This window comes from Gracilinanus agilis, chromosome 4, assembly GCF_016433145.1.
Source record: "Gracilinanus agilis isolate LMUSP501 chromosome 4, AgileGrace, whole genome shotgun sequence".
Taxonomy (NCBI): Eukaryota; Metazoa; Chordata; class Mammalia; order Didelphimorphia; family Didelphidae; genus Gracilinanus; species Gracilinanus agilis.
In genome coordinates, this window is record NC_058133.1 from 97,607,879 (window position 1) to 97,712,840 (window position 104,962).

Sequence of the window (104,962 nt, forward strand, 5' to 3'; positions counted from 1 at the left end):
TAGCTCAGTGGATTGAGAGCCAGGCCTAGAGACAGGAGGTCCTAGGTTCAAATCCGGCCTCAGACACTTCCCAGCTGTGTGACCCTGGGCAAGTCACTTGACCCCCATTGCCTACCCTTACCAATCTTCCACATATATGTCAATACACTGAAGTTAAGGGTTTAAAATTTAAAAAAAAATGAATTATATACACAGCAAAACTGAATATAATCCTTCAGGAGAAAAATGGGTATTCAATGAAATAGAGGACTTTCAAATCTTTCCTAATGAAAAGACAAGAGCCAAAAAGAAATTCAAGACTTAAATATAAGAATCAAATGAAGGAATAAAAAAGTAAATAGGAAAGATAAATCATTAGAGATTCAACAAACTTAAATTATTTATATCCCTAGAAAAGAAGATGGTATTTATGGGGTTTCTGGATTAAGATGGTGGCAAAGTAAAAGCAGCTGCTTAACCTCTCCTAACCCACACATATAGGACTCCTCAAGAGGACATAAAAACAAATCCAGATGAATGAAAAGACCCCACAACAGGGTGCATCACTGAAGATATGTGGAATTGGGGCATTTCCATGCTATAAGGGGGTGAAATAGTTCTCACTAAAATGTGGGCTGAGCAAACCCTTTACCCCCCATACCACCTACAGTGCCAAAGCCAGCTCACAAGAGTTAGAGCAAGTTTGGGGCATTCATTAGATTCTTGGCAGCTACCTGGGATCACCAGGGCCTGCTCCTGAGAGCAGCAAGACTTAAGACACGAAGAGGCTAAAGAACATGCGGACTTTGAATACAGACCCTTAGCTCAGGCATTGACATTGAGCACAGGCTCAGGCGTAGACCTAGAGCGCAGATGCGGACCTTGACCCAATGCAGAGGGGTGCATGACTGAGGAAGCAGCGCCCTGAGACTGTTAAAGGAGCTTCAGGCAGAGGAGCAAGCAAGGGGACCACCAGGTGGCTTGACCCTGAGAACAACTAGACTTGAGACCTCAGGACCCTAAAGAGTGAAGACAGACCCTGGACCTGAGGATAAAGCACAGGATACACGGCCCTGTGACTCAGACCAAAGCTGCTCCACAGCTTGATAGGATAGGCAGAGAGCCTATCTGCCTCACCCAGACTTCTGACTGAGAAAGAAATAAAAATAATGGCAAGCCAGTCACAAGAACCTCAAAAGAGAAAGATCAAGAAGAAATCTTTAACACTAGACAACTTTTACAAAGAAAAAAATCCAGACAACAGAGCAAACAGCAGAGGAGAACAAACAAGTAATCACATCCGAAACCTCCCCCAAAAAATGAAAATTGGTCACAAGCTCTTGAAGAGTTCAAATCTGAGATCATGAGAAAGATGGAAGAGATGTGGCAAGAGAAGAAGGAAATAGCTCAAAAGGAAATTAACAGGATAAAAGAAAGAAACTCCAAATTGGAGAAAGATGCCAAAAAATCAAATGAAATGGTAAGCAAATTGGAGACCAAAGTCAAACAGCTGGAAAACAGGATTGACCAAATCGAAAAGGAAAATCATCAGATTATAACAGAAAACCAGTCTCTAAAGACCAGAATTGGACAAGTAGGAGCCAATGATCTCTCAAGACAGCAAGAAGAAATAAAGCAAAACCAAAAGACTGATAAAATAGAAGGAAACATGAAATATCTCACTGAGAAATTGACAGATCAAGAAAACAAGTCTACAAGAGACAATTTGAGAATCATTGGTCTTCCTGAAAAAGCAGAAATTAATAGAAAATTGGAATCCATACTTTAAGAAATTATACAACAAAACTGCCTTGAAGTTCTATAACAAGAGGGCAATATAGACATTGAAAGGACCCATAGATCACCCTTTACACTAAACCCTGAAAAGACAACACCCAGGAATATAATAGCCAAATTCAAGAGCTTCCAAGTAAAACAAAAAATCTTACAAGAAGCCAGAAAGAGGCAATTCAGATATCAAGGAGCACCAATTAGGATGGGATCTGGCAGCCTCCACACTAAAAGACCACAAGGCTTGGAATAAGATATTCAGAAAGGCAAGAGAACTGGGTCTACAACCAAGGACCACAAACCCATTAAAATTGACTATATACTTCCAGGGGAACCTATGGGCATTCAACAAAATTTAAGATTTCCAAGTATTTGTAAAGAAAAGACCAGAACTAAGTGGAAAGTCTAATTTGCAAACACAAAAACCAAGAGAAAAATGAAAAGGTAAATAAGAAACAGAGGGGAAAGAAAGAAAACAATTATTTTTAAATTTGCCTCTTTAAGGGCTTCAATAAGAACAAATTATTTGTATTCCTATATGGAGAAATGTTAGATGTAATTTTCAAAAACTGTATTCACTACTATAGTAGTTAGAAGAATTATTCATAGGGAGAGGTTGGAGCACTAAATAGTCTAAGATGATATGGGGGGAGGAAGGGGGAATAGTAGATGGCACCAAGAGAAACTTGAATGAATAAGAAAAATAGGATAATCTATACCACACAAAGAGGGCATGAGAAGGGGAGGGGATGAATACAATTATAAGTAGGAGAGGAAGAGAGCATTAAAAGGTAATATTTAAACCTTACTCTTAGCAGAATTAACCCTTAGAGGGAAGAGTAGCTATATCCATTGGGATATAGAATTCTATCAAACCCTACTGAGAAAGTCAGAAGGGATAAACCAAAAGGAGCAGGGGAGTGGGGAGGTCAAAAAAGGAATGGGAGGAGAGGGGGGAGGGAATACATTAGGCCTTAAAAAATGAAAAAGAGGTGAATAATAAAGGAGGGGGTGGAAAGGGAAGTTAATCAAGGGAAGGGACAAGGGGGACTGGTTTAAAACAAACCACTGGTTTAAAAGGAAATAGAACAAGGGGTAGAACTAGGAGAGGATACCAAAATGTTGGGGAATACACAACTGAAAATTAGAACTCTGAATGTGAATGGGATGAACTCACCCATAAAATGGAAGCAAATAGCAGAGTGGATTAGAAACCAAAATCCTACCATATGTTGTCTACAAGAAACACATATAAGGTGGGTGGACATACACAAGTTTAAGGTCAAGGACTGGAGCAAAATCTTTTGGGCTTCAAAAGAGAAAAAGAAAGCAGGAGTGGTGATTATGATTTCTGACAAAAGCCAAAGTAAAAATAAAACTGATTAAAAGAGACAGGGAAGATAATTATATCCTGATAAAAGTCAGTATAGACAATGAGGAAATAACAGTATTCAACATGTATGCACCAAATGATATAGCATCCAAATTCCTAAAGGAGAAACTTTCACAGCTCAAGAAGGAAATAGATAGTAAAACCATAATAGTGGGAGATCTAAATATTCTTCTTTCAGATCTAGATAAATCAAACCAAAAAATAAATAAGAAAGAGACAAGAGAGGTGAATGAAATACTAGAAAAATTAGATTTAATAGATATGTGGAGAAAAATAAATAGGGACAAAAAGAATACACCTTCTTTTCAGCTGCACATGGTACATTCACAAAGATTGACCATGTAATAGGGCATAGAAACATTGCAAACAAATGCAGAAGAGAAGAAATAATAAATGTAACCTTTTCAGATCATAATGCCATAAAAATAATAATCAGTAAGGGAACATGGACAGGCAAATCTACAACTAATTGAAAATTAAATAAAATGATTCTCCAAAACTAGTTAGTTAAAGAACAAATCATAGAAACAATCAATAATTTCATTGAAGAGAATGATGAGACATCCTACCAATAATTTCATTGAAGAGAATGATGAGACATCCCACCAAACTCTGTGAGATGCAGCTAAGGCAGTACTCAGGGGGAAATTTATATCATTGAGTGCATGTATTAATAAATTAGAGAGGGCAAAGATTAATGAACTGGGCATGCAAATTAAAAATCTATAAAGGGAACCAATTAAGAATCCCCAGTTAAAGACCAAATTAGAGATTATAAAAATTAAAGGAGAAATCAATAAAATTGAAAGTAAAAGAACTATTGAATTAATAAATAAAGACTAGAAGCTGGTACTTTGAAAAAACAAACAAAATTGACAAAGTACTGATCAATTTAATTTTAAAAAGGAAAGAAGAAAACCAAATCATCAGTATCAAAGATGAAAAGGGAGACCTCACCTCTAATGAAAAGGGAATCAAGGCAATAATTAAAAACTGTTTTGCCCAATTATATGGCAATAAATATAGCAACTTAGGTGAGATGGATGAATATTTACAAAAATATAAATTGCCTAGATTAACAGTAGAAGAAATAGAATACTTAAATAATCCCATATCAGAAAAAGAAATTGAACAAGCCATCAAAGAACTCCCTAAGAAAAAATCCCCAGGACCAGATGGATTCACAAGTGAATTCTATCAAACCTTCAAAGAACAACTAATTCCAATGCTATACAAACTATTTGACATAATAATATTTGTATCATAAAAGGAGTTTGGTAGAACTCCTTATTTACTTATTATGTCAAATAGTTTGTATAGTATTGGAATTAGAGGCATGAAAGAGTTTTTACAGTGGAGGGAAAGATGAAGGAAGTGAGACAAGGAGCACTTGAAACTTACTTACTCTCATCGAATTGGCTCAAAGAGGGAAGAATATACATACTCAATGAGGTATAGAAATCTTTTTTTATTCTATAGGAAAGTAGAAAGGAAAGGGGATAGGGAGTGGCTGATATGAGAAGACAAATTTTGAGGATAGACAGGAGAAAAGGAAAGAGGGTAGGATAAAGAGGAGGGAAATAGGATGGAGGGTAATGTAATAGAGGTGATATACAGTAATCATAATAGGGAAAAATTTATAATACATTTCTCTAATAAAGGCCTCAATTCTCAAATACATGGAGAAATTAGTCAAATATATAAGAATAGAAGTCATTCCCCAATTGATAAGTGGTCAAAGGATATGAAAAGGCAGTTCTCAGACAAAGTAATTTAAGCTATCAAATCATGAGAAAAAAATGCCCTAAATCACTACTTAAAAATTTTTATTTAGGTTCTCAGATTACAAGCCAATACAATTTTTAGAGACTGTTTTCTGACATTTTGCAGTCTACTTTCTTTCCCTGCCTCTCATCCCTCCTTTCTCCCCTTAATAGCAAGGAAAATGATATGGTTATATATGTTATTATACAATATATATTTCCATGCTCATCATGTTGGTAAACAAAACATGCTTACACTATTTGCTTACACTAGAGAAAAATTAATGGAGGAAATAAAGTAAAGAATGGTATACTACAATTTGCATTCAGACTCTGTCACTTCTTTCTGTGGATAACCTTTTTTGTCATGAGTCCCTGAGAGTTGTCCTGAATTATCACTTCTTGATGATAATTAAGTCACAGTGGATCAGTCCATATGCTCTTATATTCTCTCACCAAACACACTTGATAAATTCAACTTTGTCAACCACTTTTTGTCCTGAAGCTTTTATCAATATCTGCTGTCTTTTGTAATTATGTGTCCTAGCTAAGGCACAGAGGACTAAATGAATGGAAATATTCATGAATTCTTTGAATTTGTTAAATACTAAAAAACATTAAAAGTGGTTAAATTATATAACAACTATTTCAGTTTTTTCCTTGTTGTTTTTTAATTGTCTGATTTTTAGTTATTTTACAGATTAAAAGCAAAGTCGTGCCATATTTAGTCCTGGAGTAAAATTCAAATCTAAATGTTCAAGTGAAAATTATTGTAGTCAACTGTTAATATGGCAAAACAAATCTTATGCTATGTTTTAGCCAAGTGAAATATAATTTAAAATTATATTAGACTATTTCCCTGGTCTCAAATTGTATAGTGAAACAGAATATTGATATGCAGCTTGGTGAATGTCATCAATTAATGCACATTCTTCTTCTCCTTTTCTCCTCCATACATATACTCAAAAATATGCATGTATTTGTTTGAAGAATTGTTTGCTATCACTTGACAGTTTTAAATAAATGCATCCTAGGCTAATCAGACTTTTTATGACTTTTAAAATAATCCTTAATTCTTATTTTTGGGTTTTTGTGAGTGTGACAGATTACTATCAAAGTAAAAATTTACTCCTACATGATTCACTAGCTAAATAGACATAGCTCTTATATAGCAAGCCTATACCGTTTCTCACCATTTCTCCTCCAGCTTTTGCAATGTCCTAGCATCCTCAAAATATGGAATAAATCATTTTTTATTACTGTGTACATTCTCCTGGTTCTACTCACTTCACTTTTCATCATTTCATATGTCTTTCCAGAATTTTTGTAATCACCTTGTTTGACATTTCTTATGGCACAATATTATTCCATTACAATAATATACCACATCTTATTCAGCCATTCCCTAATTTATAGATATCCCTTCAATTTCCAATTCTTTGCCACCAAAAAAAAGGAGGTGCTATTAATACTTCTTTTGCAAGGTCTTTTTCTCCTATCTTTAATCTCTTTGGTACATAGACCTAGTAGCAATATTGGTGGGTCAAAAGGTATTCATATTTTTATGGCTTTTTGGACTCATAACACTCTCCAGAAAGGTTGTATCATTTCATAACTCCAACAGTGTAAGAATATCCCAATTTTTTCTATGTTCCCTCCAGCATTTGTCATTTTCCTTTTTTTTGGTCATCTTAGCTACTCTGTTAGATATGAGGTAGTATATCAGAAATAATTAAATTTGCATTTTTCTAATTAATAGTGATTTGGAGCATTTCCTCATATTACTAAAATTAGTTTTCCTTTCTTTATCTGGGAATTGCCTATTTATATCCTTTGACCTTTTATCAATTGAGGAATGTTTTGTATTCTTATAAATTTGACTCAGTTCTATATATATTTGAGAAATGAGCCCTGTCAGACATGTACAATAAATATTTTTTGCAGTTTGTTATTTGCATTTTAATTTTGGTTGTATTGATTTTATTTGTGCAAAGCCTTTTTAATTTAATGTAGTCAAAGTTATCTGTTTTACAGCTCATACTGTTCTCTATATCTTGTTTGGACATAAATTCTTCTCTTATCCATAGGTCTGACTATGGTTCCCTAATTTGTTTATGTATCACCCTTTATTTCTAAATCATGTATCCATTTTGACTTAAATTTGATATGCGGTGTGAGTTGTTTATCTATGCTTAGTTTCTTCCATATTGTTTTCCAGTTTTCCCAGCAATTTTTTTCAAATAGCAAGTTATTCTTCCAAAAGCTTGGACTTTGGGGTTTGTCAACCACTCCATTACTATGGTTATTTACCCCCTGTGTGTTGAGTGCCTAAACTATTCCATTGATCTATCACTCTATTTCTTAACCAGTACCAGATTGCTTTGTTGGTTGCCACTTTATAAAATAGTTTGAAATCCAGTATTCATAATCACTGTTAATTAGAAAAGTGTAATTAACACAACCCTGAGCAACCACCCCATACCTATCAGCATGGTTATTATGACAGAAAAAGAAAATTACACAAATAGAAGGGGATGTGGGAAATTTGAGACACTAATGCATTGTTGGGGGAGTTGTGAACTAATTCAACTATTCTGGAGAGTAATTTGGATCTATGCCCAGAGGACTAGAAAATCATATATAACCTTTTACCCAGAAATATCATTACTAGGTCTATATATCAGAGATTTTTTAAAGGACCTATATGTACAAAAATATTTATAGCAGCACTTTTTGTGGCAGCAAAGAATTGGAAAGGAGATACTCATCAATTGGGGAATAGCTGAGAAAGTTTTGGTATATAAGTGTCTAAGAAATGTTTCAGAAAAACTTTGAAAGACTTACATGAAATGATACAGAGTGAAGTAAACAGAACCAGGGGGATGTTGTATACAGTAACAGTAATTATTGAATGATGAAGGGAGCACTACTCCAAGTTTCAGGTTCTTCATGCAACAGCCTTCAAAGCTGCCTCTGAGGATCTATTTGCTTTCAGTTCTTTCGAGATGGTATGATATAAGGAGAGGTATGTTTGATACTCTTTTGGCCTCTGCTCGGGTCTGTGAGTAATCACAGGCAATCTTTTCCCCCTTGGGACTATGACCAGCTTGCCCAGCTCCTGTGGCCCAAGGGCTGGTGTGTACTAGTGCTACTCCATACCCTGAAACCTCAGCAATACTCCCTAACCTACTGATGGGCAATGCAATAAAAGTCTTGTAGCCAAAGTCAATGAAGGGACCCCTGCAATCTCCTTCTGAACAAATATCCCCCTTTACTGAGATCTCCAGAATCCTTTGCCACTTCTTCAGTTGTGCCCAAAGCTATAAAAAATAAATATATTTTGAAAGACTTACATGAACTGATACAGAGTGAAGTAAACAGAACCAGGGGGATGTTGTATACAGTAACAGTAATTATTGAATAATGGTGAAGGGAGCACTACTCCAAGTTTCAGGTTCTGAATATAAATGAATATAAAAGGATAACTTTAAAAAATATTATGGGTTGTTTAAAGATTTATTAGTAGCTATTAGAAAATGAAGCCATGTGCCATTCTAGCTTAGTCAGTTTAAAAGGCTCACCATTTCCTGTTTCCTGCTCTCCCCATGGTGGATAAGAAACAAAGAGAAATCCAACCCCAGCCCCTCAGTTTTATCTCTCTCTCTACATCATTGTGTAACAACAGGAAGCCAATGGGCTCATGGAAAATGTAGTTCAAGGACCCCAATATTTCCAAAAACACATTTCCCCCTGAGAGTCAAGGGAGACTCATCTCCCCAAAGACTCTTGTAAACATAACCAACTTTAAATTACAGTAATTTGGGATAAATTAGGAAGGAAAAAAGGACAAAACCAATGATCTGATGATTGCTAGGTGCATTGACAAAAAGTCAATTAGGGGGCAATGCCCTTTGGCATAAGAGTGTACATTCAAAACAAATGCATTCAACCCCCCACAGTTCAATCAACTGCACCCCAAAGTTCATTGTGGATCATCTTGATGCAATGTAGGGTCTCTGCAGGAATCTTCATTATGTCTTCTCCAAACAGGTTTGGTGTCTGGATTCTGGGGAGATAGCAAATTTCTTATCCTGAAATTACTCTCAAAATAATTTAAACTTTACATTATAGATTATAATACATACTCCCCCTGAGGAGAATAATAGCACATTCCCCCCTGAAGAGGGTGTTGACCAAAACCCAGATCAGCTAAGGATACATGGCTAAGTTATGGGGGTGTATGAGTCAATTATCAAAAGAAATCCAAAAACATCAAATAAATCCAAATAAAAGGAAAAAATAAGTTGTGGATGAAATGTAAAATGTCAAAGTCTTATGTGCAAAAATATAAGGAAAAATAAATTTGTAATAGGTCCTTGAATCAGTGCCCAATTAAAGTGATTTAAGCAATTATGCACTTACCCAATCAGTAGCCAGGACTATAGAAAGTTTCCATAATATAAGAGGGAAAAAAGGACTAGATTTAGTGTGAAAGGGAAGTGTCATTCCCTGGTCTGGTTTACCTTCACTCTCAGGAATAGGGCAAGCCAAGATTATGGCCAACCTTCGGTACTTGACTGGCAGTGTAGTAAAAGGTGTCCTACGACTTAACAAAAGTCAAGCGTCTCAACCTTGAGTCTCACACTAGGTTCAAGTCCTTTAGTATTGGTATGGAAGTTCGTCAATCCTACCTGGATTGGTATGGTCTTTTTGGATCTTGTGCTCCTAGGCACCATGCAGTTTCTCATCAATCCCATTGGGATTAGTTGATCTCTTTGACCTTGTGCTTCTTTGCACTGCATAGTGGCTCTTTTGTTCCCTTCTCCTGGAATCAGACACAGCCATTAATCACAGTCCCATAACATTTATCAATAAATGGCAGGTTTCCATAGACTATAGCTTTTGGGTATGCATTAATATTACAGCACACACACACACACACATATATATATTACTGCTAAATCAGAAAAGATTAATATTGTTAATGTGTTTAAGTACAAAAATGAGAAAAGAAAATCAAATCTGTATTGCACATACAAGGTAAAAATAATAAAAGAATGTTTTAAAAATCAAAAATATATAGCTTAGAATCAGCGAAAGGTTTCTCACCCAAAAATGAGATCCAATTCCTTTTAAAAACTTTGGCCATGAACTACGTGAAATAAAATTATTTTTACAAAATAGCAGTTTTATAAAAATAGTAATATAATGGATAATGCACATTCAAAGAGGTACCAAATTCCCCAAGACTGCAACAACAAATTTAATGACAATAGCAAACAAACCCATTATTATATAGGATTCACATGAGTTTCTATATAGCCACTTGCTGTGTGATATTTTAAAAATGTATACTTGTCACAAAATTAACACATGTAGTAAATCATTCAACCTTGGCTGAGATATTTTTAACAAAATCTATTATTGCCTCTATCCAAATGTGGGGCAGAGCTTAGAAAAAAAATACAAAGCTAATAAAAAACTTTTTGGGTCTAAAATATCACTAAGAAATTTAGATCCTTCTGGTGGGAAAGCAAATTAAAATAAGAGTTAAAATATCATGTATGCAAGAGTTCATTTTTAGCTTCCTACATTACATATAAAGAGTTAGGGTAGGAACTTCTATTTGGTTCTCTACCTTTTAATACAACATTCTTTATAATATATATATTAAAACCTATCATCCATTCAGTGGTTACTAAGTATCTAAAGTCATTTTTAAAGACCTCTTATGAAATTTAAATTCTTAAGTCATCATGTGGGAAGCCAATAAGAGAATAGATAAAAATATGAGACTCCTCTTTTGACCCCTTTTGTGATCCTTGTGATTTCTTCTTGAAAAGTATTGTGGCCTTATTGAAAAGCTTTAAGTTCCTAGCAAACCTGAATTAAAAGGGTTAACACTGTTCCCCTTTGAATGGGAATGCAGCTGCCTGGTATAGCCAAGGCCAAAATCTTAGCAAGGGGCAATTCAACCCTGGGAGGAATGTTCCCTAACTTGGCTTTCTGATAAGAACCTAGTCAAAATTCAGCCTTGGCCTTAGTCTATTCTGAAGCCAATGTTTTGTGTTTTGACATGACATAATTTATGACTTCTGCGCATCTGCAAAGTTTCAGGGGTTTTTTTGTGTGTGTATGTGAAATGAGTCTTGAAAAATATATAATAAACTCTATGCTCTTGGAGCCAGAGCTGGAAGCATGAGGTAAAAGACAACTCTCTTGTCCTGTCCTTATTTCCTTGTCAATTAAACTGTCCTTATCAGATTATCGGAGATGATAAAGAAATTTCGAGATGATCATATTCTTCAAAAGTTGTATACAATTGTAACCAGTTTTGATGGAGTCCATCCATCATCATATGTGACAATTAATAAGGGCAAAGTAGAAGAAAAGACTTGTAGAGCAACATATGATCTCATGAAAAGGTTTGTGTAAGTTGAATGCATTTTTACAATGATACTGTTGTTCAGTAAAATCATAGGGAAATGGTACAGATAAAGAATCATATAACAGAATGAATATTAATTAACTTAATAATGATAATCTAAAAAAACTTTAAACCTTAAAGAAATTAGTAAATACAATAATATAAGCAAACGACAAGTTACAAGCAGTGTAGTTAAAACCTTTTTACCAATCTCAATAGACTTGTTCATTATTAGGGAGATCCAATAAAATCATAAACAGAATTTATCTAATAGCCAAAAACACAGTAGCTTAAAATGATTCAGTGTAACAGAAAGATACACTGATCAGATTAACATATGAACTTAAAAACATCAAAATTAAATCATAAAACAAACAATTAGCAAAGTACAATAAGATACAGAGACTTTCAAAAAACAGTGGAGTCTGAGAACGCTTAAAATCCACCTCCACTTTTTTTTTTTTAAGCCCTTACCTTCAGTCTTAGAACCAATACTGTGTATTGGCTCTAAGGCAGAAGAGTGATAAGGGTTAGGCAATGGGAGTCAAGTGACTTGCCCAGGGCCTCCACTCTTAATTGGAGTAAAACACCAGAGCCTATGTGCTATCTCTGTCCTCTCCCCCACCGGCAGAGCATGGAAGCCTAACCAAGTTAGGGGCTAGGCAGCTGGAGCAAGCTCAAAAACCCATGTGGGGTGGAGGGTGGTAGAAAAGTGGCTAGATCAGGCTTGAAAACCTGGAGGGGGAGGTGAATTGGAGTTCTCACAGGTCCGTTGGAAAAAAGCAGTTTGGAATGGCTGAAACAACCTCGTTTTGGTTACAGCAGTGGGGGCTGCAGGCTGAGTGGGAGCAATGAGGAATGAAGTGGCAGCAGCTCAAGGAAGGAGATCAGGATCCTCAAGCAGTAGCAACAGCAGCTGGAGCTGCATTCCCAGGGAGGGGCAGGCAAGGACGGCTGGCAGTTGAAGGTTCAACAGCCCAGGGGATCTGGAATAGCAGCAGCAGAAAATAGCAGCACCTCAGCTCCCAGGGAGGGCCAGCCAGCATCAAGGGGATCAGGAACAGCAAGCAACTTGGGTCAGCAAGGAAAGTGGCTTTTCCCTTTCAGCTAAAAGCTCCTGGAAAAACCGCTTAAAGGAAAGCAGCTGAGTGGCTGGGGAAAATGAGAAAAAAAGAAAAAACAAAAACAAAAACACAAAAACAGCAGCAGCTCCAGAAAGAGTATGGAGTTCTCTCAGAGTACTTGTGGTGGGAGGAGGATAAAAATCCATGGCAGGAGAAATGTGGCCTTGCAAAATTTATCTCACCTAGGCTATCTGAAAATTTTTTTTCCAAACTTCTGGTTGCCATCAATGTAAAAAGTAAAATTAATCTATAATGATAACGTTAAAGATATTGTGGTTTTTATAAAGATTTATTAGTAGCCACTAGAAAATAAAGTCATGTGCCTTGCTAGCTAAGCCTGCTTAAAAAGTATGCCCTTCCTCTTGCCATGCTGCTGAATCGGAAGCAAAAGGGAAGTGAAAAATCTCAGCCTCTCAGTTTTATCTCTCTATAAAGGTCATTGCATAACGACAGGAAGCCAGTGGACTCATGGGAAATATAGTTCAAGAACTTTAATATTTCCAATAACACAAGGCCCATTGGCACAGTGGGGTCTGCCCCAGCATGCTGCTGTGTTCCACTTCTACCACGGCACACAAGATCCCTTGAGTTGACCTTCTAAGTTGTTTCTGACTGAAAAATTACTTCACCCCATCTTTTTGTGGGTTGTGTTGCTCCAGAATTTTTTAGGAGGAGTTATATCCTAGTTTTTTTAGGATAATTTGGTAGGGATCAGATGGGTCTGTATACTTTCTCAGCCATCATGAAAGGGGATTTCCCCGTTACTGTCTTTTGTTATTATCATACAGAGATGATGAATTTGGGGGTTTAGTTTTCAACCTACAAATTAAATAGTAATAATCTCACTTTTTTAAATGATTCCTATAATTTTCTAAGTCATATCATCAAAAAGTGACAGTTTTATATACTGTTTATTTTTTCTTTACAATTTTAAATGAATTTGGAATGGGTTTAATATTTTTAAACTATCTAAGATACTTCCCTGAATTATATAATGTATCTGTAATATTGTGGATTTTTGTTTCTGCTTTGTCTGATAACATAATTGCAACTACTGTTTTCTTGGATTCACCTGGAGTAATTTTGTTCTAACCTCTTTATTTTTATTCTATGTATTTTTAGTTTTTTAAAAAGATTTTATCACTAACATGAGATCTGGCATTTTTATACCATCTGTCATTCTTATATTAGACTATTTAACAACTATAGGAGGTGGTGGAGTCATGATGGCTGAGAAAGTACAGACCCATCTGATTCCTACCAAATTACCCTCAAAAAAACTATGATATAACTCCTCCTAATAAATATTTAATTAATATTTAACTCATTCATTTACATTAAAATTTATAGTTAAATTTATACTTTACTTCATTTGCCTAGAGCATTGCTTCCCCACCAACACGAAAAAATTGGGAATTTTTGTTCCTCTTTTTTTAATATAGTACTTTGTTTCTAATTTTTTTTGCTTAACCCAACTTTAGGCCACTGTGTTGTAATAGCAGTCTAATAACAAAATGGAGATCAAGATGAGTGACAACCAACAGTTATGGAACTTGGAATCCTATCCAGATGCCGTGAGCCAAGGGAAAAAGACAGTTGCTGCCACACTATAAAAGGGCAGGACCTGATCCAATTGGTCTCTCAGTTGTGAGAAGGGGACCCCAGGGTGGCAGGTGGGTAGGCCAATAACCTGCTCAATGTTACCTGTATCCTGTTGCATTGATTATCAAGTCTTCAACTTTGAATAGAGCTGTGAGATATATACCAACTACCTGATTACCAAGAAGAATAACATCAAACCTTGCTATACCTGGTCAGGGCCAAAGTACCTGACCTAGCCAGGGCCTGAGGGCAAAGAAACCTCTCCAGACAACTGATACCATCTAAATATTAATTGATCATGCTACTTTACCATTCTTAGTCTAGCACAGATTCCCCATACCTTCTTCCTCAACCTCGGCACTTCCCCTGAGTTCTTTACAATTAAACTCTAAACACTTATCCAGGTGAAGGCTATTATTTTTTTTTTAATTAAAAGTACATAGAATAAAAATAAAGAGATTAGAACAAAATTTACTCCAGGTGAATCCAACTCTAAGAGTCTGGCATATAAAGGGGAAAGGGAACACTTTCAGCTAAATCACAATCAACCACGTTGTCCATATACCATCAATACCTACCTCATCTGAATCTTTCATTAACTCAATCCCAAGTCAAGTAACAAGAAAGGCTGGGTGATTTAGATCACAGCTCCTCACTCATCACACAATCACTTTGGCTTGGGCACTGTAAGAGGGATCTGGTGCTCATGAGCCACAAATATTTGCAAGACCTGATGGTCACTAACACACCTTGGTGGTCACTCAGGAATCCTGTCCTTACTCAGCTTAGGTCCTTATACCTTCTGAGGACGTTGGGCCATCTATCAGGCCTCATCCAGAAGCACCAGTACAACCATAACAATGTTCTCATAGGCTTTCTTCCTTTTACCCTAGTAACCCCTCTGGTTCCAGTATATTATCCCTTTCCCTACTTTTGAAGTTATATTTTAATTTTTATCTTTGTTATTTAGTTATCTGATTCTTCCCTTCCTTTTTCTCTCTGCAAAATCGACCAATAAAAAATTCCTTCCACTTCTCCAAACCTTGAATTTTTTTTAACTTTCTGCAATTTTTTCTTTTAAAAAGATTTTATTACCTTGTTCTTTTCTTTTTAAGCTTTTTTACAGCCATTATATTTACACATTTCTTCTTTAGTATCTTTGTGATCCTCATGGAACTAAAGTTTCAAAAAATACCATTTGAGTAGCTTCTTCTAACAATTTCTATGTTGTTGCATTGTAGTGTCCTCTTCCTACTTCCTACAACTATCTATTGTGCTTTCATTTTCTGTGGGAGGTAGTAAAAGACTGAACTATTGCCTCATGATAGAAATTACTATATGATCTGAATTGCTTGGTCCAATTCTTCACTCAAGCGTCTCCATTATCATTTGCCTTCTAATTTGCCATGGAATCTCTTCTCTGGTTACATTAACCCAGATACCAGTTAACTGCTGTAATTCTGATCTCCATTCACCTGAAGATTGTAGTCCATAAAGCCACACTTTCAGAAGAAATGTCTCTGATCATCTTATCTATATTAAGTCCATTATACAGTCCCTATCTCCTTAACAAAATACATCTTTTCTACTAAGGAAATGGAATACCCTCCTACCAATGATTTGAGATTTCTCCCTTTATTTCTCAATTTAAATCCTTCACTTTGCTACTTCACCCATTCTGTATCTCTTCCTCCCCTCCCCTTTTTGGCAAAATGACTATGGTTTTCCCTCTTCATTATTTACCACTGACATGACTGGTATACATCAAATTTTATCTTTTTTCTTCTTCCCCTCTCCATTTTGGCCATTCTCCCATTCTGAAATTTACTTGCACAAAATACATTGATTCATCTAAAGGAGATAGTTGTGAGATTTAAATAACATCAGCAATATTACTCCACTGTTATGTCTTCTAGTTTTAAAGTTCCCTTTTTCATCTTTATTCCTTTGCATATTTTTAATGATTTCTCTTATTTTTTATTTTATAATCCTTTATGTAATGATAGGTTTTTTTCCCCTTTTAATGGTCTCTGGAATGGAGGGTATTTTGCTATTTATGGTTTCCGTGACAGTTGCATTCAAACCTTTATAGTGTTTTAGTTTAATTGGGGGGAGGCAAGTGTTCACAAATCAAATAATCTATTTTTTTCATTGATGATGAAGTTCAGGTTTGCAGTTGGTCATTTGGGATTTCAATTTGAGCTACTTTGTTCTTTTGGAAAATATTCCATTCTCTTCTGTGATTCTGGTGGTTGCAAAAATCTAGCATTGTTTATTAAAATTTCCCTTCCTTTCCCTTTTGTCCAATTAGGTTTTGTGGTTTGCCATTAGAATTATTTATTATATATTTTGAAGACTGAAGCACAAGTTTTTGTTCCTTTCTACCAGAGGTAATTTGTGGATCCCTCTGATTGGTGATTTGTTTTCTGTATTCAAAAGATCTGGGTAGTTTTCTTGTACTGTTTATCATTTTCTTATATTATTTATTTTGTATTATTATTTTCATGGTATTCAGATTTTTGACTTGTATTCATCTGGGAGATCCATGATCCCTAAGTTATTTTTACAAAGCCTGTCTTCAAGATCAATGTTTTTTGCTCGTATAGAAATCACACATTTTGTTATTGATTTGCTTCTCTTCCAAATTGTCCTTAACTCCACAATATGTATATTCCCACTCACTTGTTCTCTCTTCTTTGACAGATTCACCACTGTGGATTCAAATTCTTCTATTCTGCTACCTATTTCTACTGGAAAGGTTGTAAATTCTGCCATTTGTTCTCTTCTCCTTTCAAGACTCATTCCCTGGAACTATTCAGTAACATTCTGCTGTACTTCCATGTTGTCCTGGGAATTAAAGAAGACTCATTTCATTGGCTGTTGACTAAATTTATTGTCTTCTGTTTAGAGATGTTTATAGTCATTTAGATGTCTTGTGGTTATTTTCCCCTCATTTTTTTTCTGCCTGTTCTCTAGGATTTGTACTTTTCTATTTCTAGGGCATCTATGTGGCTCAGTGGAGCCTGGGCATGAGGGCTTCAGATACTTCTTAGTAATGTGACCTTGGACAGGTCATTTAATCCCCCATTGCCTAGTTCTATTTACCTTGAGTTCTTTTATGTTTTCTTTTTCCCTTTTATTCCTCTGTCACTTTCTCACTCTATTCCCTGTGATGGTGAACTTGTATCTGAAAGTTGAAACTGAAAATTTTCTTGATATTAGAGAATTCACTTTTACCAGCCTCAGGCCCTGGACCAAGTGACTTCTGGAGCAAAGACTAGATCTTCCTAAAAGCCAGCAATCTTCTTCATTCCTACTTTACAGCCTCTGTTTACACTACCAAGTTCCTTCCATTCTTTAGTTCTCCAGATGAGTGCAGCCTCCCCAGGGAGAGCTTGGTTCCAATCATCTCTACAGCACCCACCAGGGGGCGGTGGCACCCACTTTGGGAATCACTGCCTTAACCTCTACCTTACTTCCATTGTTCACATTTACAATCACATTTTCCTTATCCATCTTACATTCTCCATTATTTTCCATTATTACACAATCATTAGAATTTTCAACTATTTTTACATCACAATTATTTTCTTCACATTCATTAACATTAATTACATTTCCATTTGTTTAATTATATTATTTACAGATTCATTTACATTATTCTCATTACATCCAATATCATTAACCTCCCTCTCCCTTCTTATTAATATCTCTTCCATGAGAAGAAAAAAGTCAGCAAAGTCCAGATCAAACACTTTTATAACTCTCTTAAACTCCCAGATGACTTTATAGGGTTTGTCATAATATCTAGGGTTCTCTTTTTTTATTGAGTCTAGTTCAGTGATGGGCAAACTATGCCACATGGGCCAGATCCAGGCCGTAGTTTGCCCATCACTGCCTTAAGCAATTCCCTAATCATTACGTCCCCACATCCAGATGTAGAGATGGGAAAACTATAGCCTGGATCTGGCCCGCAGGGAATAGTTTGCCCATCACTATCTAGTTCCATGGATGAAAAGTTCTTATGAGACCATAGATGAATAATCCCCCTATCTGGAGTCATAATAGGCAATTCCCTCAAAGGAAACAATAAAGCAGGTGTTTTATCCAAAGCCTCAGTTTCCCTTTCTAATCTAGAATGTTGACCATTTTCAATACCTTGTCCATTAAGCATTGTATAATATCTCTCCAATATTATCACTTTTCTGTTGCAGCAAAACAATCATTTATTTCATTTCTGAGTCCCTGAACAACACAGAAAAAGTACTATTGATTTTAAATAGAGTAACAATAAAAATTCAACAAAACTTCCAAACAATTGTAAAACCCATCTAAACACATGCTGCATAGACAATCTCATTAATGGTTTCAACACTTCACAGCCCAATAATGTGTAACAAAAGTCAGGGATTATAGTCATAAGCAAACAGTATGAGCATTACACCAGCATACATGGTTTCCATTATTCCCCGTAACACTGTAACAGTTATACACAAATAATGGGGAAATAATATAGCACACAAGAATGGTTCTGAGAAATTAGCCACCACTTTGAAAAAAAACAAGCCTCTACCAAAGATTTGACTTATTTTCAGCACTGGACAGCAGCTGGTTTGATTGACAGCAGTCTATGCAAGAGAAATGCTGGATTTTAGCACTGGATAGCTGCCTTCAGTACATAGGTATTAACTTGACTGACAGCTCCAAGAAAGTTCTATAGGTTGTCAGTTTTCTCTCAACTGCCTGTGAGAACCACTGACACTCAGGCTTGAAAAATCAAGGATTCTGCCTTGCCCAAAACTAAGCCAGGTTTAAACCCTCTAGCTTCTTCAAACTGAAATGTTGATGGGTTTGGGGGTTGGGATTAGATGTTTAATTAGGGCCAGTGACAGAAGATTAAACTGTTTTGGGAAGGTCACCCAACCCCAGCACAGACAGAGCAAGACACTGAGATGACTCACACAGAACACTAAGATATTAAATAAAAGTTGGTTTATTTAACAAGGGAAAGGTTAGAAGGTAAATTTGGATAATCCTTATCTAATGGCAACTACATAAAACTCCAGATCGAAATATCTCTTCACAGAGATTTCTTCAAAGTGATTTCCTACTCTACTCCTCTCCTCACTATTTAAAATCCCAATTTCTCTTCTTGGATAAACTAACACTAAACCCCACTTTGCTAATTTTAAGGAAAGGGTTTGTATAAGCCTGACAGAACCCAAAGAAGGTCCAAGATCCAAAAGGATCTAGGTCTGTTCTCACAATCAGATGCCAGATGTCTCAGGATCACTACAGGAACTCAGCAGATATCAACCAGGCAAGAGGGAAGGTGGATAACAGAGTAGCTGGTAGGATGGGAAAGATAAGGTAGAAAAAAGCCACAGGGAAATAGCCAGTCTCTTCCAGGTCAAAACCCCAGAGAGAAAGACCCAGCTCAAGGTCCACCTGTCTCTTAGAAACAGCTTAACTCTCCCCTGCAGAATTCCAGAACCTTGTACTCTGCTGCCCATGCCTCTGCCTTCTGAAAACTTACACACTTTCCTCCTTATCTTTTCCTTATTACAAAGCTTGTAATTGTTTCCTTTTGAAATATTGATAGTATTAGATAATTGGTAAAAATCATATTTTAAAACAGATCATGCCAAACACTTTAGGATATTTAGCATAAATATTCTTCTTCATCAAATGTTGGCTATTCATTTAGAATAAATACAGAAAACATAAAATACTTGGAAGGTAACAATCAAGACACACAGAAACTACATGACTACCAATTACAGAATATTCTTTATAGAATAGTCCATGGGGGCAGCTGGGTAGCTCAGTGGATTGAAAGCCAGGCCTAGAGACAGGAGGTCCTAGGTTCAAGTCTGGCCTCAGACACTTCCCAGCTGTGTGACCCTGAGCAAGTCACTTGACCCCCATTGCCCACCCTTACCATTCTTCTGCTTTGGAGCCAATACACAGTATTGATTCCAAGATGGAAGGTAAGGGTTTAAAAAAATTTTAAAAAGAAAAAGAAAAGAAAAGAAAAAGAAATCGATAGTCCTAATAAATGGGGAAAAAAATGAATTGCTTATGGGGAGATAGAGACAACATAATAAGAAAGGCTGTACTACCTAAAATAATTTATTTAGTTCCACGTCAGTCAAACTATCAAGGGATTACTTTTCAATGCTAGAAAAAATAATAATAAAATTCATCAATGCAAGGTAATATATTTATACCAGATCTCAAATTATACTACAAAGTAATAACCATCCAAACGATCTGTCACTGGTTAAGAAATAGACTGATCAGTGGAATAGATTGGCAAATGATTTAGACAAGTTAATCTAGTAGCCTCACGTTTCACAAACCCAAATATCCCAAATACTAAGCGAAGCCTCACTAGGTGTCAAACACTGCCATTAAAAACTAGATAGTTGTCTGGCAGATATTAGGTTTCGGCTAAGACCATATATCAAATAATAGCACCAAATGATATAGGACCTAGTATAAAAGCTTACATCATGAACAAAATAGAGAATCAAATAAGAAATGGCCTTTCAGATATTTGGATAAGAGTTTAGGATTAAAGAAAGGGCAGAGAGAATTACACAAGATTAAGGAGATCATTTTTGGTCATACATAATTAAGTTTTTGGACCACCCCCCCAAAAAAAGCTTAAGAGTAAAAGAGAAATAGTTAACTGGAAAAAATCTTTAAAGTTAAGTTTCCTTGATAAAGGGTTTCATTTCCCAGATATATAAGGAAGTGATTAAAATGTACAAAAATAAAATGCATTTCCCAATAAAAATGGTGAAAGGATGCGAACAGGCAGTTTTCAAAGGAAGAGATTCAAGCCATCAACAATTGAAAAATGTTCCAAATGACTAGTAAAAAAAGAAATGCAAATTAAGCAACTCTTTGAGATTGGAATATCACATCCATCATGTAGTTTAAACAAAGAAAATAATAAATATTGATGGAGTTGTAGGAAAGTGGAAATAGTCATGAGAATTTGTATACATCAAAAAAAGTTTTAGGGAACTTAATGGGCAACCTAAAAGATTTTTACTGTCTTTGTCTGATGGCTTTCTTATTGATCAGAAGAATCCAGAAGCTCTGCTAGGAAAGATAAAAAAGTGGATATAGTGGAGGTTGCTTAATGACACATATCCAAAACTGCTGAATGGTAGGACCTCAGTTTGGGAAACTATTAGCAAGCAATAAACGTTCTTTGGCATTCACATTCAAGTGAACTATAGATTAGAGAAGTGTTTGGAATGTATACATCCAGAGAGATCGTTATTATTGCTCTTTCTTCACTTACAACACTAACTAGATTTAGAAAATGACTATAATTTACAATGAAATAGAGAATATACTTTATCTTATCCACATTCCAAAGGAACTGTTAAGTTCACCCAAGTACTGTAATTGAAGAGGCAAAATATATCATGCTATTTATAGAATTAAAGCCTATGATTTATTACTGTGTAATAGTAATTTGACATTACATTCTCTTTAAAATATTACATCAAATGAAGTAAAATAATTCATGGTTTTCAGCTATAGTACACACATACATACATTTTTCTAATTTTAATATAAAGGCCAGATTTTTAAATGACATATACAGAAAAAAGCTAAAAAGCTTTCAGTTCTTATTGTACATTTAGAAAAACTTTTTTTTAACAGATTGATTAGTAAGGAATACCAAGTGTATCCATCACCATCTGAATAGCTTGCAGAGGATTCACAATTTCTTGCATATTATCTTTTCTTAAAACCCAATCTGGCTTCAGTCTGTGGGGAAATGAGAATCAGTATTAACAAAAAAAAAAAATAACATCATAGGTAAGAAAAATTCAGATGAAGTTTTAAATTCTTACCTTGAAACTATTTTTGTTCTTACAGGTGTTGGTGGAATAAAGAAGTTTCCATTTGTGGCATTCATCTTTTGTTTAGTAATCATTCTTTCAGTACACATTTTATGTTTACGTGCTGTAAGTTTATATAGACTACAAATGCGATTAACAACTTTAGGTCTGCTTCGGATATCCTAAAAAAGTCAACAAAATTTATATTAAAAAAGAAATGGCAATAAATGAAATAATAAATCCTACATCCCTTTTCACAGGATTGTTCACAGGTCATTCAACAGCTAATGAAAGGAGGTCTACTTAGCCAATATAGATAAAGGATATTCAATAAGAATGGGGCTATTGTTTCCACATGGAATATATGTCTGTTTAGTGTGGTGACTTGAGTGGTTTCAGGATTCTTCCAAGTTAGAAAGATTTTGATTCGACATTCACGGGCCTTAGGGAACCATGAAGCCAGATCAGTAAGGCCAGAGGCTACCAGGAAGTTGCACCAAGGGAAGAGTAACTTCATCCTTGGTCTCCTAAGCCAATCAGATAGCCAGGACAGAACTGTCCCTCTTTAGGGTAAAATGAGTCTAACCTGTGTTTCAGAAATAACCTTTTTAGATAGTAGCCTTAAGACTAATAATAAACTGAAGAAAAATTTAAACTATGTATAAGAAGTCTTTTATATTGTCTTTGGCTAAAATGTAGAATACATGAAAAATCTGATGTGAAATAAGCTTACAAAAGTGGGCGGGCATCATAGTGCAAAGGCCTTTCAATGTCAAACCACAGAGTTTTTATTTTAAGGAATTTGGGAGGCACTGGAGGTTTCTGAGCTGATGACAGAGAATGTGTTTAAGGAGTATCAGGTTGGCAAATATATGGACAATGGACAAATGATAAGGATCAAAAGTAGAGTAGTGGCCACATGGATGGAAAAAAGTATTTGACTTTGAGATAAAATAGAATAATAGACAAGACTTGGCAAACAATTGAGTATATAAAACGAATAGTGAAGAGAAAAATTCTGAGGTTTTAAACCTTGGTAGTTGTGCCTTGTCAAAAATTACAGTTATGAAAAGATGGGACAAGGAAGGTTCATTTTGGGGAAAAACAAACATGAACATGTTAAGTTTAAGATCCTAAGGAACTCTGCAGCAGAATGATAATTAATGTGGTTGTATTAATTTTTAATCATTAGAATTTGGTATTTTCTGAAAAAAAAAATTACTGTAAATTCTGGCTTCTCTGACCCTTAGAAATGCCATTTTGAATACTCAATCCATTACATAATACAAGAAGCTCAGCAAGTACAGCAAATACAAGATGTTTATACAAGAAATAAATTGTGTTACTGCTAGGAGAAATGTAAAAGATTCCTTGAACATAGTTTTTTAATTTCCCTCCAGGTCATTATTTCTATCCTAGTCCTGTAAGGTACTGATTAGAATTGAGAATTGAGAGGAAGCATTCCTATTTTTATAGGCAAAGATAATTCCGGTCTTTGCACAGGCACTTTCCACCCAAGATAGATATAACTCCACTCCTACACATTTTCCATAAAGTATTCCATTGTTGTCACCATGAGACCATAACAGTAACTACTTTTCCTAATAGGGTTTGTAATTAAGACAAAAATGGGAAAAGTTGGAGGCATTATTCTGCCTTGTGTTCAGCTCAATTTTTTGTAATCACTGCCTCAGCAAAATTTCTTGCATGGCCCATTCAAACTCCACCTTCACTGTGGGAATTTCCCAATGGTGTATGGCTACTACAAAAACATATATTAGTGGAATAAGTAGACAAGACTTACAGAAGCCCGCCTAGAGGTCTTCAACAAAATAGCCAACAAACAACAGGTCTTGGTGAAAATACTTCCACCTTTGTCTGCAACTTTGTCACCAGCTTTTTCTCGATACATCTGCAAAAGCTCCAATAATGTATCTATGCAATTATCTGCCTCATAAACGGCTGGAGCTGTTTTTTCATACTTGAAGAAAGATAAAAGACATTAGGAGTCACATTAGTCAACTTCAGAAATATTTACATTAAATCAAGAAAATGGAAAAAAAATCATCTGACTAAAATAAAATAAAATGCCAAAAATCTGGAAAGAATATTTAGTATGTTTTGGGAGAAATTCCCCTCCCCCCCCAATCAATATTGCCTATGGACAGGAACACCACTTTAGGAAGTGTTAGCTTTAATTAAAAAAATACAAATTTTTTGTTATTATCTGTAAGACCATGACATATTTTTTAACTTAAGCTGCTTTTTCTAAACTCTTCTAATTTTCCATGAGATAGTTTTATAAAACTATCTGATATATATCTAATAAAATAAAAATATTTATAATATTTAAAACACATGTAGTATTATGAGTTAGCAACTTTATTTTAGGCTCTTTGTAGTATATTCAGGTAAGTTTGTTTATGAAACATGAGCATCTTATCTTTAGCAATATACAGATATAGTCCTACCCTAAAATAGAAAATACACCTATTCTCTTTGTTTTGAGATTCTTAAACTTAAAGCAAAAAATAAGGAAAGTATTTTCTAATAACCTTAATCAAAATTTGTTATTTAGTGATGAAATTTTAGATCCAGTGAAATTTTTTAAGGGATATGAACAAAATGCCAAAATTCAAACAAAAGCACATTTCATTAATAGGCTGACTAAACTTGGAAACATTTCACTAAAGAATGTAAAATAAAAGTACCTTAGCAACATTAAGTAAAACTTGCACTGCATATTTAATGACTTCCATACAAGGGATGCTACGGTTACAACTTAGGATCAAAACAAATATTTTAGCAATTGCTCCACTCTGGGCCATGTTTTCACAACAAAGAGGAGACAACCTGGTAGCAACCTCTAGAAAGGAAATAGAATACATTTGTGTTTAAATTAGAATTCAAGAAAAATTCACACTAAAAATTACTTAAAGTACTTTCGTTTCAAAAGAATCAACTTCGTAAGCACAAGAAAGAAGGTCTGAAACAAGCAATTATTAAGCATATACCTACAATGTGTTGGGCGCTACACTAAGGACTTTACAAATACTATTTCATGTGATTCTTACAACAATTTTAATGGGGCAGATGCTAGATAAGATGAGGCAGATATGGCTAGATAGTATTTTGCTTAGAAAAAACAAAACAAATATAGGAATTTTAATACACTATGATGTCAATGAGAAAACCATGAAAACCATACAAGTCAGAAAAACTCCACCTAATTCAATCTTACGTTTCACTAGAGTAGGAAAAGAGTAATAGTACTATATGTATTAAGTCTTGGTTAGGCAATACCTAGAGATTTGTGCTCATTCCTGGACATCATTTTAATGTTAAGATGAAAAGTATCCAAAAAGAAGCAACCGGGAATTTCATATCAAGAACTTTAAGTTCATGGCACCAGAGGCCCAGTTGAAGGAATAAAGAAGAGTCTAACCTAGAGATGGGGGTAAATGATAACCACCGACATCCCATACCTGAAGAGCTGTCATATGGAAAAAGGGGATTAGAATTGTTCTGCTTAGCCATGGAGGACAAAACTAAAAAACATGGGTGAAAAAGCAAATTTTATTTTAATCTAAGGAAAAACTACCTATCAGTTATATAGAAGGGAAATGTGGCATGTCAGAGGTGGTAGACTCTTCCTTACTGGAGTCCTCCATGCACAGGCTACATGACCATTTGCCAGTCGAGTTTTTGTGGATCAAATGAGATATTTGTAAAGGGCTTAGCAGAGGGCCCTGCGCACAATGGCTGCTTTGTAACTATTATTGATGATATTCATGACGCTGGAGGGGAACCCCTTTTTTTAAGATAAGGGTCAGACTATATTGCTTCCAACTTGGAAATTCTGCAGCCATTTCTTGAAAGGAGAAAATGCCTACTCATCCACAGGAGAGAACTTTTGTTATACAAACACAAAAATGATAATTAACCTAGATGCTTTAAGGCTTCAAGAATGTATGAAAGATGTTTGTATTTTAAAAGGTAATGAATTGCCAGTGCTGTTCTTTTATACAATTTATTTTCTTCTCGGCTCTTCCTATTTACTTCTTGCAGGTTTAGTCGGATGGCTTTAATTTCTGAAAAGTCATTTTTCTTCCTCCAAGAATATCCTCTCCATAATGCCTTAAAGAAATTTGAGAGAGAAGGAGAAAGAGATTAATATTCTCAAATTGTTATTCTGAAGTTAAAAAGCTTTTATCTGGAAATATACTCACAAAAAGGAAACCAAGAATCTGGAAATCTGGAAATAATCTCAATTCAGCTAATAGTTAATATTAAAATAGTTACTAAAAAAATTCTTTTTATAATCTTGTATGTTGGAATGGAGAAGTCCAATTACTCTAAAGGATAGGTCTCTCATTGTGAATTTTAAATTCACCAATGTCTCTGGGCATGGAAGCACAAGTCCATAATCTTTACTACTAAAAGACTTAGAGGAGCAGGTCTTTTGAGCTCAGGAGTTCTGAGTTGAAATGGGCTGTGCCAAGCAGATGACTACACTACATATGAAATTAAGATGGTGAATCTCTGCGATTGGGGAACCAACAAGCTGCCTTAAAAGGCATGGCCCAAGCAGAAACAGAGCAGGTCAAAGCTCCTGGTCTGAGCCATAGTTAAAATACGCATCTGAGAAATACTCATACTTTCAGGATTGAAAAGATAAGGGAAGCCCACTCTCAAAAATAAATAAAATACAACACAATAAAATACAATAAAATTCAAGAATGTCTAATGCTTTTAGTTTGTGCTCATTTAATTTCCTAAGTACTACTAACCATTTATTTAGAAGAATGAAAGTACATTCATTTTCCACAAAACTATTTAATCTTTCATTTATTTTGTTGCAAATTTTTAAAAATTTTAGAGGCAATAAATAAATTTTAAATACCTCAACTAAAAAACAACAAAATCTGTAATTACCTGAATTTTAGAAATTCTGTTTTTAAGTTTTTCTTCTCGTTTGTGGAAGAGGAAATTACGTGTTGCTCTTTGAATCACTGTTGCAGCTCTATTTCTCTGAATCCGACACTCTTGAGCTGCTTGCTGTTCTTTTATGATATTGTGACAATTCTGAATAGGTATCTTTTGTTGTACTCTTGCTTTGAAGCATTTCTGTTTTGTATTATAAAAAACAAAATTTTGAATGTGTGTATGTAATTTTTACTCAGTATTAGCCTTTGGAAATATTTAAATGTTGACTAACTTTCAAAGAAAAAATAAACAAATTATATAATTTCTTTTTTCCATGATAATTAAGATATAAATGAACTGATATTCTTTCTAGCTCTCTTCAATGTTACATACAGCTTAGATGTTTTCTAAATTAAGAAGAGAGGTAATAGTATATTGTAGCTGAAAAGAAATGTCCTTTATTTTGGGCTCTCTCCTCCAAACTCTAGAAAGTATTACTATATTTTTAACATTTTAGATCTTAATATATTGGTTATAAAATATTTCTGGTATTATGCTCACATGTAACAGAGTAACACTTCTAAGAATTCTAATATGAATGCACAGAAATCTAAGGGAATAGTATCAGTCTTTTAAGCCCTGGAATTTATTATGGAGAACAGTTCAATATTCTAATTATAACATATGCTGCCTTGTAGTAGGAGTCTTATAGGCTCCTATGATTTTTTTCCTCCTTAGTCTGAAGTGAAAATGGCTTCTAACGAAAAATAGTTATTCTTTTCCCAGGAAAGTGTTGTTACAAGTTGAAAGTCAGTATTTCTGGGTTCCCAAGAAAGTTATTTTTATGAAGAATAAAGGCAAAGTCATAGGGCCTACATTGGCAGAAGTCTAATGAGTGGTTTGTTGTAAATAGGGATCAGTCATCAACAAGCTACATAAATGGCATGCACCAATTTCCTTGATTTTCCTTTCATAACTTTAAGATTTGCTGCAACAATAAGAGGAGACTTTTTTTCTTTTGTGTGGAAGACTATGCCAGGTGATATGGCAGGGGAGATGTCAGAGGCAGAGCTAGGATTTAAAAGTTTGAGAGGCAAGTAGCTTCTTAAAAAGTGAGTGAATTGAAATTGATGTTTATTAGAGGTAGAGATATATTAAATAATTCAATATTTCCTAAAAATTATAACAGTGAGATATTGTATCTTAAAATTCTTACCTTCTTCCTCACTAACCAACCACGAACAAGAGCTTGTAACATGATGATGGCTTTTTTCATTTTTAAGTATTTTATCCTTTCACATATTCCAGCCTTCCTAGCTTGAAAATGTCTTTGAATGATCACAGAGGAAGCTTTCAGCTGAAGAAAATTCTGTCTTCTTTTATAGCCTCGATAAATTGCCTGGATCAAACAGGCTGCTTTATGACTCTACATTAGGCAAGTAATTACATTAGTAGGTAGATTTCAGTATTAACTTGAAGATTTTCAAGCTAAATAAGTTATTAAAATTAAAAATACAAATAAAATGATACTTTTGCTTTCAACCATGTCTCTAGTTCAAGACTAAGACTAGTTCAGAATTGGTACTTTATGACAATTGAATCTCAGGGTGACCAAGTATTTCAATTATTCCTTCTCTCAACATCTTTATACTAATATAATGGATAGGGTTTGAGAGAAAAGCAGGAGTGAATTTACAATAAATGAGAAATATTGAATAAGGTTGCTAATGACTTAGAGATTAGATTAGTCTGATTAGAGAGGTCTATCAACAGCTAAAACAGTAGTTCCCAAACTTTCTTGGCCTACTGCCCCCTTTCTAGCAAAAATATTACTTAGCACCCCTGGAAATTATGAAACTATTTATTGAACTCAGAATAGAATGTAATACAAAAAAAAAAATGTGGCCATCACCATCCCCCCCAAGATCACTGCAGCACCCACCAGGAGGCAGTAGCATCCACTTTGGGAATCAATGAGCTAAAAGAAGCTAATTTCTGTTCAAAGTATGTTGTGCAACTGTACAATTTTCCAACATCTCAGATTCTTCCTGATCATATATGGCAGCACAGATAAAATCCAGAAATCATATCAATTTCTTCTACAATGTTTAAATTTTTCAAAAATATAGTTATTTAAAGTGAACATTACATGAATACCTTCTCGAAAAATCACAAAAGTGTTAGGAATAACATAATGAAATCACTTTAGGAAGTTACCATCCTTGTAAGACTATCATTTTAAAGTCTAAAAAACAAATAATTTGATTATGAAATAATCAAATCACTGATTGTGGAATGATTTTTTTTTATGTTTTCTAATGTTATTTTACTTGAGTCCCTTATAATTGCATCTAATTTAGATACATTATTTGTTCTTCTAAAACAAATATTGACTGACTTGAGAAATAACTTCAAGCTTAGGTTCTAGTGAGTGATTTCTGAATTTTGGTATATATAGTTTCTTAACATAGGCACCACTGTATGTATACACAATTATACCTGTTTATAATGTATGTCTCTCAAGACTACATTTACATACATGATGGTTCTGTGTATAAAAATTTTAGACACAACTTGAATACGTACTTTTACTATCTGATTTCTAACACAACGTCCTCTGTAAACTGACTGAATTTTGATTGTAGCTTCCCTCATGAGTAAGAAGTGCTCACGAGCTTTCTTTGCAGCAATAGTAGCTCTCCACTTTCTCTGAAGAATAATTGTTGAAAATCTCAGGTTCAAAAACCTAAAATAAGCCAGAGTGATTGCCAAACTTCTCCTCTCCTCAAATTGATTTAATTCATTCAATCATTTGGTTAGCATTTCATTCAGTCATTTGGTTAGTATTTACTAATGAGGACCTGTTATATGGGCAACACAATATGACTATAGAGGATTTAAAACTAAGAAAATATGATCTCTCAAGGAACTTAGAATGGAGTTGAGTGGTCTAGACAAATACACAGAAAGAACCAGAGAATAAAGGAAAATTAAAACTAATATGGTGCCTAAGTTATATAATAGTGCTGAGATGAATGTGGATCAAAGTAACAACAGTTTGGGAAAGGCTAATAAGGGGACATTTTTACAGAAGATAAATCTTGAACCAGACAGGGAATGATGATTCATTGAACCAGAGAAAGAGAAAACAAAAGAGAACTTCAGGTAAAGAACATTATAGGTTTTTGATGTTAACAATCTGATAAAAAACAGCATATGAGAAATAATATTTGGGGAGCTATGGATAGATTAGACTGACAGGTAGGGTGATCACCAAAGAAACTGCTGAAGTCATCCAAATCAGGAATCCAATAAAAAGGTTAGACAAAGCAAGGGCCTAAGAAATTAGGAAGAAAAGATCCAAGATGTAGGAAATATTTCAAAAGAAAAAATATGCTTTTATGAGTCTAGAAAGTAAAGTCAAGGATAATTTTGAAATTATAGATATGTTGGCATTATTTATAATAAGAGGCAAATGGCGAAAGGCCATTAGTTCAGAAAAGAGGACATGAGTTTGATATTAAAGTTATAAGTACTATCAGGAGGTCCAATGAATATATACAATAGGGATTAGAAAGAAGTTGAGAAATCAGAGCTAGAAATGTATACAATAAAATGATTTTTGTAGAAATGACAGTTGAAACTTCAAGCAAATCAGTCCCTCAAGTGTTAACCAACATAGTAAACAAGAAATAAAGTTATGTGCAAAAAAGAAATAAACTTGGGTATAAAGAATTTCTTTCTGTAAAGCCTTTTGGAAATTGGAGGCTTCATTATCTTTTGAGATGCTTTAAGTAAGGGGGCATCACAGAGTGAGAAGAATAGACAAAATAATATTTTAGGATGGCAGCCAAATAACAGCTAGTATCTTGAGGCTGATTTAATCTACAAAGTATGAAGAAACACACATACATACACATGTATTTCAAATTTGACTTTTGAATCAAAAGATGTTTGTACATGTCAAATATTTTTTCATTTTTTAAAAAGAGCATACCTAATGTTTATTGTTCATTTATCACTGAGCTTATCTTGGCACAGTGCCTGGCACATAGTAGGCACTTAATAAATAAATAGTTATTTAATTAAATAAAAGCTTTCTTTTAAAAGAGTAGACAAATTATTTAGGGTAATAGAGGAAGAAGTTTAATGGACATGCTAATTTAGGAATTTTAGGAAGCTTTCTTAATCAATTAACAGTCATTTATCAAGCACCTAATATTTTTCAGACACTAGGGATACACATACAAAGAAAGAAACATTCTCTGCTTGCAAGAAGTTTATAGTACATAAAGAATAAATGTGGAGAATAAATGCAAAGTAGTTTTAGAAGAACTTTAAGCTGTATCTTAAAGGCGAAAAAAGGATTCTATAAGGACAGCACCAAGTATAATTCAAGAATTAGCACAGGTACTAGAAAAGTTGAGTGGAGTGTAGAGAGAGATGAGATTGATAGACACAAATCTATAATGCATGTTCATAAAGATAATCATTAAATCCATAGGAGGAAAGAGGGAGAAGAGTGAGACAGAAGAAAGACAAAAGAAAGGGAGAGAGAAAGACATTTAATCAATCAATAAACATTTGTAAACACTTATCTATGTGCCAGGCACTATGCAAAATGAGGGTCTACAAAAGGAGGTAAAAGATAGTCCTTGCCCTCAAAGAGTTTATAAGCTAACAGAAGAGACCACTGATCTTTGTCTACTGAAATCCTGCCCTTCTCTTATATCCTAACTCAAGTGCAATCTCCTGATGAAGCCTTCTCTATGCATTCCCCCAATCCTTCTAGTCAAATATCTTCAAGTCTCTGAACACAGAATGTACTTTGATAGTGTTTGATGAATTTTGTAGAACATTTTTATAATTAAAAAAGAACTGATCAGATTTTATTTTTGGAATAAAGAAAATTCTGGCATATAAAAGCTGAACTATGGAATGAGTATAAGCAACAATCAGTATAAAATAGGACAAAAGAAGATCAGTTATCTTCATTATTCTCATACAAACAGACATACATCCTCACACATGACTGTGTAATGATACTTTACCAGGTTCTTTGTAATTTAGTATAGAGAACATGTTGAATAATACAAACAGCTTTTTTCATAGCTAGGTAGTCTTTGCGAATTTTGTAGCATCTAAAAGAGGCTTGGATTTTTTGGGCAGCTCTCATTTTACACAAAAATTGTCTGGCTTTATATCTTCTCCATGTAGCCTATTAAAAAGAACGAACACATATGTGATCAAATTTTCAATTCATTACATAGAGAAAATAGTATAATGCACAGATGACAATAAAGCAAATAAATCATCTGTATTTATTTATATACACAAACTTTAGGTCACCTATTCCCACTTTGAAGTGGAATGTCATCCTGGCCCTAAAGGCTACTTGCAACAGAGAAGATCCAGTACCTCTTGCAGCAGCCTGTTCTACTCTTGGATACCCACTTCAGGAGGAAATTTCTTTGTCAAACTGAAATTGGCTTCTGCAACTTTTATCCACTGTTTGTGTTTTTGCTTTCTGAAATCAGCAGAAAAGGTATTCCCCGGGACAGTTATTCACCATGAACACAAACTACAAACTAAGCATTTCTAGCTTCTTCAATTGATGTGGTCTTCTGTGCACTTCTATCATGGTTTCTGTTCTTAAATTTGCCACTATCCTTCCTAAATACGATGTCCAAAACTCAAGGCAATGTTCCAAACACATGTTGGGTTAAGAAATGATGACCACATTTACAGAACTTTGTATAGACTGCTGGAGTCAGTGACAGAGAGATTAAAATTGGGAGGCAGAATCTGAACTCAGCTCCTCTGCTCTCAAAGCCAGCACTCTGGCTATAAGGCCACACAAGTTCCTAGAGGGCTATTTCCTTCTTCTGATGAGAGCCGATAGGTGGCACCAGGGAGAAAGCACTGAGCCTGGAATTCAGATGACTTGAGTGCACATACTCTGAGATACTTTACTAATTGTATGACCTTGGGCAAGTCACTTCACCTATCTACATCAGTATATCAATCAAAATGGGGGTAATAATTTCATTTCCTCTACTTTCCAAAATGGCTATCAGGATCAAATAGTAAAGAGCCTGGCACAAAGTAGTTTAATAAATGCTTGTTCTCTCCCTTCCTCCATTCTACTACTCAATCTGATTCAATAAGTATTTATTACATACTTACTGTGTGCTAGATATTAAGGAAACAAAAAAAGAATAAACTAAATACTCATTGCTTTAAGAAATGTACATTCTAGTGAGAGAATAAAACATGCAGAGATAAGTAACTATAAACTACTTCACAGTATAATGATAATAGCTAATATATAGTGCTTTAAGGTTTTCAGAGCCCTTTTCACATTCAGACATTCCTTTCATTTTCACAACAAACCTATGAGGTATGCTGTTTTTGTCCCCATTTTATCAGAGAAACTGTGACTGAGGTTAAGTGACTTATCCAGTATCATATAGCAACTAAGTGTCTGAGACAGGATTTAAACTCAGGTCTTCCTGACTCCAAGTCTAGAGCGCTATCCACTTTCCTACCAGCTGCCTCCAAATCAATACAAAGTAAACAATGGGGGGAAAGCACTAATAACTGGAGCTGGGGAGGTAGAGATAAGGACAGACATGGTATGTAGGAGATGGCACTGAAGTGGTCCTTAAAAGGATCTAAGAGAGGGGCAGCTGGGTAGCTCAGTGGATTGAGAGCCAGGTCTAGAGACGGGAGGTTCTAGGTTCAAATCTTGCCTCAGACACTTTCCCAGCTGAATGACCCTGGGAAAGTCACTTAATCCCCATTGCTTAGCCCTTATCACTCTTCTGCCTTGGAGCCAATACACAGTATTGACTCGAAGACGGAAGGTAAAAAAAAAAAAAGATCTAAGAGAGAGTAGCACAGGAACTAGACTGTTGTAGAGGGAAAAACAATGAGGACCAGTTTGGCTATAAAAGTTTGTAAAGGAGAGTGGTAAATTGTATGAGCCTAGAAAAGTAGGCTGAAGCCAGACAGTGAAGGGCTTCAAAGGCCAAATAGAGGAGGCTGTGCTTTATTCTAAAGCCAATACTGAAGCATCTTAAGCGAGCAAACAACAGTGTAATCTGTGTATTAAGATGATCAATCTGGTAGAGATGTGTAGGATGGAGAGAATAGATGCAGGGATACAAATAAGGAAGATAACTGCAATAGTACAAGCAAAAGGTTGGCAGTTTTGAGAGTGGAGAGAAGGGGACATATACTGTGATAGAATAAATAAGTGGTAAATGACTGGAAAAGGAATATGGAAGAATTGAGGATGATTCAAACCCTGGTGAGTGGAAAAATGATGGTGCCCTCAAAAGAAATAGAGATGAGGATTATTTTTTGATGGGGAAAAATAATTTATATCTTCAGAGATATGGTTTGGGAACCGAGACAAGCATTTATTAAGAGTCAATTATGTACAAAGCACTTTAAAAATACTTTTTTTATTTGGCTCTCACAATAAACGTAGGTGGTAAGGGCTATTATTATCCCCATTTTACACTGAGGAAACTGAGGCAGGAAGAAGTGAAGTGACTTGCTCAGGGTTACACAGCTAGTAAATATATAGCTGAATTTGAACTCATGTCTCCCTAATTTTAGGCCCAATGCTCTATCTATAGTTTTTATCAATGTTATCTAGCTTAGTCTAAAGCTGTTGAAATTATTTCTATTAATGCAACCTAAAATTACGTTAGATTTTTTTGGCTGTCAGAAGATACTGTTGACTTTTGAATTTGCATTCTATCAAAATGCAAGGTATGTTTCAGATAAACTGTTATATAGATATGCATCACCACCTACCTGAAACTTAAAATTTGATGTTTTATTTTTCAAAAACACAAACATTAAGACTATTACTCTAATGTTGTTAAAGGGATTTTCTTAATCTCTCCCTCTGTCTCCTTAAGAGGCTAGAGAGCAGGGTTTCTAAGTAGATCAGAACTGACAGGAATCGGTGAGCCAAAGCTAAAGATTCTTCTACCAGGGAGACCAGGACTGAGAAGAGGAAGTAGCCGGCACTCTGACAGAAATTTAGGGAGCTAAGTTGGACAGTGAGGGGATAAAGGAAGCAGCAACGACAGTTGGGGAGTCTTTTGCCTCTGGGATCTCTAGAGAGCAGGAATTCTGTCTCTGAGGTAAGGGGCTACTGACAGCTGGTTACTGACAGTTGGGCTGCTTTAGAAAACTGATTGAAGGAGTGAGTGAGTGGTGGCTGTCCATTATTTTATGGAGTTAGGTAGTTAGTGAATAATATATAGATGAGAGTAGGTTAAGATAGGCCTGTAGTGCCTGTCCTGAGAAAAAAGAGATAGGTTTAGGATATTTTAGGTAGTATTAGGAATTTTAGGTATATTTACAAGGTATAAGATTAATAATCTCTCTTTCCTCTTTTCTATCTATCTGTACTTCTTTCTCTAATTAAACAAAGTTTCTATTGAATTGCTCTCTTCACTTTGTCAAATTCCTTAATTTAACCCTTAAAACCTGAAGAAAGTTTTACATGCAGATTCTATAGTTCTATATTAGCTATTCCTCCCAGCTTTATGACACCTGCAAATTCTGTCAACATTCAATCATCTATATCAGGGGTCGGCAACCTTTTTGGCCATGAGAGCCATAAACGCCACATTTTTTAAAATGTAATTTCGTGAGAGCCGTACAGCGCTCACAGTGCGCACTCCTATAACAGTGCCTGAAAAAAATGGACTTTATGGCTCATGCAGAAAGAGCCATATCTGGCCCTCAAAAGAGCTAGATATGGCTTGAGGGCCATACGTTGCCGACCCCTGATCTATATTTAAATAGATGTGAGATTATGTCAGTTTGGGAATTCACTTTAGTGCTGAAGATCACAAACCATATGTGCCTACTTGCTCATGTTCACCCAAAAATTTATGAGGGTTAGAGGGAAAGAGAAATCGGAGGAGTAATATTCAATCCAATGAGCTAAAAGCCTTCCTCACTTTTTCCTGACATTAAGAGGATAATTCCAGCTTTTTATAAACCATTCCTCTCTCTTGTCACATGAATAGCCCACCTACTTTTTCTGTTATCCAGGTGTTGGTTGACATCCTTTACTCCTGATTTATGCTTTCATTTAAATCACAAACAAAAAACCTTTGATAATGCACTTGAATTATTCTCAAGGAGGGCATGCAAACCTATTACAATTCCAGTCCAAATATCTTTCCATTAAAAATGTCATCTGATCAGATATTTATTTAGAATAAGAAAAGTGTACATTTAGAAGGGTCAATGAGTTACCAATCATTGCTGGTCTAATATAAATGAATGAGAAGTGATAGTAATTAGAAGTCAGTATGTTATCATAAAAGAGGATTGGACTCGAGTCAGGAAACCTAGCTTGTAGTTATTTTACCCCAAATACTAACACCTGTTGCTCAGCTTTCAATAACTTGTGTAACCTTGGGACAAGCCTCTCTGGGTCTCCATTTTCTCATAAATAAAGGAAGGGGATAAAATTGCCTTAGACACAATTGCCCTCTAGCTGTAATGTGTGATTCTATGACTACTTTCTTCCTAACATTTGGCTGGGAAAATCTATATTGTGAGAATGGTAGTTTTGATTAAATATGGGGAGAGAAGTAATTTGTAGACTGAAAACACTTTTAAGTATAAGAGATCTAATAAGACCTAATCCAATATGCCAAAATAGAGCTGCTGTACTTAAACAAAGGTTTGGTAAAATTGAAAATTGAAATATAACTTGAGTTAATTTGGAACACAGGCTCATATTTAGAACTGGAAAGGATCTCTGTGAAGGAAAAAATGGCCCATGTGTACAAAAACAATTGGAGAAACTCTTTTCAAAGAAGGCAAAAATGGAAATTAAGGTGGTATCCACTTGTTAAAGAATAGCTAAACAACTAATAACATATAACTATAATGTAATATTGAGACATAAGAAACGATTAAATGAAAAATTTCAGAGGAATCTGGGAAAACTTCCTAGGAACTGATGCAGAATAAAATGAGAAGAATTTTATATAAAGATAAGATTAAAAAGAAAACAACTTTGAAAGATTTTAGAATTCTGATGAATGCAATGATAAACTCTCATATTAGAGGAAAGAAGATAAAGCATACCCATCTCCTTGACATAGAAGTAATTTTGGTCTTGGTCAATATAGATTTGACTAGTGAGTCTAGACTATAACTATTTGTAAAGGTTGTTTTTTTCTTATTTGTTCAATGAGGAAGAGAAGTGGGGTGGGGATATGACCTCTCCTCCCATCTCCGCCACAGTTAAGTGACTATTCTAGTTTCTTTATACCTTATTCTTTCATATAATCCATGACGCAGACACTAGCCTCCTAACTGTTCCTTGTCCACAACAGTCCCATCTCTCAACTCCACACATTTTAACTGGCTATTCCTTACATCTGGAAACACTAGCTGACTCAACACCACCATTAAAAAAAAAAAAAAAAAACACAACTTCACCTTCTGTCTTAAAATAGATACTAAGGATTGGTTCCAAGGTGGAAGAGAAGAGCGGTAAGGTTTAGGCAATTGTGGTTAAGTGACTTCTCTGGGATCACATATTAGAAGGGACCTCCTGTCTCCAGGTCTGACTCTCTAACCACTTAGCCACCTAGCTGTCTCTTTATCTTTCTCTCTAGACTTCCCTGGCAGAAAAAAACGACTTCTGGGGGCAGCTGGGTGGCTCAGTGAATTGAGAGCCAGGCCTAGAGACAGGAGGTCCTAGGTTCAAATCTGGCTCAGACACTTCCTAGCTATGTGACCCTGAGCAAGTCACTTGACTCCCACTGCCTAGCCCTTACCACTCTTCTGCCTTGGAGAGAATACACAGTATTGAAGCTAAGAGGGAAGGTAAGGATTTTATTAAAAAACAAAAACAAACCAAAAAAATGACTATCTTTTGACTTTCTTTGCATGGCAAGTGCTTAGCACAGAGCCTGGGAGGTGCATAATAAATGCCCATTGCACAAAAGTTTCTAAAAACCTGTCTCCTGATTTCTAATTTAATGCTATTAACATTAGCATATCTTAGTTGTTTACTAAAGGAATTATCGAAACCCTAAATATACCTAACAATCATCCCAATTTCTACTTTGTGGTAGAGAAAGAACAGAGCATTTTAACTCTAAAAAATTTAGTTACAAATCTTAACTTTTACTTAACTATCTATATGACCTTGAATAAGTGATTTACCTCTCTGGGTCATGGTCATCATCTATAAAGTGACCTTGAACATCATCTGGTTAAATTCCTACCTTTAAATCCTATGGTTCTACTTTAATGGTTTTTAAAGGAAGTTAAATTTCACAGCAAAATTAAAGTAATATGAATTTACTTTAAATAGGAGGTTCAATTGAATACCAGCGGCTCACACTGCCATGAAGAAAATAAGTAAAAGATTTATATATTTGATTGGTTTAAGTGAATAGGGAAATAAGAATAGGGACTGGACCTGTAATTCTACCAGTTAAGGAAAGTTCCATATGAGGAAGCTCTTTCAACAAATGCATGTGGACACTTTCTCTGAATCCTAAAAGCCTTAGAAAGTTGCACAGAGAATCAAATGACATTTTGAGTCACAAAGTCAATGTTAGAGGCAAGAAATAAACATAGGTCTTCCTAATTTAAAGGATAGCTCTCTATCCACCATATTATCTGCCTTTCAGGAGGAAGAAGTCTAGTGAACTAAAAGATAAAATTTTAAAGGAGTGGTAACAGTCCTGTTTGACCCATAAGAATGTGGTATAACTAAGTAAATTAGTTAGAACTCTGTCTTTAAAAGAGAAGACATTTCCAGCCATTCACAAATTCACAACCATTCACAAAACATATTAAGCTGTTGAAAGAGATACAAGGATGGAATGAATTATCTCTAGATTTCTGATGAAACAAATAAAACCCTAGCACAGAAAAAAAAATGCTATTTTCTGAACTACCATTTATAAATACCTGGATTTTTATGGTGCTGTTCTTAATTTTCTGAAACTTTTGCCATTGAATAAATCCTTTCACACTAGCTTGAATTCTTATAATGCTGTTCTGGGTTCGTAAATAAATTTTCCTTTGGTATTCTACAAACAAATATGTTCTATAATGATTTTGCAAAGTCAATGCTGATTTTCTACACAATATAGACTGCCTTCTGGCTTGCCACTTCCTCAAATAAGCCTGTAGTATGACAGCAGATCTTCTTTGCTGGACAAATTCTCCCCGATACATGGCCATCCAAAATAAAGCCTGAATTCTTTGGCTATCATCATCTTGCTTTACTAATTTTCTGGCAATCATTTTATGAAAAGCATCAGTTGTCCTTTCAGCTCTCCTCTGAGGATTTGTTTGTCTGTCCTGAAACACAGCTGAGGCACTCCGAGACCCTTTAAATTTAATCTTTGTTCTATAATGATGAAATGCTGACTGTATAATAATTGCCGCCATCTCTCTCTCTAACATGTTTTTATATTCCTGTCGAGCTTTCATACCTCTGAAAGCAGCCTGAATAGTCAGAATAGATCTTTGTGTAGTTAAAAATATATTTCGTTCAATTTTTGTTTCAGAATATAACCTATAATAAGTCTGTATGACAACAGCTCCATTTCTCATATTTTGATAGGCAACTCTGGCCTTGTACATTCGGAAGGTGGCCTGAATTAGGGTAGCAGCCTGATGCATACGTAGATAATTCCTTTGTAGTTTGATGCCCTTGTAAGAAGGTTGTATATAAGTAAGTCCTTTAGTGGGTACATGTGTCATAATGGATGGTCTGTATCTCCTCTGAAGAACTGTTGCTGCCCTAAAGGAAAGACTGCTATGGTGTACTTTAAAATTATTTTGGATACCAAAAGGAGTTTGATTTTCCTGTCTTTCGTTACTAGTCACTGTGGTCCCCAAAGCTGCCTGATTGCAAGCTGTTTCCTTCTTCATGATGAAAGAATGCTGAAGGGCTTTTTTTCTCTCTTTATATGCTCTGTATCTCCTTTGTATTACTTTAGAAGCCCACTGTATATCTTGATTGTAAGAATATTGTTTATACATTCTATAAGAGCTTTGTATTATGACTCCTACGTTGTGTTTTTTCTGTAAAAGCTGATAATCTTTCATTCTTCTATATGCAGTCTGGATAACCATAACAGAATTTTGTTGCTTTAGATAATCTCCCATCTCTAGTTTTTGTTCCCTGTGTACATAGGAATGCTGCCGGTTTACAATGGAAGTATGTTTCATGGCTTGATATGAAACGTATGCTCTGTGCCTTCTAAATGCAATTTGGATAATAGTGGCAGCTTGGTGCATTTCTTGCATCTTTTTTTTTACTATAAATCGTCTATAATGTGACTGAAGAACAATAACCGCCTTACGTAAACACAAATATTGTTGAAATTCACGCTTGGCACAAACTGTTGCTCGATACTTTCGCTGAATAAAAATTGTTGCCCTCTTGAGAGAAAGGTATCTTTTTCGTATCATTGAAGCCCTAAACCTCCTCTGAATGAGGGTTGCTGCTAAGTGTATTACTTTCAAGTGTTGCCTTGTTTTCATACCCCGAAATGGTGCCTGAATGCAAACTACTGAATGTCCCAAAATACTGTATTTACAAAGAGATATGTTTCTTTCCTTGATAGTACAATGCTGCTGCTGTGAAAGTTTAGTTGACTTGCATAACTCATCCAAATGCTTTTGTTGTGTGTACTTCCGATAGTATGACTGTATAACTGTTGCTGCAACTTTCATCTTTTTTAATTTTTGGCGTACTCTTGTGCCTCTAAAAGCTGCTTGAAGAATAATGGTAGACTGTAGAATTATCAAGTAATTTTTGCGTTGTACTTTACCTTGACAATATGCTCGGTATCTCACCTGAATCACAATAGCTGCCTTTCTCATGGTTCTATATTTTGCTTTTAACCGATGCATTTTAAACACTGCTTTAATATAAGTGGCTGCCTTGTTCATGTGTTGAATTTGTCTTCTTACTCGTACACCCCTGTAAACAGCTTGCATTTTAATAGCTGAATTCCTTAAAATGAGGTATTCCCAGTGCTGATGGTTTGCTTTGACAAGAGCTCGATACCATCTCTGTATTGTGACAGCTGCATCTCGAAGGGCTAAATATTTCTTTCTTGAACTATAAGACTTATATTTAGCCTGAATAGTTGTGGCTGCTTTGTGAAGTTCTTTCATTTGTTTCCTTACTCTCATTCCACGATAGGCAGATTGTAAAATAATTGTAGCCATTTTTCTTTTTAAATTTAGAGAATTCTTCTGCTTTCTGCTCTTGTAGGCCTTGTAATACCTTTGGATCTGAAGAACAGCTGTTTTCACAATTTTCCATTTCTTTTGATGGATATACATTCTAAAGTATGACTGTATGATGACAGCAGATTGGTTTTGTCTTTTAATTTGTCTTCTGACTACTCTTCCCCTCCAAGCTGCTTGAAGCCTCAATACAGCATGATAAAGGTCATATTCTTTGTGCTGCCTCTTTTCTAAAATTTTTGCTCTAAAATATTGTTGGATAGTCAGTGCAGCATTTCTCATCAATCTAAATTTCCTCTGAGCATTGACCCTTCTAAAAGCACATTGAATGATGACTGCAGCATTGTATTCCCTTTGAAGACACTTCCGAACTTTCCAACCGCGATAAACTGATTGAAGAAAAATCACAGCTGCTCTTATTTTTAAGAAATTCATTCTTATTTCATAACCAGTCTTATGTGCTCTATACCATCGTTGTATCTTGATAGAAGATTGAAGTACAGCTTGATATTTTAATCTCTTGTTGTGACCTCTAAAAGCAGTTTGAATTTTAAGAGCAGCAGTAGATATTTGCTTGAACATTTTACGAGTTTTATAACCTCTATAACCTGCTTGCAAGCAGACAACTGCCTTTTTTATTTCCAAGAACTTTTGTCTCTCAAAGATTTGTACTTTGTATGCCCGGTAATGATTTTGAATACAAACTGTAGCTCTATAAATTCGAAGATAGTGTTGTTGCTCTTTTCTCATTCTGAAGTAAGACTGCAGCAAAGTAACAGCTTTTCTCTGTGAGCGTAACTGTTTGCGAACCAGATGTCCTCTCACAACAGCTTGTAATTTAATGCAAGATTCCCGTAATAGCTGATATTCATCTCTATATTGTGTAGCGTATCTTCTGGAACGGTACCACCGCTGGATACAGAGTGCAGATTTTCTTAAAGTTAAATATTTTTTACGTCCCTGTTTCATCTTGATAAAAGCCTGCAATATTATTATGGCATGTTTCATTCTTAGAAACTTTTTTTTCAAGATGTAAGCACGATAATGTGACTGAATAACACAAACGGCTCTTATTTCTCTACACAAATTTCGAGCTTTCATTCCCCTGAAAGCTGCCTGAAGTTGTATAACTGCTTTGCGCTTTTGTAAATAGTGTGTTCTTTCAGTCCTTCCTTTCTGATAAGCTCTATAATACTTCTGGATGGTCAGTATGGATTTCTTCTTTTTAGCATATAACTTTTTGACCTTTAAGCATCTGAATGTGCTCTGAATGACAATTATAGACAGTCTGAGGTGTGCATATTTCTTCTTTTGTTTCTGCATTCGATACCACGTTTGAATGATAATAGCTGCCTTTTCCTCCCTAGCTAGTTTCCTGACTTTCCATTTTCTAAAAGTTCTTTGCAGTACTATGATCGCTTTGGTTTGCAGCTCTATTTTATGTCTTTTCCATCTTCTGAAAGCAGACTGAATTATCAATGATGAACATTTAAGGACTTTATATTTTTGTTGGTCTTCTTTTCTTCTCAAATAAGCTCGCCAATGCCTTTGTATAGTAACAGCTGCCCAACGATGTTGTCTAAAAGCAGAAATAGCTGCCAGCATTCTTATTCTAGCTTGAAGAATGGTGGTATAATGCTTTAATTTCAGAAACCTTTTTCTAATGGAATATCTTCTCCAGAAAGCCTAAAAAAGAAAATAAAGTAAATATGTACCATATTTTCATTTTTATTACTTCCAACTTTCTGAAAGGCAAGTTTTAAAGCAATGATGCAAATAAGCAAAGACATTATCCCTCTAACCTATGTAGAAATGTAATAATGACCATGTAAATTATCAGTAGATTCTTTATACCATATCTATCTTTAAAACTATATGAAAAAGTAAATTTATTTTATGTATAATGTCATAAAGTAAAATGTGATAACTAGACATGGCTATTTTGGAACAATGATTATGAATCCTTTTATAAATGTATTTTTAAGCAAATAATCTATAAATACTTCCTACTATGTTCCAATAATTATTTATAATTTATAATTGATACCATTATTCCTATAACTGAGATGTCTGTTAATTGAACTATTATGCCAATCATCAGCTCTCTGAATTCCCAGGTCCAAAACATTCCTCCTTGGCTTCATCTCCACTAAATGTACTGTTTTCTACTATTAAACTATAAGCTCATTGAGGGCAGGGTCTGTCCTTCCTTGTTTGAATGTTTATTTCTAGTCCTTAGGACACTGCTTGGCACAAATAAATGCTTTTCTTTCATTCATACCAATCATCATGAGAGTTGTGTAGGATACAAATAGAAATGCAAAAACAGTCAATTTTCAACAACAGCTCACCATATGTGGATGTGCTATACCGTCATAGTAGGATGCTTTTTTTTCAAATTCTTTTGGAAATAAGTATTCTATCATTAGCATACAGTCTAAACTGTTGACTCTAAGAACTAAACTTCTTCCCTTAATTCCTGCTCAAGACTATAAAAGTTTCTATTTCAAAATCAAATTAGTAAGAATCAATATGTATATCTCACCATTTGCCTTTCAGATGAATTCTAAAGTCAATAACAAGGCTTGCAAAAAAAACTAAAATAAAACCTTTTCTAGCTATCACTTTCACCCCAGTCTTATATGTGAAGCAGAAAGCCAAAATCAAGTATAATTTGTAATAAATACTATCATAAAGATAAAATGTTTTCATTCATGTTATTTTCCTTTTAAATATTGACTTTGGGAAATTCTAAGGTAGTCTTAATGAGCCAACATGAACTGACCCAAGAAGCTTTTGTGCAAGTCTGCTCTGGAATTTCTCTCTGCTAATCTAAGGATTTGAAAATTGATCATTAATATGAGATAAAATTAGTTCTTTGCCCTGAAGTCACAGTTTTCAGTGGTATTATCTTAATCAAATATCAAATATCCCAGGATACCTTAAGATTTTAATGGAAACTTTTCACATTCCAACCTAACCCAGATTTAAAATGGGCAAGAGAAATTTTAAGACTTCAATCCTAGTTTCCTCATTTTCAAAATCAAGAGGTAGGCCTGTCTCATCTCTAGAGGTCTATGATTCTATTACTTTCCTTATTCTAAATTAATAATTCAGAACCTATGGGCCACAGACCAGTACAGAATACAAAGTTATCAACATGAAGAGTCTATCAGTCCATGTGCACACAACTAGCTATAACAAGTGGCAATTTAATACACAGACTGTGTATACCAAATGTCTCAGGCAACACAATTTATATATGTAACTACACTTAAGATATATGTGGATATTGTTTCAATTTTAAATTCATTCTCAGTCAACACATAATGATAGTAAAAATTATCACTTAAAAGTCTGCAAAATTTTTATGTCAAAAAAGGATCCTCATATTTGACAAGGTTGTAAAGTAAACCTCTGGCTTAAAATCTAAAAAATTTCTAAGGTTAAAATTTTATTTTAACAAAGAATAATACACAACCTTTTTCTAGAGAATGCTTATTAGTCATTTCAATAATGTGTACTGTGTCCCACCTTAAGAAAACTGAAAACAAATTAATACTCTAACAATCCATTACACCTCAGCCTTTTGGGATAGAATTTCTGAATTTGAAGTAAGCAAAAACAAAATAAAACACTAAATAAACAAAAAGGACCTCTTCTAAGTGGGGGGTAAAATAGTTTTAACGAAATCTATTCACTTCCACATGTATCAGAACCACTTACACATAAAAAATATAGTTAGTTTTTAAAACAAGTTTTCTTATCTAGTCTTTTCTGATAACCATGGACAAAGAAAAAAAGATGGAGACCAAAAAGGGAGAAAGGAAGGGAAGAGAGAAAATAAAGCTAGAAAATCACAGAAGTCTAGAATTATTTGGCTCTGGTAAATAGTCTTATATTCCTCAACAATCCCTAGAGTTATCGCTTTATTACAATATAGTATTTTAGTAAAACTGATATTTTGTGTCATCAAGAAAAGGTTAAAATTATACTTAGTATACTTCATTTACATAAAAAATATATATTTTACAAAGTTATTTTAACCTTTTATGATAGAAATGTCAGTTTAGCTATATTTTAAGGACTTCTTACCTCAAGTGATAAACTATATTTATCTAAAAAAATCTAATTACACTGTATAATTAAAGCATTCAATATTTCAATAAATCTATGAGGTTAATGTGGGTACTACCTCCAATAGTGCAAATAGCAACCCACCTATACTTGCTCATTCTGCATGATTCTTATATATGTCCTTCCACAGCTCCTCCATGGAGAATCTACCCAATATATTGAAGACAGCTGAGGAAAATTAATGTACAGTTGTATTATTTATTAGTAATTTTCAGTAGTATTTATTAGTAATATTTCTATGGGAAATTATTAATCTTCCCAAAGCCCCTTGACCTTCCAAGTTCAGGCTAAAATATGGCAGGCCTTGAGGCAAATGCTGGGCTAGGACCCTTTGTCCTTTGTTCAAAGTTGTAACTATAATCAAAAATATTCTCTCTGAGGCATTTGAAAGCATAAGCTCTTTTTGTCCTTGCTAAACATTACCATCTGGATTTGAGGTGACCAGGTCCCCAATTTTTCTAAACAACTTGCTGGGAAAATCTGGGCTTCATTTCCTACTATTCAATTTCTTAACATACCAGAGAAGGGCAAGTTTGTTAAGTTTCCCTAGCTGGTGAACTTTCACCCATTTGAATTCAGGATGGTTAGGTATTTCCCTAATTTGTTAAAGATCCACCTTTCCTCTGATAAAGTAATGAGGGAGGAGTTGATATCTTTAAGTCTATTTCCTCTTTCAAAATATCAATTAATGGGGACTATCGGGGAGGTCCAAGGAATGAACTGTCTAGCCCAGGGATGGGCAAACTTTTTAAAGAGGGAGCCAAAGGAAAGGAAATGCTCATCTGTCAGTCTGTTTCTAAGGCAAATCTTTCAAAGTTTCATTGTATTGCATCCTACTCATTGTATTCGTCAGATTAGGAATAATGTTGCGCAGCCAGATAGAACGTTTCAGGGTCCCCCCCACCAATCTGGCCCACGGGCCATAGTTTGCCCATCACTGGTCTAACCAATCAAAGAAAGGACCTACACACCTTCCTGAATAACAGTCACACCTCACTGAGGGTCTTTTGCATGAGAGGCAGATGTAAGGACCAAATCCTTCATTAATGTACTGCATGCCCATTAATAAATGATGTTATTTCCTGGGAAAAAAAGCTTTATATTATTTACAGGTTAAAATTCTGGGTACTACATGGGTGCTCTATGCCTTTTAACATCCCATGTGTTCAATCTAGTAATTAGGCTGTCATGCCCCTTACTCTCACCCATGACAGGTCTACAACTTTTCCAGTCATACACTTCCTCAGGGACATTCCTTATACCACAAAATTCACAAGTCACTGTAAAATAATGTTACGCCTTATGCCAACTATACATCTTTCCAATGCCAGGTGGGCGACCCCCTCCTCCATTTTTCTTTTTCCTTCTTTCAGAGTTTTTAGCCATATAGCATCCCTCTCCAAAAATTAAATAGCAAAAAGAAAGCAGGCTACATTGCATCTGAGAAATTATTCACTTTTTCTTTTCAATAATTTCAAATAATCCCTACTCTTCAATCCTCACTCCCCCCTCTAAAAAATCTTTTTATCAAGATTTTCTCAGTAATGGCAAATGGCTATAAATCATGCATCAGAGGGGTCAAACACAAAGACAGCAGGCCAAATATAGTCTGTAACACTCCTGAGCATGGATGTGGATCAAATCAGATTAAAATATAATTGAGAAGTGTTTAAGAAAACAAATAAAAATACAATAAGAAGTAAAAATGTTTATGTGGTTTTCTAAGTCAATATGTGGCCTACAGAGATCCTTAGTATTATTTGCTTTCCTCATTCTCCACTCTTTCTCTTTCTATTTAAGTTTGACACCACTGTCATAGGTCACCAGACTCTCCAGAATAAACTAGTATTTTCCTGCAACGCAAATGTATATAGCACAGAGACATCAAATGCCATATAAATTATAAAATTATCACTCACTAAAATAACACTGACACAAGTTCAAATAAATGAGATGTCCAAATTCATTAAAATATTGTTAATTTTTAGAAAAATCCAGTTTACGTTCAATTTTTCAGAAAATCTTTGAATATAAAAAGTAATAATACACACATACATAAACTATTTAAGAATCTACCTTCCTGTTGCCCTGAAATTAATAAAATGTAAAACTAATGCCTTCCATTAGATTCAGTACAATCAAAATTCTTATTGCCATAATGGATTGTTGGAAACAACCAGTCAGTAAACATTTATGAAGCACCTACTACATGTCAGGAACTGCATTAAGCACTGGGGATACAAGAGATAATGTATCTATTTATCCTAAATGGGAAGTAGTTAGGAGTCAGGGAAAATGTTATTATTAAAAAAAAAGAGCTAGTATAAGTACCAATGAGGATGAAACAGCAGGCTCCTCTTGTATCATGGATATTGAAACTTGACCTCTCCCAATGTGTATACATACATGTAGTTAGATGCATTTGCACCAGACATTCACACGTGTACACAAGCAAATATACACATACTTATTCACACACCTATAGTCTATCCCTGCACTCATTATGTGTTCATCATTCATTATATTTAAGAACTTCCATGGGCCAGGGAATCTGGGGAGCAGGGACTAAATCTCTCATTCTCATCCAGGTTGGACATGAAGCAAGCATTCTCAGGGCCAATCCTAACTGGCAGAGAACTTTTAACTTGCTGTATTTCTAACCCGAGCCAGGTACCTTTTCTTCAGCAGCCTGACAGCTCCCTACTCCCAGAGGCTTACCAGACTTGGGACTCTATTGCCCTATTGAGTTTAGCCCTATTTCAGTTTAGAACTTCCACACTCAAGCAATCCAACTGACTCAGTTTCCTCAGCAATAGGGTCTACAAGAGAGCAACCACTCCTAGCTGTTTAAGAAATTCTGATGGGCATAAAATAAAAAAATATAAATATAAATATATAAAAAAGAAAAAAAGAAATACATTGTAATAAAATTAAATCTAAATATAATTTTAACTTCACTTCAAAGGATGGCACTTCAAAAAGATGATCTAAATGCAACAATACAATTCCAAAATACTTTACTGTACCTGAATAACCACTGCTGATTTATTTTGAATTTTTTCCAGTTTTGCTTTCCTTAACATCAACATTTTTCTCTGTGCTAAGTATCTTCGCCAGTGTTTCTGAATAATTACTGTTGCATTAAAAAGTTTTTTCACTTTTTTCTTGGCCAGAAAATTGGTTACAGCTGCTTGAATTACTCGAGCAGCTTTATCTTTCTCCTGAAAATAAAAAACAAAAGATATTTTTTATTTATTTAGCACCTACTATATAATTTTATTTATTTAGCACCTACTATGTAAGCATGAGAGCTACGAAGGCAAAAATGAAATGTCTCTATTCTCAAAAAGCTGACATTCTTGCAAAATAACTTGTAAATAAATAAACATAAAATACAAGCTAAATTGGGTTGGTTTGGGGGAGTAGGGAGAGGAAGAGAACAAAAAAGATTTCATTTAAAATGTGATGCTTGAGCAAGGCTCTGAAGGAAAAAAAAAGATTCTAAGAGGAGTTGAGGAAAGAGAACATTATGAGAATAGGAAAAGCCAGTACAAAGATATAGTGATAAGAGATGGAATGTTTAGAACAGTGACTCCCAAAGTGGGTGCCACCACCCCCTGGTGGGTGCTGCAGTGATCCAGGAGGGCAGTGATGGCTACAGGTGCATTGATCTTTCCTATTAATTGCTATTAAAATTAAAAAAAAAATTTCCAGGGCTGCTAAGAAATATTTTTTCTAGAAAGGGGGCGATAGGCCAAAAAAGTTTGGGAACCACTGGTTTAGAATAAAAAATAGCACACATACCAGTATAATTGAATTATATATTGTGCAGAGAAAGAGAAATTTAAAAAGAAAGGTACATTAGGGCCAGGTTATGAAAGTCTTTAAAAGACAAAAAGAGAAGTACAAATTTAGTCACAGAAACCACACAGAGTCATTTGAGTTCCATGAGTAGAAACATGACACAGTCAGACTTCCCTTTAGGAAAATCACTTTGACAGCTATGTGGAGAACAAACTGGAAAAGAGGGAAAGTTGAGGCAATGAAACAAGTCAAGAAGATAGTCTAGGGCAGAGGCAAGGTAAAAGGTGTCATGGAAGTATGATCAACATAATTTGACAACTGGTTACATATATGTGGCTGAGGGATAGTAGGGAGTTCCATCTAACATCCTGGATGATGAACTATATTAGTATCCTCTGCAAAAATGAGAATTTCAGAAAAGAGTTGTACTTAGTGGGAAGGGAGTGGGAGAGATAATGAGCTCATCAGTCACATCACAGGGAAGGAAAGTGATATGACAATTAATTCTGCCTCTAGGTTATTCTTGAAGAGGATATACTTAAATAAAAATGTAGAGTCATATAACAAAGTAAATCTAGTTACATTCTAGCTACACGAATTCCATCATTTTATAGGAGCACAATTCAGGTAAAATACACAAAGTATACATCCTAAAATTGAAAAATAGTACCCAGTGGAATAACCAGCCTAGCAGTTTTTTTGTTTGTTTGTTTTTTTGCTTAGCAGCTTTTAAATATAAACATAAAGAAATGGTGACTATTGATTAATAGTCATTAACACTATAAGCGATATATATGTGGCATGATGTGTATGTGGGTGTGTTTTGTTGATGCAAGGAAGCTATGTTATTATCGCTCACAATGAACATTAAACTGGAACAGTAGAACTTTGAAAACTTCCCCACAAAGTTCTCAAACTCATCTCAAATCATTTTTACTTATTAATGAACAATAAACTAAAAATTTATTCAACAAGCATTTATAAAATGCCAGAACTTCATGATCTAAGTACGGAGTATATAAAGGCAAAATGAAAACTATTCCTTGCCCTCGTGAAGTTTGGATTATACTGGAGTAACACATGACTTCCACACAGAAAAGTGCAAGACAATTTAAGGAGGAGAGAATACTAAAAACAACAAGAATCATGAAAGGCTTCCTTTTGGAGAGGGCACTAGAGTTGAGCCTTGAAGAAACTGAAAGCTACTCTGAGGCTGAAGTAAAGAAGCAAGAGACATAGGGCAGCCTATGTAAAGGGCCTTGCTTAATGAGAGGTTGGAATACAGACATGTAAAAAACCCATGTTAAATAAACCTGAAAGATTAGGTTGATTTCAAATGTTGAAAGACTAAAGCTGAGGAAATAGTTTATTACTCTAGAAATAGTTAGAAGCCACTGAAGACTTACTATGAGGGAAGTATATCAATTATTTTGTGGGGATTTCAATATTTATGTACCATCCCATGCACCGATTTCCAGCTATCTTCCAATTTACCAATCATTAAATCTCATTTTTATTTAAATGTACCTGGTAGAGTTTTAGATTTGCTTTTATTTTGTATTTTCTCCAAGTTGTTTGAATAACTCGAGCAGCTCGTGTTTCTTTGCGAAGATCTAAAAGTCTTGCACAAAGAAATGACAAATAGGTAATGACGACCTATAAAAGAAAACATGAAAGATTAAGAAACAAAGATTACATTATTGAAAATTTCATTGATATTGAAAATATCATTTGCTTACCCTTTCATCAGGAATTGTATTAGACATGTCTGCATGATGAATCATGGCAGGTATTCCACCAAGATCTCTCACCGCAGAGCTGACCAACTGAAAATTTTTTTTCTCATTGTCTAGGAGCTCTGTGTATAACACTGAGCTCTCTGTTGCTATATAGTCCAAAAAAGAGACACATTAGAATAACCAAAATACAAATTTGACATAGCAAAGAAATCATATAAAAACTTGTCAAAGAATGACTAACCGTGATCAAATGCTCCAAAATAAATATCTAAACCACTTCCATCAGATTCAGAAGATGAATTTAATGCCACTGAATCAGTTTTTGCATATTCTACTGTTTGAGTGGTACGCTGCAATATTGCTTCAAAAGGCAGATAGGATGGATGGTAGTGATGAATCAGATAACATAATACTCTTCCATCTGAGAAAGACACTGTAAAGTTTTCCACCTGATTGAAAATTAAAAAAAAAAAAATATATATATATATATATGTACATATATACCATTCTAACTTTTGGGTAATGGAAAATGTAATTATTAATTGCATATTTTAATTGGTTTTATATAATTTTTAAAAACTAAAGGAAAATTGTTGCTTGAGAAAGTTGAATTTCATAACAACATTTCCTCTAGAACTTTAATACTTAGAAGAAATGTGAGAAATGATCAACAGGGTTAAATGTCATTTTGTAGAAACTAAAATTAAAATAACAGAACAAAGGGAAAAAATTGACATTTATTTTTATTCCATTCTCTTTATCCCATTATATTTTCTTTATCTAAGTGCATATTTTGGTTTTTTGATTTTATAAGTACAGACTTATGATTTCACTAAAGCTGAGATCTCAAAAAAAACAAACCACTTCTCTCAACTGAAATGTTAACTCGTTTGCAATTTAAAATGATAAAATTTGCCTGGGACAAGAAGAAATTAAATAACTTGTTCATAGTTACTAGTATATTATATTCAAAAGATAAGGCTTCATGCCTCAGGTCTTCCTGATTCCATGCCTATTATCTTTTCCCTACATCTACAATACCATGGTACCTCTCTTGTATAGTAGAACTTTAAAAAAATAATAACAACAATTAGTTTTAACTTTTAAAAGGTATACCTTAAGAAAAAATAATCTACTACAAATGATGAGAAATAGTACTGAACTTCATTACTACTTAGCCACTGTTTAAAATGAAAACTAATTAAGGACAAGAATATTTAATCATTTCTTTAAAAACATAAATATGCCATGATTTTGCTTTTTAGGTAATAGAACACATGACCTTTGCATAAAATCTGTGTTTATTTATGTGAATGCATATAAGCTATAAATCAATAAGGAATAATATCTAAATATATTAAAGAAAAAGAAAACATAAATACACATTTACCAGTATATACACATGGGTCACCTTAAAAACAAAATCTTACTTGAGGATTGAAATTTTTAAATACTACTCTTAAAAATACCTTTAAAAATGTATAGTTCAAAAAGAAATGAAAACTCTAGGTGACTATAAAAATTAACTTACTTTGTTGTTATAGAATGCACAAACAGCATTTACCCAATCCATCAGCAATTTTACATTTTCATTATGGTGTTCCAAGGAAAAACTTCTCTGGCTCCTTTTTTTTACATAGGTCAAGCCATTAGGATATGATGATAGTGCTATCATTTTTCTTTTTATATTTAGTGAATGTTTTAAAAATACAATTTCTTCTTTTACCTGCTCTAAATTAAGCAAAACGTCCACCTGAAAGACCAAAGTTACCCAAAAAAAGAGCTTAATTATAGACAGCATGTTAATCTATATTTTTTAGTGTAGAAATTTAAAAATTCTTACAAAGTTACACAATAGTATAATGAACTTGCAATGCCCTGAATAATAACAATATCCTTATACCCTTCCCTTGAGACCAAATCAAATATAAGAGGCTAGAAAAGACTAATCTGTTCTAGAAGAAAAAGAAATGAATTACTAACACACAAGCACACACAATGCCCACCCTACACAGTATTAATTAGCTCCAAGAAAGTACAGTTTTAAGTGAAACAGTACATAGGCTCATAAGCAAAATAGTTAGCTAATTTCATAGCATATACTAAATAAAGAATACATAAAAGATACTAAATGGAAATTATTTTCCCATAGTCCTAAAATTTGAAGCATAAAAGCTTAAAATTAGTCTTTATGGCGACCTGGGAATTAAACAGCAATTAGTGAGGATGGAGCCATTCTGGCCAAGAAGGGGCTATAGTAAATACATATTCTACTTCAGTCTTTCATGAGAGGTTGTTTCAAAGAGGAAGAAATATTATAATTTAACAATTTTAAAAGATCTTAGGACACCAAGAGAAAAAATAGAGGCGTAAAGAATCACAAGAAGAAAAAGTAGAAAAGGAATATTTCAAATGTAGAATTGGAGAAGATAGTTGGATCACGGTTTAAATCTAGAAATAATAGGCTTCTGGCCAAAGATGAGTAGCCCTAACAAGAACTATTAATAACAATGCCATTGTCTGTAGTCTTGTACATCTAATAAAAAATGGCTTTAATTTAAAAGAACAAGGGAGATATATGACTACCCAAAAAAGCTAATTGCAAAAGAGATTACCAACATCAGAGAAACAGCACTAGAGAATGACCAAAAATTCACAGGAAACAAATTAAAGCAATCTTAAAAATCATAATAGGGCCATCAATTTAGAGTTAGTAAGGACCTTAGAGGTTATTTAGTCCAAATTACTCATACAAAAGGAGGAACTGAGGTAAAAAAAATTAAATTGTCTTGGTCACATAATTAGTAAGTAGTAGAGTGAGAATTTTAACCCAGGAGGGCTGATCCGACACTCAAACCTCTTGGCCTTAGATGCATACATACAGAAGCATCAAGTAGAGTTGACAGGCAAGGCAAACTAGATGCTCTAATGCTAGTAGGCAAAATGACTTCATAAAAATCACTGACACTTTGTAAGATGAGAACTTTGACTGGAATAAGTCTCTAGAAGGTATACTCATTCAAAAAAAGAAATGTAAGGGAGGGAGAGCAGAATGGCATATTGAGAAGACATATTCACATGATCTAGGAAAGAAATGTGAAGAAGATTTTAGAAAAGATAGGCAGAAGTAGAAGCAATGTCATTAGTGCATACTGAAGCCCAATTGGACAGAGAAACAGAAACAGATAAGGATTTTGGAAAAGAGATCCTAAACCTGGCATAAAAACATGGCACAGGAGGAATGGGAAGGTTTCAATTATATGAGCATTTGCCCAAAGCAGAACAATTTACCATTTACTGACCTGCTTGATAGTCATTGGATTCTTCAAAAGAAACAAGAACTAAACTAAATATATTAATACTATATAAATTATTATATAATTGTAGGATTAAAATTAATGTCTAATACTCGAAGTGTTATATTTTATAAAACATATCAATAATCACTAGAAGTAAAGGAATAAAAAGGTAATTATCTAACAAAATAAGACCACGACTCTAAACTCTCCTTGCCTGTTTTAAAAAGACCACTGGCAGCCCCTCTGATTACAGGAAGTGGAGAGGGAGAGGCGGGGCTACACCAAACTTATATCCTCCCTATGTTAGCACAAAACATGAGCAGGAAAGTGGAGTGCTGGGAATCGTAGTTCAAGAGTACAGAAATTAATTACACATAATCTCAATCTGATTTTCATTTGTTTCATTCAGGATACTCGATAATGGAAATCTTAGGTGATGAAGGGGAAATAATGACTCTATTCTGGAACTTTTGGTTTCATCCCACACAGTCATATATTTAATAGCTGTGCGTCCTTGAACAAATCATTTAAACTCTTTCTGTCCTAGTTTCCTCAACTATGAAACAGAGATAAATAATATTACTTGTCTTTCAGGGTTGCTGTGAGAATCAAATGAGATATTGGTAAAATGGCACAATGCCTGGCCCATAGTAAGTACTTTAACAACTGTTTACTTCCTTCCCTGGATTGAAGACCTTTGATGAACAATTCCTTTGAAGATAGCTAATTATGAAATACTTCTCTTTACATCAAACCCACTACCAATTTCTTCTTTTTATATTTAGGAAAAACTTCTCTGGCTCCTTTTTTTTACATAGGTCAAGCCATTAGGATATGATGATAGTGCTATCATTTTTCTTTTTATATTTCTTTTTCTTTTACCTGCTCTAAATTAAGCAAAACGTCCACCTGAAAGACCAAAGTTACCCAAAAAAAAGAGCTTAATTATAGACAGCATGTTAATCTATATTTTTTAGTGTAGAAATTTAAAAATTCTTACAATAGTTTATGTTCTACCAAAACTCCCAAATCGTTTTCAAACTAATTCCTAGTCATGGTCTTACAACCAATACCTCTAAACTTGATTTTCTGCTTGGCATATAATGCAGCTCTATACTTGTGATTCACTTTTTTTCTTTTTTTAATGTAAGGAAGTGAAGGAGAAAGGACACTGGAAAGAACAAATTTATCAAAAAAAAATACTGTATGCTAGATATTGTGCTAGGTGCTGGGAATACATAAAATGAAATAGGCCCTTGCCCTCAAAAAAATTGTTATATTGGAAGTGGGAACAGCATATACACAAGTGCTTGGAATTAACTGAAAAATTAAACTATTGAAAAGAATAAAAAAAAGTAAAAAGTAAGTTTGAAGGAAGGAAAGCACCAACAACAGGGGTAAGTCAAGAAGGAGCTCAAGTAGAAAATGTGGAGGGAGCCAAAAACATTAAAAGGAAACATAATTTAGTTTGTTTAACTATGTATTAGTCATGAGTCTTTTTTTTTTCCCCCTTTTTCTTTTTTTCCAGTGGAAAGAAAGGAAGAGAGAAGAGAAAATAAATGCTTGGTAATTGAAAGGAACAGAAAAGGAAGAAACTGAGAATGTTTTTCTTTTTTTTCTTTTTTTGGACATGTGTGAAGAAAAACTAGATTTTCTCTTAGCTTTACATGATAAATGAGAGAAAGAGAAACAATGGGTAGAAAAAGTAGATAAGTAAATTTCCTTTGACCTATGGAATTCCAAAAATGGAATGCGCTATTCTCATGAAAGTGAGGTACTTGTAGATTTTTCCCTTAGATGTTGGAAGACTATGGGTTAAAAAGTGCTATACAGTTTTCAGATAAAGAAATCAAAGCTATAAATAAATCACATGGAAAAAAGTTCCAAATCCCACTTGATTAGAGAAATGCAAATTAAAAACAAATCTGAGGTACTGCCTCACACCTGTCAGATTGGCCAATATGACAGTAAAGGAAAGTGATAAATATTGGGGGTTGAGGGGGCGGGAATATGGCAAAATCAGGATACTAATGCATTGCTGGTAGAGTTGTGAATTAATCCAACCATTCTGAAGGGCAATTTGGAATTATGCCCAAAGAGCTATAAAACAATGCATACTATTTCATCTAATAATACCACTACTAGGTCTGTATCACAAAGAAACTTTTTTAAAAATGGAAAAGGACGCGCTCTTACAAAAATTTATAGCTACTCTTTTTGTGATGGCAAAGAATTGGAAATTAAAAAGACATTCATCAATTGGAGAATGGCTGAACAAACTGTGGTATATGATGGTGATGGAATACTATTGTACTGTAAGAAGTGACAAATAAAATGATTTCAGATAGTGCTGGAAAGATCTACATGAACTATTGGAGTAGGAATGCAGATGAAAGCATACAATTTTTCACTTGTTTATTTGGGCATATGTTTTAGAGTTTTGGTTTTATGAGATTATTTATATTGTAATATTATATCTAACATTATTAATATAAGATTACAAAAATGAACAATATGGATAAATGTTTTGTGTGACAATACACGTATAACCCAGATGAATTGCTTGCCAGTTCCAGGAGGAAGATAATTTAGAACATATAACTTAAGAAAACTTATCTAGAAATTTATTATATGTAATTGGTAAAAACTTTAAAAATTTTTAATTAAAATTAATAAATAGTGCTAGAGAAAGCATTCTTTTCCAGGTATAACTTAAATGACTTCAGGAATTACTTCCATCCTTGACTATGTGCTTTAATTGCTCCTACAATGCTAAATATCTATTAAATTGAACGATATTTAAAAAATTGTTTTTAAAGTAATGAAAAAAAATGTGTTAAATGCACAGTACCTGAAAAGTAAGTACTATTTTCCAAAGCAGTGCTAGAGTTCGTTCTCTGTGACTATCCACGATATCCTTAGACTGAATTGTATTACCTGTAAATAATGACATAGTCAGAAAAGTTATGTATTAATTTTTCCTAAAAGAAAGACAAACCTAAACTCTATTTATTTATTACCTTGCTCATCATTCAATGAAACTCCACGTTCTTTCAGCACTTGAAGAACAATATCAACATTGTGAATCTTTTGAAGGCGACTTATTGCAGGAATCCTGAGTTTCTTTGAAAGGTCCCAATTCTTTGTGAGAAGCTCCATTGCTCTCCTATCAATGAATAAAAAGAGGTTCAACATTAAAGTGTAGCTTTTTTTTTTAAAGGATGGTCATGTTTTAGTTTTTTGATAATATGTACACTTCTACATATGACAGGAAGTGTAGGAAAATGTACTTAAGAGTGCTAAGCTTGAAGTCAGAGAGAACTGGGTTCAGGTTTCACCTCTGCCACTTCCTAAATTGCTTTAGGGCCATATTGGCAAAGCTATGGCACTGACACCAGAGTGTATAGAAGGGGACCATTTCCTCCCCTTCTCCAAACACACCTGAGGACATTTCTTACATCACCCACTCCTCTGCCCAGCAGCCCAGTGGGAGCATTTCCTCCCTCCCTTGACTGGGGTAAGGGAGCGGCTCACATGCAGAGTGTGGGTTACAGTTTGGGCACTCGGGCTCTAAAAGGTTCACCATCACTGCTCTAAGCAAACCACTTAGATTCTATTTTCCTCATTAAAAAGGTTATTAGAGACTCCGAAGTTAGACATCAGGGTTCAAAACCCACTTCTCTTGCTAACTACATGCAAACTTTGGGACAAGTCAGTTTTTATCCTCTAAGCCTCAGTGTCCTCATCTAAAAGAAGATTGGACCAGATGGCATCTCAGGACCATTTCAGCTTTCAATCTACAATGCTACTTATCTACCAAGTCACAGATGGAACTAAATCATGAACAAGTCCTCGATTTCCATAGCTGATGGAGGAATTTCCCCATCCTGACAAATTAAAGATCCTTGGAGACAGCTAAGTGGCATAGTCAATAGGGTCCTGGACTTGCAGTTGGGAAGATCTGCGTACAAATCCAGATTCAAGCACTTAACAACTATGAGGTCCTGGACAAATCACTTAAGGTCTGTCTTAATTTCCTATAAAATGGAGATAATAATAGCATCTAACTTCCAGGACTTGGTGAGGATCAAATGAAATATTTATAAAGCACATAATGGGCATTTAATAAATGCTACCTTCCCTGAATAAATTATTCATGCACACAGTAACAAAATCTTTCCAATCTTGTTCCCTTTATCGTGTAACAATATCTCCTCTCCGTTAAAAAAAAAAAAGTACACATAGCTCTCTATTAAAAACAAACTCCATTGGACTATCACTGACACTTCAACATTCTCAACAATTTGGTCCCCCATTCAAACTTCTAAATTGAATTCAAGCTACTCCTAGGGCTCTACATTACAGCCAACTACTTCCCTTGATTTCTATGCCTTGAGGTTGGAAGCCTCAGGCTTGGAATTCTCTGGTTCCTCAGCTCTACCTCTCAGAAATCACCCAACTCCCTTTAAGGGTCTCAAATCAATAAGCTTTTTCTGAATCCCCCAGCTATGAGGCTTATAGCTGCTAGGTAACACTGTAGATAGAGCACAGGGCCTAGAGTCCAGAAGCCTTGAACTGAAATCCAGCCTCAAACTCTTTACAAGCTAAGAAATCCCAGGCCAAGTCATTTTCCTGCCATCTGCCTCAGTTTCCTCAACTGTAAAAGAAAATAACAGGACCTCTCTCCCAGAGTTGTCATGAACAGCAAATGAGATAATAATTGTAAAGTTTTTAATCCAATGCCACGCACAGATTTAGGAACTTAATTCTAAGTGCTTTCCCCTTTCCCTCATGCTCTCTCCATATTAAGCACTTGTTACTTGTCGACTATCTAGTAGGTACAAGGGATTAAAATATAAAGGGCAGTCCCTGCCATTAAGGCGCTTATATTCTAATGAGGGAGACAACCTATAGAGTTAAGTGGTAATGAGAGAAGGAAGTTATGGTCCAGAAGCAATGAGGAAGGGCAATGATAATTCCATTCCAAAAGTAAAGGTAGTGCTGATTAACTAGTATCTGAGAAAAAAATACATGAAGACTTGTACTGCTCAAGTAATCTCCACAAAGTTTAGCTAACTAAAAGGGTTCTAAGAGACAACAGAAGGTTTAGAAATTGGCTTCAGAATCCTTTCTCATTTGTCATTAGGTAGATAAATAAGCACTAAGGAAGAGGAATATGAAAACTGAATCTTGAATGGGTTAATATAGTAGTAGCTAATTTTTATTTTTATTATTCAATTTTTATTGTCAATAAAATAACCAGACAGAGAAAGAGAATCCTGTATCTATAGTCTACAGAAGTGAAGACAAGAACTTCTAAAAATCTAGAGAAAGGGGGCAGCTAGGTGGCTCAGTGGATTGAGAGTCAGGCCCAGAGAAGAGAGGTCCCGAGTTCAAACCTGGCCTCAGACACTTTCTAGCTGTGTGACCCTGAGCAAGTCACTTGACTCCCATTGCTTAGGCCTTACCACTCTTCTGCCTTGTAGCCAATACACAGTATTGATTCTAAGATGGAAGGTAAGGGTTTAAAAAACAAACCAACAAACCGAGAGAAACAGAGTATTAAAGATTCAGAGCTGGAAGAAACAACCTTGGGATCCACCAAGTTCAAGCCTCTCATATTAGAGATTCGAAGAACAAGGCCTAAAGAGTAAATGACTTGCTCAAGGTGAAAAACTAATAAATATCTGGAGCAGGTTATACATAGGTTCTCGAATGCTAGATTCCAAGTCCAACATTCTATTCATTATACAAATTTGTATTAACATTAGAGGGAATTACATGAATTTCCACACTCATATATATAAGGTTCTTAATAAACTATAGTTAAAATTATATCAGGTAAGTGGTTTAAAATCAAGGATGGTCTGCTCCAGCTTAAGAAGATTGATGTCTAAAGTATCTTTTTTAAAGTAACAACAGTTTTTAATGTATTTCGAAGATTAAACTTGTTTGAAAAGCTAAAGTTATTAAAAACAAGGATAGAAAAAGTTACTTTAATAAATAATTCAGCTTACTAAACCTCTATCAAATTAATTCTTTCATTTCCAGATTACTCTCAAAGGTAGCACTCTTCCCTGACATAACAATTGTCTGCTTTGGATATAGAAGTAACATATAGTTACTTCTAACTTCACATCTTATAGGAGGCCACTTCCACTAAAACTACACTTGAGCGGAGTGGTAGTTTCTGGAAGAATTATTTTTCTTGGTTACTCCAAATTTTGAGCATACACTAATAAGAACCATAACTTACACAAGACGAATTCCACATTTTAAGTCTACAGCAAGATTTGTTACAGCAAATTCAAATTCATCAAGTGGTGTTTGAATATGGCTAACAGGTAATCCCAAAAAGCCAAGGTGGCGGGAAAGGTCACCTTCACCACTAAGGAAGTCACGTGAAAATGCCAGAAGAATCTCTTTACTAGCCTGAGGGAAAAAAATATAAAATATTCTTATCTACTAATTAAATTATTTTATGTTGCAACATTGAATTTAAAATTATTGAAAACACATTACAAGGAAAAAATTTAATAATATAAGCAAAATATGAAAAAGATTAGGTATCTCATTTAAATTCTAATTATTTCCCACAGTTTAAATCAAAATTGTATGTGGCAGAAATACTATATTTAGCTTTTCAATATAAACTATTAATTAAAATTTGAAAATCATTTGAAAAAATAAACTGTTAAAACAAAAATTGCTAAGCCTATACCCAAAGAAGACCAAATAATATGTACAAAAATATAGCAACTTTTTGTGGTGGCAAAAAAACAAAAACTTAAGATAATGTTCAACATTGAGAAATGCCTGAATAAATATGGTTAATAAATGTGGAATACTGTTATAAGAAATGAGAAAAGATATCATTTCAAAATCACATGGAAAGACTTGTATGGACTAATGCAGAGTAAAGTAAGAAGAATGAGAAGAATTAATTTATATTATAATATCACTATTTTTAAAGGTCAAAATTCTGAGGTCTTTTTATAAACAGATGAAAAATTAAATGAGCAAAACTAAGAAAAAATTCATAAAATAACAATAAATGGCCTTTTACAGCTGGAATAACTCTGCAATAGAATGATCACTCATGATTTCAAAGGACAATGATGAAATATGCCATTCACATTAAAGATTAGTGATGGTTTTTAGAAAGTAGAATCATACACACACACACACACACACACACATATGAGGGAATTAATTTCATTTGACTATGCATATTTGTTAGAAGAATTTTTTTTCCCTTTTGTTTTAAATGAAGTAAGGAGTAAGATGGAAAAATGAGTTTCTATTAGTTTTTTTAAAAGGGATGGAAGACATCTACGAATGTGAAATATTACACGCACTTTCAGATGAGGTCCCTGAATTATTAGTCATAACCATTTTACTTTGTAAAAAAAGGCCTCACAAAATGGAAGCAAAAAAATAAGTGTTTGTAACAGAAAAACAAAACATATCAATAAAGCTTTCTAAAGTTTAATAAAAATTTAAAATACAATGATCTCTAGTTCTGCTAAATAAGATCTAACTACAGAATAAGAGTCAAAAATTAAAATAATCTTTCAAATGATGTTTTCCCCAAAATTAAATGTCAGCACCAACCAATGTACAATAGGCATTCAATACAAATTTGCTTAATTTTGACCTAAGCTAAAATTGATTTGTTTCTAATAATTAAATGCATTACAGAGGATAATGAAGGTTAAAACAGTAAATAAAATCATACCTTGAATTCTGCATCTTTACAAAAGAGACAAGGATCATGATCAATAAGTCTAGATAGTTTGGCATGATCAAGAAAACAGACCAGTAGTAATAACTTTTTCAAAGTAAATCTAGACAAAGCTTCTTCATGTCCTTAAAATGAAACAAACATTAATAACTTCGCTTGTACATTGTCTGGCAGAGAAAGTACTTAATAAAGACTTTTTGGTTGAATGAAGCTGTAATTGTTAAATAACATTAAATATACAAATAATTACCATCCCTATAAAGATGAGGTACGGTGGGATGTCTGTATTCAGCTGCTATATCAGGGTTCCAAAGTAGACGATTCAGAATAAATATGGCCAAACCTGCAACATCACTGTTGTTTTCCAAAGAGATCAATTCTCCATACACAGTCTGAAATAAATAGTTTTTTTTAAATACTGAAATTCTTTTCAATTTGCCACCACTCTGAACACCCGCTGCTTCACAAGTACAACACACTACTGAATCTGTAGTTAATTTTTAGTACATCTCCATTTTAATTAAAAGAACCTCAAATTTTCATAATAATGTATATATTCCTTTTGCTGCTTATAAAAAAATATCAAGTTATGAGTAATATAACCTGACTTACTGTATGTTTTTAGCTAGAAGACCAGATTATGTCACAGGACCATAATAAAGCAAACTACAAAATATTACCTTTGGCCAAGTAATAATTTTTAAAGTATGAAATATGAAGTTTATCTTTTTTATACTTCCTTTTTTAATGAAAGAAATGGATCTGACCAAATATGAACATCACATTCTATAAAACTATGAATTTCTGCTTCCTAGATATACAATAATTTCTATCTTCAAATCTACTAAAATATTTTATTAATGTTTCTGATCGAGTCATTGTCCTTAAAATACAAAGTTTCCCCCAAAAGTAAAATAACATACCTCTAAACCTATACGTAGCCACAATGGATTATATGACAACAGCCAGTTGAGGATTTTCTGTCGTTCCCCTGAAATATTGTGAAAAAGCAAACAAGCTTATAAATCACCAAGATGCTCACTAGGCATCATAGTTTAAGAAATCAACTATAACTTTTATGAGAAGAAAAGTAAATTAATAAAAGAACTTCTTACATATCTATGTTCCAAAATACTTTAAATGTTTGAAAAAGTAATGACTAAGTCATTAAGTGGCAAAGATATAACATATTTAACATGAAGTAAAAGGATAACATTCATTACTAATGAATCAAGGTTTCTGCAGTTTTCTTACCCACATCTTTCCAGAGATGTTTATCCTTCCGAACAAGTAATCTTCTAACTTCAATCTCAACTTCTAGCTTTTTAATAGCTTTAACCATTTTTTCTGATGTAAATAAGTGACAAGCTTTCCGGCGTAACCTATTCAATCTACAACGAGCAGTATATGTTCTGAGAGACATCTCATCTTTTGTAGGTGCTCTTGGAACACTTATTTTATAATGATTCTCCACTCCCAAAAGAAGAGTAACAGCATTTACTATTAAAGGATAAAGAAATATGACTGATTAATTTGTCATAACAGTGATCTGGAACTTAAGTTTTAATATTTAAGTAAATTAAAATACTTTTTAAAATGTTTCTGTCAAAATAACTTGCAAAAGTTAATAGTGTTAATTAACTATTTGAAAGTGATATTTACTCAAAACAGAAGAGTTCAAAATTTAAATTCTGCTGTTGATATATAAACAATTAAAAAACATTTGCTAAGAACAATTCAGACTCCAATAAGAGCCCTGAGAGATAGTTGATTTATCTTTTAAAAAAAAAAACACCTTTTTTTAACCTTCTGTCTTAGAATCAATAGTATTAGCTCCAACGCAGAAGAGCAGTAAAAACTAGACAATTGTGATTAAGTGACTTGCCCAGGGTCACATAGCTGGAAAGTATCTTAGAACAAATTTGAATCCAAGACCTCCCAATTGTAGGTCTGGTTCCCTATCCACACCAGCTGTTCGAGGTCAATAAATCTTTGCTCGAACATTAGCACTAACAAGGAGCTCATTTTTTTCAAAAAAGCCCATTTCATTACTATTCAGCTCTAATTGTTTTTAATCTCTTCATTTTATTAATATCTTTTACTTTTAAATCATCATCATTCTAATTCTTCTCTTGTAACAAATAGTTCTAAAAAAAAAAGGCAGGTCAGCAAAATCAATCAACAAATCAATCACATCAGGCAAAATACACCTTCAGGTTCCCATCTCTAAATACTAATTGTTGTTCTCATACTTTGTCAAAATGTGTCTTCCTCTAAGTTATGTCCATGAGTATTAGGTCCTGTCTTTACAGCAATAAGGGATTAAGTAATCTCTTATCCACATGAAAGTTTTTCAAAAATTTGAAGGCAGCTAAAATAAACCCCTAAACTTTTTTCTATTTCAGGTTTAAACACTTGCCCTAAACTATTCTGCATATGGCATGATTTCCAGAATCCTTACCATTCAAGTTACCTCAGAATCAAGACTTTCAGGTCAACATTAAGTGATATGTCCATAGGTGTGCAGCTAGTGTCAAAGATAAATCTCAAACTCAGGCCTCTTCTGATTCCAAAAGCCATGCTCTTTCCACTAATATCACAGGAATGCTCAAATATGGCTTGACAGGGAGATTCCATAACCTAGAAACTATAGTTCCATGAAGAAAGACTATGATGGTACCAAGAGTCAGCGTGGCTTCATGGAGAGAGGCCAATGCCAAAGTCAGGAAGAACTGTGTTCAAGTCCCACCTCTGACACATACCGCCTGTGTGACCCTGGGCAATTCCCTAAACCTCTCAGTATCCCAAGAAACTTTTTCTAAGAGTCTAAGTTACAGATCTGCACAGGTAGAAGTTCCTCATTTGGAACCCCTTCTCCCAATAAACTTGAAGCTCTAGTATAAAACAATGAAACAACACTAAAAGGGGGAGGAAGAAGGAGGAAAAAGAAAGAGGAAAATAAGAGGGGAAGGAAAATGGGGAGGGAGAGAAGAGGGAGATAGAGAAAGATGGCAGCAGGATGTGAATCAGTTATGTCACAATGTTGGCTCATTAAGGTTGTGATCAATTAAAATTTTCTGATGTGAGTTGTGTTTTAAAATATGGACTAGTATAAAGTTGTGTCTCTCCCATCTTGGATTTAAGAGTTGGAAGAGATCTGAGAACTCACCTTAGCCCAACCTTCTTATTTTCCAAAGGAAAAAACTGAGGCCCACAACAATCCAATCAACCCAGCCAAGCCAGTCAGAGGCAAAGCTGGAGACACCCCAGGGAAACATTTCTCTAAGAAAAGTAGTCAAGGCACTGAAAGGCCTCAATGTATGAATGAACATACTGGTGGGAGAGGTCAACTTTATAAGAATTGTCTTAAAAATGTTGGAGATAGGATAAAGACAACGGCTTGTCTGAAAAATATCTGGAGGTTAAAGTGGACTGAAAGCTGAATGACTCAAGTCATTTGGCCAAAAAAGCAAATGTCAAGTCAAGCCATTACTCTATGCCAGACACTATGCTAAGAGTTGGGAATACAAAGAAAGAAAGTTCATGGTCTAATGAAGGAAACGACATCAAAGAACTCTGTTCAAAGAAGACATCTATAGGGTAAATTGGAATAGTACAGAGGTAACAGCCCACTGTACTCTGGTCCAGCCAGAACTGAAATTGTATGTTATTCCTCCCCATCCCATCATAAGGATCTCTTAAAGGAACTGACTATGATTATCCTGAAGTAGAGAATATTGAGAGTGGAATGTGGGGTGGTAAATGAATGCTATCTTGAAATACTTGCAGAACTATCACATGGGAAAAAGGAGTTTATATTCATCAAGTTGGGCCCAGAGTGCAGAACAAGGAGTAATGAGCATAAGTTTCAAAGAGGCAAATTTGGGCCTATTCTAAAAGAAGGTATAGTAACTTTGGAGCTAGGAAGACTTTAGGTTTAAATCCTGCCTCTGGCACTTATTATTAGCTGGATGGGCCAGCCACTCTGTCTCTGAGATACAACATTATCACTTGTAAAATGAAGAGGTTAAATGAGAGGGCCTCTAAAGTTCCTTCCATCTTTGAATAACATTTATACAAAGATGAAATAAGCTAGCTCATAAGGTACTGACTAGGTTCCCCCCTCATTGGAGATCTATAAGGAGAGGTTAGATGACCGTTATTGGACTTATTGTGGCAAGACTTCTCTCTAAGGTATGAAACTTTTACAAATATAGCATAAGCTAAAACTTTAGAAAAATAGGTAGAATCTGTAACATATGGGATATGAACTTAGGCCAGTGAACAGAAAATTCCTAACAATATAGAAAAAGCTGCCAGCATTATAAAGAGTTATTTTAAACTAATTAAGTTCTATAACAATTTAATCCCAGTGGCAAATCAGTGCCCTAAATTAGGCAGTTCATACTTAAATCACAAAAGGCCAAAAAATAAACTAATGGAATTTTTTTTAAATCTAATGGAAAATTACATATATTAAAATTACCAATTTTCTTAAAGAAAACATATTTTAAAACAGTCACATATGATAACATTTTACCTTTAGAAATATTTGCTTTTACAGTTAAGTCATCAGGAGTTAGAATGAAATTTAACCACCATGTGAAGCCTTGTTCCTGTTTTTCCTTCCAGCGCTCATCATAAAACATGTTTCTGGCAGCAAATGGTAGGGGATGCCTAGGGATAACTAAAAAACAAAGACTGTTATTTCATAAAATGAACATTTTTGTTCAAAATAATATATATGAAAAATAACAATGAGACATTAGATATTAAAGAACAAAAGCAATTGTTAATGGGATTATCTGTCACAAAAAAAAAAAATAAAAAGGAATGTCAAGAAAAATTTCCAATGTTAACAACAGTAGAATACTTTTTTTAAACTAAATTTCTGATTTCATCCATGTGTAGAGCTCAAAGTAAAGAATTTCCTTTACAAATGCAGACTCGCAATTTTTCTGCAACAACAGACTTTAGAATTGCCTGGGTCATGGAAAAGGCAAGTGACTTGTCCTGGATAATACCACTATGAAGTATTAGAAGCAGGATTTGAGCCCCAGACTCCGGATTTTTGAGGCTGGTATTTTAGCCAACATACCATACTTCCCTGATAGAAATGTTAATCCTTGTAAAATGGAAAAGTGGGAACAACACTATTTAGTTGGATTGTCAGATTTCACAATTTTATTTAATTAAAGAAAATAATCTTATTTGGAATGCATCTTAATCTTTTCTTGACTTATAGTATAAAATGGCAGCAACATATCCCAATGCTGAATTTTTTTTTAATCATTATGAATTTAAGAAACTTTCTTGAAAAAATATTTTCTACAACCCTTCACACATGATTAGACAACATGATTTAGAGAACTGCTGTTGGAATTAGGAAAACTATGTTCTGCTTCTAATGAACACTGTGTTAACGTAGGCAAATTAGTTAACTTCTCACTTCCTCAGGATACAAAGACTAAATTACACATATTTACTAAATTAGCAGATCTGTATCAGTAGAAGGTAGGCAGTTAGGTGGCATAATGGGCAGAGTGCTGGGTCTATAGTCAGGAAGACTCATCTTTCACAGTTCAAATCTGACCTCATATAAGTACTAGTTGTGTGATCCTAGGCAAGTCTTTTAACCCTGTTTGCCTTATCTATAAAATGAGTAGGATAAGGAAGCCACTCCATTATCTTTGCCAAGAAAAATCCAAATGAGAGTCACAAGGAGGAAGGCACAATTGAAAAACAACTGAACAATAACAATCAATTTGGAAAGAGTTTCCATAACCCTAACTTCTCTCACTTCTAAAACTGCTGCAACCTGGCTTTCAGTTGCACCATTTAATTGAAATCACTCTCTCTAAAGTCATCAATGATGACTTAATTGCAAAATGATCTTTTACCTATCTCCATCCTTCTTGATTTTTCTGAAGCCTCTAACATGAACAATCATCTTCTTCTCCTGAATACTTTCTCTTCTTGAGATTTTCATGACACTGCTTTCTAACCAGTCTACTACTGCTATATCTAAGGTCAGACTCATTAACTGTAGGTGTTACCCAAAACGGTACTGTTCTCTTTTCCTTCTTTACTCCTTCTTTACTCATCACTTGATGACCTCATCAACCGCTATTATCAAATAACATTTGTAAAGTACTTAACATTGCCTGACACATAGTGAGCAACATAGTGAGCAATTAATAAATTCTCTTTCCCCTTCCCTCTCTTACTCCCTTCCTTTCGATGGATTCAATCATCTTTATACAGATGATGCTGAGAGCTAATTATTCAGTCCTAACCTCTCTCCTGACCTCTAATCTTACACTCTCATCTATCAAACAACCCAAACTGGATGTCCCAAAGAAATATGGAATTAGCATGGCCAAAACAAAACTCTTTATCTTTCCTCTTAAGCTCTCCTCTCTTCCTAGCTTCCCTATTACTGTGGAACCGCCATTCTCACACACACACACACTCACAACCTTAGCATCAACCCAATTCAAGCCACATAGCCAAGTTTCATTGTTTTTACTTTCACAACATCTATTATATATGTTCCCCTCCCCCTCTCCATGTGCCACGGGCATTTTTCACTTCATGGTACAGAAAGGAATTCTTTACTTTTTTTTTTTTTTTTTGCTTTAACTGGAGACTTGGAGGTCTTCTTACCATAGAGATGTGTAGGGATTAACCAGCCCACAGTGACAGGAAGGAGAAACCACAGTGACAGGAAGGAGAAACCATAGAGATAGGAAGGAGGAAGGAGAGAAACAGGGAGTTAGGGAGAAGGATAAAAGGCGGTCAGTTGCTGACAATTGGGGCTAGCAGTTGAAGGAAGTTGGCTGTTGGGTATAAGTTGGTCACTGGGGGTTGGTGGCTGGTGGTGTGGGTTGGTAATGTGATAATTAGATTAAATCTACACTGCCCATCTTTAGATTTAATCACCAAAGGTGAGAACATCTCCAATTTTGGGAGTTCTGTAACCCATGTGTGCTAGAGTGGGTGACGAATCAGAATTGACTGACTGCCCCCTAGGCTGTCCTAAGAGAAGGGTCTGTTGTGATTGGACACATAAACTGAGAGGAGGCCACAGGAAGTGACTCAAAAGAGGATCCTTTAAAAAGAGACCTCAATCAGCTGGGCTCAGTCTTCTAGCTCTTCTGGTTTGTGGAAGAGTGCTGGCTGGGACCCTGAGACCTTGGTAACACTGTTCTTAATATCTTCTTTGGAATACCATGCGGTGAGTTTAAAGACTGAATCTTCCTGAACTTCTCTTAAGGAAATTCCCTTTAATAGAGACTCTGTGACTGAAACTTTTGCTTCATTCACCTCTGGGCTCCCCGCCTCCCCCTGCCCCTCCAGGTCTCTCTTGGCTTGGGCTAATCAGATCTACCTGGATTAAGTAGGGGATCTTGGCAATTTACCTACTGTGTTAAGATTCTTATTTCCTTATTTCTTCTTCCTCTTATCAAATTGCAAATAAATTTCCATAAAAGTCTTGAGGTTAAAAGACTTCAGGTTATTCCTTAATTGGGGATTTTTCTCCTGGCGACCAATATTTAATATATTCAACCCCAAAATCCCCTTTTTCCCCTTACAGTGATTAATTGGTGGTTGGCATGTTTTTGCTAGAATATAAAGGTGGGCCTGAGCTTACTGAGAGGGTTTTTGGCTTTTGGTCTGGGCTATTAAATTTTTCCCCCCTTCCTTGAACTTTTTGAAAGGTGGCTGGTCTTTTTGACAGACCTAATTGGGGTTGGATTAAACACTGATTGGGATGGTTTTGATTGGACTAGATTGGGTTGGAACTTTGTGGGGTGGTTGTTAAAGGCAGTTTTAGATAGTAGTTATAGGTAGTTATAGGATAACTAGTATAGACATTAGGTAATTTCTTTATCTCTTTCCTATATTTCCCTCTTTTACTATATTCATTTTATTATATTCTTTTACTATCTCTATTTTAATTAAACTAAAGTATTAATTGTTAAAAGCTGCTAGAAGTTTTCTTTTCTCTGGCTTAAAGAGATAATATTAATTTATAACTCTACTATATACTCATTAAAACTCAAGTTATTAAAAGCTGTTCTCTTATTTTGAATAAACTCTTATTTTAACCCTTACATTTAATTGGCAAGCCAGGTAGGACCTCGAACCCACAACCTTCTGACCATTTTCCTTACTTTTTACTGAAACTATCCCTAAGTCAAGTTCCTAGCAGTTAATTCTGTTATCCTTTATGTTAAAAAGGGCCATCTACTAACAGAAAGTAGAACTGCAAACAAAATAAACAATTAGATTAACTATGATTGTAAGTAGTCTAATTCAAGTTGTGATGCTGTTTCTTGCCTATCTAAAATGGCCTATTATCCAACAGAATATTACACAGTGGCTTTATATACTACTGTTCCTAACTGTACTTATAGTGATAGGAGGCCTGGCATTCTACCTATTCTTCAGAAAAAAAAACCAAAATGATAATCTGTTCAATCTCAAAGCTGAACTAAAAGCTCACGTTGAAAAAAAACCCAAGTGACCTTGAGAAGAAGCTGGAGGAGAGTTTGGGGGAATCTCAAGGCTTATATAAAAAGCATTGAGAAAGGCTGGAAAAATCCCCCCAGAGTAAGAAGATTTATCTCTCAACACTCCCTCATCATTAGAGCCAACTCAGTCTCTGTCCAGTCCTGCTCCATGCAATGCTGCTCATACTCAAACCACCTCAACTCCTCATCCTGTTCTAACTATCTCTAAATCTGCCCAAACTCCTTTTACCCAAACTATTTCCCCACCTACACCCATTACCTGCTCTATGGCAACTCAAACACAAAAAAACCAAGGGGCAGAAACTGAAAATGATTACAGGCCTATTCCCCTTAAAAGAAGTACCCACCTTTAATAAGACTGGAGATGTAATTTTGCTAAGGCATCATACACCATTCATCCCCCCCAAGATATTGAGAGATGCCAGCAAAATATCCCTTCTTTTGAGGATGATCCTATTGTGATTATTGAAAAGCAAGAGAGCATTTTTTACACATATGATCCCAGATGGATTGATATTGAAAATTTGCTCCAAGCTTTTTTTATAGAAAGAGAAAAAAATAAAATCATGTCTCTTTTCAATCAGGCTCAGGGAAGGAGAGCCTCTGCAAGACTCAAAATAAAACCCCAACAATGAGCGATATTACACAAGACTATGTCAGGCTAGAGAGGCATTATTAACCGCAATGAGAGCTTGATCTGATAGATCTGGTAAATGGATAAAATTCAAAAATCTTAAACAAAACCCCAATGAAAATCCGTCCCAATTTATGGATAGACTTATTGAACTGGGAGATAGATATATAGACCTGGATCTTGCCAGAGAAGGGGATGTCAGACAACTAAGGAGACAGTTTGTGAAAAACAGTTGTAAAGTGGTCAAAAGATTATTTTAAGACCAATTGTCTGAATTGGGCTAGTATGGACCTGGAAGAATTGAAGAGTAGTAGTTTATGTATTTAATGAAAAGAAAGATAAGGAGAATAGTGACTTAGTAGAGACATTAAAGAGAGAAATTAAAAGTAAAAAGCAAATCAAGCAGTGGCCATAGTTCCTTTGCAAGAATACACAAATCAAACACCAATGTGTTACTTCTGTGGAAAAAGGGGTCATGTAATGTTAAACTGTAGAAACTGGAACCAGGTACTCAATAAGATAAATTTTAGAAATAATGGAAACTCTAGGAATAACAACTTTAGAAATAATAACAATAGAAGCATATTTAGAAATACTAATCCAAATGAGGTAAATGATAATTTACAACAATATATCCAAAATGGAGCTTGTCCACGCTATTCTCATGAGTGGAAATCCCAGAGAAATGGCAAGGATCTTTATGATGATCTGAAAGGGGAGAAAGGACTCTGGAATCAGACAGTGAAACCTTTGATTTCCCAGACACTGATATCTTAACACCAGTTATCCCAGTCCATTCTCCCCCACATAATAATAATGAACCGCATGTAACCCTGAAAGTTGGAAATACGTATTATGATTGCTTCTTGGATACTGATGCCTTCATATCAGTGTTGATGAGTACACCTGATTCTGATTCCATTGGTTCTCTAAATGTAGTAGGAGTAACCAGGGCACCTCTGAGAGTCCTAAAACGTTCCCCTCAAATGGTGTCTGTGGTACCTTTATCAATAGAACATTTTTTCCTTCTAATGCCTAGCTCCCCTATACATTTATTAAGGAGAGACCTTTTGTATAAACTTAGAGCTACAATAGCATGCTCTCAAGATGGTGCTATGATGCTAGAATTGCCTAAGGAATGTTTTAATTTGCTCCCTATACTTCTCTCAAACAGTCAGGAGGTGGACAAACCCCCCAACTTTGAAATACCAGCTAATATACCTGAATCTCTCTGAATCACATCATCTGATGTAGGCCTACTCAAATCAGCTGTTCCTGTGCAAATCAAAACAAAAGATGGCCCACTTCCTTCCATTCCTCAGTGCTTCCTCCCTCCCCTGTCTGAGGCAAGGGGTGAGGGTGGAATATGGCACTCAATCTCTAAAAGATTCACCATCACTCCAGAAATACTGGCTCTCTAGGACATCTCCCCACTTCACGCCTTTTCACTAGCTGTCATTTCTTCTTACAATGCTCTCTGTTCTCCACTCTTCCTCCTGGGCCTTTAAGACTCAATTCAAATCCTTCCTTCTGTATAAATCCATTCCTGGTCACCCTGATAGTGCATTCCTTCCAAGATTGCCTTTCATTTACAATGTATTTATTTATCTTATATATATATGGTTGTTTGAAAGTTGTCTTTCCTCCATTTAATTGTAAGTTCCTCCTTAGCTTGAAATTGTCTTTGCCTTCCTTTGTATCTCCAGAGTAGAGCTATGCTTGGTAAGCATTTAATAAATAAATGTTCAGAGTAAGAAGATGGTTCAGTGGATAGAGAGGTAAGCCTGAAGACAGGAGGTCCTGGGTTCCAGTTGCCTAGCCCTTACCATTTGTTTGCCTTGGAACCAATACATAGGATTGATTCTAAGACAGAAAGTAAGGTTTTAAAAATAAATAAATAAATAAATAAATAAATGCCTATTGATTGATCTCTCTAAATTTTCCTACATGGATGAAATAAAAGGTCCAAACTCCCAAACCTCCCAAGAAGATTTGAATCAAATTACCTGTCTTTAATGGTTTTATGAAAGTCAAATGGGACTGTGCCACAGGAACAACTGGCTTATTCATTCTGTTAATGACAGGACCAGAAGTACTATTTGCCAGTGAATCTAAAACATATTTAAAATGAAAGTTAATGTTATAATAAAAAGGAAATTCCAAAATATTTGATTAGTAAGAAAATTAAGACTTTAAAAAAATCAATTAACATGCAAATTTGAAATTACATGTCATAAAAATTACAATTCCATATACTTACCAGTTCAATTTCTCATTTGTAGATTCAGACAAAAACCTTATTATTGCTATGACTACTAAATGGTAATAACAATGGTAAGGACTACTGGCGACAATATCCCAAAGATACACAAATCTTGAATTCTATAAACATTTACTGAGCACCTACTATGTATTAGATTCTGTGCTAAGTTCCAGAGACACAAAGACAAAAACAAACTGACCCTTGTTCTTAAGCTTACATTTTAGTAGGTAAAAATCCACAAAATCTTATGACCATAGATTTAGAGATTAAAGGAACTTTCTGAGGTCATCTAGTCCAACCTCATTATTTTAAACTTTTTCGTATAAATATATGGGAAATCTAGAAAAAGTAATTCCTGAGAATTAGAGGACTAAACAACTGGGTGACCATTAAATGCCTTTCAGAGAAGACAGCACCTGAGCTGTACATGGAAAAGGAAGCTAGGGATCCCATAAGGCAGTGATTCCCAAAGTGGGTGCTACCGCCCCCTGGTGGGTGCTGCAGCGATTCAGGGGGTGGTGATGGCCACAGGTACATTTATCTTTCCTATTAATTGCTATTAAAATTTTTTTAAAAATTAATTTCCAGGGGGCTCAGTAATATTTTTTCTGGAAAGGAGGGCAATAGGCCAAAAAAGTTTACAAATCATTGCCATAAAGGGGAAGGTAAGAAGGGAAAACAATCCTAGCATAAGTATAGCCTATGCAAGAGTACAGAGGTGGAAGATGCAGAAACAGGTCAGTTTGGCTGGAACATAAAGGGTTGGTGGTGATAGGATCAGCCTGAAAAAGGATGAAGATAGACTGAAAAGAACTTTGAATGATGGAATAAGCAATCAATATTTTGTTCTAGTGGCAATAAGGAGCCCTTGAAGCTTTTGAGCAGGGGAGTGAGATGGTCAGAGCTATACATCAAAAGATTTTTTACTGTGGAGAAGAGACTATAGGGAGACTGGAAGCTGCAAGATATTTCCACAAATTAGCTGACCAGTCATCAGGAGCTGAACAAAGAAAAATAATCAAGACAGTGTGGAAGAAGAATTAGCAGTGTGGTTTGGTGAAAAGAGCTCCTGCTCTTGAGTCTAGAAACATACATTTAAATTCTAGCTCTCATGATTAATGCCTGTATAACTTCAGTCAAGACAGTGAGTCTCTCATTTTCTTCATCTGGAAAATGAGGAGGTTCAATCAGATGGGTTCTAAGGTCCCTTTAAGCTCTAGTGCTGTATTTTATGACTGGATATGGGGCTTAGGTAAAGCAAAACATCAAGAAAGGTTCCAGGATTGTAAAGACAGTGAGCCAGGTGATGAACCTCTTGAGGAAGTAGGGAGTGTCATGATTTAATCATGACAAGATCCTGGAAATGGCAGTAGGAGGTCAAGGTAAATTTCGACTTCTTTCTCAGGACCCAAGTTTAAGAGACTATGGGGGAAAAGAAGGCATACCAAGTGTTGGGAAAGGATGCAGCCATTAGAGGGAAGCTAGGTCTCAGTAATGGTTGAGGCAGATGAATTATGGAAAGAAAGTACATATGAAGGGAAGTTTTTTTCCCCATATGGTCCAAATATAGTAAAAGCATGAGTGAGTGGGGGTTAAGGATGGAGATGAGAAAAAGGAGAAGAGATGGATATTTATCCCTTACCTGACTAAAGATGGTTAGGAATTGAGGGTGATAACCATGATAACGAGGAATATGTATCGTCACAAACTTTTGTCCCTGACTTATGTATCATTGCCAACTTACACACATCACTAGCTTAGATACCAGGAAGTGAAAATGACATAAATTTCCCCCTATTTTTGTTTGTAGTCTATAATAGAAAATGATGCTGTAAAAACATATAATAAAGTGGCTAACAAAAGTGGGGAGGGGATCAAAATGCCACAGGTAAAATATTTACATAATGGATAAGTCAAATATCTAACTAGATGATAATGGCAATGAGTTCAAGACTGAAGATTAAATGTGCAGCTATCATTCCTCTTCTAAGTTCCAGTCCTACATTTCCAAGAGCCTGTTACATACTTTCCCTATGGATAGCCTGTTATCATCTAACGCTCAAAGAGAATTTTTGGTCACCATCAGAGGGACATGTGGGAGGTCACTAGCACTTAAAATAAATAGCCAAGACATTTACTTAAAAAATATATTTTTTTTACATACACATAAAAAACTTAATGCATTTTTAGAAGCTATCTCAAAGTTCTACAAGGATCTTGGTGAGGTCCATATTTTTCCTTTCATATTTTCCTTTATATCTATAGTACTCACTCAGAGCCTGGCACAGAGTAGGCATCTGAAAAATGCTTGTTAATTGACTAATTCCATAAATAACCTTCATTTCCCAACTACAGTTGATAGTATTATTATCCTGCCAGTCACTCAAGCAGAAACATTAAACATGACTTTTGATTCCTTCATCATTCCCTACAACTAATACATCCTACTGGTTATTTCAAAAAATTCCTTGTAGATGACCTTTCATTTCCATTCTTAGTGCCATTACCCTAATTCAGTTCCTCAATATCTTAGTCTTAGAATATTGTAGCTGCCTTCTTCTAATTCTAAATCTATGATCCTCCGGCTGTTTTCAAAACATTCTGCAAATAACAGCACTAGAAAAATTTCCTAAATACTCCTTTGATTACAGAAACCAGAGTTAGAAGACACTTTGATTCTAACATTAGATATTACTACTCTCTGTCTAATGCACAGGAAAAAATGTCATTGGCTAATATCTGCTTTTACAATTCAAGTGACTATGTTGTCTTCCCAAAAAGATGACTTAATTTTTAGGAAAAAACTTATATGATTTTTCTTATTTTCATGTCACTTTCTTGTTCAAAAACCTTCAGTAATTCTCAGTGTTGTCTACAGGGTAAATTCCGAAGTCTACCAATCCAGTCTTTCCATAATAAGTCCTCTATCTAACTTTCCAGCATTAAATTCCACTTTTCCTCTACAAGAAACCAAGGTGCTTTTGTGTCTCCACACCTTTTCTTAAGTTTTCCCCCATACTTCTCATATCCAAATTCCACCCATTTCCCCAAGACCCAGTTTAATCTCTATATCCTTTGCAGCTTTTACAAATCATATAAAATAAAAATGATCTTTTGAATTATTGTATATTGTTTATGTCATTCATAGAACTTAACGTACATTGCCTTGAACTACAATGGCATATATGTCTTAAGTCTTCAATTATATAGTAAGATCTTAAGAAATCTAAGTCTAGCTTATATTTCTTAATGTCAGGTAAGGCATCTGGGACAGTGGTTCAAAAATTAAAGATGTCCAATAAAGGGGGCAGCTGGGTAGCTCAGTGGATTGAGAGCCAGGCCTAGAGACGGGAGGTCCTAGGTTCAAACCCGGCCTCAGCCACTTCCCAGCTGTGTGACCCTGGGCAAATCACTTGACCCCCATTGCCTACCCTTACCACTCTTCCACCTATAAGTCAATACACAGAAGTTAAGGGTTTAAAATAAAAAATTAAAAAAAAAAAAAAAGATGTCCAATAAAGATTTATGAATTAATGAGGAAGTAAAAAAATTCTAGCTCAATAATATGTAGGTAGCTTGGACTTCTTCAATGAAGAGAGAAAATGTATTTTAATAAGTTAACAGTTTAACAAAAAAAATTGTTTTTAACTCAAGTTAATAAGATCTGACAAAGAACAAGTGGTTTCATTAGATATATGTGGGAAGAAAAAAAATTTACAACAGTGTATTATAGTAATACCCTTTATATAGATAATCTAGAAATTAGCAATAAATTTTACTAAAACATCTAAAATCAAAATTCAAAGGAATTTTCTTTGGCAACATTAAAAGAGTATGTTTTTTGTTTTCCATTGAATAAATTAAGCTCACCAGTTTTTTTCTTCCGGTTTTGTTTCTCACGAACACTAACATGTTTTGAGGCTGGTGATCTTACAATTGATTTTTTTGTTTTCATGACAGTCAGTGCTTTGGACTTTGCACAAGAAAAATGGATTCTTTTGGTTTCTCTTACTTCCATGTGTTCATTAGCTAAGTCCATTATATTTATATCTTCTAAATTTCCTTCACTTTTTCTTTTATAGCCACCAAAAGCACTTCCAAAGGAAACTGAATTTACTTTATCTTTACAACTCTTTGATTCATTTACAATTGGACGTATGTTTGGAAGGTAAGCACGCAGCATTTCTGTATTTTCACAATCAGTTACTGCAGTGTTAAGACACCGTCTAGATTTTGGGTTATTCATTCCAGTTCTCTTTCTTTCAGAGTACTTTGGCTTACTTTTAGTAACAGTAGCTGAAAGTATTGGACGCTTCTTATATTGTTCCTTGAAATTACAAGGATTTTTCTGAACTGTAGAAACCTTACAATGATTCTCATCTGAAGGGCCAGAGTAATGTAATTTAATTTCTACTAGTTTGGTTTCTTTGGGAATAACATTTGGAAAGGCTTGATCATCAGACACAAACTGTAACATTTTATTGTTCTTCCAATTAAGAGTTGACTCTGATAATGGAGAATTTTCATTTGCTAAAGATAACTGTGAAAACTGCTGAGATGTGCATACCTCTGTTTTATTATTTTTTATGAACTGATCTGGTGAGAGAATAGGATCAATAGATACTGGTTCTAGACTTTCATTCAGCTCATAACTATTAGTCACAAAGGAATCTGGGCTTAAAATTATCCTTTGAAAAAATGGTTTGTGTATTTCATATATCTTTTGTGACTCAAAATTTGTATCCTTCGAATCACCTTTCATGAACTGATCAGGTGAAATAATTGGCATAGATTCTAGATCTTTATCAGCCAAATAGTTATCACTTACAAAAGAATCTGGACTTAAAAAAGTTCTTTGATTTTGCAGGTGTAGTGTTGAAGAATGTTCTGGAGTAAAAACAGGTAATCTTATGTTACTGAAGTCCAGATGATCCTTAGCATTGCTTTCTTGTACTGATTTAGTAACAGTGTTGTACATATTTTTACTAATTACTTCTTCAACCAAATGAAAACCTTTCAAAAGGCTAGCATCTTGTGCTTCCTTCAGTAATTCTCTGTTTTCCGGTGCATGAAGAAGGGTATAGGTGGTTGATCGACGGACAGAAAGTGGAGTGCCAATATCATTGGGGCTTTTTTTAAAAACAGGACTAATGGGTGATACAGGCAATTGATTGTCTTCTGTATTTAAAGAATTACTTCCCATGAGGGGACAATCTTCCAATGCAACCAAATTTTCGCAGGCTTGTAGTGGGCTTCTTAATTTGTCACTCTTCTGAGGAACATGAAAGGCATTATTAACATTTTTAATATTTGAACGCCTTTTAGAAAGCCTTGAGGAAGATGAAATGTCCTTCTTTTTAAGAGTATCCCAAAGACTTCTCTGAAAAGTAAACAGAAGATTGGTTAGCTGATAGTTGAAAGTTAGTGTCTAATAAAGAACTAATATATAAAGTACCTAATTATATTAAGTAAGGGCTTTTGGAAATATTAATGACAGACTAGATAGTCTTTAAGGAGACATTAACTTAGTGTATATATTGGGGTAAGAGGAAATAATGGGGAAGTAAGCCATACACAAATAATTATAATGATAAACAGAATACAGAGAATTATATAAAAAGGTATTTTTGTATACATCATTAATTACTAATTATTTTCATATATTAATTTTTTTAAAGTTAAGTTGAAAGCAAAACAAAAACTATTTTCAAAGTTTAAAATATAATTACCTTTTTCTTTTTTGGCTGTTCTGCGTTCCCTAATAATATTGCTTGATGTTTCAGAACATCATTCACAAGAAAAGTTACCATCTCTCGTATTCTGCCTTCATTGAATGGTGTCCAAGTTACAGAAACAAAAATTCTTTCTTTAGGCTACAAAAAGATAAAGAACACTATTAATACATATTGTACCTAAACTGAAAATTAAATATATTGATTTCTTTATCAATCTCCCCTTTACTTTAAAGTAATAAAAGAAGCAACAATTACTTTCATTGATGTCAAGTATTAAAACTGATGGAGGGGCAGCTGGGTAGCTCAGTGGATTGAGAGTCAGGCCTAGAGAAGGGAGGTCGTAGGTTCAAATCCGGCCTCAGACACTTCCCAGTTGTGTGACCCTGGGCAAGTCACTTGACCCTCATTACCCACCCTTACCACTCTTCCGCCTAGGAGCCAATACACAGAAGTTAAGGGTTTAAAAATGTAAAAAACACAAAAAACTGATGGAAGCAATAACCAGATTAATTGCATGCATTTGTTTTAGAGATGCTTTATAAATTGTACATGTGATTAAGAGAAAAAGTTAAAGAAAATTATCCAATTAGATTATAAAAAACTGTTTGCCATCTTCTAATTCTATTAGCAGCTTTCAGTAGTTTCAATTATCCTGATGTCTAATAAGACCTACTGCCTCAAGCTTAAATAACTTTATCTAAAATAAATTATGAGGGAATGGGGTTTGTAGCATTCATTTGACTAATTGACATCTATTCTGACTAAAATTTGAAGAACTTTTGTACTTAACAGGTAAACCTCTTAAAATACATCTCAGTGCTTTTAATAAAGGTCTCGAGAGCTCTCTTAAAATTACTATTGCAGGGGATTGCTGGGCAGCTCAGTGGATTGAGAGCCAGGCCTAGAGATGGAAGGTCCTAGGTTCAAATCTGGCCTCAAGATACTTCCCAGCTGTGTGACCCTGGGCAAGTCACTTAACTCCCATTGCCTAGCCCTTACCACTCTTCTGCCTTGGAACCAATACAAAATATTGATTCCAAAATGGAAGATAAAGGTTTTAAAAAAAATTGTTGCTGCAATCTAATTCAAAAGCAATTATAACAATTTTCATAAACTCCTTTTCTTATTTTTTCAGGCTTATAACAATTACTCTTTTTCCTAACTCAAATTCATTAAACAAAAAGTAAAGAGAAATAGGAAATAGCTCTAATTCGACAATCTTCCTCTCACTAATAAACTTTACTCAAAGATTTATTAATTGCCTACTATGTGCAGAGCTGGAAATATTCCTGAAGCATAGTTCTGACAATGTCAATTCCTCTTGCTTATGGTCCAGTGGCTCTCTATTGCCTTTAAAATTAAGCGCCCACTATGTGCTAGATACAGGGGATACAAAGATAAAAATGAAACAACACCTTCCAACAAGGACTTCACATGTTATTATATACTCCTCTCTTTAGAATTTAAAACCCTTCACATCTCAGCCCCAATCTACCTCTTCTAGTCCTACCCAACTACACAGTCCAGCCAAACTAGTCCTAGCATGATCTTAAACACACATGACCTATGGAATTAGAAGAGCCATCTTTCATGCCTAAAATGTACTCCTTCCCTTCCACCTCTTGGAATATGTAGCTTTTTTTCAAAGCTCAACTCAAGAGTCAACTACCAAAATCACATTTAACTTGTGTGGAAGAGGCTATTATGGTATACTAAAGTCCTATTTCTGACACATACTTGCTATGTGACTAGGCAAATCACTTAAACTTTTAATAAACTCAGGAAATTCTCCCTAAGGCTACAAGTTCCTGAGCAATTGCAGGTCTGTGCTGTTGTAAGAGGGGAAACTAGATATTTAAGGTATGGTCGCCAGGAATCTGATTAGCTCGATTCCAAATTTAAAAGACCCAAGTCAGGATGACTTTTATGGAAGTTTATTCACAATTAGGAAGGTTGAAGGTAGGGAAATAGAGAGAGACTCTGGCCCGGACTTGATGAGAATTTAGAGGAGCACAGAGGTTAATTAAACAAGGCTACTAGCCACAAGGCCTTTTACATTTAGAGAGGCAAGAGGCCTCCTGGAGAGTAGAGCCTCCAGAAACGCCAAGGGAGAAGAAAGGAAGTCAGCCTAACTTACCCACGTGACAATTCGGAGGGGAAGCCACCTGAGGTCTCAGCAGAGAGCCTTCAACACTAAGTTCAAAGCACCAACTGCCTCCACAGAAAGTTACCATCATACTTAAAAAGATAGCAGCTTTCGTCACTTCCTGCATCCACCTTCCATTTCAAGTGGACAAATGGCAGCCTCAACACTGTTTTGGACTGCCAAAAGAGCAGTCCCTTGTTCTTGATTTGTTATTTATTGTCACGTATGGGTAACTAATCTCCCCTCCCCACTAAGTTGGGTGAGGTGACTATTTCTGATGGCTAGAGTCGAACAATGAATGAGGATGAGCTAATTCTATTTACACAATCCCCCCTCCTGATGATCATATTGAGTGCCTAGTCAACCCAAGTGATCATTTTACATAATCATCTTATACCCACAAAGGTCTTCTAACTACAACAGTTAGAGATAAGAGAGGAATGGAAGAGAGAGAAAACAAAACCAATGTTTTGCTAGGTGCATTGACAAGAAACCAATTGGAGGCAGTCCCCTATTGGCATAAAATGTACATTCAAAGTAACTATTCAAACCCCATCAGTTTAATCAATTGTACCCCAAAGTTCATTCTGGATCTCTTTATGCAATGTAGATTCTTCAGGCATTCTGCAAACGATTCATTCTCTGGATTAAGGAATCAGCAAGCTTCTTTCCCTGAGAATTTTTTTTTCTCTAACAAAAAATTAAATCTTGGATTTCATAAAAATACAATCCCCGTAAAGAAGGTATTTAAAAATGAAATACCCAGATCGGCTCAGGATACATGGTGGCCTCCTGAGGTCTCAGCAGAGATCCTTCAACACCAAGTTCAAAGCTCCAACTGCCTCCATAGGAAGTTACCATCATATTTAAAAGATAGCATCTTTCGTCACTTCCTGCATCCACCTTCAATTTTCAAGTCGACAAATGGCAGCCTCATCACTGTTTTGGACTGCCAAAAGGGTAGTCCCTTGTTCTTGATTTGTTACTTGTCATGTGTGGGTAACTGATCTCCCCTCCCCTCTAAGTTGGGTGGGGTGACATTATTTCTGATGACTAGAGTCTAACTGAATGAGGATGAGCTAATTCCATTTATACACTGTTAAAGCAAGTTTTACTCCCTAGGAATTCCAAAGCCAAATATTCCAAATCCAGAAATTAAGTGCCTATTTCACATATTTATAAATGTAAGAGGAGATAGCAGGGAATCATATTCCCCAAACAAGAAATGCTCCCCAAGGACAAAAATAGTTCCATATTTGTCTCTTTATTCTCAGCAACAAGCTCAATACTTGACATGTAACAGATCGTTAATAAATGTTTGTTAATTGATTTTCTTCTTTGTATCAAACAGTCCCTGCCCTTTGAGATCTTATATTCTTTTAGAGGAACACAAAATGTAATATATTAGCAAGAGAATTTGATAATGGAGAGAACACTAACAACCTGCAGGGAGAAGGAAAGTTTTGGATACCTGCTGCACCTAGAAGAAAGCGAAGATTTCAAAGTGTCAGAAACGAAGAGGGAAAGAATACATTTTCTGTGCTGGATGCTATAAAGACAGAGAATCTTTCTTCCCCAGCTATCACTGCTCCTCCATATCCATTCATGTCAGCTCTACCCCATCTACCTTCTTCCTCCTCCCATTGTGCCCATGGAATGTAGTCTGATTAACATTCCGTCCTGCTTCCTGAATTCATGAACACCTGGTTCCTCCGGTCTTGTATGTAGCCTCCTTCACTCATGCTCTTGATCCCTCAGGCCCTGGAAGAAGCTATTCTTGCTCCTCACTGCCATTTCTAGACCCTCTAATTTACTACCTCCACTCTCACTAAATATGGCATTTTCTAATTTTCATTCTCTTCCTTTCAAGTAGTTCCTTTCCTGCTGCCTAAATATAGGGATTAAAATTATCTCTAGAGATTGGTTTTTCTTATTTTTAAAAAATTACTTAACCTGCCAGGTCAATACATCCTGATTGTGGTCGAATGACTCTCTGGGACCATCACAAAGCAAATGGAAATTCCTGGCCTAGATGTGTTTTTTGGAAGTTCATTATTCAATCTCTCCCTTGAACATCCCAAGATATCTTTAATTGGTGATAGCTAATTCAGAGGTGATCCAACAGATCCTCAGTCTACAGGAAAACTATTATTATTGAACTTTTCCTATAAGACTGAGTCTATGAAAGGAGCACATTCCTCAGGATAAGAAGAATGCAAAAGTCTATAGAGTGAAGGATTCTCCCTAATATAGCCTTTATAATCCAAGACGCTGATATAAAAATAATACAGTATGTAAAAAATGAATTCTCCCACTAAATAAGTCTATCTCTATCATCTTAAAACGAACAAAAAACTATCATCTGTGTAATTAGAAACTGCTCCCAAGAACTCCAATTCCCAGCATTCCATGTTCCTTCTCACATTGCATGCTAACATAGGGAGGATATAAGTTTTGTGTAGCCCTGCTCTCTTCCTGTAATCATGACTGCTGAAGCAGGCTTTTTGGAGAGGCAGGAGAACTTAAATGGATTTACTTTTTGTTGGATAATTAGGTTTGAACTTCTATTTCTTTTAGTTTATTTTCTTTCTATTTCAAGTGATTATTAAGTTTATGAAATATAATACTCGGGGTTATTACATGTTAATTTAAATCTTACACATAAATGAATTCTACCCCAAGCTCTATCTCTTTCTTCATATTCTCAATTAAGATCCTGGGGAAGAGGGAAGGTAGCATCTACATTAGAACTTCTACCTTGGACTCAGTTTCTCATTCTTGGTTATATTGTTGACCCTACCAAAAAGTACCAAGGATTCCAGGCCTCCTATTCCTAGAACCTTTTGCCCCCATCTTCCTGGCACTTTCTGTCCCACTTGTTCCTAGAACTCTCCACCTGTAAAATGCCCTGATCCCTCCCTAACTCAGCCCACTGCCCACCTCCCTTTGTTTGAAACCCACTCCCTCTTTTCTCCTAGCTGAGTATATTCAGTACTAGGCTGAATGCTTCCATGATCTTATTCAATCTCCAGGAGCTTGTTCTTCAATCATCTCTCTAATTTTCATCCTCTCCTTATCCACTAACTGGCTTCCTAACTGACTAAACTACTCAAATTCCCTCAGATCCTTAAAAATCTACCAATTTCTCTTCTGTCACAGATAAACTCCTAGAAAAAGCTGTCTAAACTTATTTCCATTTACTCACCTACTACTTACTTTTCATCTTGTGGGTTTTCTGACTTCACCATTCAATTAAGAACTTTTCTCTCAAAGAGAATAATCTCTCTATTGCTAAATCCAATGGTCTTTTCTGAGTCCTCATCCTTCTTGACATCTTTCTTTCTGCATTATGGCACTAATGATAATCCTCTCCTTTTGGATACTTTGTCCTTTTTAGGTTTTTGTAACTCTTTTGTTGTGGTATTCCCAATTCAAGTTGCAACCCATTAACTGTGTGTATGCCAAGGTACTTGTCCTGGGTCCTCCCCTTTTCCCTCTCTATACTCTCCTTATACTCATATCTTATTAGTAATCTCATTAGATTCCATTCATTCAATTATGAGCTACACAGAGAAGACCTTCAGATCTACTTAGCACATGTCACTCCTGAGCTCCAGTCCAACATTTCCAAATCTTCATATTGATGCTGAATGTCTCAGGTATCTCAAATTCAACATGTATAAACATGAATTTACTATTTTGTCTCCTAAAATTACCCTCCTCCTAAGTTCTCTATTTCTGTCAGTCACCACTATTTCCCCATATTCACAGCATAGGAGTTACTAGTTACTAGTTCTCATACTCATAATATTAATTCTCATTAAATTCAACCCGCCCCATCACCAAATCCAAGCAGTTACTGGATTTTAGTAAATTTACTTCCACAGTATCTCTTGCATCTAGTCCTTTCTTTCTATTCACATTATAAACACTGGAGTTCAAGCTTTCATTGACCACTTGCCTATCTACCGAAACAGTACCTAAACTAGTCTCCTCTCAACCAACTTTACCCCTCTTCAACAAGTCATCCACAAAGCTATCATACTGGCATTCCTAAGTTCAGGTCTGACCATGACACTCACTGCTCAAGAAATTTTAGTGGCTCCCTCTTGCTCTTAAATAAATACAAACATCTTTTTTGGGGAATTTAAGCCCTTCATAATCTGTCTCCATTCCATCTTTGTAGGCTAATGCTACGATTATTCCTCCTTACACACTCCAGTTTCCTGCCTCTATACTCTTGCATGGGTTGTCATTTGTATCTTAAATGCTCTCTTTATCTCTGCTTCCTGGAATCCCCAAGTCCCTTTCAAAGCTAAATTCAACTACCATCTCCTATAAGAACCTTTTCCCCCCAGAGGCCTCCATCCCCAAATTAGTTAGTATATATTTGATATATACTTATTTACAAATTATTATATCAAATAAAATATTTGTAAAGTGCTTAACAGAGTGCCTGACACATAAAAGATACTAAATAAATGCTTATTCCCTCCCCTTCCAACTCCAATTCTGGTTCTCTGTCCCCACTTCATCTAGGGAGACAAATATCAACATTTCTTTTTAATAATTGACATTTGTGTAGTGTTAGTGCAAAGAACTTACATAAACTTTGCTATTTTTTAGGTTCATCTGAAATATGGAAGGACTGGAAAAGGATGGCTTCTGGGGTCTTTCCCAGTTCTAGAGCTATGATCTGTAAAATGTGAATAGAAAGACAAACTATCTACCTGAGTTGTTTCTATAAAATATGGAGAATACCTAGAATCACAGATTTTGAGCTGGAAAGGTTCTCCATTCTAACCAACCCCCTGATTTCACAAATGAACAAACTAGAGACAAGAGACATAAAATATGATTTGTCCTGGGGGCAAGACTTGAAACAATCCAAATCCAAAATTCTTTCTTCTACTTTACCACTTGCACTGCTTATCTCACATTGGCACAAAGAACAAATTAAAAGATATAAAGTGCTTTGTAAATCTTAAAGGGAAATATAAATGTAAGCTATTATAATTTTATCAACATAACTCAGCTCTAAAACTCTTTGATTACATGTTGAATCTTGAAGGACTTAAGAAAGTTGAGTACATTTCAGAAGATAAATTGAAAACAAAGTTTTAAAAAGAATGATGCACACTAGGCCAAGTCGTGCTATATAATTAAGATTTAGCCCATGCATCTTAAAATAAAAAGTACAACGAGTCTTGTTTTTTAAAGTTAAGCAATATTTGCCATGGATAACTTTGTCTCTCCCAAGGGTACACTGAGCTCAAGATAGGGTAGGAATTGGAGAAAAAACAAGTGCTAAAAAGAAAAAATTTTCAAAGCAACTTCTTTGGTTTAAAATATGAGATACATATTAAAACACGTTGTTTCGCCAGTTCTTTTATATTTTGACATCATAAATAGTATCATAGAATTTTGGAGCCGGAATACAATTCAATGATTTCACCAACTTTTAGGATTATGCTATTCTCTCTACCTTGGCTTTCCTAATACAGCTATCTCATGGTTCTTTTCGTATCTGTCTGACTTTTCCTTTTCAGTATCTCTTGCTGGATCATCATACTACCTTAGGCTTCTGTGCTCTCTTCTTCCTCTCTTGATGATCTCATTAATTTCTGTGGATTCAATTATCATCTTTATTTAGATGATTCCCAGATCTATATACTCAACCTTTACCTCTTCTGGGCTTTTAATGCACATCACCAAATGACTACTGGACAACTACTCCAAGACATATCTTATGCATGCTAACCTCAACATATATCCAAAACAGAACTCATTAACTTCCCTACTAAATCTGCCCCTTTTCTGAATTTCCTTTTTCTACTAGGGGAACTCTAATCTTTGAGTTCCAGGCTTATAACCTTGGGGTCATCTACTCTTTCTCTCCCTTGTCTCTCATATCCAATTGAATTTATGGACAGTACTGATATCTCACTTCTCTTACTCACAAGATTATTACACCTCATCACTCTACTGTCATAGCCTCTTAACTGATTTTCCAGTTTTGAGATTCTCTTTTCCAATTCATTCATAGCTGTCAAAGCCATCTTCCAAAAAACATAGGGTTTGATCATGTCACTTATCTACTAAAACATCTTCAGTAAAAATACTCACTTCTCTGAATGGCCTTAATAACCTGTTTCCAGCCAAACTAAACAATACAATTCATCACTTCATATATTTTATATTTCAGACAGACAGCCTACTTGAGTTTTATCTTTTATTTTCATAACTTTCCCCAGGCTATGGTCCATGTTTCAACCTCCTAGAATTCTTGGTTTCCTTCTTCAAGGCTGTACATATGAATCACATCCTACAGCAAAGTCCTTCCAAGGTCTTTTACTATTATTAGCGATTTAGTACTAATTAATAGTGCTAATTAAATGCTACTAATATTAGTTATTAACTATCTTATGCAATCCATATTTGTATAAATGTTCATTTACGCAGTGTGATAAGTATATAAGCTAACCTTAGTTATTAATACTAACCTTAGTACTATTCTTATTAGGTTTTAATACCAGCACTAATTAATAATGCTGAGATTACTAATAGTAATAATAAATAACGCTAGTTATTTTAAATTATCTTCTGTTCTGCTTATTAAATATTAAGAAAAGCTTCTTGAGAGTTAAGGACAGGTGGTTTCTGCCTTTGTATTCCCATTAATACTTTGCTTGCCAATTAGTCAACAAACATGTATTTATTAAACACTTACTATGTGCCAAGCATCTCCTCATAAGCAGTGGAGATAAAAAGAAAAGCAAAAACAAGCTCTGTCCCCAAGAAGCTCACAATTCCAACGGAGTAGGGGGAACGGGGAAACTGGGGGGTGGGGTGGAGGACATGGGGGGCATGGAGGGCGAGTACAACTGTGTTTATAAACGATATATTACAAAGTAGATGGGAGGAAATCTCAGAGAGAAGGCACTGACATTAAGGTGGACTGGGAGCTGTTTCCTGAAGGTGGGATTTTAGCTGAGATTTGAAAACAGCTAGATAGCAGATAATGTACTTCAAATCAATGACGCAATTGATTTATAATTAATTGCTAATAATTAATTATTTAATTATTATGTACGATAATTAATTAATAATAATTTATTAATTAGGAACCGATAACAGAGCATCAGCCCAGAAATCAAAGATGGGCATGCGTGGAAGAGTCTCATTACAAAGTCTCAGGATCACTTCCTAAAAGAGACAATGGACTCTAAACAAGTTGCCCGTTGGTTTTCTTTCTCTTTAGGAGGGGGGATTCTTAGAATGTCCCACAGCAAAAACGTGCGAGGAGACAAGGAGTAGCGTTGCGGGGAGTCGCGGAGAGGAAGGATTCTTGGTCGGGGTAAAGGAGCCCTACGTCGACATGCCTGCCCTCTGGCTTTCCTTACCTGCAGAATACAGCTCTGCGGGGAGACGCTGAAGCCTTGGTCCGCCTTCGGTAGCCTGGCCACTCTCACCTCCACCACCTCCTCGTTCGGGTTGTCCAGGATCAAGGGCAAGGTCCGGGAGGCTCCAACCCGTACATCGCCGAAGCAGAGGAAGGGAGGTCTGGAGAAGTGGCTGAGCCTCAGCAGTACCGGGGAGCCACTGACCTCCGTGCCCCAAGAAGTCTGCTGCCCACGAGGAGGACCCGGGCCGGGACCCCGCGCCCAGCGGCTCTTGGTGGCGTCTGGCCCCTGCAGCCCCACTGACATGGCTTCCCAGGAGACCTTCGCCAGGAAGGCTTCGGACGAGAAGGAAGAAGCTAGTGCGGCCCAGAAGGGCCCCTGCGTCTGCTCCGCACCCGAAAGCGGAACGGGCAGAGGGGAGCTCGAAAAACTTAATCTCTGCTAGGGTCTCCCTTCTGGCTCACAGGAGTTACGAGTTATTCGCCAGTCACCCAACAACCTCAAAACAACTCCCTCTCCGGACAAATTCAAAAAATCCCTCAGCCGCCAATCAGAAACCAGGAACGGAACGTCTCTCTGAGACAATCTGACCAATGGCGACAGGAGTCTTGGAGATGCCGACCAATGGGGCTGCAGCGACTTTTTTAAATTTGATAGTTGACCACCCCTGGCCAAAAGGAAGGCTATCACTCCCTGGAAAGCTGAATGGAAAGGCTTAGGCTTAGGCTAGGAAATCCACAATGAATTTTCCGTAGGATGGCAGTTACTGGGGCGGGTCCTATGTAATATTAACGAGCAAAACCTTACTTTCCATTCCTATTTGTTCTCTCTATGACTAAATGGACTAATGAAGCATTTAGTAAGCACTTACTGTGTACAACTCTGCTAAGCCCACCTCCACCCCAAACCCATCCACATTCTAATTGCTCTTCAGACGTTTTCTATTATGTCTGACTATTTATGACCCTATTTGGAGTTTTCTTGGCAAAGATACTGCATTGGTTTTCCATTTCCTTCTCTGCCTAATTTCACAAATGAGAAAACTCAGGCAAACAGGATTAAGTGACTTGCTCGGGGTCACACAATTAGTGTCTGAAACACGATTTGGATTCAGGAAGATGAGCCTTTCCTGACTTCAGACCTTTTCCAATGCACCATCCGACTGCCCCAAAATATATATTTGGGTCAACTTAAATATAAAGAGGTTTTCTGTCCAGCAAAATTACTCCAATGTTGAAAAAAGCTTGTTTCTACCCAAACTGTTTCCCACAATTACATACTTCTCTGACACCTTTCTCACATAAATAACTTGCATATTCAAGACTTCTTACCAGTATGTGCCCTCTCTTATCTAGTAAACAGTGAGAAATAAGGGAAGGCTGTCTAACTTAAATATTTAAGATTTTTCTCCAGTATGAGAGACCTGGTGATGATGTGAGCTTGTGTAAAAGTCTTTTCCAAATTCATTACACAGGGTTTCTCTCCAGTATGAAACCCCTGATATTCAGTGAAGAAACAGGCATTGATTGAAATCTTTTCCAAATCCTTTATTGTTATAAGATGTCCCTCTAGTAGGGATCCTCTGGTCTTCAGTAATTTGACTGCTGGCAACTTTTCCCAAATGTTTCCCTTCTGCCTTGCTGTTCTCTTTCCTGAAAAGGTTCTCAGACCACACTTTTAAAAGTCATTTATTTATTTGTTTGTGGGTTACATTAAAATTCCCAGATATCTTCCTCTTTCACTAGAGAAGGCATCATTCACACACACACACACAATATATATATATATATATATATATATATATATATGTCTTGCATGTTTTTATTTATCAATTCTTTCTGTTGGAAGTGGACATTCACAAGTTATTCTTTAAACATTATTTCTGTTGTTGTACATAATGATCTCTTGACTCTAGGCGTTAAGCTTTTCATAATTTCATGTAGATCTTTCCATGTTTTAGTATTGCATCACAATAATACGTCACAACTTATTCAGCCATTCCCTAATTGATTGGCACCCCACGCCTTAATTTCTAGTTCTTTGCCACCATAAAAAAGAGCTGCTTAAATATTTTAGGTCATATAGGTTCTTTTCCATTTTTCCTTGATATCATTGGGAAACACCTATCAGTATTAGTGGATCTAAAAGCATATACAGTTTTATAACTCTCTAGGTATAATTCTAGATTACTCTCCAAAATAGTTGAATCAGTACACAATTCCACCAACAATGTTACTAGTATCCCCATTTTTCCACATCCCCTCCAACATTTGTCATCTTTCCTTTTTATCATTTTAACCAATCTGATAGGTGTCAGAAGATCTGAGTTGTTTCGATTAGCACTTCTCTAATCAATAATGATTTCAAGCATTTTTCTATGATTTTATATAGCTCTGATTTCTTTATCAAAAAAACTATTCCTATGTCTTGACCATTTATCAATTGGGGAATGACTACTATTCTTATAAATTTGACAAAGTTCACTCTGTATTTGAGATATGAGGCCTCTCTCCAAGAATCTGTCTATATATTCCACACCCCCCAATTTTCTGCTTTCCTTCTTATCTTGGTTATGTTAGCTTTATTAGTACAAAACTTTTCCATTTAATGTAATACAAATTACCTATTTTACATCTCACAATGTTTTCTATCTTGTTTATTAATAAATTCTTCTCCTATCCATAACTATGATGGGAAATACTTGCCCTATTCTTCTAATTTGTTTATGATATCTGCCCGTGTGTCTAGATCATATATCTATTTTGATCTTATTTTGGTAAACAGTATAGTTTCCACAGACTGCTTTCCAGTTTTCCCAACAATTTTTACCAAATGGAGTATTCTTATCATAAAAACTAGGATCTTTACTTTTGCAAATACAAGGTTATCATAATCTTTTTACTGTTTGCTAAATGTCTGTTCTGTTCCACTGATCTACTTTTCTATTTCTGAGCCAGTACTAAATAGTTTTGATAATTATTGCTTTATCATAGTTTAACATCTGGGACTATTAGACCTACTTCCTTTACTTTTTTTTTTTCACTAATTCCTTTGATATTCTTGACTTTTTGTTCTTCCAAATGAATTTTGTCATTTTTTCTAGTTAAAAAAAAATTTTTTGGCAATTTAATTGGGATGGCATTGAATAAGATTAAGTAGGATTTTTATTTTAATTCTATTGGCTTTGTCTACCCATAAACGATTAATATTCCTCCCGTTATTTAAATCTGATTTTGTGTAAAAAGTGTTTTATAACTATATTCATGTAGTTCCTTGGTTTATTTTGGCAGGTGTATTCCCAGGTATTTTATTCTGCCTATGGTTATTTTAAATGGAGTATCATAATTTATTCTTGCAAGATTTTGTTAGTGATAAATAGAAATGCCAATTAATTATTGGATTTATTTTGTACCCTACTTTTGCTAAAATTATAGTTTCAACTAACTTTTTAGTTGAATCTCTAGGATTTTCCACATGTACTATCATATCATTTGTAAAAAGACAGAGTTTTAGTACTTTTTCTTCTCTTATTGCTATTGCTAGTATTTCTGATACAATATTGAATACTATTGGTGATAATGGGCATCCTTGTTTCACTCCTGCTCTTATTAGGAAGTCTAGTTTATCCTTGTTACAAATACTTCTTAGTGGTTTTAGGTAGATCATTCTTATCATTTTTAAGAAAGAATCTATTCATACCTATGTCTTCCAAAGTTTTTAATAGGAATGAGTGTTGTATTTTATCAAAGACTATTTCTGCAACTAGTGGTATAATCAGAAGATTTTCATTACTTTTCTTATGTTAATAGTTTTCTTTTTACTAAACCATCCTTACAATTCCTGGCATAAATCCTGTTTGGTCACAAGGTGTAATCATTGTAATATGTTGCTGTAATCTCCTCCCTAATATTTTATTTAGGACTTTTGTATCCATATTCATTAATGAAATTGGATTATAATTTTCTTTCTCATTTTGTTCTTCCTAGTTTAGGTATTAGTGCCATATTATAAAGGAGTTTGGTAGGACTCCTTCTTTACCTATTACTTAAAATTATTTATTAAATGTTAGAACTAGTTGATCTTTAAATGTTTGGTAGAATTAATTTGCAAATACCTCATGTCCTGGTTTTTTTTTTCCTTAGGAAGTTAATTTATGGCCTGTTCAATTTCTTTTTTTAAAACAGGTGTATTTAGACATTTTATCTCCTCTGAGAGTCTAGGCAATTTATACTTTGTAAGTATTCTTACTTTTCACTTGCACTGTTAAATTTGTTGGCATCTAATTGAACAAAATAACCTATAATTGCTTGATTTTGTCTTCATTATTGGTATATTCATGTTTTCCATATTTGATTATAGTGATTTGGTTTTCTTCTTTTTAAAAATCATATTAATCAATGCTTTATCTGTTTTGTTGGTTATTTTATAAAACCAACTCCAAGTTTTATTAACTCATTGGTTTTCTTATACTCAATTTTATTTACCTTTCCTTTAATTTTAAGGATTTCCAATTTGATGTTTAGTTGGGGATCTAATTTTCTAAATTACATTTCTAATGCATAGCCCTGTTCTTTCTCTATTTTAATGAAATAAGCATTTAGTGATATAAAATTTCCTCTACTGTTTGTGTTGTATCCTATTGATTTAGCATGTTCTCTCATAATTTATCATTCTCCTTAATAAAATTGTTTCAGGGACTTTTTCTTTAACTCACTCATTTAAGATTTAGTTTAGATTGTTTCAGTTTAGTGTCCAATTAGTTTTTACTCTGTTTCCAAAGTCTTTATTAAATATGTTTTATAGCATCATGTTGCAAAAAATCATGCATTTACTATTTCTGCTATTCTTTATTGAACTATAAAGTTTCTGTGCCCTAATATAGTCAATTTTTAATAGGTACCATGTACCCCTGAGAAGGCACATTCCTTTCTATTCCAGTTCAATTCTCTCCATATATCATATTTAGCTTGTCTGAGAATCTTTTTATTTCCTTGACTTCTTTCTTAGTTTTGGGTTATATTTATACAGTTCTGAGACTGAGAAAGTTGAAATCTCTCATTATTATTGTTTCGCTACCTATTTCCACTTGTAACTCATTTAGTTTTTCTTTTAAAAGTTTGGATGCTATAACATTTGGTGCCTATTGGTTTAGTACTGATGTTTCTGTATAGTGCCTTTTAACATAATGTAGTTTTCCTATTTATCTTTTTTAATTAAATCTATTTCAGCTTCAACTTATAGATCATGATTGCTATCCTTGCTTTTTTCCCCATTAACTGAAGCATAGTATGTTCTGCTCTAGCCCTTTATTTTTATTCTGTGTCTCTCATTTTTAAATAGATTTCTGGGGGCAGCTGATTTAAATTACAGTGTTCTTCAGAGAATAAATTCCTATTCTTCGGAGAAAGGCAAATGCTTTTTGCTAAAGACACTTAACATAAGACAATCTAAATATCTACAAAATTCACGAGATGACAAAACAAGCAGCTTCAGATATGTTTATAATTTGACTTTGTTTCTTTATTTAGAAAAAAAGTTTTAAGTGAATTCTAAGCAGTTTATGATGTGGTCCTGCAAATTAAATTAGAAATTATCTTTTTTACTTAATTCAGATCATAAATCCCTTTTCCCAGAACATTCACCATAAAATAAGGAATCAGGGTAGTTAATAAACTCAGGTGTACCTCTATACCATTTTTTTTTTTTTTTGGCAGTAGTACTCACCAGTTCTTAGATTATATTACTATAGAAAAAAAAATACCCTTTCAATTACTGGAGGATAAAACTAGATCCATGACTACATTATAGTATTTCTGTCTATTTAAGCAAGCAGGGAGAAATTATCAGATATGTGTGTGTGTTGCACTCAAAAAAAATGTTCCAGAATCAATTTAAGTAAAATTCAAAATTCCATTTAATTTAATCATGCTTCCCAAGAAATGTTCATAAACCTGAAAACAGATTACTTTTAAAAGAAAAAACAAACATAAATTTTGTAGCTATAACACTTTCAATTCTTCTTGGCTCTGAACGTAATCCATAATTTCTCTTTCTGTAAATAAATGAAGAGATTAACATCCAACTAATATTATCTACTTAATGTGATCTTAAATTATTTTTGAATTTGTATTAGCTGAAGCCACCATACATCACTTTGTTTAGCTCTACCAAACTGCCTAGCTCCCATATAACCCAACTTTATTTCTACTGCTTCTAAATTTCTAAATAAGGAAAAGCGGAGAATGTACTTATTATTTTACCATAAAAAGCTCACTTAAAAAATTATGTATGCCAAGACATAAATGAAAACTATGTACTAAAAAGATGAGAATATAAGAATTTCTATACTTGGCCGTATATGTGCACAATTCTCACAAACTATGATTCAGCTTAAGTAACAAGCAGTTTATTTAAACATGTTTGTATTTTTGAAAAAATGCTTCATTTCCTGAACAAAAACACTGAGATTTTTAGAAAGATTTAAAATTTGGCACTAATCATAAATTAATTTAGACACTGGCTTTTACAGATTTATATCTCTTCCTGAGCTCAGTAACTTAAGTTGTCTGACTGATGGAATGAATATTGCTACATCTAAAAAAAAACATGGGTTTTCTAACATAACTCCCTTTTCCTTTTCAACTACATCAAGATGGTGTGTAGGGTAGATGCTAAGTTCAGAACTATTTAGTTAAGACAAACAGACCATCTGATGAACTAAAAATGACATTTTTTTATTTAGAAGGATTGCCTTTGAGAGATATGCCTAGTAGGTAGATACACTGTACTTATGAAGGCTAAAATGAAGATAGAAATTATGATGTTGAAATCATAAAAATGAAATTTTAATATTAGCACTTGGTGCCAGTTTACCTACATAAACCTCAAATAATTGCAAAAAATAATTGCCTGACCGGCAGACAAAACATAACATCACTAAAATATAACAATATTGATATACAACTCATATATTTTGTATCTACCAGTACAATCTATCAACCAGAAGAAACATTCAACAACTATAATACACAAAAAGGCACATAGCAATTAATCAAGAAAAGATCAGATTTAAAAGGACACTATCAAAGAGCATATACACAAAATAAGACTTACTAAAAGTAACATACAATAATTTGGTGGCAAGAAAGAACACGTTTATAAGTGGTATATACTCAGTAGTATAATTGTGTAGGGTTTTTTTTGTCAATTCTTTGAAAACCAAGGTTGCTTATACCCTAGCCCTTTATCAGTTTATAAATAACCAGGTTACTATAATTATCACTATTAAATGTCCACATTATAGTGATATTAAGAGGCTTTCTCAGATTGATTAAAAAAAATACCAACTTTGTGATTTGTCAATGTTTTGGTTTAAACTTGTGATTTCAGAAGAAATTTCCCGTGGGAACTGTGAAAAACTTCCAGTGAAAAAACTCCCCTCTACCAATGTAGATTCACAACTGTTCTGCAAACTATAGTCTTAAGTTGTCTGGGACAGTGAGAGGTAATTGATATGTTCAAGGTCACATGCCAGTATGGGCCAGAGGCAGAATTTGAACTGAAGTCTTCCTGTCATTTCTGATTATCTATTTACTAAGAAAGAAAGCAATGAAGAAAGCATTGATTAAAAAAACCACAAGCTTATTCTAAAATCTACCTTTTAATTCAGAATTAAACATCTCAATAACTTCTAAGAAAACATCTTTTAATTTATTGGTTACCAATCTTGCTAAACTTGTTTTAGCCTAAAGACCCACAAATTTAATCCCCAATTTTAGCCTATAAAATTACTTCAATTGAAATTTTAAAATAATTGTAAAAGGAAATATTTTCCATCAGTGGAATACTGAACAGCATTTGATAGTGCCCATTTAAAAGATGACATTGAATTACTTGAATTAAATCTAATCATTCTTACCTGATATATTTTACAGAGTATGTTCGCTTGTGTGTGTATATCCCTAAAGTATCTTCTGCTCTTATTTTCATAGAATACATACATATAAACAGACATACTTCATATTAATGCTCACTCCTGATACTGAACATTTAAAAAAAGTAAACTAGGACTTCAACTGTGCTTCTTTGGACAAGTCCTTACTCAAACAATGTAGAATTTAAGTTATCTCCATCCTATTTAATACCTACTAGGATCTTTGGTGTTTTAAAGATATAATCAACTAGGCTGACAAAATTTTTCATTTGATAAAAGTTAATTTATGAATTAAGTGCTAATTTTCCTTAGATGAATAAATGAATTTAAAGAATAAGTTGTGTTCCAGGAATGCAAATTTCATTTGCATAAGTCAAAAATTTTGACATGGTTACAGTAACGATGTTATATTTAATTTATCGTTTCTTCGAAGACTCTCCAAATATCTGAAACAATAGTACGGCAGACAAATGCAAGCTTCACTGTTCTTCTGTGCCATGAAATCATTTTAAAGCATCTTTCTGTTCAGTTTGCCCAAATCTGTAAGGCTTTCAATAATTTTTGGATTCCTTTGAACTCTGGAGAATAAGAGGCAGCAAAAAAGATAATGTCTTTGCATGGTACAGTGAAAAGACAACCAATCAGAAAAGGCATCACAATGCATGGTTTCTTGTTCTGACACTAAACAAAGGCTTTTGGGGAATCAGTTCACCTCTCTGCGCCTGTTTTTTTAAGAGGAAAAAAAAAAAAAAGGTGGCATGTATAACTGTCCTAACTATATTATAGAGCTGTGTGATAACTGAGATAATGTATTAAGATTATTAAGTGAGATAATGTAAATAACTATTAATTGTAAAGCACTGTACAAATAAAAGGTGATTTCACAAAATTCTAGAGATGTACTTCAATTTGCACCCTGTGTGCATTGCAAAACAAATTTTATATAAATAAAATTACTGTAAACCAAAGATTTTATAAAGCATTTAGGAAAGTCACTAAAGAGGAACCCTGTTGCAAAAATTTTATAAAGCAAAAAAAGTCCTTTGTAACATAAAATTTAAAAATCATCTAAAACTTTAAATGTTTAAAAATTAAGGAGAGATCTATAGGTGTAATTTGTTTCTGTGGCATTAACAGTTTTAGTTAAAATAAAAAATATCTTTGTTATATTGATTGTGACTTTGTAATTTAACTTCAAAGACTGAAAGTACCTCAATTATCCAATTCTCAAATGCAAATTTGTTCCCATAGTTAGAAATGAGATTTTAAAAACAGGATGAATAAAAATGATCTAATTTAATTATCACCAAACCCTGATGAAAGAAAATTTGGGTGAAGGGGGTAACGGGGGGAAGGGAATATAAGCAGTGTTTTGGTTTTCTGTTTTCTCTATTGTTTTAGCTTAGATCTTCATAAGTAGGCACATCTACTTATGAACATTCTGGTAAAATACCTCAATTTTTCAAGTATTTCACTTAAAGAATGTCCTTGGCCCTTCTAGTGTGATGAAACCTTTAAAATTCCATTATTTTATTTATGATCATACACAAGATCTGGCATATTTGCTAGCAAACCATTACTATGAGACTGATGAGAAAAAATTTTACACTACTAAAATTTTTTCAAGTGGTCTCAAATACTTAAATTTATATATAAATGCTATACCACTGAAAAATCTCTCAATCTCTTGCTGATGACCCATATTGTTTGTTCTCACTACATAATCAGTTCATCATTCCTTCTGGGGATTCATCTATCTCCTCTTATGAAATCCTTTATGCCACTTTCCTTCAAAAATTCTTTACTAATAACTGATGCAGCCTCCTCATACCTATACACTTACACATTTTATCTATTTATTAAAGCGATTTCCCCAAGGCAACATTTTGTTAACCTATTTGAAGTTTCTATACTTACTTGAAAGTAATAGAATTGTATTACTTTAAAAATATTCTATAATTCAAACTTCACCAACTTATCTTGGCTCCCTACTTCATCAATTATTTTGAAACAATAAAGTATTTTAAGTAAAGATGGTACTACAACTAGTATTTCCTCCCTCCTTATTTCTTAATAAGATAATAATAGTAATAGATACTAGGCATAAAGGAATTAAAATTAAAAAACTTTTTAAAATATAAATTATGACGTACAAGTGATATTTTTCTTTGCCTTTAATAAGGTGAAAACAACATCAGTAGACTTGACTACAAATTTTAGGGTTTACCTTAGTTATTTTTCTATTGGTTAAACATGAAAAATCTACTTATCAAAGCTCAATTATCCAAGACTAGTAGACTCATTGGATAACAGGATTTAATGTGGAAGAGATCTTAAAGATCATCTAGCTAACCTCAAACCTCTCCCAAACTCCACCCAACTACCTAAACACAGTTTTGCAGATCAGGAAACTAAGGGTCAGAGTTGCCCACAGGATATTCTTTCAACAAAAGTCATATAGGTAGTGGTGAGTAGTAGAGCCAGAATTTGAACTCAGGCCCTAACTGCCAAACTGTTGTTCTTTCCATTATAACATCATGCTCCTCCAAAGGTGTCTTATCTACTCCTAATTAGAGAATTTTTTTGTTATTCAAACCTTTAAGAAATGAAGACAAAAGTCAGAAATAAAGTAGAGGCATTAAGTGCTAAAATCTAAAAAATAAATTTAAGCCTAAAAGAAAAATTCTAGATATAGAGTATGTTTTTTCCTTCTATGTCTATATTTTTTCATCTTGGATAACTGAGGTATGTTTCTATTGTCACCCGTTACCTGACCATATAGTGTCAATCTACTTTTTACTTTCAGCCTGTCAAAAAAGACCAATGGGAAATGCTGGCTATAAATTATAAAAATATGAAAACTAAAACATGCTTTTAAGCATTTTTTAAGTAAACTCAGGTGCATGATAGTAATAAGAAAAACATGCAATGTGGGGCAAGATCATGTTAATTTCAAGCTGGGACAAAAACAGCTGATAGCTATCAGTACATTCATTTATGGGTTTTTTTAAAGGCTTGTATTAAAATTAATTTTTTTCACCTGGGGGCTAGAGGAGGGAAATGAAGAGGAAAGTAAGGATGAGATGAAAATGAAAACCAATCATAACCAAAAATATATCTAAAAATTCCTTTAAGTGAATATCTAAAAAACTATATCTAAGAAACTATTAAAAATTAAGGTCTAAAAGATTTAAAAATATTTAAAAATTATAAGATATACACTTTAAATATAATGCATCAAAATATGTCCACATAATGTTTCTTTGATCTCAAACTATACACACAATCTTGGAGGTCAGAGAAAATGCAAACCATAGTAGCCCTATTAATTTAATAGCTATCAGCTACTGCTTGCAATTAGCATATAGCCACTAAAATTTTGTGGAATGTTAGGTCTGATCATGAGTGAGGCTCATTATTAGCAATATTTTGCACAGATGTAGTGTTATCAAGACCTAGTAATGTTCCAAGGTAAGACTGATCTCTAGGGTCGAGCATTTGTTCAGGTCGAACTGGATGAACTATGTTTGTAGGCTGAGGAGTGAGAGTATATTTTTCCAGAAATGCCAAATCTGTTGTTCGTGGATAATCTGTTGGTTGTGGCTGTGTAGAAAGGATGCTCTGGGAGGGTGGTGGAAGTGCAGTGGTATGGCGCACCAGATCATTCTGAGTATCTGGCATCTGGACTGGAACCAATGTTACTGGAACACAGACTTCATTAGGAACATTTGGTAACATTGTTTTAGATTCTGATTGATATTTGGGCTGGTCCATATACTGTTTAGTTTCTGTTTGGTAACCTTTCCCATCAGGAGTGTACTCCATTGGTAAGGATACAAGTTTCTCCTCAGAAGAAGTTAGTGGTTCATCTGGAGATTTTATCCCATGCACATGGTCAATGTGGTATTTCAACTTGTCCTTCCGTTTAAATGTGGCATTACAATGCTGACAGTTGAAGGGTCGAGCATCAGAATGAATAACCATATGTTTTGTTAAAGTTTTCTTAATTCTAAAAGACTGATTGCAAATTTGACATTTGTAGGGTTTTTCACCTATAAAAAAAGAAAAAAGTAACATTAAGTGAAAAAAACAAATTTGTAAAATGTATACCAAATGATTCTGTACTATCTTTAGACAATCTTGCTTTCAAGTTTTTATGACATAGCTAATTGTCAACACAATTTGATAAGCTTTCTCACGTACTTTTATTTCCCCTTCCAACTGGCAGGTCACCAAGAGGTCCTTTCAATAATAACACTGAAACATCACTGTTCTAAACCAAAAAGAATACAAGAAAACAGGGAAGTAGCTTAGGCTGTTTCTTTTGATCAAAATAATTTATTTATCTCTAGACTCAGTCAACCAATCACAGAACAAGAATGGAATCTCCATATGTTTTGTTCACCTAATTTATTCATAATTTCCCTCTTTATATTTAAGTCATTTACCCATTCTGAATTTATCTTGGTTTGGGTGAGATGTTGATCTAAACCTAATCTCTCCCACAGTTTTCCAATTTTCCCAGTAGTTTTTGTCAAATAGTGGGTTCTTGTCCCCAAAGCTAGGATCTTTGGGTTTATCAAACACTGTCTTGCTAAGGTCATTTACTCCAAGTCTATTCCATTGGTCCACCCTTCTATCTCTAAGCCAGTACCATATTGTTTTTATGATCACTGCTTTCTAGTATGCTTTAAGATCTGGTACTGCTAGGACCCCATCCTTCATATTTTTTTTATTAGTTCCACTGATATTCTTGATCTTTTGTTCTTCAAAATGAACTTTGTTATAATTTTTCCTTATTCTATAAAAAATATAATATATATAATATAAAATAATATATATAATATAAAAATATAACATAAAAAATATTATATAAAAATGGTAGTTTGATAGGTATGGCACTGTGTAAGTAAATTAGTTTAGGAAGGATTGTCATTTTTATTATATTAGTTCGTCCTACCCATGAACAATTAATGTTTTTCCAATTGTTTAGATCTAGTTTTATTTGTGTGAAAAATGTTTTGTAGCTGTGTTCAAATAATTCCCGAGTTTGTCTTGGGAGGTAGAATCTCAAATATTTTATATTATCTAGAGTGATTTTGAGTTTCTTTTTCTAACTCTGCTGCTGGTTTTTACTGGAAATAAATAGAAATGCTGATGATTTATGTGGATTTATTTTGTATCGTGAAACTTTGCTAAAATTATTATTTCCACTAGCTTTTTAGTTGATTTTCTCAGGTTCTCTAAGTATGTCATCATATCATCTGCAGAGTGATAATTTAGTTTCCTCATTGCCATCTTTAATACCTTCAATTTCTTTTTCTTCTCTAATTGCTATTGCTAATTGCTAGCATTTCTCATACAATATTAAATTGTAGTGGTGATAATGGGCATTCTTACTTCACTCCTGATCTTATTGGTAAGACTCTTAACTTATCCCCATTGCAGATGGTACTTGCTGATGGTTTTAAATAAATACTGCTTATTATTTTGAGGAAAGGCCTTTCGATTCCTATGCTTTCTAGTTTTTTTTTTTTTTAAAGGAATGAGTGTTGTGGTTTGTCAAAGGCTTTTTCTGTATCTATTCAGATAATCGTGTGATTTCTGCTAGTTTGGTTATTGATGTGGTCAATTATGTGGATAGTTTTCCTAATGTTAAACCAGACTTGCAATCCTGGTAAAAATCCCACCTTGTCATAGTGAATAAGTGATAACTTGCTGTAGATTTTTTGCTAGTATTTTATTAAAGATTTTTATAACTATGTTCATTAAGGAGATTGGTCTATAGTTTTCTTTCTCTGTTTTTGGTTTTTCTGGTTTGGGAATCAGTACCATATTTCTGTCATTAAATGAATTTGATAAGACTTCTTTGCTTATTTTGTCAAGTGGTATTGGGATTATTTGTTCTTCAAAGGTTTTATAGCATTCATGTGTGAATCTATCAGGCTCTGGGGGATTTTTTCTTAGGGAGTTCCTTGATGGCTTGTTCAATTTCTTTTTCTGAGATGGGGTTATTTAAGTATTCTATACCCTCTTTTGTTAATCTAGGCATTTTACATTTTTGTAAATATTCATCCATTTCACCTAGATTATCATACTTATTGCCATGTAATTGGGCACAGTAGCTCTAAATAATTATTTTAATTTTCTCTACATTAGAGGTGAGATCGCCCTTTTCATTTTTGATACTACTAATTTGATTCTCTCCTTTCTTTTTTTAGTAGATTTACCAGTACTTTATCTATTTTATTTGTTTTTTCAAAGTACTAACTCCTGATCTTATATTAATAGTTCAATAGTTCTTTTACTTTCAATTTGATTAATTTCTCCTTTAATTTTTAGGATTTCCAACTTAGTTTTTATCTGGGGATTCTCCATTTGTTTGGGAATTAGGTTCTTTCACTGTTGTTTCATTATTTTATTTAAAAATGATGTGAGTTACTCAATGATTGGATATATCTCTAATTAGACAAGAATAAGAAAAATTGTTTTCAAAACAAAAGTTACTTTTTCTTGTTTGCTATGTGGGATTAATTATGGAAAACTGTTCAAAATGAAGATATTTCCAAAAAAGGAAGTTCCACAGCACACTAAGAAGGTCATCAGTGTCAGTGGTATCAAACTCAAACAGAATGACTTAGAAAACCACGTATTAACATTATCTATCTCATATTTTTATTTAGTTAAATTTTCCTGATAACATTTTTATGTCCCATATCAATGATGTCAAACTCAAATAGAAAGGCAGTGGGAGGGACTAAGTATCTCTATCAAGTATCTCTGTGGGCTGCTTATTGACTAAGAAAACCATTTATCATCATTATCTACATTTTACTTTATTCTTATTTATTTTGTTAAATATTTCCCAGTTATGTTTTAATTTGGTTCAGGTCACTCTCAACAATGTTGCAGACACTACAAGGGCGGGTATTTGATACCTCTGTTCTATACATATTCAAATGAATTATGTTTCAAGAACTGGTATTCAATTCTATCTTACATTATTTATAAATCTATTTTATCTATCCTGAAAGGGCATAAAAAATAGCTTGTTACTAGTTATAGTGTGATAATGAGATTAAATCTACCTTGCCCATTCTCAAATCTAATCACCAAAAGTGTAAACAACTCCACTAAACTCTCAAGTAGGGAGGTCTGTGACCCATGTGTGCAAGAATGGGTGACAAATCAGAACTGACTGACTGCCCCCTAAGCAGTCCTAAGAAAAGCATCTATTGTGATTGAACATGTAAACTAAGAGGAAGGCACAGAAAGTGATGAAAGAAATGGCCTGGATAAATTAAAAGAACTTCAGGGGCTGAGGCTCTTGGCTGCCTGCTTCTTGGTGTGGTGGGTGACTAGGACCTGGAGGAGCTCTGGTCACTGGCTGAGACCTTGGACTAAGTGAGACTGCTGTTAATCTCTCCCTTGGAATTACACATGGTGAGTGTAAAGACTAAATCTTCCTGGACTTCTCTAAAGGACATGCTCTCTCAAAAGAGACTCTGTGACTGAAGCTTCTGCTTCATTTATCTCCAGCCCTCCGGCTTTGGGCTCAAGGCTGAACCTCCTTTCACTTAGGTCTAATTAGATTGCCCAGAGCAAATTACCTAGTGTGTTAGATTATTTTTCCTATCCTATTCTCTCTCTGATTTTCTTTTCCTCTTCTCATTTGTAAATAAACTTCCATAAAAGTCATTTTGACTTGAGGATATTCTTTAATTGGGAATTGATAATTATTCAATTCCCTGGTGACCAATACTTTTTAATATTCACCCAACCAAAACCAAAAAAAAATATTAATATTAATACAATAATAATATTCTGTAATTTTATATTACACAATATTAAGGATTAAGTACTTTTGTTCTATAGCTCTTTATCTCCAGCACTTAGGATAGCATTTTGCATATAATAAGTGCTTAATAAATGCTTTATATACTCTCTCACGAGAATTCTTTCCAAGTTATTTACATCTCAAGTCCACAAATGGACGAAGTATTCTCTACCTTGGTCTGGTTAGTGCTGAGAATACCATCACAGTTATAGCATTATTAATAGTTCAATTTCAGCATGGCAATATTAGATCTGCCTTTAAAAAAGGCTATGTTTATTAACTTAGTATTACTTTTCTTCTACAACCATTCCCCCCCTTCTCTCTCTCTCTCTCTTTTTTAATGAAACACCACTGTTTTTCTTCTTAAGCAAGGTTGTCCAGTTGTTTCAGTCATATTGAACTCTGTGACTGTAAATGGGGGAAAAATTATGGTTGCACCGGATATTTAAGAGTTTTGATCGCCAGGAAATTGATTACATGCTTTCCAAATTAAAGATCCAAGTCACGATGACTTTTATGGTAGTTTATTTATAAATAGGAAAAGTGAAGGTACGGAGAGAGAGAGAGAAGGGGGGGAGGAAGAGGGAGAGAGAGAGAG

The 104,962-nt window shown here is 34.6% G+C and overlaps 2 protein-coding genes across 2 annotated transcripts in view; both read right to left on the reverse strand.

Moving 5' to 3' along the window:
- Positions 1-21,690: 21,690 nt before the first annotated feature.
- ASPM (assembly factor for spindle microtubules) lies at positions 21,691-88,900 on the reverse strand. The gene is made up of 27 exons (XM_044672806.1): positions 88,595-88,900; positions 79,040-79,183; positions 77,181-78,690; positions 73,054-73,158; positions 66,417-66,563; positions 63,131-63,376; positions 62,800-62,867; positions 62,127-62,268; positions 61,871-62,001; positions 60,389-60,564; positions 57,153-57,298; positions 56,984-57,069; positions 52,365-52,586; positions 51,075-51,282; positions 50,834-50,973; positions 50,622-50,750; positions 48,317-48,511; positions 38,853-42,839; positions 31,925-32,091; positions 29,460-29,619; positions 28,090-28,299; positions 26,883-27,074; positions 25,892-26,084; positions 24,659-24,813; positions 23,752-23,928; positions 21,960-22,129; positions 21,691-21,873 (listed from the first exon to the last, which is right to left on the reverse strand). Exons 1-27 carry the CDS (start codon positions 88,898-88,900, stop codon positions 21,771-21,773), a joined length of 9,615 nt encoding a protein of 3,204 aa, XP_044528741.1. The 3' UTR covers positions 21,691-21,770.
- Positions 88,901-99,914: 11,014 nt separating this feature from the next.
- ZBTB41 (zinc finger and BTB domain containing 41) overlaps positions 99,915-104,962 on the reverse strand; it is a 48,101-nt gene continuing 43,053 nt past the window's right edge. Inside the window, exons 7-8 of the mRNA XM_044674911.1 lie at positions 100,731-100,795; positions 99,915-100,579 (exon numbers count right to left, since the gene is read on the reverse strand). Of these exons, the coding sequence (XP_044530846.1) occupies positions 99,927-100,579; positions 100,731-100,795 (718 nt within the window). The 3' untranslated portion in view covers positions 99,915-99,926. The remainder of the gene's footprint in view (positions 100,580-100,730; positions 100,796-104,962) is intronic.

Excerpts from the sequence above, each read along its gene's own strand:
- ASPM (XM_044672806.1), bottom strand. The coding sequence starts at position 88,900 with ATGTCAGTGGGGCTGCAGGGGCCAGACGCCACCAAGAGCCGCTGGGCG. Across the intron at positions 52,587-56,983 it reads AAATAGTACTTACTTTTCAG|GTGGACGTTTTGCTTAATTT; the intron begins GTACTGTGCATT and ends TTGGTCTTTCAG. Across the intron at positions 22,130-23,751 it reads AGACCTCTAGGCGGGCTTCT|GATATCCGAAGCAGACCTAA; the intron begins GTAAGTCTTGTC and ends TGACTTTTTTAG.